This window comes from Macrotis lagotis, chromosome 1 (assembly GCF_037893015.1).
Source record: "Macrotis lagotis isolate mMagLag1 chromosome 1, bilby.v1.9.chrom.fasta, whole genome shotgun sequence".
NCBI classification, from domain to species: domain Eukaryota; kingdom Metazoa; phylum Chordata; class Mammalia; order Peramelemorphia; family Peramelidae; genus Macrotis; species Macrotis lagotis.
The window spans coordinates 327,748,406-327,892,584 of record NC_133658.1 but is presented as its reverse complement, the minus strand read 5'-3'; positions in this window follow the sequence as shown (position 1 = coordinate 327,892,584).

The following is a 144,179-nucleotide window of genomic DNA, read 5'->3' as shown; positions in this document are numbered from 1 at the left end:
CCCTTTTTTAAAAATTTGCCTTTTCTACCATCCTTCCACTCCCCACTTCCAGTTTCTGGTCCCCCATGCCTGCCCTCCTCCTTAGAGGACCCAGAGGGGAGTTGATGATTCTCCTGGTATTGTTCTGCTGTCGAAGGAAGGTGAAGTGGGGAAGCAGTTCGTTACAGGGTCATCTATATTCTGGGGGCTCTTGATCGACCTTTTGGCCTCTTCCCGGTGGCTCAGATTGCTGGGTCAGCTGTCTTCATTGGCAGTTTACTTTATGAGATTTTAGAAGTTTATGAAGTTCTGATTTCCAGTCTCATTCTTTAGAGGATACCTATATATTATGAAGATTATTTGAAAACTCCATGAAGCAGGAACTGAAGAGGAGAGACTAAGGGGGATAGAGACTAGTTCTTAGGTAGTTAACATAATGATGATAACTCACATTCCAGTTCTAACTCTGAAACTTAATCCATTTGTGACCACATTTATTATTTAAACTTTCTGAATTGTTTTCTCATTTCTAAAGTGGAAATAATAATGCTCATAAAATTAAATATTAGTTAAATATTTCATTATGATAATAATAATGCTCAACAGTTTATGAGGAAAGTATTTTGCAATAACTCTGTTAAATCAGGCTTTACAGTGGAGGAAACACAAAGAAGTGACTTACCCAAAGTCATTCAACTACTAAGTATCAGATCTGGAATTTGAATCCAAGTTTTAATGCTTCTAGAATCAATATGTTCTTCCCTAAAATAGGACCAGTGGGAAGTCTAAGATAGGGGGAGTGGAGATAGGGAGAAAATGCTCTATGGAAGACATTTTGCAGGCAGAAAATAGAGTAAAACCATGCACAGAAACAGGCATACACACAACCATCCCCCCCCCCCCTTTACTGATCTTACCCTGAACTAATAATCATTTGACCCTTTCATGCAGCTACTGAAACTGTGGTTCTTAGTGTCCTGGTCCTATGTCATCTCACCTTGACAAATTGTTATTTAATACTTACCAAGATCTTGGGTTTGATCAAGCACAAAGTAAACTCTCATGAACATTGTTTAATGAATATATAGACACATCTACACTCAGATACACATGCATATAAATTACTCCTATAGACACAGACTAATATGTATAAACAAAGAGAAATAAACATTCAAAGGCATACAGAGACATTTAGAGACATCACTTTCACTTCTCAATTTATCTCTCCCCTTTCCTTGCCCAGAGTCATCCCTTATAAAAAGGAATAAAATAAAAAAGAAATAAAGAAATACAGAAAAACTTCAGAAAAACTAAACAACACGTCAACCAAATTGGACATTATATTATAGGATTCATTATTTTATGTTCCACCTTCAGAATCCTTTGCAGAAGGGGAGAAGGAAAATTCCCATATCTTCTTTGGTGACAAATTTGGCCATCATGATCATACAATTTTTATTTTTTTTGTTCTTTCAACTTACATTGTAAGTCAGTATGTATTGTTGTTTCTGATTCTGCTTCACTTTGCATCAGTGCATTTAAATTTTCTCTTGCTTTTCTGTATTAAGTTAATTTCTTGTGAAGTTAAATATTTCATTAGTTTTCTCACCACAATTTTTATTTTTAATTTCAAATTATCTTCTCTCAATCCCTTCCTCCAATTATTGAGAAATGGAGAACTATAATACCCATTATACATACAAAAAAATTTCCAAATTACCCATGTTCTGAGGAGGAACCGAGCTAGAAAAATAAAGGGAAAAATATTCTATTTTCATGCTCCCATAATTTGTTTAAATATTCTCCAGTTTATGGCAATCTATTTTATTTCCAGTTCCTTGATGCCATTAAAAGTGTTAATACAGGGGCAGCTAGGTGGCACAGTGGATAGAGCACCAGCCCTGGGGTCAGGAGTACCTGAGTTCAAATCTGGTCTCAGACACTTAATGATTACCTAGCTGTGTGGCCTTGGGCAAACCACTTAACCCTATTGCCTAGCAAAAAAAAAGTTTTTAATACAAATTGTTTGGCAAATATGGGACTTTTCTTTTTATCTTTGAATACCTAGCAACTGGATCTTTGGATCAAAGAGTATGGATATTGTAGTCATTGTCTTTGCATGGTTACAAATTACTTTCCAGAATGGATGGACTGTTTTACAGCTTCTTCAGCTTCCTGTTTCTTACATCTCCAATGCTGACTGTCCCCATATTTTTTCATCTTTGGTACAGATGTTGTTATTTTTATTTCACAGATAAAGAAACTGAGACTCTCTTTGGAGTCATTCCAGAATCAACTGTTTATGTTAAGTCAGACCATTGACCAGTTAGGGCAAAAGTCAAACTTTGCATGAAATTGTAAGAAAGGATAAATATAAAACACACTTCATGAAAATCAATCTAAGTAAGCTACTGACTTTGAAAAATATTAAATTGACAAAAGTAAAGTCATCATTTGTAATTATTATTTATTATAGAAGTGAAATGGATGCAAAGTCATCATCATACTAAGGAGAACAAGACTTTCCAAACTGTCTAACCCAGGAAATGCTTGATATCTTTATCCAAAGAATAGACCTGGCATCTAGGGGAAACATCCATTTAGAGTACAAGGCTACTTGTAAACCTTATAGATGATGATAGCAAAAGATTATGAGCAATAGCACCTCACAAAACTATAAAAGGTATTGAAGAAGAAAAATAATCTTCAGGAATCTAATGGAAGCTTCAGCTAGATCAAATCATTTTAGGTGCATTTATAGATGAAACTAGAAGGAAGACAACAAATAGATGTAAAATGGCACAGATTTTTTCAGTGTTTCTCTAGTAACCTGTATTCATTGTCAGTGATAGAAGAACCATTACATATGGACTCTATTCAATTCAATTCAAAAGTTATACAAAGCACTCTCTTGGGGACACAAATATATAAACATCAGAGAGTTTTTGGAGCTTCTATTCTTTGGAGTATACAATTTATAAACTGATAAGTAAATATGAGATAATTTGAGCATAGAAAGACCATTAACATCTACCAAAATCAGGAAAGTTTTCCTATAGGAGATAATACTTGAGTTGAACCTGGTAGGATGCAAAAGATTCTAAGAGGGAAAGGTAAAGAGGAAATAACCTTAATGCTATTTGTGGTACATATAGAGATGGATAGAGCTCTCTAAAAGATAAAGTGGGTAATAGTGACTGGACTGTTCCAAAAATACCCAAAAGAAATCTAAGTCAGAGATGATAACACTTTGTAGAAGAAAATATGCAGGCTTTGGAGCCAGAGAACTTGGGTTCAGTTACCTTTTTTGATATTTACTACCTTTGTGACCATGGGCAAGTCATTTATCCTCCATGGGTTTCATTCTGAGCTTCCTTCTAGTTCTTAATTTTTTAATAAGGTACTCAATAATTGATTTTCAAGTTATATGAAATAGAAAGATACAAAAGAATAGACAAAATTGTGGCTGTTAATATTACTCCCAAAAGGCAGACACTACCAATTTACACACTGACTTTCTCATATCTACAATATTCCCATATGAATAATATTTGTCCATGTAGAGAGTGTTCCTGTTTAATAGAAGAGAAGACATGCAGGCTTTGGCAGATTTGTTTGTCCTCCAAACCATATCCTCACAATTACACAATTCAGGCTAAGCCAACAAACTTGATTAAATACCTACTGTGAGTTAGACATTGTGCTAAATGCTTGGTAATCAAAAAAAGGGAAAAGACAGTCCCTGTTCTCAAGGGGCTCACAGTCGAATGAGGGTGCCAACATGCAAACAACTATGTTCAAACAAACAAAATACAGGATAAAATGGAGATAATCTCAGAGGGAAGGCACTAAGCCAGGGAGTAGAGACGAGGAAGGAGAGAGCTCCAACCACGGAGTCAGGTGATGGAGTGTTATGTTCAAGGAATGGCAAGGAAGCTACTGTTGCTGCATGTAGAGGGGATTAACAAATAGAGTGAATACAAGATCCTACTCTTTATTGTTTGTTGATTTTTTTTTTTAAAATTGCCTTTGCGGAGCAAAATGTAACCTTAAAGGCCTTTTCCAACATGACTTCTCCCACGCATGTGGTGAAATCATACACGATTCCTTGATAGATGTAACCACAAAGATAACTTTGTTCACCATTCTCTGATTATTAATACCAAACATGGCATATGCTTGCCAAAGACTTTTGCCAGTGTCATGAAGGATGGCTTTCTCAGAGTCCAAATAGAAGAGGGTTTCCCTCTATATGATGATTCTAGAGGTGCTCCTATTTTTAGATGATCTCAATAAGATTCCCAGTTATTCAATGGGATTAGTTTAGAGATCAATACAGGTGAAATTTTTTGAAGAAGTATTTTGAGAGTGCATATAGCCCAAATTATATGTAATTGAAGGGACAATCTGATGAGTTTTATCTTCAGTTTATCTTGGACAGGTCCTGGAAGAGAAATGAGCCAGTAATGAACAGGACAAGAATTAAATAGAAAGCATAGAGTGATCTGGAGTGCTTTTGAGAAATTGGATTATGCTTTCCATCACTTAGATTTCCATCAATCAAATATGTAATAAGAACCTACTATTATCTAACCCGAGCTAAACACTGGGAGTACAAAAAGCAATATAAGACATTTTCTGCTCTCAAAGAGTTTACAATCTAATTGCATGTTTCTAATCTGTTCTCTAATCATGATGCCCCCAAACCTATCTTTTGGAAAACATCAATATTTTTTGAGCAATGCTAATAGTTAGGAATAATGTAACACCATAACAGTCAAAGAACCAAAATTGTGATCATTTCAAAGAACAATGAAAAGATAGATGAGAGGTATAAGGAAGCTGCAACATATTACCAATGATGACTTGCTCACAAGAACTGCCAGAAATGAAACTATCAAGAAAAATGTAGAATTACCAAAAGAGGTGAAATAGTCATGTATTAGTTAGATTGAGTTTGGTCATGGCAACTCCCATCATATTGGGTAAACTCTATATAGAGAATTTAGGGGAGCCTGTGGACAAAATTTGTGCTGGAAGTAGTGCTTTTTACTACTGGGGAGGGAAATTTCATCAGTACAATCATTAACTCTCATGTTATGAAAAAGACATGAAGACATGGACATCCATCACGACTCTCCAAGGGATGGGTATACATATATATGTATATATATATATACATATATATATGTATATATATACATATATATTTGTATATATATATGTATATATAGTGAGGATCCATGCAGAAAGAGACAAGTGTATGTCCTGACACACTCCAGAGATATATTCACAGTCACATAAATATATTCAGAGAAATATATTCAGTTACAAACACACAGAGATGCAGGAATATGTGCACAAAGACATACTTAGAGACACCTGCCCTGACACAAATACACACACACACACACACACAGAAGTATTCATATGGGCACAGGATAGAGGACAGATGCATAGACAGTCGAATTATGCCCCTTGCTCAGGCCTGGGCAGAGCCTGATCTCTATCTCTGTCTGTCAGCACTGCCACACAGATGAGCCTGGTTCTTGAAACAGAGCCTGGAGGCGCCCCCTTCCCCATACTCCCAACAAAGGAACATGTCTAGAAGTTTGCAATAGTGTGATAGAAGTGGGGGGGGGATAAAGATGGAAAGATTTTTTCCTTCCAAAATTGGGGGGGGAGAGAGAGAGAGACAGAGACACGGAGAGAGAGACAGAGATAGAGACAGAGACAGATAAGAATGTCAGAACATAAAAGGCATATTGTATTAGAAAGGAAAAATAACTTATAAACTGGAAGAAACTCTTGAACATAATCAAATATTAGAATAAGAAGAAATATTAAAATTATCTAATTCAAAAACTTTTCCTGAAGTATAAAGCCTCCCTACAGAATCCTTGACAAATGATTATTCACTTTCCCCAGGGCCTAGGCGAGGTAAGAGAAGGCAAAGTGAGGTCAAGCATTTTGAGAGTAGTATTTCTGTTTGGGCAAGATGAGACTATGGAGGAAGACAGAGGGAGAAGGAGGACGTGACTGGCTAGAAGTAACGCATACTGTATTTTTATCCTTGCCACCTTGTGGGAGTGATCTGTTACTAGGTTGCAGAGGTCACTTTCCACCAGAAAATAATAGTACCTCTCTTTCCAATAGCCCTCTAGCAATAGATTAATGGACATGGACACCCTAAGAAGTTCTAATAGTATTGTGTTATGAGCTTTGGGAGTTAGGAACTCTAGATTCTAACACTATGTCTCAGCTACTATTATCCCATGTTCCCTTGATCAAGTGGTTTCCCCATTCTGGGACTTAGGTTTCTCATTTGTAAAACTTAGGAGAGTCTAAGTATTCAGCTCCAATATTGTCTGCTTTTTTCTCTCTCTCTCTTAATGAATGAATATGTTAAGAAAGAATCAGATACATAGAAAGAACATTGAATTTGGAATCAAGACTCCTGGGTTCCAATCCTGACTGCCATTTGCTGACTGTGTGAACTTGGACATGTTTCTTTACCCCATCCCTCATCAATTTCCTCAAGATAGTCTATAAGATTTCTTCCAACTCTAAACCCTATATCCTATATTGAACATTCTCCTGTTTTTCCTATGTTCTAAGGTCCCTCCCAGCTCTATGACTTAGGATGTTGTTTTCCAATTAGCAATCAGGGACCTGAGTTCTCTCACTTTACCAAAATACAATGGATTTTTACCTTTGCCATTTCTCTAATGTTTTAAGTTTTATAAAATGCTTTCCCTCATCATATCTCTGTGATGTGAGTAGTACAAATACACTGAAACTTAGAGAAAAATAAAATTCTTAATATTGATTAAAAGAGGAGCACCCATTTCTATAGTGCCATACAATTTTTAAAATTGGGTTTTCCTATCTGGCCAAGGCTGAAAAAGCAACAGTTACTTATGGACCTGACCATAACCTTAATCATCACAGAAGCTTTTTTTTTTTGCAAGGCAAATGGGATTAAGTGGCTTGCCCAAGGCCACACAGCTAGGTAATTATTAAGTGTCTGAGGCTGGATTTGAATTTAGGTACTCCTGACTCCAGGGCTAGTGTTCTATCCACTGCACCACCTAACCACTCCATCACAGAAGCTTTTAATTCCTTTTTCTGACTTGAGCTAGTTCACCCTGCTGTAGGCAGTTTGGTAGCCCTCCATTCCCAGAAAATTGAGGCTTTAGTATTGGCCTTAATTTGGATACTCAACTGACTTTAGCCTTCTGCAACTCAGAACTTTTTTGCTCAAGTGATCCATCAAGCCTCAGCCTCTCCAGTAGTAGAAATTACAGATATAGACCACCACATTCAGTTGTACTATATAAATGATTTCTTTACCATAGTTCTGTGAAATAGACAGGACAAGGATCAGTAATTTATAATTCATTATTTCACTAACAAATTTTAAATATTAACTGTACAGAGAGCAATATGTTAGGAACTTAGTGAGATACACACTTTTTATAAGGCATATTCTCTGATCTCATGAAACTTTCAGCACCATCATAAATAATGATAATTCTCAATATTATAATAAGAAGTTCATAGGAGGGTTTTATAAAAGATGCTATATGAATTTGATGGTAGGGGTTTATTATCAATCAGGGGGTTGAGTTCATGGGGAGTCTTTCCATGACTGTCAAGGTGACAGGATGGTAGGTTCAATAGGCAAAAATGGTAAGGAATGAAGAAAAGTAATGAAATGGAGAGTAATGTATGCCCTGGTGTGATCAGAGGAAAGATATGAAACTAATGTGATTGGAGCACAGGGTGCAGAAAATGAAATACTATAAAATGAAAATGATAGGACAATATGGTACCAGTTTGTAGAGAAAACTGAATTTCAGACTAAGGAATTTGATCTTCACTCCATAGGTAACAAAGTCAACAGGGGAATAACAAGTTTAGAACTATGTATGAGAAAGATTATTCTAGAAGAAATGTGAAGGTGAATTGGAAGGAGAGAGAGAGTGAAACTAGCTATAGAGTCAACTTCCTACATCTGTGGGAGTATGTGGTGAGGAAAAAGTAAAGGAACAGAAAAAGAATTTAAGCTTGCTTGGGAGGACATGGAAAAGGTGATTTGCAGGACTTTAGACTTGTGAAGAAGGTCAGAGATTGAATTTGAGGAGGAAAAATTTGGGAAATTGAAGAAAATTTGAAGAAGTCTCATTTTTTTTTGGAGACTCACCCATATCTCTTCTACTTTTGAAAAATAAGTGGCCTCATAAACCTAATCCCAATATGATTGTTATTGAAGATTTAATGTGTTCCATTTTTTCTTTCCTGGACTAGTTCAGCTCTCCTTAAGTGATCTAGTAGCCCTTCACTACTGGGGGCTCATATTGACATTGAACTTATCAAAGATAGTTGAACTTTTAAACCCCACTGCATCTTAGGACTCCATCACTTTCAGTCTTCCCCAGTAGTGGGGATTATGGGAATGAGGTAAGATAATCAATTTAAGTCCAGATTCTACCTCCAGCATCTGCAACAGAATATTTAAATGATAAGGACATAAAGAAAAGGACTAAGAAGAAGGAGAAAATAGAAAGGCAAAGTAAATAAGAAAATACAAGTTGAAAAATAGTGGGGCAAATAGGTTAGTGATAAAAGGAAAATAAATAAGGTATGATTATAAAGTTATTCAGACAATGGAAAAATTTCCTTTTTTGGACAGGCTTACTAAATTAGTAGATGAAGAAATTGTTATGGATTATATAGTTTACCTGGGTTTATATAGTTTAACAAGCCTTTTGGTAAATTTTCTTTTACTGTCTTTGTGGAGAAATGGAGAGCTATAGATTGATATAATCAGATGGATTTAAAATCAGCTGAACTCAAAAAGAGAAGACTCAGTGGGGAACATACTAGTTGTCTTCATGTATTTGAAGGACTGTCCTGTGGAGAAACTCTTTGGTCCCTATGGCTTAGCTATCAGGAAACACTTCCTAAAAATTGGAACTGTCCAAAAGTGAAATATACCACCAGAGGGTTGGTGGGTTCTGCTTCCTTGGAGGTCAGTGATCCAAGGTACACCTACAGTGTGTAAGGGGCACTGAAAATGTTCCTTAAAACAAAATGGAATTGATCCTTTTTTTTTGGAAAAATGGATTCAAAATAATAGGGGGAAAGTTTCATTCCTTATCAGGAAATTGGACTGTACAATAATGTCACACAGAAAAGAAAAGGAAGAAAAAGAACTAAAGTATCTGAGTGGGTAGAAGGAAAAACTAAAACAAATTTGAAACTCTTCCTGAAATGGGGGGGAGATGGATGCTCTGAAGAAGCCCTTATTTGTCCTGAGAAGACTAATAGAGTCACAGAAACTGTCATGTGAGAAATTATCTAGTAAGAATCAGAAGAGTAGTGATGGTTTGTGATTCCATATGGGATAACTAAGCAGTTATCTGTCAACCTGCTGACAACAATAGAGGTCTATTGTTTTCCTAGGGCATACATTCAAGAAATAATAGAGACCTCCCAAGACTTGTTGAAACAGATGACTACCCACTCCTGGTGATTCGTGTAGGCACAAATGATATTCTAAAGTATTGCCAAAGATTATGTAGTCTTAGGCAAGAAACTATAGACCACAGGGACACAGGTTTTATTTTCCTCAGTGCTATCCATTGATAGTAAGAGATGCAGAAAAAATATTGATTTAAAAAGTAAATAGACAATTAAGAAGATGGTTTTTGAGATCTGGTATAGGATTTCTAGACCTTAATATAAAATATAGGGTTGACAGACTCCTGGCCAGGAATGAAGTACACCTTTCAAAGGTTGATAAGGATGTATACTTGCTTTCTTGTAACTCTAATCAAAAGGACATTTAAAAATATTTTTCAAAAAGGATAGGTAAAGGAGAAAATCACTTATGTATATCCACTAAGCTAGATAATATAATGAGTAGCTTCAGAGAAAAAAAGGATAAATGCAGAGATATTCACAAAATTACAGGAGACTATAATAAAACCCATGTTTTCAAATATTTACACACCACAGCTTAAGCAATAAACATGAGCTATTAAGCTTCCTAATGTAAAAAAAGCAAATTTTATCTCACTGGTTTCAATAACACTTGGCAAGAGGGAATCCATGACAGGAATTGTATTCTGGATGAGTATATGGTATACTCAGAAAACAGGAAAAGTGAGAGAAGGATTAAATGCATATACATAAATACAAAATACATACACACACACACACACACACACACACATATATATGTTTGCTCATATAAAGGAATTCAGGAATAACATGATGGAGAGCATCTGAATGAAATTTATGGATGGAGAAATAGAAGTTATAGTACAACTCACCTAAATAGAAGAAAGAAAAAAACTGAGAATTTTAGAAATAGATCATAAGCTAGGTACAGAGACAATGGAACATTTTAGTGATCTAGAGAACTGCTGGAATGCTTTCTTGGCAAAAAGCAGAGCAGCTAACAGTATTGACTTGCCTTAATACTTTATTCTGCAAAAGGTGGAGGAACTAATAGAGAGAAATTTCATTCCAGATCTGATTTTTACTAATGGAGAAATTTTGGAGTAGAAATGGTATAAACCTTGGAGGAAAGTAACCATTCCTTGAATTTATGATAGAGAAGAAAGCTAGATATATCTGAAAGCAGCTTGGATTTTTTTTTGGGGGGGGGGGGCAGGGAAAGCCAAGTCTCCAAGGGTCTAGGGAAAGAATAGGTAGACTTCCATTTACTAAAAAAATCTTCAAGTAAAGTTAGCCCAGAAAGGATAAGAAACTCAAGAATGAAATTGTTTTTTTTTTTAGGTTTTTGTAAGGCAAATGGGATTAAGTTGCTTGCCCAAGGTGCCACACAGCTAGGTAATTATTAAGTATCAGGCTGGATTTCAACTCAGGTACTCCTGACTCCAGGGCTGGTGCTCTATCCACTGTGCCACCTAGTTGTCCCTCAAGAATGAAATTCTGAAGGGAAACAACTCTAAAGGGAAAAAAATAGGAGTTGAAGAGACTTATGTGGGATCCACCAGGAACTCACCAACTAACTTAGATTTTTAAAAATTACAGATTGAAAATGAGATCCAGGCACATTCTGGTGAGAATAGTAAAACCCAGAATAAGTTGATGTTGGAGAATAAAAATGCTAAAATTAAAAAAAAAATCTCAAAGATGCTAAGATGGTAAAAACAAGAAGTTTTTTTTTTTCCTTTAAGTTATATTGAGGAAACAAAGATCAAAGAGATGTTACTATCACTACTTGGGGTCAAAGAGAGAGTGATAATTGATCACAGTGAGTAGACCAAGGTACTCATTTTAAAATTTTACTTCTGTCTGAATTTAAAAAACCAGGAGAGAACAGAGTCTGCAAGCCATGGGCCAGTGAGCTAGACTTTGTTTTTTTGGAAAATTCTAGCATTTTAAAAAAATAATGGTTAGTGAACCTCAAAGGGAGAAAAACGAAATTATGATTACAAAGAACCTGTATGGCTACTAGTTGTGCCAGACTAACTTTATTTCCTTTCTTGAGAGGGGTCCTAAACTGTAAATCAGGGGACTGTTATTGACATAGTTTACCTTATCAAAACATTTGATTATGTTTCTCATACTATTCCTATAGAAAAGATGGAGAGGCATGGGCCAGATGATGATGATAATAATAATAATAATAATAATAATAATAATAATAATAATACAGTTCAATTTGTGGGGGTGGGGGACTATGCATCAGGTACATAAATTAAAAGTGTAAAGAAAAATAATGAAAAAGCACGTTAACAACTGAGAAATCAGGTGCAGGGATTCCTGCTTGGTATCAATAAAACATGTGTTGCCTGCTTCCAATCCAACTATAAATATAAGCCTGATGGACCTCTTCTAGCCAGGAGAGACTGACTGGTACTCCATGTTGTCAGATAGTCTTCTGGTTGGTTGAGGAGCCATAACTCATAGCCATATGGCTCATGAGTTGCTGAGCTGAAACTGAGGGATTACTCAGAAGCAGATCACTCCTATGCAGTTTACACATAGAGTATATACTTGCAAATACGTGGAAATTGATTGGCTCCTCTTTTGGTTCTTTTTCTCTTTTCCTTCTTGGCATCAAATGTTGTGAGCTTCAATCCTCCACCTGGTCACCATGTGCCCATAGTGCCTTTGTCTCTTTTGAATTTGTTTTTTCTTGATCTTCGGCAACTAAGTGATGTTCATTTTTGAAAAAGACCACAACATCAGGGAGGTGATGCCATGACAAGCACAGGAATTGAAGTGAGGGGGTGCTGTGCCAAATCACAGCCTCATTATCTACTCCAGAGTCATCTGGGTCAAGTGACCAGATGAAAGACTGGAAGTGGCCCTGGATAAGGTTAAGTGACTTGCCCAAGGTCACTTACCTAGTAAGTATCAAGTGTCTGAGACCAGATTTGAACTCAAGTTCTCCTGACTCCAAGTTCAGTGCTCTATCCACTGTGCCACCTAGTTACCCTTGGGTAACTAAGTATCCAGAGATTTAGAATCTGCAAGTCATGGGCCAGTGAGCTTGACTTTGAATTTCTTGGAAAATTCTAGAATTTTTAAAAAAATAATGGTTAGTGAACCTCAAAGGGAGAAAAACAAAATTATGATCACAAAAATGGCTACTGGATGTGCCAGTTGTGGACTAGGTTACAGTCTTGTTAACTGTGAAATTTTTGAAGATGTATTGGAGATCCCACTGGCACTCAGAGTGCCATTCATTGGTGGTAGCAGTGGTAGATGACAGAAGAAGAGCCTGAACCCAAGGATGATTTCAGCATCTAGAAGGGGGGAAAAGAAAGAAGGACCAGCCTTAGGCTCTGAAAAGGAATGGATCCTGAAAGACCAGCAGAGAGACTTCTAAGGAGAATTTTATGGGGACCACATGATGAAAGAAAAGAACTATGGCTAGGAACTGAGGTACTCCTTGGCTCCATGTGTTATTTATTTATTTTTTATGTATGTGTATACTTGACAACCTTTGTACTTTTGTTTCAAATTTGACCTCACTCTCCTCAGACTTGTGTGTACAAGAGGAAATTGTATCCAATATAGGAGTGGAAGCTGTTATTGTTACTATGTTTTCCCAATAAATTCATTTTCAAAAAGCTAATAAATTTCTATTCGATTGATGATGGGAAGCACACAGATTAGGGCCCAAGAGTGTCAGTGTTAGAAGCCACAACTTCTCAGAGTCCTCCTGAAATCCCAGATGGTAATAGTCAGCTGAATTCTGGGCTCACTTCCCCAATTTGTATATTCAAGTGTGAATTATGGAATCAAGCCCAGAGGGGATGCTACAGTAGGAAAAGGTAGAAAAGTGGAGAGGAAAGAAGCAAAGAGAGTGAAGGATGGGAGAGAGAGAGGAGAAATATGGGGGGGGGGGATGAAGGAATCTGCATCCCTTTGGTGGTAGTGACTTCTTGTAGAGAGAATCCAGATTGATCTTGGCTGCTAAGCAGATCTCAAAACCCATCTCTCCCCTGGCACCACAGCCCTCTCTGTGCCAGGCCAATCTGGGAGCAGAAGCAGGGGTGGGACAGAGCACTGGAAGAAAGAAATTGGAGGGGGAAATTTAGTTGGGGCTTGGCTGGTAAATAGGATTTCATTCAGAGCTCTGGAGGAGCCTGTGGGCAGGTCCCAACTGAGTCCAGGGCCCAAGGGACAATAGGGGTGGTGATAGATTCTGCTCAGCTGGGGGAACCGGAGCTCAGGAAGCCAGAGGGTGGTGGTAATTGGAGGCAGATTCCGGATCAGAGAGGTGGGAGGCTGGTTTGGACAGACCATGAGGACCGAGGAAGAAAGAAAAATAGGAGCGAGGTGGGGGGTGGGGGTCTAAGAGAATCTGTGAACCTAAAAGATCTCAAGGATTTTGGAAAATGAGCAGAGCCTTGCCTGATCCACTGGGGGGAAGTGGAGAGAGGAGATGATATCCCTAATCCTCTCCCCACTTTGGGGAGGTCATGGGTTATAGTCCACACCCATATGCTCAGTCACTTTGAAAATAACATAGACAGAATCGGGGAACCCATTGCAAAGCGGGGGGTTTGGATTAAAAGAGCCTTCCAATGGACAAACAATCTGTTCTGTCCTAACTTCCAAGTTCTCCACCCCCATATGCTCTTATTGACATAGTTTACCTTATCAAAGCATTTGACTATGTTTCTCATATTATTCCTGTAGAAAAGATGGAGAGGCATGGGCCAGATAATAATACAGTTCAGTCTGTGGGGGTGGGGGGGCTATGCAACAGGTAAATAAATGAAAAATGTAATATTTCTGTTTTCTAAGAGCTCTTCCAGTGCAGAAAGTCTATGAACCTAAGGGTGCCTTAGCAATCCAATTCCCTCCCTAGTTGGCGGGCATTTCCAGGCCCCCTCCATCCCCACATCTCAGGTCGGGATTCCGGCCGGGTCTCTCCCTCCCTGGGAGTCGGCGGGCAGGAGCCAGTCTCATCGGACTATGCGATCTGGAAGAAGGGCGGAGGGATCTGCATGCTCTCCACACCCCAGGTCAAAGAAGGAGGAAAACGTCCTGGCCAAGGGATCTGGGGGCCCCGCAGGGGACCGCTCCCTGTTTCCAGAGGGTGTGAAGGGAGAGGCTGCTTTCCACCCCCGCAGCGAGAAAGAAAGACTCGACCCGTCTGGGCTTCTGCCCCATCGCTCCTCCTTTCTAAGAGGCGGGCGGGCAGGCGGGAGGGGGCTGGGGCAGGAGAGAAGCACCTGGCGTAGACTCGCCCGAAAGAGCCCCCGGCTGTAGACAGACCCCCCAGACAGCAGACGGCCCCCCCACAGAGCTCTCCCGCCCCCAAAATCAGCTTCCTCGCAGCAGACCCTGGCCCCCCTCGACCAGTCTGCTTAGACAACAGCTTAGAGCCAAGGTGGGAAATGGAAAGAACACTGGCTGGGAGTTAGATAAGAGTCCTAAATTCAAGTTTGGGGTTTAAAATTATGGGATTGTCACCAAATGACAGTTAGACTTGGGCCAGATATTTTTTTTTATTCTCTGCTGCAGTTTCCTCCAGTGCTGTGATTCTGGGCAAGTCATTTAACCCTGTTTGTCTCAGTTGCCTCATCTTTAAAATGAGCTGAGAAGGAAATGGCAAGCCAATCTGCCAAGAAAACACCAAAAGGAGATCCGAAAAATCTGACACCACTGAAAAATGACAAAAACCATTTTCCTTATCTGTCAGGGGAGTTATTCAGTGATCTTTAAGGTTCCTTCCAGCTCCAGCCTTTTTTCTGTTCTAAAGATCCTTTAGCATTCTATGAAAAAGCCCTCTGATCATCAATTTTACTCTTCTGTGAAAGGGAGATAATAGTTGTACTTTTCCATATTTCTCTAGAAGTGGGAATTAACTTTTTAAAAGTCTAAATTAATAATCATAATCAAAACCAACCAAACATAAATATTCACAACAAAGGCCAAAATCTTATCCAGATTCTCTACCAAAGCAGAACCGAAAGGATTCATAAACAACAAGCAAGTCAATAAGATGCTTTTATTTTGCCTGAATGGGCATTGTTGTAATTTTTTTCATATGTCAGCTGCTTTGGATTACCTTTGCCCTTCCCCCACTCTACTGTTTTATTGTAGAGGTGACTAATTATTATATCAGTACCTTCACTGAAAAGCAGTTACCCAGATAGGGAAACCGTTTCACCTTTATAGGATTAGGGCTATGATGACAAATTGTGATCCATCTCTTTTGGCTTCTGTAACTGGTCATCAAACCTGTCTATCCTCTGGCTGAGTGGGGTCTTCAGTTTTTATGGTACAGATGCTTCTGCCTGGAATCATCCAGAGAAACTAGACTTTCCTGCCCTAGGGAAGATAATGTTGAAGGTGTGTCCAGTACTGGTCTTGAGGGTGTCCACACTGCCCTCCTGTGGTCACTATAGGAGGTGGCAGCCTCCCAAGGGAACTACTAGCAGGCAGGGAGGAGTCTGTGTCTGTATGGGTGAATCTGAATATATATATATATATATATATATATGTACATATATATGGGGATAGAGTAGAGAAGGCATGATATATGTATGACTTGTCTATGCATATGTATGTTAGTGCATGTGTGCTGTGGTATTTCGATGTGCTAGTATATTTAAAAGTGTATGTGTTTATACTAGATGATATCTGGTTGTGCATGGGGGCATAGTCTACCTCTCTTGATTGTAATAGTTGGTGTTGATGGTGAGATGGTTTGTATTCTTTGGGGGGTGGGTCTCTGTATATATGTTAGTTATGTGGAAATGGTGAGAACATCTTGTGATCTGAGTGATTCTGGGTCTGTTGATGATATCTGTGTAATGGAGTATATTTTGTATCCTGGGATGTATGAGAAAAGGGAGAAAAGATGTGTATTGATATTATTCCATATATACAGTGGGGTGGTGGGAATGTCTTGTGTGCATTGGGAGGTATCTGAATGTGGGTATTGGAGAATTATGTCTTCATATCATGACATGTATGTTGGTGTGACATCAGTATCTTTGGGTTGGGCTATCATTGTATGTGAATGTGTCAGCAATGAGTGTGAAAAGGATGCTTATGTGTCTTTTTTGAAAGATGGTTACAAGTATGTATCTTTTTGTCCTATCCAGATGGGGGCATGTCTATATGTATTGAGAAATTTAGATTATGGTATCTGTTGTATTGTTCCACAAAGTATCTTTATCAATGTTTGTGTATATTGGGGTAGTGAAAATATCTCTGTATCTTGAAAGTGCTTCTCTGTGTAGAGCCTCTCAGAAAGTAAAGGGAGATGTTAAATGGAATCAGAGACACCATCTGGAGATATGGTCAGGAAAAACCTGTGGGGTCAGTCTCTCAGCAAACATTGTTTTCGACCTCTTCCCATCTCTCGCCCTTTCTCCAGGCTCAATATTATTTTTTCTTCTCCTTCCCATTTTCTCTCTTTTGCCAGCTCTCCCACTCCAGTGTGCCACCTGTGAATCTCTTCTCAGTTGCTTTCGTTGTTTTCATCCTTTGCCTCTTGCCCCTTCCCTTGCCCCCTCCCCTTATTTCTCTCTAGAGACTATCATGCCAGCCAACTTCCCCCAAAGTTGGCAGAGCCAGCCGGGTGCTGCAACAGCTGCACCCGCCTCACCTCATCCCACCACCACTGGGCTCAGGGACTCAGAGAAACTTTGGTGGGGGGCAGGGAAAGAAATTTGAGAACTGCAGGAAGGGGTCAAAAGGGCACTGAATTGATGATCTGGAGACCTGGGTTCTAATCCCAGGTTGTTCTGAACTGTGTGTGACCTGAGGCAAATTCTTTCTCCTTTTTGCTTCTTACTCTATAGATAATCTCTAAAATACCTTCAATTCTGATGTTCCATATTTTATAGTCTAACATTCTGTGATTCTATGGTCCTATGATCGACCTGGCAAAAGTGTTTATAAAAGTGACTAATGATAAATAATGACAGATTACAATGATACAAGGTACTCCAAGAGTTTTCATGCAGTTTTAATAGCTTAAAGCTGCACTAAGACTTTTAGGATGTCGTGTATAGTATTTTCCAGATGATAATGCTGATGACAATAGGGAATCATCTTCTTTTCAGTGATGTCCAGTGGAGTCACATGGTAAAGGGGAAGGAGGATAAAAGTTCAGTTCCCCAAGCTAGCCCAACTTTGAAGTTTTCTTATGAAAGAGGATTATGAAAATCTTTTGAGGTAAATAGCACAAGGATTAGTCCCACTTTACAGATGAGAAAAATGTGCAGAGAAGTAATTTGTCCCACAGTTAGTAAGAACTGAAATCTATGTCTTCTGATTTTGTGTTTAGTAGCCTTTGTTCTACATGGCATTTTATCTCATTGGAAAGGCATTAGGACCTGGGGAGGAATTTGGCAGGGCTCTGCTATAGGAACCTGATATCCAAAGATTTGTCGGATATTTGTTGTACCCTACCCTCTCTTGTTTTTTCTTTCAATATCATTATCGGCATCTTCCCTGACCAGTGTCAGTTCCCTTTTGCTATGTCATCATTTTACAATTTAGTCTTAGGTATGGGGGCCATTTCTGTTCTCTCAACTCACCTGAAGACTTAAACTGGATTCTTCTAAAATATTTGTTTCAGGGGAAGCTAGGTGGTGCAGTGGATAGAGCACTGGCCCTGGAGTCAGGAGTACCTGAGTTCAAATCCAACCTCAGACACTTAATTACCTAGCTGTATGGCCTTGGGCAAGCCATTTAACCCCATTTGCCTTGCAAAAACCTAAAAAAAAAATTTGTGTCAGTTTATTGGCATTTAAAGAGAAATGAGTAAGATAAGACAAAACTATCTAGTCTTCAGACTGGTGTTTGAATCTCCATTCGGAGTAAATCACCTCATTTCTCTGAACCTCAGCTTCCTCATGTATCTTAAGAGATTCTAATGTATTACTAATGTAATACTATTGATATTACTAGCTTATTTAATAGCCATCAACTAAGTATAAACTGTCTGTCAACCTTATGCTTGGCACTGGGGAGATATATTAAGATAAATTATATAGTTCCTGCCCTCATGGAGTTATTGTCCCAGGACCAGATACATAGATACACAATGACTATAATTCAGAATAGAATATAATAAGGGCATGACATGAGTTTAAAGTTCTATGTGATGTGAAATAGGCACTGACACAGATAGCCCATAACATACAATATTACATAATAATAAGTGTATTTAAAAGATATAAAAAAGAGTTATATGAGGTCTGTGGAGAAGAATTGGAGAAGGCTTCTTGGAGAGGAGACCTTTGAGTTAAGAAAAAAGAACAGAAGCATAGGATTTGAAGCTGGAAAACATCCTAGAAGCCAGTTATTTAGCCCAACCCTCTCATTTTACAGATGAGAAATCTGAAGCCCAGAGAGATCGAAGAAGTTTCTTCAAAATTATCAGTTAACAATTTACATCAACAATACCAAACCCTGATCTTCTAACTCCAGAGACTAGTAGTAAACTTTCCACTGTACCATTGTACTCACTGGAGTCTGGTTAATCTCCTTCCTCATTAAGGTCTTACTGACTCACCCTTGGCCCTGTAATATGGCAGCTCTATTGGGGGTGATGAGAAAGGGGTGGAGGGCTTAGCAGGTGGCTAAAACAGCCCTAGATCCCAGGCCTGGGAACAGAATCAGATCACTGGACAGAAGTTTCAGGGCTGGGTTTGGCTTAGGAGCACAAAGAGCCCTATGTTTCCTTCTTTTTCTTTCTCTTCCTCTTCCCTCAGCCCCAGGGTGCCCCAGGCGTGGGCCAGCCAGTCTGTGAGGAGATACCTTAGAACAATAACAGTCACCCACATAGCACAACTGAACAACTAGACTTAAGTGACTTGGGGGTCCAATACCTTCCTAGAGGGAAAAACATATGTCACTGGTCCTTCCCAAGTTCCATATAATCTTTTCCTTGCCAGGCATCATCTCAAGCACAAGTACCTTCAGTTTGGGAAGGGGCAACTAACAAAGGTAGTAAGATCACATGATTTCAGATTTAGATTGGCAAAGGACCTTAGAGGTCATCTAATCTAAGCCTCTTATTTTCCAGATGAGGGAGCTGAGGCCCAGAAAGGATAAACATTGGGGGCCAGGGTCATACAGATAGTAAGAGGCAGAGACAGGATAGGAAGTCAGTTCCTTTAACTCCAAATCCTGTGCTTTTTGCACTGTATGGGGGTAGGGGGGTAAGAAAAGTCAAAATGAATACTAAGGTTTCTATCCTGGGACACTGCAAAGAATAGTGATAGTGCTGTTGGCAACAGGGAATTATCCTATTTTTGATGATATACAGTGGAGTTACATGGTAGTGGGGGAGGAGAGTTCCAGCTCCAAGTTAGCTCAACCTTGAAAATCCCTTAAATCTTCCATAAAATACTGTACAGTGTTTTAAACAACTGTGGCCTGGAAGGGCTAGCGTTTCTTTAAAATAATGTAGTCTGTATCAGAGAGCAGATAGAGCTGAGATTCATGTTGCTATGGAAACAATTACATGTAAATTTGTTGTTGTTGCTAAAACCAGCTAAGTAGAACTCAGGAGAGAAGTGGGAACTAGGGGTTCTCATCAATTAGAAGACAATAAAAACAAATAAAGATTTAACTAGCTGAAAAACCAATGATAAGGAGGAAATACTTCTGAAAGGACTTCATACCTAGATTGATTATATTTGAGGATAATCCTTGTCACCACATATTGAGCTGAATTTTTGAAGGAAGCAAGAGATTTTAAGAGAGAGACTTATGATGGTGGTTCATTCAAGGCTTGAGGGAAAGCCTGTGCAAAGGCACAGAGGGAGTAAATTAAAATACTCATATGGAAAACAGCAATAAGTTTTGAAGGAATGGAGAATGTGAACAAGAGTGAGGCACAAGATATCTGGAAAGGAGATTGGAGCCATGCTGTGAAAAGGTTTAAAAAGTCAACCAGAGGTATTTATTGATTAGTCTAGAGGCAATGGAGAGCCACTGGAGTCCCATGAATAGGAAAGTGACATGGGCTGGACTATACTTTAGAAATTTCAATTTGGCAACTTTGTGTAGCAGAGTGGATTGGAAAAGGAAGAGACTTGGAAAGGGAACTAGAACTGGAATTGGATAGGGAAACTAATTAGGAAGCTATTTCCACAGTCCGAGTGGGAAGTGTTGAAGACTTAAAACAGAATAGTAGCAGAGTGAGTGAAGAAAAGGGAATGAATGTGGGTTATATTGTGGAGGTGAGAATTGATAAGACTTGGCAACTGACTGGATATGAGATGAGAAAGAGAAAGAGCCAAACAGACAAACAGAGACAGAGACAGAGACAAAGAGACAGACAGAGACAGAGAAACAGAGACAGAGACTGAGACAGACAGAGATAGAGATACAGAGACAGAGAGACAGAGACAGAGGGACAGATAGAGACAAAGACAGGCACAAAGACAAAGACACAGGGACAGACAGGAAGAGAAAGACAGACAGAGATAGAAACACAGAGAGAAATGGAGGGAGTTGTAGATCAAACACTAAACATTGTTTTAACCCACAACTATGTGTGACTGGGAATACAAAAAGAGACAAAAGAAAGTCTCTGCCCTCAAGAAGCATATAATTTTATGGGGAGACAATAAGTGAACAAATATAAGTAAAGCAAGTTATATACAGGATAAATAGAAAATAATTAACAGAGGAAAGGTACCAGAATTAAAAGTAGTTGCTCAAATGGAAAAGGAGATACAAAAGCTCACTGAAGAAAATTATTCCATAAAATATAGAATGGAGCAAAGGGAAGCTGATGACTTTGTGAGAAATAAAGAAACAATAAAAACAACCCATAAGAATGAAAAACTAGAAGAAAAATTGCAATATCTCATTGGAAAAACAATTGACCTAGAAAAGAGATCCAGAAGGAATAATTTAAAAATTATTGGACTATCTGATAGCCATGACCAAAAAATAACCTAGACATCATTTTTTAAAAAGAAATTCTCAAGGAAAACATATTCTATAAGAAGAGAGTAAAATAGAAATGGAAAGAATCCACTGATCACCCCCTAAAAGAGATCCCCAGATGAAAACTACCAGGAATATTACAGCTAAATTTCAGAGCTCTCAAGTCAAGGAGAAAATATTGCAAATAACCAGAAAGAAGCAATTCAGTTATCATGGTGCCACAGCAAGGATAAGAGAAGATTTAGCAGCTTTTACATTAAGGGATTTCAATCAAGAATCAATACCCAGCAAAACTGGGCATATTCTTTCAGGGCAAAAGATGGATGTTCAATGAAATAGGGGACTTTCTGATGGAACAACCAGAGCTGAACAGAAAATTTCATCTTCAAATACAAGACTCAAGTGAAACATAAAAAGGTAAACAAGAAAGACAAATCATAAGAGATATAGTGCTGTTACTTACATTCTTTCAGGGGAAGATGGTACTGACAACTCAAATGAACTTTCTTATTTATTAGGGCAGCTAGAAGGAGCACATAGATAGATAGATAGATAGACAGACAAGGCATAGGTGGAAGTTGAATTTGAAGGAATAGTATACTTAAAAGATTGAATTAATGGGTGAAAGAAGAATATACTGGGAGAAAGGGAAAGGGGAAAGTAGGATGGGGTAAGTTATTTCACATAAAAAAGAAGACCAGAAAAAGCTTTTTTGTAGTGTAATGGAAGAGGGGAGAGGTAAGGGGCAGTGAGTGAGCCTTATTCTTATCAGAAGTGGTTCAGAAAGGGAATAATATACACACACATATCTTGCCCTAGAGGAAAGTAAGAGAAGAAAGGGATGGGAGAAAGGGTAGAGAGAGAGGAATAGGTGATAGAAGGGAGGAAAGATTAAGGGAAGAGATAGTCAGATGCAAAACACTTTTAAGGGGGAAATGGATGAAAGGAGAGAGAGAGAGAGAGAGAGAGAGAGAGAGAGAGAGAGAGAGAGAGAGAGAATAGAATAAATGGGAGTAGGGGAAAATAGGATGGAGGGAAATACAGTTAGCAATGGCAACTGTGGAAAAAATATTGAAACAAGCTTCTCCAATAAAGATCTTATTTCTCAGAGGTAGAGAACTGAGTCAAATTTATAAAAGCAAGAACCATTCTCCAATTGATAAATGATCATAAGATAAGAAAAGTTTTCAGATGAGGTTATCAATTCCATCTATTTAAATCAGTTTTTAAAAAATGTCTTGACTCACTATTGATAGTAGAAATTGATAGGAGAATTGATAGGTAAAATTCTTAGGTACTACCTATAGCTATTGAATTGGCTAATAGAACAGGAAGAGAAAATGATATATGTTGGAGGGGATATAGGAAAAATGAGACATTAATGCATTTTTGGTGGAGTTGTGAAAGACTTCAACAATGCTGGTAGAGAAATTTGGAATTAGGCCCAAAGGGCTTTAAAACCATGCCTACCCTTTGACCTGGAAATGCCACTACTAGGTCTATTTTCCAGAAGAGATTAAAAAAAGAGGAAGGAAAAGGACCTACATGTTTTGGGTTTGTGGTTTTTTTTTTTTTTTTGGCCACAGTCACACTGCTAGGTAATTAAGTATCTGATGTTGGATTTGAACTCAGGGCCTCTTGACTCCAGGTCTGGTATCTATCCATTGTGTCCCTGAAAAGGACCTGTTTTAACAAAGATATTTATAGCAGGTCTTTTCTGGTGGCAAGGAACTGGAAATTGAGGGGAAACCCATCAATTGGGGAATGACTGAACAAATTGTGGTATGTGGTTAAGATGAAATGCTATTCTGTTATAAAAATGATGAACAGTATACTCTCAGTAAAAACTTGCATGAACAGATGCAATGGAAAATGTACTGTTTGCAAAAGGATGAACAATTGTAAATGATTTACTTTTTCTCAGCAATGCTGGGACCCAAGAGAACTCAGGATTTACAATAAAGAACACTGTCTATCCCAAAGACAGAGCTACTGATGTCTGAATACAGATTGAAGTATACATTTTTGTTTTTGTTTTTGTTTTAGGTTTTTGCAAGGCAATGGGGTTAAGCGGCTGAAGCATACTTTTTTTTAGCAAAATTTTTTTTCTTGAAGATTTTTTTGGGGGAGGGGTTATGTTTACTTTCACAATATGACTATTGTGGTAATGTTTTCCTTGACTACACATTTTTAACCTATATCAATGACTTGCTTTCTCAATGAGGGGGATTGGGCTAAAAGGAAGGGAGAAAATTCATAATTCAAGGTTTTAAAAGTGAATGTTGATACTTGTTTTTGTATGTAACTGAGGAAAAATAAAAGACAAAAAAGGGTGTTGGAAAAATTTTCCTATAGAAGGTGGGATTTTTGTTGGGACTTGGAGGAAAGAGAACATTCCAGGCATAGGGGACAGCTAGAGCAAATGCCAGGAACCAAGTCTTGATTATCGAACAATCAAGAGACCAGTGTCACTCTATTGAATAAAAGCAGATTTCAGAGGTGTAAGAAGAGACTGAAAAGGTAGGAGAGGGCTAGATTAAAAGGGCTTTGAATGCTAGAGCACTTTGTAATTGATTCTGGAAGTGTTTGGGAGCCATTGGAATTTACTGAATAGAGGAGGGACATACTTGGACCTACAATGCAAGAAAACCAGAATGGATAACAGATAAATATAATAGTTTTATTTTATGCTTTTAAAAAAGTAAACTACAAGTATAGAGATTTGCAATTTCACACACAGCTGTCTTTCAGTTCTGCTAAGTATATGGAAATGCTTCTTTTAATTGGTGTTGAGTTAAAAAAAAATTCAATATCCCTTCTTGTGGAATGGAAGGGACCTTGAGCTATTGAAGTTTATATGGGAGGAACATAAACTCTGGTAAATTCCACTAATGTGAGAAGCTTTGGGTTTGAATTCTGGGTGAAACCTTATGGATGTCACCTAAAAAGAAGCTGGAATTCACAGAGGTTCAGTCAACAATTGAGATATATATATATATATATATATATATATATATATATATATATATATATATATATATTTAAATCCATAGCCACTCATAGAATTGTTACTTCAGTCATGGAGGACTTGCAATCTGAATTTGGAGAGGCATCCACAAAAATGGAAGTAGATGTGATGAAAACTGTATTGTCCAGGAATGGGCATGTGCAGAGATGCTTATCTCAGGGTTTGTCTGAAAGGATGGACATTTTGACCACAGTAGATTTTAAAGACCATAGACTAAATTATAGAAGAGCTTGGACATTCATTCATGGAGGGAGTCCAGATCCTTAGAGTATATGAACTATAGAGGGTTTTACTATTCAATTCAATCTAACAAGTTTTATTAAGTGCGAACTACATGTAAGGCATGTGGATCCAAAGATAAAAATGAAGCAGTCCCTATCCTTAAAGAGCTCAAATTCTACTGAGGCTTGTGGGAGATAAAATACATACATGATAAGGACACATAAATTATAAAGTAAAGCAAGTTCATTTTAATAAGTACAGAGCATTCACAACTGAGTGGGGAAGACAGAAACAGGAAAAGCCTCATGATAAGTAGGAACTCAAAGTGAGCTCTGAAGGAAACAGCATTTTGAGAGGCAGAAGTTGGAAGAGGAAATATTCCAGAAATGGGGCATGAGGTGGAAAATCATGGATGTGGGTCGGTAAAGCAACCAGTTTGACTGAAACAGAGAATCTCTGAAGAGGATTAATATGAAAGGAGTCTGGAAAGATAGATGGCAACCAGAATGAAGAGAGCTTTAAAATGCAGGTTATTAATATGCTATGTTCTAAGAACCCTACCATCTTTAAAAGTCTGTTTTTATGCAACATGCTGGATAGAGCTAAAATAATTTTTGTTCCCCAATTTTCCCCTATAATTGACTCATTCTTTTATTTAATTGAACCCTTCAAGGAGAATTTATTTGGTCTGGAGTAAGTGTTTATCAGGGAATAGAGAAGGAAAAAAATGACTAGGTAACAGTCTAAAGATAATCATTCTTGTACGAACTACTTTGCATGGCTGTAGTGAGGAAAGTACTTTGTAGTTTCTACAATATGACAGAAATGTGAGTTATTATTGAGACATAATGGACAGCAAATCAGAGCCAGATAAGCATGGGTTCAAGTCTGGTCACTGACACACATTAGCTGTTTGACCATGGACCAACCACTTAACATTTCAGTGCCTCACAGAGGTCTGTACATTATTTGCTTGATTTGTCTTAGGGGAGGGAATTCCTGATATCAGTGAAAACTCAGTTCCAGAAAAAGAAAAAAAATCATCATATTGTAGGAACAGGATACTGGATTCAGGTGACTGGAAGAGATCTTAAAGTTCATTTAGTTCACTGAGAACCCCTTTCACCTTACCCACTGTTCATCAATGAGGAATCTGAAGCCCTTGGAGTTTCAGTGACTTGCTTAAGACCCTGTGTCTAGTGAAGGCCAAGAGGGCTTGAAGCCAGATCTCCTGCCTCCTGAGGCCCTGGGCCAATGCTTCTTACTTCTTTTATGGGGTTTTATTCAAAGCTTAGAGTCCAAAGGATCATGCAATTTAGAATTAGTTGGGATGGGACAGCTAAGTGGTGTAGTGGATTAAGCACTAGGCCTGGAGTCAGGAGGACCTGAGTTCAAATCCAGCCTCAGACACTTAATAATTAACTAGCTATGTGACCCTGGGCAAATCACTTAACCCTATTGCCTTGCAAAAACCAAAACACCAAACTAACCAAAAAAACCCCTGCCCAACAGATGGGTTCATTTTACAGTTGAAGAAACTGATGTTATAGAATATTAGAACTAGATTAGAATTAGAAGATAACAGATTTCTTATTCAAGGTTTTACTTAAACAGGAATCCTCCTTTACATCTCTAACAATCCATCCACATTTTATCTTAATGCTTTCAGTAAATGATGGACTCACTATCATATAAGGTAGTCATTTCACTTTGGGAAAGAGATCTGTTTTGAGGAGCCATCATCTGATTCCCTGCATCTATCCATTGCTCCTCTCTGGGACAAAGAAGAAGTCCACTTTTCCTCTTCTGAATCATTCTTATTTGACTATTTGGAGGGCTATGGAATCCTTTCTCTGTCTTCTCTTCTCTGGGATGGACATCTCACTTTCTCCCACTTTCATTCCTCATATGGCAAAATTTTTAGTCCCTTTTACAATCCTAGTTATCATTCTCTGGATGTATTTCTTGACAGATTTCTAATTGTGAAGGGATCTATTTATGGCCTGATTCTGAGGAACTGGGGAGTTAGGCCAGGGAAGGAAGGCTCTCAGGGGGAGAGTAGGAGAAAGGCAGCAGAAAGGTGAAATGAACTTGGAATTGAGAGGTTTGACTCTGCCATTTATTTAAAAGCTATACAGAATTGTGCACATCACTTTCCATATCTTGAACTCAAGTTTCCTCATCTATAAAGTGAAGGGGTTAGGTTCAATAACCTCTAAGGGCCTTTCCAACTCTAATATTCTATGTTCTAATATTCTTTGTTCCAAAGTCTCTTCTCCTCAAACTTTCTGATTCTTTAGATCTCCCATGACAGGACTAGGAAGGACTAGTGTGTGCATCTGTTTTTCCATAAACATACTTACGTAAACTCCCCGCCAGGTTAGGTGGGGCCCCAGGCTCCAAGAAGATGCCAGCAGGGGAGAGGCTGCAGCCTTAGTTATCTGATGGAGCCAGAGCTGTCTGGCTGGGGGCCTGTGCTGGCCCAGTGTTCTTTACATGCCCTGACACAGGGGCCCAGGGGCCTGCTGCTAGGCAGGTAGAAATCCATGGAAAACAGGGCTGGGTCAGGCATCTGGCCTTGATCCAAGCCTGGCTGAGCTGGGAGGTGAGTTTTCTGGCACATTGGTGGAAGGTGTGTTCCCCAGGGCTTTTACTAGGCCCTCATGGATGATGGAGGTGGGTTAGAGTACAAGACTGAGAAGGGTTCAACTCCCCACAAAGGCTCTCCAGTTCCTAGCCTATCATTACCTCTTCTTCTTTCCCCCTACCACCACAAAGCAGAAGAGAGATTTATTTCTTCAAAGAGGCAAACCAGATTTTCACTCCCTGTCCCCATCAAAACCCTCCTTTAACTTCAAAAGAGAGTCCCCTTAAGGACTTGATGGGGCAGAGATAACATATAAACCTTTTTTTCAAAATATAATAATAATAATAAATATGATTATGTACATCATAATTCATATTTAAATTGGGTTCTACTATTTTTACATGGCTTTTTTATACCTTATCTCATTTCATAGAGTAATAGAACCAGAATTTTCGATTTTGGAAAGCCCTGAGAGAGCATTCTCAAGAGAAACAGTGTGGTGTAATGGAAAGAGTGTTGGACTTGGTGACAGGAGGGAGATCTGATCACCTGGGAATGAATTTTCTTAGCCACAGAAACTCAGAAACATAGTCTACATATTAAGGTATTCCTATTTTCAATGGAAGAGATAAGATACATATAGTAGAATACATGGATCTTCAAGATATTAAACTATAAATATCACTATTATTCCTTATTTGTTGTTTTTGTTGTTATTCCAATGGGATTAGGGCTTGGGCCAGATGCCAGTTGTGGATAAGACAAATACTAGATGATCCCAAGAAATCCTTCTTCCATCACTTCTGCTTTTGCTATGAGCTTTTGTAACTATTTTCCATGATTAGCTTTTTAAAAGGTATAAGTTTTAAGTTACACATAATAGATTCACATTTTATTAGGCAGTTTTTTATAGTATAGTATTCTACATTCTACAAATTAAAAATAAAATAAATATTTTTGAAAAGGTTGAATTACTATAGAGCTGCCCCCCTTGATGAATCTTTATTGTCTGATATTGACTCTTTTATTAAAAACAATTTAAACTTTAATGTTTTATAGGCTATTTTCACTTTTTCCCAGTCTATGAATTTGATTGCATCGTGTGATTGACTTTGTGTGAGAAAAACCACTTAAAATCCTTGTAATACAGAATAATAATTCATGTTTTCTCTAGTATTCTCAATTTCACACAGTACTTCTGATCCAAAATTTAGGGATTAAAGGGACCTTAGGGATCTTTTACCAATGATGAAACTGAAGCCTAGGGAGACTTAAGTGACAGCCAGTAAGTGGCAGAACTGGAATTTTGATTCCATATCCACACACTTTTCACCAAACCATAGGAGGGAGCTTGGCTATTTTTATTACCATTGTATAGATGAGGGAAATGAGGTACAGAAAGGGAAATGAATTGGCCAAAGTCAGGCAACTAATAAGTGTTAGAATCAGGGTTTGAATCCAGATCTTCTGACTCCATATTTAGTATTTTTTCCATTGTATTATGTATTGCCTCTGTGAAATGACACCTTCCTCCCTGTCACTCTGCTTCTGTTCTCTTTCTGTTTCTCTCTCTCTCTCTCTCTCTCTCTCTCTCTCTCTCTCTCTCTCTCTCTGTTTCTAACTATCTTTGTCCCTGTCTTTGTCTTTCTGTCTCTATCTGTCTCTGTTTCTCTCTCTGTCTCTGTTTCTCTCTCTGTCTCTCTGTCTCTCTGTCTCTCTCTCTCTCTCTCTCTCTCTCTCTCTCTCTCTCTCTCTCTCTCTCTCTCTCTCTCATGTGCAGACACCCAATCCTGGACTTTAGCTAAATCTTCCATTAGCAAACTTTGCATGAAATTGACCGTGAAATACAGGTCCAGGAAAGTTCAGAACTAGACGGGACCTGAGAGGCCAATTTACCAAAGCTCTACCTCAGCAGGAGTCTTCTCTACAACATCCCTGATAAATGGTCAGCCAGCTTTTGTTTGGAAACTTCCCAAGACTACCTTTCGAAGTAGTCCATTCCATGCTTGGACCTTCTGAACTGCTAGGAATTTTTCTTGTGAAGTTGAAATTTACCTCTCTGTCACCCACTCATGGACACACTAATATTTCCATTTCCTGTTGTCCCTTCCACCAAAGAAAAAGGATTCTCCAAATGTTTGAATTTCTTCCAGCCCCCTGCCTGAATCTCTTATTTGCATTGTGTCCCTCTCTTTTGTATAATAATGATTTGTCTTTAGGATTTACTCTTCTCTCCATAGAGTATAAATTCTTAAGATTGGGGAACCTGTGTCATCTTTGTAACTCCACTACCAAGCATAAAGTCTTGATTATAATGCATATTTCTTAAATGTCTACTAAATTAAATTGCCCCTGGTTCCGTTCTTTGAGACCAAGCAGAACAGTCTAATCTTTAATCAGCAAGGTAGTCATTCAAATACTGAAAAAACAGTACTGAAACAGGGTTCCTTCAGTGGAACCCAGTGGATGTGACACTGTGAAAGTCATTTAACCTCTGACTGTCTCAGTTTCCTCAACTGTAAAATGAGAAAAATAGCACTTACCTCACAGAATTATGAGAATCAAATAAGATAATATTTATAAAAGAGTTCAACAGGATGCCTGAGACATAGTCAGCTTAATGATGCTCATAATTTCCTTCCCTTCTTTTCTCTCCCCATTCCAGTTACCTTTATCCTTGACGTGATATAGCTTGTCAATGTCCCTTTGTCTAATCTGCCTCCCTTCTCATTAGACTGGACTGATTAATCTGATAGAGTAAACTGTACAAAAATTGATAAAACCTCTCCATGCACAGGTTTCTTCTGGTGCTGCTCAGACCCAATTGTCCTATCTCTGCAGGTGGTCACAAATAAACCCTTTTGCCCCCAGCCCCCTTATTGCTGTACTGGGTGATAGACTGTATTATTGGTGGTTTGAAGACATTTGAGACTGATTGGAGAGAATTCTTTTGTTGAGTGAGGAAGTATTTTTTCAATCTATTTTTATTTTGTTAAATATTTATCAATTGCTTGTAAAAAGATTAGCATTCATTTACAAAAAAGATTTCTGTTTCATAATCTCCCTCCTGCCCCTCCCCCTCCCTTGAGAAGGCAAGCCATTTGATATTGATTATACATATGAAGCCATACAAAATATTTCCATATTATTCATGTAACAAAAGAAAACAGACAAAAAAACACAAGAATTTTTTAAAAATGAAAAAGGATGTGTTTCAATCTGCACTCAGAGTTCATCAGTTCTCTTTCTGGAAGTGGATAGTATTTTTCATCATGGGTCCTTTGGAATTGACTTGGATCATTGTATTGCTATGAAAAGTTAGATCATCATATAATATTATTGCTACTATATACAATGTTCTCCTGGTTCTACTTACTTCATTTTGCATCAGTTCATGTATTTATTTCCAAATTCTTCTGAAATCATCCTATTCCTCATTTCTTATAGCTAATATTATTCCATCACAATCATATACCACAACTTATTTAGCACTTCCCCAAATGATGTTCATCCCCTCAGTTGTTTTTACCACTAACAGAGCTACTATTAATATTTTTTGTAGTATAGGCCCCTTTCCCTTTTCTTTGATCTCTTTGAAATACAGATATAGTAGTATTATTACTGGGTCAAAGGGTAAGTACAGTTTTATAGCCATTTGGGCATAGTTCCAAATTGTTCTCCAGAACAACTTCAGCAACAGTATATTAGTATTTCAAGTCTTCCTCATCCCCTCTAACATTTGTCAGTTTCCTTTTCTGTCAGATTAGCCAATATGATAGGTATTATTGTTTTAATCTAAATTTCTATTTAGAGCATAGATTTCTCTTCTGAAAACTACCTTGGACCATTTATTTACCAGTTGGCAAATGGTTCTTTTTTTTAAAAAATACATTTATTTATACTTTTTTTTTACATTTATACATTTGACTCAGTTCCCTGTATATTTGCAAAATGAGACCTTTATTAGACTTACTGTAAAAGTTTTTTCCTAGTTGAAGAAGTACTTTTGATGAATAAGTCATTTTATTGGATTGATAAGTAGTTTTATATCAGAAAGTTTGTATTTATCTTGGTTGATAGAGTTGCAAGCCTGGAATCAGGAAGACTAGAATTCAAATGTGATCTCAGACCCTTACCAGCTGTGTGCCTGTGGGCAAGTCATTTAATTCTATTTGCCTCAATTTCCTCATCTGTAAAATGAGTAGAAGAAGGAAATGACAAATCACTCCAATATCTTTGCCAAGAAAACTCTATGTAGGGTCACAAAGAGTAAGAAAAACTACTGAACCACAAACTTTGCTCTAGGTTAGTGAACATTCTCCTCAATTAATGAGTAATTTTTGGGGGTGCTGAGTATTTTTCCTGGGCTGGTATTTTTCTAGTCTGCTAAGTATTTTTCTGGATCAGTGACATGTCATCCCTTAGCTGGAGTGGATTAGTGAGTGTTTTCTTCCTGAACTGGTGGGTGCAATGGGTAGAAAGATTTACCTACCCGGCTCTGATCATGTCACCTCCCGCAGGAAATTCCCTCCAGGGATTTTCTGCTGTGATGCCCCTGTGGGTCAGCAAAAGTAACTTCCTAGCCTCTTGGAAACAGCTGCTATGGCTTTATGGAAATAGCCCCAGCAGCTCTAGGCTCTGAGCTGCCTGGCTTCCACCTGCGTCTCCCCACAGAGGAGCAGCATCAGCAGCAGGAGGAGTCCAGCCCTCTTTGGGAATAATCTATCGGGCTCACTCTTGGCAGAGACATCAGGACTCAGGGGGAGCGTCTTCTCTTCTCCCTCCCTCCCTTCCCCCCTTTCCTCCCCTCCCCCAGCCCTGTCAGAACAGCAAGTCTGAACAATAACAAACATTAATCTATTGGGGGGGGGCAGGAGGAGAGGAGAGGGCTTTTCCCAAAGGACTCTGGCTCTTCTGGTGTAACTTGGGAATTCTTGCCAACTTTCTGTGATATGGAGATGAACCACATAATATTAGACTGTCAGAGCTAGAAGGGTCCTTTGAACATAGAATGTTCCAACATGGTGCATGGAATGTTAAAGTTGGAAGGCAATGGTGAACATAGAACGTTACAAAATAGAGACTGTTAGAATTGGCAGACCTCAGAATGGGATTTTCTGTTAGAACTGGAAGAGACTGGTAAACATAGAATGTTGGAACTATAAGATGATAGAGTTTGAAGAGACCTTAGAACATAAAATGCCAGAATACAAATGTTAGCATCTGAAGGGACATTAGAATCTAGATTGTAAAATATATTGATAAGGATCTTAAAACAAAGACAAATATAGAATGTTGGACCTTGAATGGAGTTTAGAACACAGAATATCAGAACTTACAGATCTTAGGACATAGATGTTAGAGCTAAGAGGTAAAAAGGACCTTAGAGACCATTCAGTTCAGTTTCCTCATTTTACATTAGAGAAAGCCTAGGCATAGATAGAGAAATAATTAATAATGATAATAATGAAGATAGCATTTACCACCACTACTCTTACTAATTCAGTCTTTCCATTCTTCCCTGTGAGCCGGTGTTCTGGGAACACTGGTCTGACAGGAGAGGAGCCAGATTCTGTGTAGGCAGATCTGCCCAACCCAGTTTCCAAAAAATCTCAAGTAGGGCCAGGACCAGGCTGGGGTATGTTGAAGCCAGTTTATACTGGCTCATGAGGGCTGATTGTTAAATTTTCATTGTGAGCATTTACATCTTGGAATTCAGCAAAAGCTACAAATCAGAGCTTGAGTTGTTATTTTGTTGTTTGTCTAGATTTAAGAAAGCAATGGGGAAAATGTTAATAATGCAGATCAATCCTAAATGTGTGATATGTGTACATTTTTCTTAGATCAGATTGTTAAATATTTACTATAATCTCTCTGATGCCAGGGCCATGGCCATGGGATTGGTCCAGTTGAAGGGAGACTCACTGTTTTATGGCTGAGCAAATCTCACCAATTGGCCGGTCTGAATCCCATGAAAGCCTTTTGCCACAATCAAGAGCTGAACCTTTTAAGAAATTTCCTCAAGTGTTTGGTACATTGTTTGGGAAGTCTCTCCCTTGGAATTTTCTGGGAATGAGTCATCAGAGGGACTTGGAGAAGTGGGTGGAACTGATACGCTAGGTTGGGAAAACTGAAATCTTTCACAGGGTACAAGTTCTGGTCATAGATTGATTTGGAGACCATTGAAACTGGAATGGAGTATAGAGTATAGAGTATACTCTATACTTTATAGAGTATAAAATGTTAGAGTTGCAAATGACTTTGGGAATCACTAGTCCAATCCTCAGTCACGTTTATTAAGCTCTTACTAATGAACAGTCTCTGTGTTAATTGTTGGGAAAAATTCTTACCCTCAAAGAACTTGCAGTCTAGTGAGAGTGATGAGAATATTGAGGCCTAACAAGGTTAAGCAATTTGTTTAGTCCTAAAGTTAGCTACCTTACTCCTAGAATCTTTTCACTACATCTTTCCCCTAAAACAGGGCTGTCCAACCTTAAGTTATCTTAGGGTCTTGTTAAAATAAAAGAATTATTGAAGACTCAGAATAAAAAATGCAGTCTGAGTTTGGTGGACATGGTGCTAAATGAGGGCTCTGGGGCCAAGATACTTAGATATAAAAGGTTCCCTCATAACTTCTTAGAAAGTAGGAGAATGTGTGTCCTCAGTATGACAGGCAAAGGCTGCTAAAAACACCAAAGAAAATTGACATCAATGAGATTATTTATTAGTGATGGAATTAAAAAATCTAATAACCATTCCATGTAAACTATTATTTTATTTTTTTGTTCTTGAAAATTAAAACCCAATTTTATTCAGTGGGCTGAATAAAATTGCATTGTGGGCCATATTTTGGATGGCCCTGTCTTAGAATTTTTTTGTGTGATTACAAATATTTCATTTAATTCCTTAAACAATGGGAAAAACTAGAGATCCTGCTCTAGAATTTGATCATCATCTCAACTTTTCCAAACTGAAGCCTGAGGAAGTAGAGTCATACTGCAAGGTAGGGACTAGAAGCCAGGTTTCTTGGTTAGGCTTCACCTTTTGGTTTAATTTTTCCCCCCATGTCTCCTGGCTTTTCTGGTCCCCAGCTCTATCCTCTCCCATACTAAAACCTTGTTTTAAACTCAAACCATCCTGAGCATCTCTTCCGGAAAGTCTGAATGGATTGTTCTATCCAACTCTCATATCTTCATTTTTTTTTGGAGGAGTCAGAGAAGCACTTCTAATAGTATTAACCCTCATATTTATATAAAAGCATAAACTTTTCAAAGAACTTTCTGGGTCTAGCTCCCCTCAGCATGAAACTATTCTGTGACTCCTATTGCCTTTCAAATAAAACTGAAATTCTTTAGATAAATTGAATCAAATCAACAAGCAGTTCTCTTACTTTGTACCAGTACTTATACTGGGTTAGGATTACAAATACAAGCAGAAAGGAAAATCTGTTCCTGCCCGAAAGGAGTTTACATTCCAATGGAAGAAGAAAAGGTATAAAGGTAACTGTACAGAGGTGGGGAGGGGGTGTGCCATGCTATACAGAGACCTGGTAGGAAAAAATCTGAAGAGACAGGAGAGTAGCCTGGAGAGGAATGAAGACATGACTGGCCTGAGTGTCTTACTTAACACAGGGGTAGAGTAGGAAACCAGTTAATCAGAGGAAGAAACCTTAGGACCAGAGGGGACTTCTAGTTTGAACAGTACAAGACTGAAACACATTTCCAAGGTTAAGAAGTTTCTGTAGTAAGCAGAGTGAGGACAGCAACCTGGACAACAATGAAACATTTAAATTTCTGTCCAACCCTGCCCAGGCTTATAACCCCCAAATCCCCAAAATAATTCAATGTACTCTATAATTCAGCTTTTAAACAAGAGGCTTCCATGGTGCCTCATATGGGTGCTATGCTATTTCTCACATTGGGTGCACATATGGGTGCAATATCTTTCTCACATTGTCTTAGGCCTAGAATATTCTCCTTCCTCTTGCTCACTTGATAAATTTCTATTTGCCCTTTTAAACTCCTACTTAAATCTTTCTCTAGAAGTTTTTCCTGATTCTCCCTCTTCCACCTTGACAATGACTCTTCTTCCACCCCTATTCATATTATAGCACTTTGTACCTCTCGAATATGCATTTTAGGAGGTATATTTAATAATTTGTTGTGTTTGTGCTACAGATATTCCTCCTAGATAAATTTCTTGAGGACAGGAATTATTTTATGTAAAGTTGGTATGAACTGTGACACCATAGCATAGGATCCTATGTACAACATATAGTTAATGAATCCAGAGAAGGCAATTGTATGATTCATAAGATTATTAGATTTTCAGGAATAGACCTGGGAGGAAGAAACTTTAGAGATCATGAAGTCTAATCATTTCTAGGCAGGCTGGCCTATTCTGAATCTTCTATCATGCCATTCTGCTGCTTGAGAATTTTCAGTGGTTCCCTGTTGCCTATAGGCTCAATAGGCATTTGAATATTTGATATTAAAAGTCCTTACCAATCTGGTTTAAACGTTTTCAGACTAATAATATATTATTCTCCTTCATGAAATGTCAGCTGAAGTAAAATTGGCCTACTTACAGCTCCCTGGGCATGATTTCCATCTTTTGATTCAGCATTCATTCTACCTGGAATACTTTCTACCTGTCCTACACCTCACATAGCTTTCCTCAAGAGCACACCTATGTGTCACCTTTGACAGGAAGTTTCTGGGTATTTCTCCATTTGCTAGAGCTTTTCTACTTTTACTCTTGAAATTACTTTGCTTTTATTTATATGTACTTATCTTTATACCTATTATCTTCCTTTATTGTTGTTCATTCTTTTCAATCACTCTTGGTGATCCCATTTGGCATTTTCTTGTCAGAGATACTGGAGTTGTTTGCTGTTTTCCCCTTCAGTTCACTTACAGATGAGGATACTGAGGCAAACATGGTTTAATGACTTACCCAGGGTCACATAGATGAGAAGTATCTGAGGTCAGATTTGAACCCAGGAAGACACCTAGGAAGGGGTGTCTTTCTGACTCCAGGTCTGGCTCAATCCATTGTGCCTATAATAAAATTTCTCCTTAGTTGAATATAAACTTGAAAGAAAGGTCTATTTTTATCTTTATATTACCAGAGCCTCAAACAGTACCTAGATCCTATTCGTTGAATTGAATCTAACCACCTCATTTTGCAGAAGAGGAAACTACCTAAGATTACACAGTAAGGAGCAGAACAAAGATGAACCCATACTTGATAGAGATAAATACTGCAGGAGTCCGAGTATTTCCTTCTACAGTTCATTTTACAGAGGAGCTAACTGAAGCAGAGTTAAATGACTTGCCTAGGATTACACAGCTACTAAGTGTCTGAGGCTACATTTGAACTCAGGTCTATCCACTGAACCACCTAGTTGCCCAGTTTTTTCTAATGCTCAGTTTTAAATAGATTGCTTTCCTTTGGGTGAGGGTGGGGGTGTGAGACTCTAAAGGGTCTGGGGTATTCAGAGAAGAAAAGAGACTTGCTCAAATTACCTATCTAGGAAATGTTCAAACTTGGCTTGGTTTTGAGCCCAGAAATGCAGGTAAAGACACAGAGCTTGGAACCAACCTTATCAAACAATTGAAGCCAGAAACTGAAATGCACAAGTCAAGAGGTCTGGGATTGTCTCTACTAATTAAACAGTAGTTTAATCCTGACAGTCTATGCTTCAACCTTCTATAGTCTAAGATTCTCTTTAGCTTTATCTTCCAAGGTCCTTTCCAATGCTAATATTCTATAAACTGTCCTTTCCAGCTCTCAGACTGTGTATTCTAAGGTCCTTTCCTGCTTTAATATTCTATATATTAAGGTCCTTTCTGGCTCTAACATTCCCTACTCCGAGCTTGTCTCCTGCAACTCTAACTTTCAGTGATTCTACAATACTAACTTTTTCTTTCCTATTAACTTGCTACAGCTTCTCCTCTCTAGATCTCAGTATCCTCCACTATAAAACAAAGGAAGCTCTGGTAGATGAGCTCTGAGGTCTCTTCCAACTCTAACATTCTATGTTCTATGTCTAATAATAACACTGATAATAGATCACTGCCAAAATCTTTTCAGCTGAGGTTTGATCGGGCACTATTTATTTATAGGGTGGCAATTATGGGGACACAGGAAAAGGTACAGAGTCCAACTGTGTCCAGGTAAGGAGAAAAGTGTGACTCAGAGGTCCCTCAGGTCCTCAGGCTCTATCTTGGCCCAGAACCCAGACTAATCTTCAGCCAAGGTCTCTGTTGTTCAACTACCAGAGCAACTTTACAACTTCTAGTTTCCATCATCTTCTGATCATTCCCTCCTTTGGGATCCCAGAGCACTGACTGCCTGGAGCGCTTACTTGGCCATTAATCATAAGTGGCCTTGTAATATTGATTCTGTAGTAGTCTTAGACTGTGGTTTAACTAACTTTTCAAGGGTTTGTGTCTTATTTCCCCAGAGAAGTTATAGGATCTTTGAAAAGCAGAGACGACTGTTTAGTCTTTAGCCAGAGGAAGGGGCTCCATTTATCTCACAGAACTGTAGGAGGCAGTGTGGTACAACAGATTAGGCAATACTTGGTGTCAGGAAGACCTGGGTTCACGTCTTTCTGGTCTAACTGCATGATTCTAGTTAGGTCACTTCACTTTTTTGATCCTCAGTTTCCCTATATCTAAAACAAAAGGGTTGGATTTGATACCTTCACAGGTCCAAATTTTACAGTCTAAATTCTATAAAGTACAAAATCCCATAAAATGTTCAAGTTGGAAGGATTTTGGAATATAGTATGGGGCAGGAGGGGGCAGTGGATAGAGCATTGGTCCTGGAGTCAGGAAGACCTAAATAAAACATGGCCTTGACACTTACTAGCTATGTGACACTGGACAAGTCACTTAACCCTGATTATTTAAAAAAAAAAGAATATAGTATGGGAATACCAGAAAAGAATTGAGAACATGGTCTGAGTTGGGAAAAACTTTGAACATAAGCTAATAATAAAAAGAAAAAAATAATAGCTAGCATTTCTAAAGAGCTTTTATAGTTGTGCTTTGCAACAATTATCTTATTTTGTCCTCACAACAAGCCTCAGAAAATAAATGCAATTATTATACCTATTTTACAGATGAGGTAACTGAGGCAGACAGAAATTAAAATGACTTGCTAATGGTTACATTGATGCTAAGGGTCTAAATTCAGGTTTCCCTGACTCCATGTCCTGCACTGTATTTAATATATTACCTATCTGTTTCTATTGACCATTATTAACTATTGAGTTCAAACTTCCACGTTTTACAAATTAGTAAAGTGAAGAAATGAAGTTCCTTCTCTCAATATAATACAGACAATTATCTAGTATTTTTTAGGGAAAGGGTGTGAACCTGAAATTTTACTGGCATCAGGAATGCTCAGAGGAAACTTCTACCAGCAATTTATCTAATCTTAGGGAATGCCTAGGGTCACTGAAGTTTAGTGACTTTCCCAGAGTCATAAAACCATTTTGTATTAGAGTCAGGATATGAACCCACATTTACCTATATAAACTATCTTTAAGGTTTGCTACGTGCTTTACATACATTATCTCCTTTGCTCCCATAAGATTTATTGTCACCATTTTATAGATGAGAAAACTAAGACTTAGAGAGATAAAGTAACTTGTCCTTTGTTGCTTAGCCAAGAAGTGTCAGAAGCAGGACTTGAACCCAGGTATCTTTGCTTAGCATATTTTCTTTTTCATTGACTTTTAATTGATATGAGGAACCAATAAAACTAAGATATTCTTGGGCCAGCTGAGTGGTGCAGTAAGAGCACTGACTTTGGAGTCAGGAAGACCGGAGTCCAAATACAGCCTTAGACACTTATGAGATGTGTGATACTGGGCAACAATTCCATTTAACAATATTTGTCTCATTTTCCTCATTTGTAAAATGAGCTATAGAAGGAATGTCAAGACACTCCTGTGTCTTTACCAAGAAAATCTCACATTGGGTCACAAAGAGTCACACATGACTGAACAACAAACAATGTTCTATGGTGTAAGGCCCCTCCCAATTTGAATGTCATATGTACTAGATTCAACATTCTCTATTCTATGGTCTGTTCCAGCATTGACATTCTGTGTTTAATGTTTGAACATTCTCTAATCTAAGGTCCCTTCCAGCATCAGCAAACTATCTTTTAGCATTCCATAGTCTAAGGTCCCTCCCAACTGGAATGGTCTATGTACTAGCCCTTAGTGTCCTCTGTTCTATGGTTTGTTTCAGCACTAATATTATGTGTTCTGTGTTCAAGCATTTAAGATCTCAGGTCCCTTCTATCCCTCACATTCTATATTCTTTCTCTGATTTTTCCCCAGTGGCTTCAGTTGTGCATTTGAGTGGCTCTGCCAGCACCACCTCAGCATGCGCCATGGCAGGTAGCTGTCTGCAATTCCATATGATTCTGCACAGCCTGCCATTGGTTCTTGGCAGTCAGTGCCATAGCAGATGACATCTCAATCACAATGTGTTGCAAGCACAGTCTGAGCCTCTCTCTGGAAGTGCTTGCTCCTTTCCAATTTTCCTTTTCTGGTGGTTTTTGATGCTCTTGTGGTAATATAAATAAGGCATGGGTGCAGCTGTCATGGAGACACACAAACAAAGGTTCTAAGAAAGTCACAACTTTGTCAGGTCTTGTGATCACCCCCTGGCAGAGTCCACCATGTTGGCCACATGGGCAAGCCAGGGAGCTGGCAGCAGGAAGATCAGTGGAGAAAAGAAAAAATGATGACTCTTCAGAGAGGGAGATCTCAACCTACCAATAGGAAGAAATGATGAAATTGATGCTTTGAGAATTTAAGTGAAGAAAAAATATCTCTAGAAGACCTGCAATCTATTTCTGATTCTGTGACTAATTTACTATGTGACCTTAGACAAGGTCCTTCACCTCCCTATGCCTCAGTTTCTTCATTTGTACATAAAGGACTAGAGAAGTTCTCTCAACATTAATATTCTTTGTTGGATGCATGAATGTTCTGTGCTTTAAGCCCTCTTCCAGTGCCAACATTCTGTGTTCTAAGATTTTTTTATTGGAACATACTATTTTTTTAAGGTTCCATGCTAGCACTGTCATCCCATGGGTCTGCTCTAAGGCCCCCATAGTTTGAATAATCTATGTTTGAATATTTTATGTTCCAAGTTCCTCTTGGGTTCTATCAGGTTGTGATGGAAGGGATTCCTGTTCAGGTAGGGATTAAGCTAGATGATCTCTGGATTCCTTTCCAACACTGAGATTGTTATTCTCTCTGGGAGTTTTAGTGAACAGAAGGCTCAATATGAGTCAGCAGTGTGACATGAAAGCCAAAAAAAGCTAATGAGATCTTTACTTCATTGCTTCCAGGATCTGTGATTTCATTGGTTACGTGTATTTTCTCAACTGACAGATAACTAGCTAGGTAGCTAGCTAGCTAGGAGAAGCATATTAAACATTATGTTTTTAGCCCACTGGTGTTACAAATCCAAGCAAACAAGATAGTCTTCCCCTCAGGGAGCTTACATTCTAAAGGGGGAAAATATATTTAGGAGTTCTAGAAAGCATGGTCATTCTACAGCTTCGCCAATTGATTGTGGGAATTGCTATAGTAAAAAAAAAATACACTATCTTTTGGTCCCCTGGTTCTGAGTCCCTTTGAATGTAACTAGACTGACCCTTGGGTGACAGAGACTTTCCAATTTGCCATAGTTAGCACTGCTGAAAGAGCCTTTGATAACCCCAAGTGCTCTCCACATCCCAGTGAACTATCCATATGGGACTTTGTTGGAGACTTTAATGTTTTTTGTTTTTTAAGTTGGACCTGTGATTTCACTGGTATAGAGAACTCATGGTGAGCGAACTTCCTCTACCCATGCAGATTGGGATCTATTCTGCAGGGTCTTAGGGAGTTTCTGGTGTGTAGTGGCAGACCAGAGCCCAGGCAGTATGTATAAGAGAAAGATCTGGAAGTCATATCTTTCTGACAACAAAGCCAGCTCTTTGTTCATTACACTAGACTTATTGTTGTTTTCAGTTATGTCTGACTCTTCATGACTCCATTTGGGTTTGTTTTTTTTTTTTTTGGCAAAGATACTGGACTGGAATAGTTTGCCATTTTCTTTTTCAGCTCATTTTACAGATGAGGAAACTGAGGCAAATTGAAGATTAAGTGACTTGTCCAGGATCACACAGCTAGTAAGTGTGCCTGAGGCCAGATTTGAACCCAGGAAACTGAGTCTTCCTGACTCTGGCCCTGCATTCTATATATTGTGCTACCTGGTTGTCCTCTACATTAGGCTACCCCACAACAATTAGGCTTTATTAATAAGAACATAACATATAGATTAAATCTCCACATTTAAAAAAATGTATATTGACAAGCTGCAGCAGGTTCACTGGATGATGAAAAATTTGGAGGCTGTTCTAACAATTGAAGGAAATAGGAGTGTTTAGCCAGAAGTAAAGGCTTGGGGTGGAAGGGATAGAATCACTCTTTATAATTTCTTGAAAAGGTATGATGGAAAAGAGTTAGATTATGATCCTTCAGAGGACACATGATCCAATATACAAGTAAGCTGAAATTCCCTTTACAACATTCACAAGTGTTCATCTGACCTTTACTTGAATAACTACAGTGATGGGGAACTCACTACCTACTAAGGGAACTCAATCTAATTTTGGATAGCTCTCATTCTTAGAAAGTTTATATTAAATCAAGCTGGAATCCGTTTTTCTGTGCCTTTCCATTATTTTTACACCTGTCCTCTGAGTTCCTCTGAAACTCTGTTTAAAATGTCTTAGAAATGTACTTTTTTGAAATAGAAATCACTTTATTTCATTTTTTCTTTCTTTTTTTTAAATTTAAGGCAATGGAGTTAAGTGATTTGCCCACAGTCATACAGCTAGGCAATTATTAAGTGTCTGAGGCTGGTTTTGAACTCAGGTACTCCTGACTTCAGGGCCAGTGCTCTATCCACTGCGTCACCTAGCTGCCCCTATTTCACTTTTTAAACAGGCAACTAGGGTTAAATGACTTGCCCATGTTCCCACAGTTGTGTCTAAGGACAGATTTGAATGCAGGCATTCCTGACTCTAGGGTCAGCTTTCTATTTATTGCATCCACCTAATGCCTCCAAAAATCACTTTTTTATCACACCTTTTACTCCATCTTCCCTAAAATTGTAGTTGTAACACTCTCCTCACCATGGATACTCACCCCTAACTCATGCTAGTAGGTTGAGAGTTAGATCCCCCAGAGGATACTTGCTACCTCAGATTCAAAGGTCCTCTATAGGTCTGTAGTTCTAAAAGTATTTATAGTTCATTAGCGGCCCCACCAATAAGCTTACATTTAACAGTCAGCTAGTGGACTTAATTAGCTACAAAACATTTCCCCTATGAATCTGGGGCACAGTCTCTCACATGGTATCCATGGGAAGAATAGTCACTCACTATACTGGTAAACTCATGTGACCAAGGCCACTCAGGTCTCTAGTACTTCAGGATAAGCCAGTGTTGTTTCTCTTACAATGGAATCTTCATCTTGCTTCCCTCTGGGCATGTCACCTTTGAAGGGCTCCCTGGGTCTGCTCTTCTCTGTGGTTCCACTGCTAGTTCTAATAATTCTCTCTTGAATTCACAGTGAACTCTTCTTTTTCCAGAGGTTACAATCTTTGGAGTTGCTTCCTGTTCCCCTTGCTGTTTCTGTATCTCTCTCTCTGCTGTCTGTTAGAAACAGTGTTTCCAAGAAAATGAGTAGCAGCTCTATTGCTAAGTGCCTCAGGAGGGATTGACACGTCTTCTTCTTCATGTAAAGGGATGGGGGACACTTTCTACAAAGCTGCTTCAACTATGTCTCAACTACCCTGTAAACTGGCTGGCTTAACTTTTTAAAAGTCTAGACTCCTTCCCTCCCTCCCTCCCTCCCTCCCTCCTTCCTTCCTTCCTTCATTCCTTCCTTCCTTTCTTCCTTCCTTCTTCCTTCTTCTAAAGTCAAATCCTTTTTTTCAATTAAATCAGAGAAGCTCCCACTTCATAAAAGGATAAGAGAGGAGTAGATACATTTTTGCACTTAAAATAGGAATATCTCATTACTTTTATTATCTGTCCCTTACTTTCAGTGATTATATATCAGCTATACTGGGGTAGGAGGGGGAAAGGGGCTTCTCCTATTATGTAGTCATTTATATAGTTTGGTCTCCTGGTTCTGTTTTCTTTGCTCTACATCAATTCATTTGAATTTTCCCACTTTTTTAAAATTTATTTTTATTAAAGGTATTATTTGAGTTTTACAAGAATTTTCCCACTTTTTAAAGAATTCCTTCTATTTATAATTCCTTATCATTCCTATAACCACAATGTATTCAGTTATTTCCTAACTAATGGACACCTATTTGTTTCCAGGGGTTTGGGGGGGGGGACTGCAAAAAGTGAATGTCTGAGCTTATAAGATCCTTTATTTCTTTAAATATAATCCCCAAAGTTGAATTATTGGAGCAAGTTACAGTTTAGTAACTTTCCCCACAAAAATTTAGAATTGTTTGGGGCAGCTAGGTGGTGCAATGGATAGAGCACCAGCCCTGGAGTCAGTAGTACCTGAGTTCAAATCTGACCTCAGACACTTAATAATTACAGCTGTGTGGCCTTGGGCAAGCCACTTAACCCTATTTGCCTTGCAAAATCCTAAAACACAAACAAAAAAAATTTAGAATTGTTTATTAATATGGTTGTACCAATTTACAGTCTAGTGTATAAATGTGACTGTCTTCCCACCACCTCTCAAAAGTGAGTATTTTCATCTTTGACAAACTTGTCAATTTGATATTAATACCTCAGTTATTTTAATTTATATTTCTATTATTATTATAATTAGTGATTTGGGGAATCTTTTCATTTGATTGTTAATATTTTGCATTTCTTCTGTTGAAAACTGTACATATTCTTTGACCATTTATCTACTGGGAAATATATGTCAGCTTAAAATATTATTGTCAGTTCTCTATAGATTTTAGAAGTCCTACTTTTATCAAAAAGTACATAGCTTTTCATCTAATTCTTGTTGCATTAATTTTGTTTGTGCAAAAACCTTTTAATTTGACATAATCAGAACAGTCAATTTTGTATTCTGTAATCTTGACCTTCTCTTATTTGGTTATGAATTCCCTTCACACCTTTCATAATTATAAAAACTATGACCTTCCCCATTCTCTTATAATTTTTTTCAGCTCTAAAATTCTCTGCCATGTTCTGAAATTTAGTACTTTCCTTTGCCTCTAAGATCCTGTAACTCCCCTCAAAAGTCAGCTCCAGAGCTATCCCCTTCTGTGATTCCCCAAGTAGCAAGTGTTCTCCTCTTAACTCTTGAGTATTGATTTTTATTTTCTCCCAGGGTAACAGTTTTATCTTTATAGATAATATATATATATATATTAGCACTTTATATAAATGCTATATATGCTAACACAATAGCTGGATAAAGGAAATAAGCATTTATTAAGCTTCTAATAGGTTCTAGGAGATGCAGCTGATGACTCAATGGATAGAGCAATGATTCTGGAGTAAGGAAGATCTGAGTTTAAATATGACCTCAGACACTTACTAGCTGTGTGAACCTGGGCTATTCACTTAACCTCTATTTTTGCCATAATCCATTGGAGAAGAAAGTGACAAACCACTTCACCATCTTTGCCTAGAAAATCCCACAGACAGAATTGATGTGCTGTGGTCCACAGTGTCTTGAAGAGTTGGACACAACTGAATGACTGAACAATAATCTTCCAGATACCATGCTTCTTTATAAATATTACTTATTTGATTCTCACAAAAAAATCTTGGGAGGTATATATAATCATTATCCTCTTTTACAGATAAGGAAACTGAGGCAAACAAAATTTAAGTGATTTGCCTATGGTCACACAGTTAGTTAATGTCTGAGGCTGAATTTGAATTCTGGTCTTCCTGACTCCAGATTCAGCATTTTATTCATGAACCTTTGCTAATAGTAATCTTTTAAATTGCCATCTTCTTTCCTCCCCTCTCTCCTGTTCACCACTTCAGAGCAGACATAGAAATACTCTATTATTTCTTGTTGGCCATGAGAACTTTTAATTGGCTACTGAGTCAGAACTTTGTCAGCCTTAAGGTCTACAGATGATTCTTTGAGGTCTATGGTCTCCTAGGCCAGCCCAATTTAGGATGGGACTTCCTCCGATTTGTGTCTTCTTTCCTTTGGGAGATCTTGAAAGGTAGCTCTCATCTTCCCATTTTCTTGGCTTCAGGTGATAGCAATGATGGCAGCAGCAGCCATAGACTGGTCTCTCAGGATAGTTACTACCAGAGAGAGAAAACACTGTAGAAGAAAGAGTCCATTTGAATTTGATTCATTGGGGCGGCTAGGTGGCGCAGTGGATAGAGCACTGGCCTTGGAGTCAGGAGTACCTGAGTTCAAATCTGACCTCAGACACTTAATAATTACCTAGCTGTGTGGCCTTGGACAAGCCACTTAACCCCCTTGCCTTGCAAAAACTAAAAAAAAAAATTGATTCATTGGGGGGTAACATATAAAATACTAAATTAAAAATTCTCTTTCAAATTTCCCAGCAAGATAATACTCACTTCAAAACTGGTCTTTCCATAATAATTCTATCTTTATACTTCCCTTTCTTTGTGTGGGAATAAAATTGTCTGTCCCATACTTGATTCACATTTTTACTTGGGCTATCTTTTTATTACTTTCTACCCTACTGGAGTAGACACTTTATTTTTTATTTTTTATAAAGATTTTATTTATTTTGAGTTTTACAATTTTTCCCCTGATCTTACTTCCCCCCCCCCAACAGAAGGCAATTTGTCAGTCTTTACATTGTTTCCATGGTATGCATTGATCCAAATTGAATGTGGTGAGAGAGAAATCACATCCTTAAGGAAGTAAAAGTATAAAGTATAAGAGATAGCAAGATCAGACAATAAGATATCAGGTTTTTTTTTTCTAAATTAAAGGGAATAATCCTTGGTCTTTGTTCAGACTCCACAGTTCTTTCTCTGGATACAGATGGTATTCTCCATTGCAGATAGCTACAAATTGTCCCTGATTGTTGCACTGATGGAATGAGCAAGTCCATCAAGTTTGATCATCACCCCCATGTTGCTGTTAGTGTGTATAGTGTTTTTCTGGTTCTGCTCATCTCACTCAGCATCAGTTCATGCAAATCTCTCCAGGTTTCCCTGAATTCCCATCCCTCCTGGTTTCTGTTTGCTAAGCCATTCCCCAATTGAAGGACATTTACTTGATTTCCAATTTTTTGCCACCACAAACAGGGGTGCTATGAATATTTTTGTACAAGTGATGTTTTTACCCTTTTTCATCATCTCTTCAGGGAATAGATACAGTAGTGGCATTGCTGGATCAAAGGGTATGCACATTTTTGTTGCCCTTTGGACATAGTTCCAAATTTCTCTCCAGAAAGGTTGGATGAGTTCACAGCTCCACCAACAATGATTGCAATAGTGTCCCAGGTTTCCCACAACCCTTTCAACAATGATCATTATCCTTTCTAGTCATTTTAGCCAGTCATATGACTTTGGATTGCTTTGATCTGAGAGGACACTTTAGTCAAGAGATGAAAATAAAACTTCATCAGCAGTCTGAGGTGGGGGTGGAACTGGAGGATTCTTGTTTCCTGATAAGAAGAAAAGCAACCCTTGCGCAAAGAACAAAGGTTGGGCAAGGGTCAGGAACTGGTGACTATTGTCAACTCTTGGGGCCTCTACCTTGCTTGATACTATGATAGGACAGGTCCACAGGTTTGAGAACTGGAAGAGATCTTTGACATATCATCCCTTTATGATGAGAAAACTGAGGGCTAAGGAGATAAAATGACTTGCCCAAGATCATACAAGTGTTTGGGCTCCTCCTCTTCTTGTTCTCTATTCATTTAGGTGACACAGTAGATAGAGCTCTGGGCCTGGAAATAGAAAGACACACACTTGTTGTGGGACTCTGGGCAAATCACTTAACCCTGTTAGTTTCAGTTTCCTCATCTGTAATATGAGAATAATAATAAAAGTTACCTCCTAAGGTTGTTGTGAGGATCAAATGAGATAACAATTATTAAAAAAGTAACCACTTAGTATAGTGTCTCACACATATGCTTTATAAATTACTATCCTCTCCGTCCTACTCTCTTTACTTGAAATTCTTTTTAAACGCCAGCTCTGCTATTTAATTATCTATATGACCTTGGGTATATCACTTAACCTCTCCAGCTATAATTTTCCTCATCTATTAAAGAGTATTGGATTAAATTATTTTTATACAGTCCTTTTAAGCTCTAAAGCTATGCCCTATGATCCCTTGCTGTTGACAAAGGGAGCAGATGAGGCAGTATCTCTCCTTAGAATAAAATAACTCAGAAGGAAGCAGAAAGGGGGCAAATAGGGAGAGAGATGGGGGGAAGGAGAAAGGAGATGAGGAGGGGAGAAAGGAAATCATGAGGAAGAAGAAAGATGAAGGGAGTGGGAAAAGAAACAGAGAGTAAAAGGGGAGGGAAGAAAGTTATGAGAAGAATGGAGGGAAGCAAGGAGAAAGATGGGAAAGGAGGGAAGCAGGTGGTAAAGTAGGGAAAGATGTAAGGAAATAGCATAGAGAAGGAGGGAGAAAGAAAAGAAGTTGGGAGAGTGAAGGGGGAGGGAAGAGAAAAGGTGGTTACTGGGCCCAGGTTCCTAATGAACTGGCTTTGTCTATTTACACTTGTTAATCCTGCAGAGACTTTGCCTTCTACTATGGTTATATTTAGATCTGCTTTTCTGATAGAGTGACACCTTGGAGCAGAGATCTGCTTTTGCCTCAGTCTTTCATTGAAAAATAAGACTAGCATGGGGAGGAACTTGGGGACATCCATCATTAGGGTATTAAGGTCCAACTTCAAAATACAAACACACACACACACACACACACACACACAAAACATGTTGAGTCACGGATACTATCATGTAAACAAGTGCATAATCTCTGTCTCTCACCCATATTCATACAGGCACATGCAGATTTATACTCTCATAGACACTCCAAAACACTCAAAATTTGATTCATATTCAGAAACAGTTATAATAATAATGGCTATGATTATTATAACTCAGAATTACATAGGGAACTAGGACTCAACAAGCACCTTATTCACATGTTATGAAGTAGAACGTGCATGTATTTGTGTGAATGAAAGTATGTAGTACAAGGATTATGGTTTCCATTTTACAGATAGAGAAATGGGAGCTTGAGAGGTGAAATATCTTTTTCACAGTAAGAGAGCTGGTGCCTATCTAGGTCAGAATTTGAATATCTGCGATAAACCTAAGTCTATGTCTTCTGGAACATGTATGTCCAGATACTTTCCTTCACACAAACACATACACACACATGTACTCTAGAAGGAAGTGACAACCATATGCTCACAATTGCATATTCAAACACATACACACTCAATTACACTTTCATTCATACAAACACATTTATGCATTGTAGAAGGAAGTCACAACAATATACTTCCAGTTGCATATTCAGACACATATACACCTAATTACATTTTCATTTACACAAACACACACCCACACATGCACTCTAGAAGGCAATGATAACATATACTTACAATGAACACAAACACATGCTCAATTACTTTCATTCACATAAACTCACAAACACACATACACACACATGCACTGTAGAAGGCAAACACAATCATATACTCACAATTGCATATTTAATAACATACACACAATTATACTTTCATTCTCACAAATATATACATGTGCATTCTAGAAGGCAAATACAATCATAGTCACAGTTTCATATTCAAACATATACATAAACTTGATTACATACTCACAAGATAGGGAGGATACTATCTGGTGTTTGTATGCATACTCACAGACAAACTAGCAAACTCAAAGAAGCACATACTATATTGGAACAAACATCCAGACCTACCTGAATAGGCAAGCAGAGACACATGCACACACACTGATGGATGCACACTCAGTCAGACACACACAGACAGGAGCTCACTAGCCAGGTCCCAGCCTCTTGGTTGCACTCCTACAGACTTAGCAACTCCAGTTCAATGGAAGCATCTTTTAGGAGAAAAAGTAGAGACTGTTCTCTTCCATTCTTCTCCCTCCAGTTTATCTCTGTGAAATAATTCACTGTCCTGCCTCCTGGAGGCCCCTCCATCTGCCTGGTGCCATGTGCCTGCCTGCCTGTGAGCCAGGCACATCTTCCTGAAGGAGAAAAGAATGGGATTTTAAATGCTGCCCTGCTGTGACAAGTGCTGAAAATTTAGTCCTTCTCTTTAGTTCTTACTGGGCAGAAGAAGACAAGAGAAGGAACCCCTTTAGCCAAGGTGGGGTAGAAGAGAGGGCTGACTACCAATTCTGCTCCCATTTGAACATCCGATGACTGTCCTATGAATAGGTCTTTAAGAATCATTTTCCTCATACCTGGTGTTATGGAGGTAAGGGCTGATTATTTATTTGTCTTGAGTGCATGCTCATGTTAAATGATAATAATTCCCATTTCTATATCACTTTCAGGTATGAAACTCTCTGTCCTCCATAAAATCCTATGATGTAAGTAACACAAGAGTTATTAACCTCATTTTTACATAGGAGAAACAGAGTCTTAGATAAATTCATGTGATCATAAATGTAGACCTGGAAGGGACTTTAAATGACTTAGTACAACACTTTTATTCTACATTTGAAGAAGGATTAAGTGATTTATCCAGTGTACCAGAGCTGGTAAATGACAAAACAGGAATTTGATCTTTTGACTCTAAGACTTGGAGTCAGGAGAAAGGGAGTTTGAATCCAGCCTCAGACATTTGCCACTTACTAGCTGAGTAACCTTGGGCAAGTCACTTAACCCTGATTGCCTCACATCCAGGGCCATCTCCAGTAATCTTGATGCATATCTGGCTACTGGACCTAGATGACTCTGGAAGAGTAAATGAGGCTGGTGACTTAGCACAGCAGCCCCTCACTCAAATTCAGTTCATGGGCTTGTCATAGCATCACCTCCTGATGTCATGGTCTTCTTCAAAAATGAAGGACAAAAACAAAAAAATGGTGCCTCAAAATATTCCAAATTTTTACAGCACTTTGAAGTTTATAAAACACCTTCCTTAAGATAATCATTTGAAGAAAATAATGCAAATATTGATGGAAGAGGAAACAGGGACTCAGGCAAAAAGACTTTCTCCAAATCCTAGAGGTTACTACCTTTCAGAGCCAGATTAAAATTCTGACTCCAAGACTATCATGCTGCCTCTCATACATTCATTCTTGGCATTTGTAGCATAGAGCCTTCATTAGAATGATTTGCTCCTCTGAATTTTCAGGTGCTGCCTAAATAGAAGCTTGCTATTATTTCATAGTTATGTCCAAGCTCACTGTTTTGTGTTGATAACCATTCAGTCCACACTCTGAGACCCCCTCCACACAATATGTTGCTCTATAGTTTGGCATATTAGAGAAACAAAAATCTAATAGCAAAGCATTTAATTAAAACTTTCAACAACATAAATAAAATTAAATATAGAAAGTGTTCAAATTTCCTATACTTCTAAGAGGAGTTATAATCTAGTCCCTTTCAAACTTTCTAACTTCCAAGCAGAGCAGAAGGGAACTTCTGCTATGAAGTCACTTTGAAGCTCACAGACCAAATGGTGGGAGCTTAAAGTGTGGGGCCATCTGTTTCTTGGAGCCTTTCCTGACAATGCCTTGATGCAAGCTAGTGAATGGCTGAAATCTCTCTCCTCCGCTCAGTAGGCATTGTCATGATGTAAACAGGATGCTGGGGTTCAGGGCCCCCATGATCACCCCTTGTCTTCCTCTCTCTCTTTACCTTTATCATAATTTTGCATTTTACTATTTGTATTCATGTTCTGTACCCTCCACTCAGCTTTTGATGAATCACTTTTTAAACCTTACATTTTGGAGGACTTCTTCACCAATCAGAATCCTCACCTGGTAATGTCACTCTATTCTGAGATTTCATGAACAGCAATATGGGAGATGCTTTATTGGCCTATTGCATCATAGGAAATGAAACTCTATGGATATAGTCCTTTAGAATTGGATCCATCTCTTTCTCTTTGAAAGGAATTAAGAGTGTTATATGGCATTTCCTTCAGGGATATGTTTCAGTTCACTTATTTTCTGGCTATGTGGATGTACCATGCTTCCCTTTCCCCTTATTTCTGGAAGGGGAGACAGATAAGCCCTGGTCCTTTATAGGACATAGAAGATTAGATTTCATAGGTTTATAAGATTTGGAGCTGGAAGATATTTAGAGATATATTTAGAAATATTCTAGTCCAACACTCTCTTTTTACATCTGAGAGTCTAAGAGAAGTCAGAGTTGGTATCTGTAGGAACAGAACATAGTTATGGAGCAGGACCTCTTAACTTGATTTCCCAAGAAGTCTGACTTTTCTTGCAAATTCTCTTCTAAACTGTACAGTGATTGGGCTGAAACTTTTCTCCTCTCCTCTGGACTTTCAGGTAGCAATATCTTGTCTATCAGTTAGCTTCATAAGATCAAAAGCTGGATGGGAGCATGGCATTTAATCCAAGGGTATTTAATCTTTTTTTTTCATGGATCCCTTTGGTAGTTTGGTGAAGTCTATGTACTCCTTCTCTGAATAATGCTTTTGAATGCATAAAATATAAAGCATTAAAAAGGAAACCAACTGTATTGAAATACAATCAAAATTAAAAATCAGTTCACAGAGTGATTCACTAAACCACTGATCCAAACAAACCATGTCATTTCACAGATGAGGAAAATAAATCTTAGGAAGAAGGGAAATCTGGCCCCACAGCAGTAGCAGAACTGGGATTACACATTCAGGTTCTTAGAATCCAGATCTGGCACTCTTTCTCCCTGTATCTGAGATTTTTTCCCCTTCTCTTCAAGTTAAGGATGAAACTGTATAAATCATTTGATGTTTTAAAAATTATTTTATTTTTAATATATGGAATAAAATTTTTAAGAAGTGGGTTTTCAGTCAAAGAAGTATCCAGAAACCATCTTTTTTTGGGTTATTTTCTTTCTTGAGGGGCCCAATTGGCATTCTTCTTCTACTGCTTTAAATTCTAGACCTCAGGTAAAATAAAATAACTTTTATTGTTCTTTCTCCTAGGCAATCCAGATATAAATTAGTCCTGTTTACAATCCCAAGGCAGAACTCTAACTATAGGATGATATAATTAGAATTAGAATTAGAATTAGAATTAGAATTAGAATTAGAATTAGAATTAGAATTAGAATTAGAATTAGAACATAGAATGTATGACTTTGAAATGTTAGAGAAGGAAACACCTTAGCACATCAGACCTGGAAACTTTCTTCTAGATGCTGATGAAAAGGCATCTATTTTCAGCAAGGTCAACCTCTCTTCTTCCATTCTTGATCACATCCCCTCCTATCTTCAATAGATTGCCTTCACAATCATCCTCTCTTTCTCTCTCTGGCTGTCTGTCTCTCTCTGTTTCTATGTCGTTATCTGTCTCTTTTTCTCTGTCTCTCTGTCTTCTTCTCTCTCTTGTCTTCAGTCTCTCTCTCTATCTACTGGATACTTTTTCTGTTGCCTACAGGTATTTTTAAGCCCTCACCCTCCTTTAAAAAACTTTTTTTGGGAGGGCGGCTAGGTGGCGCAGTGGATAGAGCACCAACCCTGGAGTCAGGAGTACCCGAGTTCAAATCTGGCCTCAGACACTTAGTAATGACCTAGCTGTGTGGCCTTGGGCAAGCCACTTAACCCCACTGCCTTGCAAAAATCTAAAAAAACCCCCCAAAACCCTTTTTTTTTACTCTACCATCTCCTCAAACTATCATCATATATCTTTCCTCCCTTTTACAAAACTATTTACACTTTTCAACCCCTTGAAGTCTAGACTCCAATCTCATCATTCAACTAAAGCTGCTGTCTCCAAAGTTTTCCATTATTGTTTAATAACTAAATTCAATGGCTTTTTTCAGCCCTAAATTTTTCTTGACCTCTATATAATATCTCATACTGTTCATTCACCCTCCTCCCAGTGATTTTTCATATTATTCTCTCTAGGTTCTTTTTGTATCAGGTCACTCCTCAGTCTCCTTTGCTGGATCTTCATCCTTGTCCCACCTTGTAATTACAGGGCTACCCTAGGATCCTGTTTTGAGCCTTTTTCTCTTCTACATATACATTCAATCTGGAAGATTTTATGAGTTTCAAAATGAGTTGTTATTATCTCTTTGCAGATGACTCCCAGATCTAAATATCCAGTCCCACATCACCAACTGCCTATAGGACATTTCTAGCAAGAGAGCCTACGAGCATCTCAAACTCAACATGTCTAAAACAGATCTCATTATCATATACACCACTCTGGATTTTCATGTTTGGGTTGAAGATATTACCAATACTACCATTTTCTTAATAACTTGTATTTGAAACCTCAGAGTCACCCTCAACTCTTCACCATCTGTTTCTTCTCCTTCTATTCATGTATTGCTGAACAAAGCTGGAGAAAAATCACTAAACCATGTTGACTAGGTCCACCACACATTTATGTAATCTCAACTGGGCCCTCACTGCAGCAAAACAATCCTTTTATACCTCCCTAATTGACTCACTATCCTACTCAGCACAGAAGCTTTTCCAGACTTTTTCATCCCTCTTCAAACCCCTCCTTTTTCCTCTTAACTAGAATCTTACCTCATAGTTCACTGAAAAAAAGTAAGTCAGTAAGTCTACTGGCTGAGAGTTCCTTCTCTTCCTCTTCTGCATCTCACAACTTTCAAATGCCTTCTCCACCTTTATTCCTATCTCCCATGAGCAGTGGCCCTCCTTGACACTACAAACCCATTTACAAACACAAATGATCCCATTTCATTCTGTCTTCTCCAGTATATTCCTTATCAATATGTCCAAAAATGATTGAATTTTTCCCCCTTTCAACCTTTACTATTATTATCAAGGATACTACCATTCTCTTAGTCACACAGGCTCACAACCAGAGGATCATCTTCCCTTTCTCACTTTCTGCCTTGCCCCATTCAATCTGTTACCAAGTTCTGTTAAATTTGCCTTCTTAGTATCTTATATATAGGTGTGCTTCTCTCCTCTGACACTGCTGCCACCCTGGTACAAGAATACTTCAATAGTCTACTAGTTGGTCTACCTGACACATGGTTCTCTATACTCTTGTGTATTTCCATTTAATTGTCGAAGTGATTTTTCTAAACCATAGCTTTAGAATCCAATACATACATACATACATACATACATACACACATACATACACATGCACATTCAATAAATTCTCTAGGATCTCCAGGATCAGAAAATATGACTTCAAAGTCCTTCATAATCTGATCAACTTCTCCTTTTTCAGTCTTCTTATACCTTACACCCCACACCTCCCCAAATACTCTGTGATCCAGTGACACTGGCCTCCATTCTGATCCTTAAATAAGACACTTCATCCCTGTCTCTGGGCATTTTCTCTGGCAACTTCCATACTTAGGAAAGGTCCCCTCCTTCCTCCATTCCTCATTTTAGCTCCTGGCTTCTTTGACTTTCTTCAAATCTCAGCTAAAATTCTACCTTCAACAAGATCTTTCTTGCTCCAATTTAATGCAACTACCTTCATTTTGTTCATTATCTCCAATTCATCCTGACTATGTCATGTTTGTATAAAGCTGTTTTCATGTGGTTTCCATTACTGGATTGTGAACTCCTTTCAAATAGAGACTATCTTTGGTCTTTCCTGGTTTTCCAGTACTTTGCATTGAATAGCCCTTAGTAGGTGATTAATGAATGGGGACTTGTGGGAAGTATTAGGGTCAATCTTGGTGACCTCCCTGGTGGCCCAGGAAGAGGTATGAATTTTAAAATGTCAGCAGTCTTCTAATACAATGAAAGAGAAAAAGTCATGATCGAAAGCAGCATCTAATATATCTGATATAATGATAAAATATTAATATCAGATTTAATTATTCTCCTCATCACCATTAAGAATCACAGTGAATAATTGCTCATGCTAATCTGGTTTGAGAATGTGATTACAATGGGAGTCCCATTATCCTAGGTGACACTATCTAATCTTACATCTAGTTATCCATGTGGTGATTCTTCCCCCAAATCTCTCACTTACCAACTTGAAGCTAATACTGGAAATTCTATTATTAGGAGTCATGCCCAAGGATTAAGAATTGACTTCTTTCCCCATGGTGCTTTGTTAAAATCCAGATACTTCTGTTTTCCTTAACACTTCCAGTCTTTTTTTTTTTTATCAGGAGGATGCTTTTATTCTTGACAAGAGGTTTGAAACAGAGTAGTATGAAACAGACTATGGAATGTTAGAACCTAAAAATTCAAAGGTTAGTGCTAGAAGGGACCTTACAAGACAGAACATTAGAACACAGGCTTACAAGGGACCTTCAAACTCAGAAGGTTAGAACATAGATTGTTAGGGCTGGAGTGGAATTTGAATGTATCCTATGAATTTAACTGTTACCATAAGAAGGGGAAAGTCATCAGCCTCCTTCTTCCAGATTTCCCTTAACTGGGTAAGAAGAATAGCATACACATTTCTTCTCAGGAGCCCAGCCCCTGGGGTCAGTGTAGTTGGCAGCATGTTGGAGGTGGGCAAGCTCACTGCTGCTCACGGGCAGAAAAACAGTGTTTCATCAACAGCTTGTCTCCACCACCAATTCTGCTGAAGCAAATCACATAACTGTGCGTGCACCAACCCCAGCTATTGGCTTGAGTGCAATAGTTACTCACAATGAGTTAATTAGTATTTATGGTGAGGAGAAGGAGCTCCCTGAATAGCTTGATGCAATGTTTATCCTCCGAGCAGAAGAGAATGAGATCCCCATTCTGTAAATGGCAGTGACCTGTTACCGCATGGGGAATGGGGAAAGAAAACAGTCACGCAGCAACTGAGAAGTGTTTGGGTAAATTAGACATACTGGAGGCCAGAGATCTGGCCTTGTTTCAGTTTGGTAACAAGGAAAATGAGGATCTGAGCATCCTTCATGCATAGCATCAGGAATGGTTTCAGAGATTCTATCTGAGAGGCAGGGTGGAGGGAAAAGGTAGAGAGAGGTCCCTTTAGAGCTCTAGGAATGGGATATCTTATGCTGAGTACTCAGGGACTTATGGGGGAGGTCACAGGAGTTAGCTCTACATGAGCACATAAAAAGCAACAAGTCTATTTGCTTTTTCAGGTGAGAAAAACAGACTATAGGAGGTTGTTCAAAGTTAGGCAGGCAGAGAGAGACAGGATTTGAACCCAGGTTCTCTGACTTAAAACTCTATACTTTTTCCTGATACATAATTGGTTTGCCCTGCTCTCATCCCCTTTTTTCCACCAAGTCTTTTAATTTAATACCCTATAAGGAATGATAGTTTGCCCTTCCTGAACTTTCACTAGGGCCACATATCCCTCCCCCATATTACTCCATCTAGTGACTTATACTTCATTGTTCCCAATTTCTCCAGTGTTTGAAACATGTCCCCAGTTTTTCTCTTTTGCTAATGTGACAGTTCTTACCAACATTGCCCCCAATTCCAATGTAAAAATTAACCTTAATTTATCCTTAACCTTAATTATTCACCATATAGGTGGATAAATCTTGAATCAATTTAGAAGAACTATGTATAGGTTTTTAGAGACTGGATGAAGGTAGATGATACTGAAAAGATCTTGTCATTGATTGAGAAGATAAAGTCATATCCGTTAAGCAATCACTAAAAATAGTAAGAAAGTCCAGCCAGATGAGATCAGTGGTCAACGTTTTCAAGCTGAGAGTTGGAGACAAACTCCTGTAAGTTTTTGTCCTTTCCTTAACATTGATCATCTGAGATTAAAGAGACTGGACCACTGGACAACAAATCTGGCCTGAAACAGAGTGATACATCAAGGACAAATAAATTTGAAAAGACCCAAGAAAGAATGGAGCTTCAAGGGACATGACTTGAGTCCTCTCTGATTCCATTAACTTAGACCAAAGTTGACCCCTACTTTTATACCAACAAGCCTCCAAATGTCAGTTGACCTATAACTCTCTTAAATAGACTGAAACAAAATCACAGTAATACAGAATGTTAGGGCTACCATAGACCTTGGGGCATAGAATGTTGGATGAAAGAATCATTTAAATATAGCATTTTGCTGTTGTTGTCCAACTCTTCATAATCCAATTTGGAGTTTTCTAGGCAAAGATTCTGGAGTGGTTTTTCATTTCCTTCTCCAGCTCATTTTACAGATGAGGAAACTGAGGCACGGTGTTTAAGTGATTTGCCCAGGATCTGAACTCATGAAGATTAGTCTTCCTACCTTTACCTGGTACTCTGTCCACTTTAGCATAAATAAAAGAGAGTTGACTTAGGAGTAAAGAGGAATGAGATCTCATTTAGCCTCTACATTTCATTACCACGTCACTTCTTGTTCCTTAGTCTCAAAGATCTCATTTGAGAGCTGATTGCAAGATGCCCTTCTGCCTAAAGGGCTTTGATTCTGTGACTCAATAGTGACAAGAATAATGAGGAGACCGTCATATGAGAATTGGTTGAAGGAACTGGAATTTAATTTCTTTTTTTTTAAATAGAAATTTTATTTTATTTTTCCAATTACATGCAATGGTAATTTTTCAACATTTATCCATTTGCAAATTTATGAGTTCCACATTTTTCTTCCACCCTCCCTTCCCTCCCTCCCTCCATGGTGGAAAGCAGTCTGGAAAAAGTTGAATATGCACATTTACGTATTAGTTGTATTGTAACAGAGAAATTAGAACTAAGGGGAAAGACAAAACCATGAGAAAAGAAGGAAAAATATAAAATGAGTTTTAAAAAAGTAAACAGTATGCATTCAGACTCTGATTTTTTTTCCTATGGATGTGAATGGCATTGTTCATAGCAGGTCTTTCAGGGTTGTCCTTGATCTCTGAACTGCTGAGAGGAACTGCATCCATAACAGTTGATCATCTCTAAATGTTAATGTGAACAATGTTCTCTTGGTTCTGCTCACTTTATGCAGCATCAGTTCATGTATTTCTTTCCATGCTTCTCTAAAGTTTGACCACTCATGATTTCTTATAGAACAATAGTATTTCATAACATTCATAAACCATAACTTGTTCAATTATTCTATAGTTGATGGGCTTCCCCTTAATTTCCAATCTTTGACATTACAAAGAGTTACTATAAATATTTTTGAACCTTTTTTATGATTTCTTTGGCATATAAGCCTAGTCTTGGCATTTCTAGATCAAAGAATATAATCATTGTTATTGCTCTTTAGACATAGTTCCAGATTGCTCTCCATAATGGCTAGATCAGTTCACAACTCCACTAAAAGTACATTAATGTCCCAGTTTTCTTATATCCTCTTCAACATTGATCATTTTCCTTTTTAGTCATTTTAGCCAATCTGATAGGTGAGACAATATGTCAGAATCATTTTAATTTGTATTTCTCTAATCAAAATAATTTGGAGTATATTTATATGACTATATATAGGTTTAATCTCTTCATCTGAAAACTGCCTGTTCATATCCTTTTGATTAATCAATTGAGGAATGACTTGTAATCTTTTAAATTTGACTTAGTTCTCCATATACATTTTAGAAATGAGCCCTTTATCAGAAACATTAGCTCTGAAAATTATTTCCAGGTTTTCAGTTTTCCTTCTAAGCTTAGCTGCATTAGTTTTATTAGTGCAAAACTCTTTTAATTTAGTGTAGTCAAAATCATCCATTTTGCAATGTATAAAGTTCTTTATTTCTGGTTTGGTAGATGTTAAATTTCCAGAAAAATTAGGGGAAAATAAGATAATTAGCTTCAAATATTTGAAAAGTTGTCACTTGGAAAGATGACCAGACTTGTTCCAATTTATTGCTTGACCCTAGAGGACAGAAGACAGAGTAAGAAATGGATGGAAGTTTCATTTTGCCTTCATATAAGGAACAAATTCCTAATTATTTGAACTATTCCAAAGTGGAAATGGTTGCCTTAGGAGGCAATTGTCTCCTCATTCCTGGAGAGTTTCAAGCAGAAGCTAGATGGTTAAGGATACATACCATAGGAAAGAATTCCTTTCTACTGTAGAAGGTTGAAGTAGGTGACCTCTAAAGTTCCTTCAGAACCTGAGACTCTGGGATAGAACATTGGAATGTAAAATGTTGGAGCTGTAAGAAAGCTCTCAACATAGACTTTTGGAACACAATAACAACTTGTTTCTGAGGCAATTTCAGTTTTACAAAGCATTTTCCTCACCACAAATGAGGTCAATAATCAAGCAACTGATTATTATTATTCTCATTTTACAGAAGAAGAAACTGAGACTCATGAAGGTTAAGTGATGTTGTATATTCAATCCACTCCAATCCAATCCAACAAACATTTTTGAGGGTTTATTATGTGTAAAACTCTTAACTCTGCTAAGTGCTGGGAATTCAAAGATGAAACTAAAAATGGTCTTTCTAAAGAACTAGAGGTATAAAATATGAAAACAAATGGGTGTGTATATACACATATGTGTGCATACAAATACATGTGCATACATATGTGTGTGCAATTATTTAAGGAGGCAGTGAATCCTAATTAGGGGGGGGGTCTGGAAACCAAAATTATAGGCAGTTGGTACATGAGCTGATAGGGCAGTTAAGTGGGACTGTGGATAGAGTGCCAGGCTTAGAGTCAGAAAGACTCATCTTCATGAGTTCAAATCTGACCTCAGATGCTTCCTAGCTGGATGACCCTGGGCAAGTCACTTAACTCTATTTGTCTCAGTTTCTTCATCTATAAAATGAACTAGAGAAAGAATGGCAAATCACTCCAGTATTTTAGCCAAGAAAATGTCAAATGGGTCATGAAAAGTGAGACACAACTGAACAACATTTTTCCTCATCTGTTCCAGCATTTGTCATTTTTGATAGGTGTGAGGTGGCACCTTAGAATTGTTTAAATTCGTCTTTCTCTAATCAATAGTGATTTAAAGCATTTTTTTTTTAGGTTTTTGCAAGGCAAATGGGGTTAAGTGGCTTGCCCAAGGCCACACAGCTAGGTAATTATTAAGTGTCTGAGACCAGATCTGAACCCAGGTACTCCTGACTCCAAGGCGGGTGCTTTATCCACTAGGCAACCTAGCTGCCCTGATTTGAAGCATTTTTATAGGATTTGGTCATTTATTTTTCTGTTTGATAGTCCATATTTTCTTCTATTTTTTAATTATTTTGACTTTGAATATTTCTTGATGACTCAGGGAGTCATTAGCTTCCATTTGCTCAATTCTAATTTTTTTTACCTAATTCTAATTAAGGAATTATCTTCATTAGTGAGCTTTGGTATTTCTTTTTCCATTTGTCTACTCTGCTTTTTAAGAAGTTCTTTTCTGCAGTGAATTTTTGTACTTTTTATCACTAGACCAATTCTATTTTTAAAAGTTATTTTCTTCAATTTTTTGTGCCTCTTTTATCAAGCAATTAATTCTCTTTTCATAACTTTCATTCATCACTCATTTATTTTTCCAAATTTTCCTCTACCAATCTTTATTTCTTTCTTTAACTCTTTTTAAATTTAAAGCAACAAGCTTAAGCACAGCTAGGCAATTATTAAGTGTCTGAGACTGAATTTGAACTTAGGTCCTTCTGACTCCAGGGCTGGTGCTCTATCCACTGCACCACCTAGCTGCCCCCTCTTTCTTAAACTCTTCTAGGAATTATTGTTGGACTTCAGTCTAATTTCATATATATTTTTGATATTCTACTTGTGGCTGTTTTTACACTGTCGGCTTCTTTGGAGTTTATGTCTTGGTCTTCGCTGTCACTTGTAGTAACTTTATAGTACTTAAGTTCTTTTTCAATCTATTTCTTGACTTTGAACTTTACATTAAAGTTGGGCTGTGCTCAACTGGAGGTGGGGACACACTGTCCCCTTCTCATGCTGTTGTTTCAGAGCTAGTTTTGAGAGTCTGCAAAGTTTTTATCCTTCTACGGAGAAATGATCCAGGTGTTCCCTTGGTCTTCACTCTGCTCTTTACACAGGAAGGGCCCTGACTCCCCTGCAGCCACAAGTGCTAGTTCTACTCCTCTCCATCCTGGAAGTGTGACCCAGAACTGCTTTGGGCACAGGTTGAACCAAATGCCATCAAAGGGTTTCCATAATTTCTTTATGACCAGTGGTTTGACTCCCTAACTATTTCTATTCTGAGAGATCTCAAAGCTGCTGCCACTATTGCTGTTATGACCTCTTCTGAGACCTTTCACTGGTGCTGCTACCATGCTCCAGCCTGGGTCTCTCTCTCTGGTATCATAGACCTCGCCCCTCAAACTCTTAAGTTTTCTTAAGCTAGAAAAAGTCTCATTCTGATCTTTTGTTGGCTCTGGTGCTCCAAATTTAATATGAGGAATTATTTTAAAGTTGTGTGGAAGGGAATTTGGGGAGAGTTCAGTTGGGTTGCTGTCCATACTCTGCCATTTTGGCTTTGCCCCTAATGCTCTTTCCAAGATATCATTCAACCCTACTAGTCTGCCTTAGGCAAGATAGGTGTGACTGCTTTCCTTTCTCTCTACTGAATTCTGGACCTCCCTTACCTAGTGATTTGTCTTTGCCTAAGGGGAAAGCATATCAAACCTTCTAGTAGATATATTATAATTGACCTGCTTGACTAAGGATCTTCTTATCTAGATGACCTGCCAGAATTCTGACCCATCTGATTGTTGGAGCTGCTTGGGTACTTTAAAAAGAGAGAACATTAAAACACTATTTGTCATAGGTTCTGCACCTTTTCAAATAAAGCCTCTGGACTAGAATTATAGAATCTTTGAGTTGGAATAGATCTCAGATGACATCTGAGTCTCACTCCATCATTTTAAAATATGGAGTTTTTTGAGAACTTTTGCTTTTTGGTTATATATGCAATATTACACACGGATAGTTCCCCATCTCTGCAGAAAAGAAAAAAGCTTCTTGGTCATTATAAACACTTAATGTCCAGTTTTGTTGGGATGGCTAGGTGGCACAATGGATAGAGCACCGGCCCTGGAGCCAGGAGTACCTGAGTTCAAATCCGATCTCAGACACAATAATTACCTAGCTGTGTGGCCTTGGGCAAGCCACTTAACCCCACTGCCTTGCAAAAAAAACCTAAAAAAATAAGTATTTGATATTTCTCTGAATCTTCATATTCATTATTTCTTTTTTCCCTTCTTTCTCCCCTCATTATTTCTTGTATTCAGTATTACATGTCATAATTTTTATCTGTTTTTCAATGGATGTTACTTTTTAATTTTATAAGTGGTAAAAACAGATTAGATATCACATTTTAGGAGAGAGAGAGAGAGAGAGAGAGAGAGAGAGAGAGAGAGAGAGAGAAAATATAGAATAAAAGCTGAAAGATACTTTAGAACTCATCAAACTCAACCTTTCATCCTAGAGATGGGAAACTGAGAGCCAGAACAGTTCTTACAGCTTGATAGGAATTTCAGAGGTCATATGGTTCAGGCTTTACCTGAACAGGAATGCAACCTTGGCCTGAAGGCCTTAAGAAACGGAACTCATAAATTCTTGAAATAGGTGAAAGAAAGTAGTGGAACAACCAATGATCACCTTAAATAGAAATACTGGAGACTTTTAGTTTGGTTCCCCACCTGTCCTCAAAAAGTGTCCCATCTTCCCACAAAGGGCAAGCAAATTTAATTCAATTCAAGTCAACAAATATTTTCAGAAGGAGAAGTTAGAAAAGGAGTAAGGAAGAAGAATTATATTAAATTAAATGGTATGTATTTAAATATTTTTAGATTAAATTTAATTTCAAACAAAGATCTCCTATCTCTACCTCTTCACCTCTGTACCTTTTTATTCCTCCCACCCCCACTGAGAAAGTAAGAAAATAAAACTCCTATTACAAACATATACAGTCAAGTAAAATGAATTTATGCATTAACCATGTCCAAAAAAACCTTGTCTTAAATGAACTCTGAATTTATCACCTTTCAGTCAGAAGAAGAGTAGAATGAATCCTCTGGAATTATGTTTAGTTGTGTTTATCAGAGTTCTTAAGTTGTTCAAAATTGTCTTTACCATATTATCATTATTGTGTGAATTGTTCTGATTCTACTCACTTCATGTAGCATCAGTTCATATAAGTCTTTTGAGGTTTTTCAGAAACTATTCCTTTCATCATATTTTTTATATTTGATTTAATTTAATTTAATTTTCCCCTGGTTACACATAAAAACAAGTTTTAACATTCATTTTCAGTTCCTAATTCTCTGCCTTCTTCTCATTCCTCCCACCTTCACCCCCATTGAAAAAGCAAGTAATTTGATCTAGGTTAAAAAAGCATAGTCATCATTCATCATTTTTTTTTATTGCACAATAGTATTCAATTACATTCATATGCTATAACTTGTCCAATCATTTCCTGAGTTTCCAGTTCTTTGCTACCAGAAAATGATCTCCTATAAAAAAATTTTGTACATATAATGCTTTTTCCTCTTTTTGGGATCTCTGGGTCAAAGGATATGTACATTTAATAACTTTTTGGGGTAATAGTTCCAAATTGCTCTCCAATATGACCAAATTGATCCACAGCTTCATTAATAGTGTATAAAAGTATCTGTTTTAAATATATATTTTTAGGCATTAACTATGTACAAGATGTTCTGTGGTTTATATTAGGGATATAAAGATTAGATAGAGGGGTGGCTAGGTGGTGCAGTGGATAGAGCACTGGCCCTGGAGTCAGGAGTACCTGAGTTCAAATATGACCTCACACACTTAATAATTACTTAGCTGTGTGGCCTTGGGCAAGCCACTTAACCCCATTTGCCTTGCAAAAACCTAAAAATAAAAAAAAGATTTGATAGGATATTAACATTGATATTCAGAGAAACTTACCATCCTGCTGAGACATAAAACACATACAGCAATAACTGTGGTATAAGGGAGACTTTCATAAATGCCAAGAAGAGATAACTATAATAATGTAAATAAAAGTGAATTTGAAGACTTCAGAACATTTATCAATGTAGCACCCAAATATGACTTCATAGTACTCAAATGGAGAAAGCACATTTTTTGCCCCTCAGCAAAGAGGTAGTAAACCAAAGGTGTAGACCGAGAAATAAATTTTCAGACAAGACCAGTTTTGTTTTGCTTGATTGTACTAATTGTCAATGGGGCAACTAAGTGGATCTAAGGATAGAGGAGTACTGAAGCCTGGAGTCAGGAAGACTTGAGTTCAAATCGGACCATAGACACTTACTAGCTAGGTGACCTTGGGTAAGTCATTTAACTCTTTTTTGCCTCAGTTTCCTCACCTGTAAAATGAACTAGAGTAGAAAATGGCAAACTACTCTGGTATCTTTGTGAAGAAAACCCCATATGGGGTCATGAAGAGTTGGACATGACTGAAACAAGAGATCAAGAACTATTCCCCAAGGAATAGTTCTAACATGGGGCAAGACAGGGAAATAATTGGGAAATTACTATAATCTTCTCAAAAGCATCAATAAAATACTTAAAGAGAAGAGAAATATAAAGGGAAGATCCAGGCTGAATGGTCTGGCACATTTGAGAAGGACTGTAATATTCAGAGCTAAAAGGAAATTGGGAGATCATTTAGCCTAATCCCTCCTTTTCACAGACCAGTAAACTGAGGGCCAGAGTGGAGAAGCGACTTGCTGGGCAAGTAGGTTTATAAGAAATGCTTGTTGAATGCTCAATCACTGTGATCATGCTTGTAGTAAATCACTAAGGTAGGTTATAAATCTAGATCGCTTGCCACCCAATCAAGTATCTTTCTGGTCCACTGATATCTCTCATTTTAATCTGGGAGGAGTCCAGGGGATGGCATCTTTGAGAAGGTAGTAACTGAGATGGGTTGTGAAGGAAGGGAAGGATTTCTATGTTCTCTTAGCTCTAAAAATATTCTGTTTTTCTGTCTTCTGGCATTTGTGTCCTAAGATCCCTGCCAGATGTTTTCTTGTTCTAATAATTCTTTGTTCCATTGTCTAAGGAGCCTTTCAATGTTCTGTATTCTAACAGTCCATCCAAATCTAACATTGTAGAAAATAACCTTCTACAGTTAATGTCCCTTCTACAGATAATGTGTATGCTCTTGAGTCCTTTCTAGCCCTGATATTCTGTGATGTGGGTCTTCCTTCATGAGTTCCCCTCAAACAAGATCTATGAGGATATTACTCCTTCCTGCCCTGGGTCCAGGAGCCTTAGCATCACATATTAGCTCCCTCTGCATTTCTCATCAAGATGCAACACACTTTAAATAGCATCTGCATGACTGGTTGATTGTGTGTGTGTGTGTGTGTGTGTGTGTGTGTGTGTGTGTGTGTGTGACTATGTTTCTAGAGAAGCTGATATACAAAGTACATCAAGTGGCACCTGTCATGGGTGAGGTGGCATTTTTCTTCACTGATGCTGACAGCAGCTGTCCGGGAAGAGTATGTTTGGAATGGAAATGACATCATGTTTATTCAGGAATGACATTCCCAGGCCCGGATCAGTGTCAGCAAGATGCCAAGATGTTTGAGAAGGGAAAACACTTCCCGGAGCGGCCCCTGATTTTTCCTTTGGTGGAGCACGCACCACACACAACACGCCCCATCACTTCAGGCTCTGTCTCCTGGCTCTGCTGGTCTCCGCAGGCTGGGTCTCTACGACTACCTGGGGCCTGAGAGAGGGCTGCCTCTGTCCCCGTGGCTTCCCTGCACTGGCCTTTATGTGCTAGCAAAGTGTCTGAGAACTTATATGTAAATGGAGACTGGGATTTTGTTTTTAATTGATTCTTGTAGCTGTTGCAGAAAAGTCTGCTCATTGAATAGAGCCTGAGGTGTCAGATTGGAAGGGAAATGAAGTAGACTGAAAAAAGAAGAGAGGAGGTCCGGAAGCTGAAGCTGTAGCCCTAGTTCTGCCACTAGCTAGGGTGACAAGTCACTTACTATCATTAAATTATTGAATGGGAGATCAAGAAAGGATTTTATAAAGCAGGTGCTCTCTAGATCCCTTTTTTGGAGCATGCTCAGTTGGCATTTCTGGTGACCATATGGAACCTTGGTGGGGTAGGGTGGGCCTCCTTCCATGGATGAATCATGGTAGGGTTCAGTCTCCTAATTGGCTGCTGAGCCAGAACTCTGTGGATATACCAGAGGGTGATCTGCTCCTTAGGATGACTCTCTGAGCTGTTTGTAGTGAGGTGGGTTCCCACCTCTTCCCACTTGGCTATCAATGACACATTCTATCTAGGCAAACTAGTACCTAGGATGAAATTCCTCCTTTTGTGTCGTACTGTTTTTTGAATAAACTCTTGTGAGAACTCAAAAGACCTAGTGGCTGGCTATTGCAGAGGTAACATCTCCCACTAGTAAAGCAGCAATGGTGTTCCTGGAGAAATTGGGCTGGTGAGCAAAGAGTCAGATCAGAGACAGAGACAAAGATAAAGATAAAGAGAGAGAGAGAGAGAGAGAGAGAGAGAGAGAGAGAGAGAGAGAGCCAGAAAGAGATAGAGAGATATCAACTGACACAGAATAAAAGATGAAGACATAGACAGAGACACAGACAGAGGTACAGACAGAAACAGATTAAGACAGAGAGACAGAGAGAGATAGAGTGCAATGGAAAGAAAATCCTGCTTGGTCTTTGATTGATTTGTACCCAGTGGAGGTGAAATGTAGAATGGCTAATTATCAGCCTTGCAAAAACTGTTTCATGTCCCAACAATGAGGTTTGGATACCAACCTCCCAATTGGTTATGCAAATAGTAATGTTACTAAATTCTGCTTTAATTATTCTTAAATATACTTTAAGATCTGTGTGTGTGTGTGTGTGTGTGTGTGTGTGTGTGTGTGTGTGTGTGTAGTGTGTACATGCTTCTCATTATCTTTTGTCAGGGATAAAAGATACTAAATCCGATTCACATTTGCACATCAAGTACTTTTTTTTTGAAGACCCACGACTAAAATCATAAGTTGCATTGTCCCAGGGATTTCTGGGAGTGGAGATGAAGATCCAATGAATGTGAAAGGAGGGAACCTAGTTTCCTTATTAAGAATTTGGGCTTTCCCAGAGATGAACCTAGAACAGAATCACATGATGGGGACAGATTAGGAAGGGGTGAGTAACCTGAGTCTCTCTGAATCCCAGCAATAGTTCCCTTTGGTTTCCCTGCTAGACTAAGAACATAGGAGGGTGGTACTAGAAGAGACCTTGAAAGATAAGAGCTTTGGGAATCTTTGAAGTATTTTGGTTCAACACTTTCATTTTTGCAGATGAGAAAAAAGAAATCAAAAGAGGGGAGATAAATTGTCTAAGATCATACAGTGAGAGGCAGTAGCAAAAACTAGATGGTGTGGTTTGAACCTGTGTGATCCTGAGCAAATTGCTCAAATTCTATCTGTTCCAATTTCCTTATCTGTAAAATGGGAATGACATCCTGGGATGGATACAAGGAAATGAGAATCATCTGCATACATATAATGTATACATGGTAGCCAATGATGTCACCAAGTGAGTAAGTATAAAAGAAAAGAGAAGAAGACCTAGTAGAGAGCCTTGGGCTATACTCATAATTTGGAAAGGTGATATGGATGATAACCTGGCAAAGGAGATTGAGAAGGATAAGTCAGACAGTTAAGAGGAAGCCCAAGAAAGAGCAGAGTTGCAAAAACTCAGAAAGGAAAATGTATCCAGGGAGAGGGTAGAGAACACTGGTCACAAGGATGAAGACTGAGTAAAGCTATTATATTTGGCAACTAAGAGATCATTGGTAACTTTGTAGAAAACAGTTGAGTGATGAGGTTGGAGGTCAAATTGCATAGGGTCTAACAAAGGTTGAGAGGAACAGAATAAAAGTTGTCGTTCACTTTTTCAAAGAGTTTGTGTGAGAAGGGGGAGGGGAGAGAGACGATAATAGTTTGTATAGAAGGTAGATCTCTTGTGGGTTTTTTAAATGTGAGAGACATAAATTTGTTTGTAGACAACAGAGAAAGAATAAAGATTAGAGGGGAGAGATGATAGTAGGGACAATCTGCCAAAGGAGAGGAGAAGGGATAGGATCAAAGGTGCATGGAATGGGGTTGACCTTGGTAAGGAGAAGGATCATTTCTTTTCTTTTTTTCTTTTATTTAGATTTTTTTGCAAGGCAAATGGGGTTAAGTGGCTTGCCCAAGACTACACAGCTAGGTAATTATTTAGTGTCTGAGACTGGATTTGAACCCAGGTACTCCTGCTTTATCCACTACGCCACCTAGTCACCCCAGGATCATTTCTTAATCAGATAATAGAATAAAGGAAAGATGCTGGGAGATTATATCAAGATATGCAAGATGGAGAAAACAGAAGAAGTGGGAACTCATTTAGAATGTCCTCATTTTTTTTTTTGGAGGGGGTTAAAATATGTTCTCAGTTGAGAAGGTAATGGGAGAGGGCACTGTGGGAGGCTTGAAAAAAGAAGAATATTTGGAACAACAATTGTGTCTATTAAGAAAGAGAAAAGAATTGCTTTGTTGCAAAAAAAAGGGGTAAATGGAGAATAGATAATATAAATTTATATTGGAGCTAGTCAATTGGTTATGCAACTTCTTTTAGCTCCAATCAGCAAAGCTGGGGATCACTGAATCAAAAGTTAGAAATACTTTGGGAATTAAAATTTGTCTAAGACTAAGTCACAATTCCATCAAAAATATATTCTTGTATCTGACCTCTTATAACTCTTCCAACATTCGGTATTTCCACCTTTTATCATTTTTTCCCCAATCTGATGCATGTGAGATGATACTCTAGCAATTGTTTTAATTTGCATTTATTGCTGATTTTGGTACATTTTTCTACGTGGTTGTTTATAATTAATACTTCCCCTTCTGAATATTATACATATATATATATATATATATATACATATATATCTTTTGGCCATTTATCTAATAGGGAATGTCACTGTTATATATTAATCAATTCTCTATATATTTTGGATGTTAGATTTTTAGCAAAGGTATTTTGTGCAAAGATTTTTTCCTAGTCTATATAGCTCCTCCTATTATAGCTGCATGGATTTTGTCTATTTAAATTTTATATAATTGAATAATCTATTTTGTCTTGTGCATTTTCCTCCATCACACACACACACACACACACACACACACACACACACACACACACACACAGAGCCATATCTATACCTATACCATACTTCTGAAAACTAAAACCAAGGTCTCTATTTTGCACCTTTTCCTTTCTCAACCTTTCTCCCGGTGATCTCAAGTTCTTTGAATTCAACATCATCTCTGTAAATGTGACTCCCAAGTTTAAATTCAGACTTCATCTGTCTCTTGAGGTCTAATTCGTCACTTCCAACTGCCTACTGGACATCATCATGTTTTTCCTGCATTTCCTCAATTGTTATTACTCCTATACCCTTATATTACTTTATTTATTTCTGCACATATTATGTATTTATTTATTTGTCCTTTGATTTCTGACAATAAAATATAAGCTCAAAACATACTTCCATAAATCTGTCACATTCTCCCACAAATATACATCTTTTGCAAAAATGTATATTTGTGGGAGAATGCTAATGAGGCAATATTTAGGAAACATATGGACAAGGCTACTCACAGGTCTGGAACAGCAGGACCTCAGTGTCCTTTCTCTCTTCATATAAGTAAAGTTCACCACTGAACATGTTGCTCAGCTGGATTCTCTCCTTGGAGGGCACAGTATTTCTGCTGAATCAGGACTCTATCAGATTTGAGTGGATCTATACCTTTAAGGATTCCAGGACTTCTCTTGCATATGAAAAGAACTACATAAACAATGAACTTGTCCCACTAGGGCATAGGCTGTCTCTATACATTTTCCCCAGACACTCATTTGCAAAAATGAGGAAATTCTTGAATTTAAAAAAAAAAACTTGGAGATCCCTGAAACCCAGAGCTATTTGGTGATTATTGTAAACTCTTTGCAAATAATGACTGTTTCATTCTTTTCACTTGCATCCTCAGTTGTGGAGCACAATACTTATTACCTATTATCCTATTGTAGCTGCTACTCCTGTCATGTCATTTGAATAAATGCATTTGTTAAAATAAATTTGATCCTACTACTGACTAAGTGTTCATGGGAAATATATTGGTGGGGGTTAATGAGCTGTAGCTTTAGAAAGGTGGTGCCACAGGATATTTATGAACCCTGAAGGTAGTTCGCTCCTTTGGATACTCAGCTCATAAGTATGAGTTAGATGGGGAAGGGCACCAGAGGGCATGCTACATTTTATTGAACACCACTCTATGTTATTTCAATCAAACCACACAATGTTTCCCTCTTTGAAATTCAGTTTCCTCATCTGTGAAGTGAGCAATTGGAGTTGATTATATCTGTGATTCATAGGTTACATGAACTTTGGTTACCTTGTCAGTCTAGGTTTTTGTGGTCAGGTTTTCTTAAAATGAGTCTGTGTTGATGCATCTCTTCTGGGCATCTGGGGTCTAAATTAATAGTAAAAAGATAGGGGTAGGAGTGAGGTAACTCTTGCTTACAACAGGTTGTTGCAAGGTTCTGGAGTCTAGTGTCTGGGACAATTCTATCTTGCTCACTAGTAATCTCCCTATAGATATCTGCTTTCTTCCTTTACTATGATATACCATTTATCTTTAAGGATGTTATGATGATTATGATGATGATAGTCATCATTTATATAGTACTTTAAAGTTTGCAAAACTCTTTACAAATATTGTCAGTTTATCCTTACAACCAGCATCTCTAAAAGTATGTACCAGTGTGATATAATTTCAATTTATTTATTTATTTATTTTCACATTACTTACAAGTCTTGCTAAATCAAGAAAAATAAAGTGAGAGAAAAAAGTGTCTGTGTTAAGATACCATTAGTTCTGTCTCTGAGATAGATCTTATTCTTTATTATAAGTCCATCAGAGAAGTTGCTTCAATATTTTCCCCCACAGTTGCTACTGCTACCTGTATTTCACTCCATCCTATTTCTCCCCACCCCTGTTTATTTTACTCTCTCTCTCCTTTCACTCTGTCTCTCCCCAAAAATGAGTAGTATCTGACTACCCTGTCCCACAATCCTCCTTCTCTTTTAACATCTATACCCTCCCTCCTCTCCCCCTGTCCCCTTTCTCCCATCCCTTTCCTCTCCTTTTTTCCTCTAAGGTAAGATAGATCTCTATTGAATGTGTATGTTATTTCCTCTCTGAGCCACTTCCAATGATAATGAAGGTTCACTCATTCCCCCCTCACCTCCCTCCTCCACACCATTGCAAAAGCTTTTTCTTCCCTCTTTTAAAAAAAAAATTTGCAGGGTAACAGAGTTAAGTGACTTTCCCAAGTTCACACAGCTAAGTAAATATTAAGTGTCTGAGGTCACATTTGAACTCAGGTCCTCCTGGCTCCAGAGTCAGCACTCTATTCACTGTACCTAGCTGCTCCCTTTTCTTGCTTTTCTTACCCCCTATTCTACTTCTTCTTCCCTTTTCTCCCATTACATTCCTTTCTTTCCCATTAACTCCATCTTTGTAATATATTATACCTTCATATTCAGCTCCCTTGCCTTGTCTAGATATTCTCCTTTTAACTACACTAATAAATGAAAAGGTTCATAAGAGTTGCATGATGTGCTTTTAAAGATGAAGAAAGGGAGGCAGACAGAAGTTAAGTGACTTGTCTAGGGTCACACAGATAGACATTAGTATCTGACACTAGATTCGAATCTATGTCTTCCTGACTCTGACCCTTTAGAGTTTGGAACTCTGAGAAGGAGCCTACTGAAGCAGTATGGGATTGGGTGGGGAGGGAGCAGGGACATGGAATGATGGTTGTTAGAGGCCTTTCCTGGTCATTCATTCTGTATTTTTTAATTCTCTTATCTTATGAAATGAATTGGTTTTGGTAAAATGAATGGTGGTGGGAACTCTCCAGATATCAGGTAGAGGAAGAACTGGCCCCTTACTTGTAGTTCAACTCTTGGAAGCACTGTCTAGAATGTCAGAGCTGGAAAAGACTTTAGAGATTTTCTCATCCAATTCTTTCACAATGTAAAGAAGAAACCTGAATCTTAGAGAGGTGATATACTTTGCACACGATCACATAACCAGTTAGTGGTAGAACCAGGGCCATTGGCTCTCTTCCTCAGGGGTATGAGGCAATGGAAACCCAGATAAAAAAGGATATTTTCTCTTGCAGGGTTACATAAGGTCCAGTGCCAGTTCTAATTCATGATGGGTTTTTTTTTTTAACTTTCTTCCATCTTTCCTTGGAAAGACCCTTCTGTATCCCTCTGCAGTTTCAATCAATATTTATCTTGCCTACATATGTGCTAGTGACTGTAAAGAATGTTGGTAGCTAATTTGGAGGCATTGTGGTAGAATAGAAAGCTTCTGATGTTTATTACCTGAGTGACATAGGTAACCTTTTTAATCTTTGTGTCTCAGTTTCCAAATGAGAAAGTTGAATTAAATTTAAGTCCCTTCTAGCTTTAAATCTTAGATCTGGTATACTCCAATTTCCCTAGATTCTTGTGAACTGTCTGAATACCCCATTTACTTTCCTTTAATTTGCCCCCAGAGAGAGGTTGGATTTTTCAAATGGAGTAAATTCACAATGTCAAATAGATTTGTACACATTCTATGTTCTAAGGTCCCTTTTCATTATTAATACTCTATGTTGCAATATTCTCTTTCTGACCAGGGTTGTGTTGGAGCTGGGTCATACCAGCTTGCTGGAATCAGTTATTAAATTTTCAGAGTGAACATTTATATCTTGGAAACTGGTAAATGCTACAAATGATAATAATGATAATGATAATATAATACTAGCTAACATTTTTATAGTACTCACTTTAATTTTCTATGCACTGGGCTTTACAATCTCAATCTCATTTGAATCTCCCAATACTCTTGGGAGGTATTATTCTCATTTTACAGATGAGGAAACTGAGGGAAACAGAGGTTAGTGACTTGTCCAGGGCCAAACAGCTAGTAAGTTTCTAAGGTCAAATCAAGTCTTGATTTATTGTTTTGTTGATTATCTGGACTTAGGGGAATAAAGACAATATTAATAATGAAGATTAAACACCAAGGATTGTTACATATTCCCTTTTCCCCTAGACAACCTTGTCATTAAACATTTATCAGCACCACCCCCACGCTGTTTTTAATGCCAACATTCAATTTTCTAATGTTCCTTGTCCAAAGGTCCTTTCCAACTCTTTCATCCTATAAATACCTAGAGAAACTCTAAGAAGAAATGAGAAATGAGAAAAGCAGGTTGTTTTGCATGGTAGGTGCAAATACCACTAAGGTTTCTGTTTCTATTGTACCTTGAATTGTTTATAACAGGAGGAGTAAGATCAGATTAGAAAATTCAATTGAAAAAAGGCCATAGTAGCTGAGAAATATTATTTATGGCACAGTGGTTAACGGATGTTTTCCCTTGATGCCTCACATGAAATGGTCAAGAGCAGTCAGGGAGCGCCTGCGCATGGGGGAGTGTATCCACCCACCTTCCAGTAATATTTATATTTCTTACACTCAGAGGGGGGAGAGAGCCTGCATAGAGTTGATTTGAATGCATGTCGCCTTCTCCCTGAAAGTCAAGGGGACCAGGGCGATTGCTAAACAACGAGATGTTAAATATTCTAAACAATTTATACATTTAAAATGGTAAGTTTTCAAAACTCGACACATTGCGAGGTTCTACAGATCTTGTTTATAACACATTCAGCTAAAATTATCTCACCGCATACTGCACACTCCTATAGACCAGATGCTCAGTAACCTGCGATTCTGTTTTGATCTCAGATCTACGTTTTTAAGCTATTTGTGCTAACTAGAAATAAAAAGCTGAACCAAGAAGTGGAGAATGGGATATGGCCATAATCTTGGTGTGTGGGGCTGGGGGCCAGCAGCTAAGAGGCAGTGCTGGGGAGCAGAGGGTGCACCTGATCTGGATTCAGAGACCTGGCCTGGAGTACCAGCTCAGTTACTTAAAAGCTTAGTGACCTAGGACAAATCTCTCATTTTTAGAATATTTAGAGCCCCCAAAAAGGACCATTACATTTGATTCAGTCCAATCCTCTCATTTTATAGTTGAGGAAATTGAGACACAGAAAAATCAAATTTTTTGCCTAGGGTCACACAGGTATAACAAGCACAATTCAAACATGAATCCTTTGACTTCGTATTCATTTTCATATGCCACACACTCCCTCTCTCCTCTGGGAGCTTGTATGTGTATGAGTACATGCAAATGCATACACATGTGTGCATGCATGTGCATATTGATGGAGAGGCATGCACAAACACACATGTGTGCACATGCCTACGTTAATGAATATCAGGTATCTATTAACACATGTATATTCATGCACTAGATGGTTACACGTATGTATGTAAGAGGGTAAGTTTAATTGATTGTATGCCTGTATAAATATGGACATGAGCTGAAGAGGAGTGCATACATACATGGAAACATGCAGAGATGGTCATGTTTGAAAAAATGTCATACTTAACCACACATGTGTTGAAACAAGCAAATATGTGCAAATTTACATATATAAGTATGTAATATTTGTGCTTGTATGATACAAAAGCAAATACATGTGAATGGAACTGGTCAAATATATTAGTATACATAAGCAAAAGCACTTGAAGCTATACATGGACCTATAATGATAATGTTCTCGGGTATGACTATGCAGGTGAGAATACACATGTGTAACACACTTGAGTAGCACAAAGGTGAATATTCTCCCTCATGCATCCATGTGCCTATGAACATGTTCATTCTTCTGTTTCCCTTGCCCTAATATCTTCTCACTTCCTTTATTATTTCCTCCTTGGGTTTGATGTTGGTGGTGAATAAAATTTAAAGAGCTCGACATTTTTTTTTAAAGAGCCCTAAAGGGAATGGTGCTTTCTGTGTTACAGTCATTACCAGGAACACCTGTGAACTGTTGTTTTTAATTGGGCTACAGCTGTTGGGGAATATTTGGGGATGCATCATTCTCATTGGCATCCTCACCTCTGGAGCATGTTTCATTGCTATGTTTCCTTATAACCCATTCTCCTTTTCCTGATACAAGTGGCTAGGATCCATGGCCAGTGAAGGCCAATGCCCTTCATTGGTATCAGAGTCAAGGAAGGCATTTTCCCAGACTCACAGGATAGAGAATTGAAAGGAACCATAGATAAGTTCTTGCCCAGTACCCCCTTTTTTGTAGATAGGAAAACTGAGTCTCAGAGTGGTGAAGCAATCTGTCCAAGGTCATATAGGCAGGTAGTAGCAGAGCTGGGATTTGAACCCTATCACTCAAGGGAGTACATCTTCAGTTATTATGACATGGTTTCAAGTCTTTTGGTTACTTCTTTTGAACACATTCCAGTTTATCAATTGCCTTTCTAAACTGGCACCAAGAATTGAAGCCTACCATCTAGATATGATCTGACCTGATAAATGGGGCTCCATTCCAATTCCTTTCTATGTCTCTTGCCCCTTGGGGTTGCCCACTAGTCCTCAGCAAGGCCACTAGGGGGGCCTCAATTTCTGAAATAAATAATTATGGTTCCCGTTTAGGTCTTGGGAAATAATTCTAGCTCCTGTTTACCAAGAGTTTTTTAGAACAACCCTGTGAAGTAGATAGTGCACATATGATCACCCCCATTTTTCTGTTAGAGAAACTAAGGCTCATAGAGAAGTGTTAATTGTGGGAGCCAGACCTTGAGCCTAAGTTTTGAGGCACAGGGCAATTTCTTGGTCCTGATTGAAGTCTCAGTACTATCCATAAGAGAACAGAGGAGTAGACGTGTATTAGGCAAAAGAAAATACAGCTAAGTTTGAAACTAGACCATGATTCTGAATGTAAATAGCCCAGGAAAGGTCTTACACCATAAAATTTAAGGCTAGAAAAGACCTTAGAGACTATCTAGCCTAATCACCTCATTTAATAGAGGAGGTAGCATGAAACCCAGGAAAGAAAGTCACTTTCCCAGGGCCATCAAGTGGATCAGTGGCAGAGCTGGGATCTAAACCAGGGTCTTTTGACTTCCAAATCCCTTTTTCTTTCCATAATACCGTGTGGTTTGGTCTCAGCCTATCTGGGAGGGACCCTCTCTGCTGGCTCCAGAGGGGCTACAAAATGGCAGTGTGAAAGGGAGCTTCATCTTGTTTAGTGCCTTGGGCTGGGAAGATGTTAAGGTCAATTTAGGTCAATTAATGCTAAGGTCAATTTTATCTTCAGTTTGATGAACATGGTGAGAAGTATCAAAATGGCAGGACTTTTTCCTAGGATTCATTTTCAACATTTGTAAAATGGGAATGGTTAGAGAAGGTAGGTAAGATGTTGTACAAGATCTCTTCTTCTGTTAATCTAATCTATATTCTCACATTTCATTTTCTAAGATCCCATTCAACTCTAACAATATTCTACTTCATAACTTTCTGTCTTCTTTTTTGTAGGTTTAAATGACTTGTCCTAGGGTCACACAGCTAGTAAATCTCAAGTATCTGAGATCAGATTTAAACTCTGGTTCTCCTGACTCCAGGGGCTGCTGCTCTATCCTCTGAGCCACCTGGCTGTCCCCTAACTTTCTTTGTTCTAATATCCCTTCTAGTTGTAATGTTCTGTGATTTAGACTTCTTCTCAGCTCTGATTGTCTATGGTCTAAGGTCCCTTCCAGCTCTGATGTCTATGGTCTGATGTTATAGAATTCTTCAATTCTATAATTAATCCCTGCATTTCAGTATCTTTCTCCAGATTCCTTGGGTACAGTGGTCATGGGGACAGAACATTTTCTTTCCTTATGTCCCCTTGTTTTCTCTCTTTCTTTATAGAGGAGGAGGCTATTTTTGTTTTGTTTCATGGAATTTGTCTTTTGAAATAATTAACCACCTTCTCACAGCAATTTTTCTTCACTCTGTAAGGCAAAATCCTGTAACACATTGGAATATTTTTTTAACACCAATGTTCAATTATGCAGTTGCTATATTGTGATAAATATGCAGATTAGAAGGACCAGTATATTTTCTCCTGGGGAAAAGGCAGGGCTCCTTCTAGCCAGATTTTGAGAAGGGGATGGGGGTGGAATGTCTGACCTTGCTTTCTCCTTTTGGTGTCTATGCTGCAGCTAGAAAGGCAATTAATAGTGCAGTGGATAGAGCATTGGGTCTAGAATCAGGAAGACTTGAGTTCAAATTCAGCCTCAAACACTTATTAGCTTTGTAACTGTGACTGAGTCATCCAGTGTCTCTTTGTCCCAGTTTCCTCAACAAAAAAAATCAGAATTATGATAGTTCTATCTTATGGGGTTGTTAAAAGGATCAAATGAGATAAGTTTTTAAAAAGCACATAGTACAATAACTGTAAATAGTAGGCACTGTATTCATGTTTATTCCATTCCCCTCCACCACACTCTCTCCATACCCAGGTCCAGGCTTTGGGGGATTTAGTCTTTTGGGAGCAGCTTGCTGCTTCATTGCTCAAGTTTTAAGCCCAAATCATACAATCCTAGAATATTACATCTGGAAGGATCATAGAATCACAGATTGTTAGCACAAGAAGGGTCCTTAGAGAGTATCTAGTCCAACCACCCCATTTTACACATGAGGAAACTGAGGCCTGGAGCATAAAAGTGATTTGTCAGAGGTCAGAAAGCAGCAGAACTGGACCTGGGCTCCTTCCTCTCTCCTAGCACCCAGGGCAATGCTCTTCAACCTATATTATTTTGCCTTTTAAAAAAGTACTTACAAGTAACCACCACCCTCCCCACCACCAACCCTGCCATCTTGTTTTCACCATTCATCTGTGTTAATGTGTATGTTTTCTTTTCCCCATTTTTTATAATCTTCAGTCAAGCCCAGATTGAGTTGTTGTAGAGTCTAACTAGTGAGGTTTGAGATGAATGAGGGTTTGCTTTATTTCTAAATAATTGGAGTTATGGAAGTTTCCCATTAAGGAGAGTGTCCCCTCCAGGTATATTTGAGGGGAGGGAGGGAGGTTCATCCTGTGGATATGTCTTCTCTGCAGGCTATTTTTCATGGATTTCATTTGAAGAGGTCTGTATAATTTGGGAGTTTTTGGGAGAGGGGCTGAAGAAATGAGTCTGATGGAAAGTCAGAGAATGGATACCTGCTGAACACACCTGCCTACTTTCATGTCTGCACTTAAACATATTTCTCAGCTTCCCTTTTCAGAATCTCTCTATTATTGTTCCAATAGGGTTGCTGAATTATTTACAACAGAGATGTTTAAAGTCTAGTAGTCAAAGGTGCATAAGAATGAGGAAGAAAAAAGGGAGGTAAGAAAAGAGGAAAGGAAGGAAGAATGGGAGAAGATAAGGAAAGTATTGTATATGTATGTGTATATATGTGTGAGTATGCGTGTGTGTGTGTGTGTGTGTGAGAGAGAGAGAGAGAGAGAGAGAGAGAGAGAGAGAGAGAGAGAGATTAATTAAAGGGTGCTAGAGGGATAAAGGAGAAAGGGCAATGAAGGAAAGAGAAGATAGGAGAAAGGAATAGAAGAGAGAGATAATAGAGAAAGAAGAGAAAAGCAGAAATAAGTCAGAGAAATACATCTATATGCAAACGGAGAGGAGAAGAAGAGAATTAGAGGATGGAGAGAGAGATACACACACATATATGAGAATGAGAGGAGGAGGGAAGACAGGAGAGGGAAAGAAGAAGGAGAAAGGAGAATAAGAGAAAGATGGAAGGGGAACTGGTGAAAGAGACAGGAAAATCTGAGGGGAAAGGAGAAGAGAGAAGAAAGTAAAGGGGAGATTGGCTTGGAATGAACAGAAATGTGGTATAGGGGAAAATAACCCTAGATTTGGAGTTGAAGGAATTCTAGATTATAGGAAATAGACAGAATCTCATAGATTATCCAATCAACTCCTCATTTTTCTAACTGAGAATACTAAGACCCAGAGGAGCAAATATCTTTTTGTTTGTTTGTTTCTTTGTTTTTTGAATCCAGTACTCTGAATATCAGATCTACCACTTATTAACCATATGACATTGCATGGATCTCTTGACTTCTCTGGGCTTTATTTGAAAAAATGAAGGGTTGGATTAGAGGGTCTCTAAAGTTGCTTCCAATCTAAAAATGTAAGTTTTTCCCATTCATAGGAAGCTGATTCTGAATCTCTGGGACTCAGTTCCCTTTCCCAAAGCTGTTTGGGTTGTGCCCTCCACTTCTGGCTAGGGAACTAACCTCCCTTGGCCCCCTCCCCCACTAAGGGCATGGCTGCTTATGCAATCTGGGTATGTGAGAGGGCCTGTCCCACCTGCAGATCCAGACAGAGCCTGGGGGACCCACTCCAGCTTCAAGAATTCATCCTGTGCCAGCCACATACAGGGAAGGAAATCATACCCTGAGGGTCTGTCTGACGATGTGGTAGAGTTAGGGGGCTAGAAGACAATAAAACAGTGGCGGGGGGGGGGGGTTGGGGAGATATGACTAGAGGCCTTAGGTAGGGTGGGAGGTCTGGTAGAAATCCAAGAATGAAGACAGAGTTCTCCTATGAGCATGACCAAGTACGGACAACAACTTAATGTACTTTAGAGGCGTGAGCAATATTATCTCCATTTTACATATGAGGAAACTGAGATTCAAAGAGTAGTATCTGATATGAGACAACAAGTTGATGGAGGATCCAGGATTTGACTTCATTCAGCCGTCCTGCTTATAGGTATCTTTCTACCAAATCACATTGGTTCCACTCTCTCCAAAAGAATGATTCAATCCAATCCAAGTTAATAAAAATGTATTTAATGCCTACTATGGGCCAGGCATATGAAACCTCACACTTTCTTCTAAGGAAAGTAGCAGAATGGGTTGGTTTGGGTAATCCAAGAAATGGATCACCAGCCTCTGGCAATCCACAGCTTGATGTAGACCTGGGTTTGAATCGCAGTTCTGTCATTTACTACAGACTTGACCTGAGACAAGCAGTTTCCCAAACTGTTAAATGAGAGAGTTAGACTAGATGAGCTATAAAGTCCCTTTAAATATATGATCCTACCTTATTGCTGTAATAGTTACAGAGAGCTAGGGAAAAAAGAATTGGGAAAAGTAGGAAAAATGAATTGGTCAGCATTATTCCTTGACTCTGCCATCATTAGATAACATTGGGGAACTCTCATCTAACCCTTGTTGAATGAATCCTTTATATATAGGAGGCAGATTTTCAATTTACTAGATTAGTGACCTTAGGCAAGTCTTAGTTTCCTTATCTCTTACATGAGGAGGTTGGACAAGAAAATCTTCAAGGTTCCTTCCTAACTAAATGGTTTATAAATATAGATCCCAGAAATCCCAGATGTACTACTGATGACTCTTTCCAAACCTCATCCTCAGCATCATCATTGAAGGACTAATTCCTTTCCCCTTTTGGATAAGAAGTTTAGTTCTTTGGAAGCATCTGTTTGATGTAACTAAGGATGACCATATGTGTCCATGGAATAATGCCCAAAATGTAAAGTGAGGCAAGAGGGTGAAATATAGGTGTGTGTGTGTGTGTGTGTGTGTGTGTATGTATGTGTGCATGAATGTGAGTATGTTTTATATATGTGTGTGTGTGTGAATGGCAGAAAAAAGATGAAGCAAAGCCTTATGAAAAGACAGTCTTCCCCTATATGATTTCCTTTCTTCTATTCTCCCCCTAGAAACTTGTTCTAGTTTGTTTCTGCCAATAGTCAAGAGTCAGATGTTGAGCTATGAGTCCTTGTTTGGCCTTTTTGTCTGTGGTTAATTGGGACTTGGGGATGAGCTTTTTGTGGGGTGCTCCCATTGCCTTCTTTGGGACCAATGGGTATTTACAGATGAGCTCTATGAAGAGTTCTTTCCCAGAGTCCTGCTTCACCCCAACTGCAGCCTTTTGGGTTTCAGTCCCCACATGATTGAGTCTAGACAGTGATAGATCTGCAGAGCTAGAAGGAGGGGATTCAGCCTGCCTCTCTTCCTCTGAGCCAGAAAGTTTCCCCCACCCCTTCCAAGTGATGCTGGCTGGCCAAAATAAATCTCTGTTAAGAGTCCTAGGAGCTGCCATTAATTTTTATGATCCTCAAGTAATTTCCCCATTAGACAGTTTTATGGCAGTGAGTGTGGTGACATCCAACCTAATGAGCTGGGAGATAATAACACAGCATCTAGCCTCTCTTCCCTCTTCTGATAAGCTTGGTTTCTCCACTGGCAATAGCTGCTTGGCCAATCTGCTAACAGGTCCCCAAGAGAGGGGAAAAAAATTGTCCTGGGAAACATAAGGTCAGTCTTGGGAGTTTGGGGTCTGGGAGTAGAATGTTTTCTCTCTAGGATGAACTTTTCAAGATGGATTATTCTTCAAAAATGACTCATAAAAAGACCCACTCACTGTTCACCAAGGCTGCCCATTCTCCAAGCCTCACAATTTTTGAGGACTAGCTGTTCACTGAGAATCTATTATTTTTGTCTATTAGATTGTAAACTCCTTGAGGGCAGAGACCATCTTGTTTGTTTTTGTTTGGATTCCTAGTACTTAACACAGTACCTGGTTTAATAAATCCTTTGTTCTATACACTTACTATGCTTCAAGACTGACTATTCTCCAATATTAATTTTCCTACAATAGATACATAAAACCTCAGAGGCCATCTAGTTCAATACCCTCCTTTTACAGATGAGGAATCTGAAGCCTACCAAGGTTAAATGACTCAACTAAGGGCACATGGGCAGTTAGATGGCATAGTAGGTAGAGCACTAGCCTTGAAGTCAGGAAGACCCGAGTTCAAGTTCAGCCTCAGACATATACTAGCTGTGGGACCTTGAGCAAGTCACTTAACCATTATTGCCTTGTACCTAGGGCTATCTCCAGTCCTGATTCATATCTGGCCATTGGACCCAGATGCCTCTGAAGGAAAAAATGAGGCTGATGTTTTAGCACACTGAAATACAATTTACATGCATGTCCTAGCATCATCTCCCTAATGTTATGATGTTCTTTGAGAACAAAAGACAAACATCAGACAAACATCATCATCACATGGATAGTAAACATCAGAAGTGGGATTTGAACCCAGGTCCTCTGACTTCAGAGCAAGTATTTGTTCCACCATACCATCTATAATAAACCTGATCAGAGGTCTGAAAAATGAAGCCCTATTTCTGACCTATTCCTCAGTTACCAGAGTCTCTATATAACCTTGGGCACCATCACCATTTCCTATTCTCCCCCTAGAAACTTGATCCAATTTATTTAGATCTTCCAAAAGAGTAGGAGGTCAGATGTTGAGTTGTAAGCCCTTGCCAGGAAGGGGGTCATTGCACTTCCAGGTTCTCCATAAGATCCATGAGTTTGACCAGGCTCAGAGGAAACGGAAAATCTGTTAGAGCCTGGGACCCCTGGAGAAAAGCATCAAAATAGCACACTGAGGGGAAAGAGCTTTGTTCTTACAGACAGGAAATTTGCTATCTGGACTTTCTCATTAGAACTTGGGTTCAGGATCATAGATTTTTAAATTGGGATGGGACATCAGAGTTCATCAATTTCAATTCTTCCATTTTATAAATGGAGAAACTGAGTCTGAGAGAGGTTGAGTGACTTGTCTAGGGACATACAGCTATTAAGTGTCTGAGACAGGATTTGAACTCAGGTCTTCTTGACTCCAAGACTAGCACTGTGCTTCCTGGATGCCTGAAAAAGCTAACAGTAGCTAATTAAATTGATTAAGCATCAAACCATTCTCCAACCGAGACCTGGAGAATTATCCTAACTAAGCTGACTTTACCTATACAATAATGGGACTGGAGAAGCCTCCTCTGCTCCCAATTTTAGCCAAATGTGTACTACAATGTCTGAAATCCTGTCATTAGGAGTTTCACTTCTTTGATTTAAATATTATCTTAAAAATATAGACTCCCTTATCAATTCAGTCCCTAACACCTCAGTGTGAATGAGATTATCAGCGTTAGAACTTTGGGGGCCTGGGAAGCAAGTACTTGGAATGGGAAGTAGAAGGAGAAAAAGGGAAGAGAAGAAGCAGCAGGAGAAATATATATGTCATTCATTCATTCATTTACCAGATATTAATTAAGTGCCTACAAGTAGGCTTAGCACTGGGGATACAAAGACAAAAAAAAAAAAATCCCTATCTTTAAAGAGCTTATATTCTACTGAGAGAAAATCACAGAAGCATTGATAATTAAATCAAAGTATGTACATGAATGTCACCACAGTTCTATAATGGCAGTTGTAGCCCTTCCCTTTTTCATACTAGTCAGACCCACTCTGTGACCTGAGGTAACTCTATGGGACTTATTTTCCTCATCCGTGAAGTGGAGATGCTCTCCAAAGTTGTTTCCAGTCCCTATGTGATGGGCAAGTCATCTGTAAAATGGGGATAGTAATAGCACCCCCCCTCCCAAGATTGCTGTGAAGCTAAAATGAGATGATATTTGTAAGTGACTTTACAAAGCTTAAAGTTCTATATAAATGCCAATGATCATTAGCAGGAGTAGTAAGACCAACGTGCTAACACTCCATGTTCTAACATTTTAGGTTTTTGGGTGCTTTATGTAGAACATAAATTCCAACAGCTGTTCTAATGTTCCCCCTAGTTCTAACATTTTTCTGCTCCTAAGATCTTCCAGCGCTATCATTCTGCCATTGGATCCTATGGTTGTTATTCATTGCTGCTGCTACTTAACCTTGTTTTCTAACTTGTCTCTGGACGTTCCTCAGGAGGGGCCAGTGGGAGCTTTGGTTCTGACTCTGACATCCCCATCTAGTGGTTGCTCTGGTTATCGGATGGCCTGGCCCAGCTGGCCACCTGGCCTACAACCACATTTCAGAGGTACCATTATCTCTCTTCTGCTGTCCCCCCAAAGACTCAGCTGCTGTCAGAAAAGGCCAGGAAAGATTGTCCCCAGAAAATCTTTAATGCTGCCGCCCTTTCCACCAACAAAAGCAATCTGTTGAACTTGAAGGTGCTAAGTTCAACTGGTGCTAAAGAGATAACCTAAGAAATAACCTTAAATCAGCTGATGCAGTTCCCTGACTAGGAAAATGTAGTATTATCCCCATTCTACAGACAAAGGAATTGAGTCCATGATAGATGGGTAATAAAATTAACCTCACAATTAGTGATGACAAAGTCTTGTCACCTAACTCCATATCCAGGGTGATTTCATAGGATTTAGAGATAGAGGACAGATAATTTAATCTAACCTCCTCATTTGACAAACAAGGAAACTGAGGCCAGTTTAAAAGTTAAGTGGCTTATAGATAATAGAGTTTGTATACAAACCAAGTTTCTTTGACTCCAAATCTTATGTTGCCATAATATCTACCTGCCCAGCAGAATTACCTTAGGCTGCTGAAGTGATATTAGCTGTGATCAACTCACAATCAGCTATGGTGCTGAAGACAGAAGATTGGTGCTTGCTACAGGTTAGAGAGCAAGGGAGGGGGCAGAAGACATACTTGGAACACGAGTTAGGTCAGACATACTTACTGCCTTGTCAACAGTGGGCTCTGGTCTGCCACCTGCTCCCCGTCTCTCCTGGGGCTAATCTCCAGGCTGATGCAGCCAAATCCAGGCATTGTTGGTGAAGGGGAGAAATCCCGAGACATGAACTAGACAGGTGGTGTCTCTCCTGAGGCTGGCTGCTGGTCCTAAGCAATGGGAATATCTCCCTGGGTGGAGGTGGTGGGGGTGGTGTATGGAACCTTGATGGCTCCAGGGAAAGAGAATGGAGGGATGAGGACCACATCTGTGTAGTGTGGACAACATCTGACTAAGGGACATGACCTCCAAATAGAGATTCTGCTGCTGTTGTATGTTCATGTGTAACTGTGCATGCCTGGGTGCCTACCTTCATGTATGGATTTTAAATGCAACATTACGTTTCAGGAAATCATCCAAAGACCTGGTTGTAGTCATAAGAATGAGATTCAGGCTCTCTCCTGCCCTCTCCTGAAAACAAATAATAGTTTTATTTTCTTGTTTAAAACAAAGCAAAACAAAATTAAAAAAGAAAAACCCAAATAATCCAACCACTCTCAGATCTAATTCTCTTTAACATGCACATTGATATCATCAGCATCATCACATACATACACACACATAAACCCCACAGTACACACAGCCACAACAAAGAACCCATAACACTTTTACATGAAAAGAACACCGACCCTCAGTCATACAGTAGGCTTGCTGGCCAGATATTATCCCTCATGATCTGGGACACATCCACATACTCCACAACAAATACAAACACCAAAACTTTAGCAGATCTGACATATATCCTTCCTCTGACATTTGTTCACTATATGATTCAAGGTAAGACTATGAATTAGGTCATCTAAGTCACTTTGCCTTCTAAGTCTTAGTTTCTTCCTCTGTAAAAAAAGGAGTAATCTCATTTCTATGACTACCTCATGAAGAAATCACTTTGTGAATCTTAAAAATGCTACAGAAACATGCTATTATTATTATAGACAAGATATAGGCACACACTATATTTAGGACATATATATATATATATATATATATATATATATATATGCATACACATATACACACACACACACACACACATAAATATCTGAACCATACACACATTTGTGAATAAAATGGCAGGAACATTATCGCTAGACTTCCAGTCCTGGAGCCCTATTTGAGGGATCAAGGTGGGAAAGAAATGTGTCCATAGGCTGATGGAAGAAGGACCAAGACTATGCTGAAAAGTGAGGAATAGACAAGAGAAGTTCCAGATCCCCATTTCCCCCAAGGGAGCCTTTTAGAAAGCAGTAACAGAGGGTCACCATGTCTGAGTGGACTGATCGAGGGTCCCACAGCCAGAAATAGCCAGGCTTCAGGACATGGGTGAAGGAAGGACAACAGCCGGTCAGACAATGGAGCTCAGGGCTTAGCTGAGGCTAGTTTCCAAGATCTTCCTTTTTCAGGCTCCTCCCATTGCTCCAAGTTCACAAATACCCTGGAGCTATGCTTAGAATTATGCAATTTATGCAATTATGTAATAGAGTTCAACCTGCTAAATCCCCTCATTGCACAGATGGGGAAACTGAGGGCAAGGGGGGGGAATTTCACAGAGATACAGAAAGTCAGCACTAAAAGGGAGCTTAGAATATAATAATTAGAAGAGAAATGATATGTTCAAATCTATCTCTCCTTCCCTTAACTCCCCCCCTGCCCCTTTTTGCCTCTCTCTTTGACTCCATCTATCTCTCTGCCTTTCTGTCTGTCTGTCTTTTTCAAATAAGAGTTGTGATTTTATTTTTCATTGGTATGGGGAACTTTCAATAAGGAAATACCTATTGATTCCTTCTCATCAGATAATAGTTTTTAGAGGATTTCCTGGGACTCTGACAATGACTAGCCCATGGTCATATAGCCAGTATATGTCAGAGGCAGCTTAGAACTTTCTGACCCCAAAGCCAACCATCTCTACTATGCCATTTCCCATTTTATAGATCAGGAAACTGAGACCCAAAAGAGAAAAATAGCTCATTCAAGGTCACAGAGTAAGTTAGTGTGAGAGCTGGGACAAACATTCCAGGTTTTCTTGTCACTTCGCCCTGTGTCTGTCCCTTTTGCCATGTTATCTGTGCTTAGAAGGATATATTCTGGGGAGGTTGGAGGAGGAAAGAGTGGAATGGAAGGACAGAGGCAGCTTCTTGATGGGGGTGGGAGAGAGACTTAAACTGATTCCGTGTGGCCCCATCTCAGGTCCCCTCCTGCCTATTTCCCATCTGCTCTCCAATCAGTGTTGACAGGACCCTTCAGGAGGGTCCAGCCAGTGGGCAGGGGGGCTGGACAGAAGGGCTGTGGGAGGCACTTCTTTCTGGGGGGTGGGAGCAAAGAACCAGGGACCTCCCAGTGTCTGCAGCTGCGCAGGGGCTACAGACAACGGGTATCTCTCAGCAGCCTGGTGGGGCACTGGCTCTCACAGAGTGTTCCCCTCCACCCAATTCAGCTGTCACTCAGCTGCTGGCTAAGGGGGGCTTTGCAAAGGCACTGGGGCAATTTCTGTAGGCCTAGGCGGTCCCATTGTCCTAGTCCCACTCACAGAGGCCCTGGCCTTCAGCCTGTAAGTAGGGCCTTTTGCCAAAGGCAACAATGGCTTTAGCAAAGTGCTGGGCTCTGTGTGTGTCTGAGGCTCCACTCTCCCGAACTGGGCCCCAGGGAGAGAAAAGCCAACCGGAAAGGGAGGGGGGAGGAGGTTTATCAGACCCGATGGAGAGGAGTGTGAGTGAGGGGAGGAGGTGGGGGAAGTGAGGGAGAGTTCTGTTTGCTTCACCTTGAGCATCACCGTGTGGCTTCTATGGAATTATAGATTATCAGAGAGTTAGAAGAGACCTCAGAATATAGAATATTAGAGCTGGAAAGACCTTTCAGGATTTTATAGAAGACCAGATTAGGGCACAGAAAGAGGTATGGTCAAAAAGAGGGCTGGACTGGAAAAAAATGAACAAGTCAGCAGACTTGGGTTCAAATCCTGATTGCAACAGTGACTAATTATGTGGCCATGGACAAGCTGTTTTACTTTTATGAGTCTCAGTTTCCTCAAATGTTAAGTGGGGAAGAGGAGATCCCTTCCAGCTCTAGACATATGACCCTATGATTTATCTGAGCCTCAGTGTCCTAATTTGTAAATTGGGGATTGTGATATTTCCACCACCTCTTATCAGTCTCTCTGGAACTCAGATCCAGTCTGTTGAACACTCTCCAGGCTTTTGTTTTGTGTAAAGTGCTTCATGAAACTCAAATCACTATATAAATGACTTGTTTTTATTTTATTTGTGTATCTGTTTACTTTTGTCTGTCTGTACTATGCACACATGTACATTTGTGCGTGCAAAGAAATCTGTTTACATTTGGGTGTTGTATATATATATATATATATATACATATATATACATATAATTGTGAATCTTTGCATGATCATGGAATCTTGTGCAAATGTGTTTGTATTTCTGCTTGTACAGATATGTGCCCATTTGTAAATTCACTGGGACATTGGATCATTGGATTGCATATTTGCATGTCTACATATATTTGAGTGTATATTAAGAGTGAAAGAAAGTAAGACAGAGTGGGGGTAACAGAGAGAAAGGAAAAGAGACAGAGACAGAGAGAGGGAGGGAGGGAGAGAAGGAGAGAGTGGGAGAGACAGAGATAGAGACTAAGATTGAGGGGAGAGAGAGAGAGAGAGAGAGAGAGAGAGAGAGAGAGAGAGAGAGAGAGAGAGGCAATTCAGCTTGTTATTGTGCCTTTCCCTTGCTCCTTGGATTAGATGTGTCTATGAATAGGCCCCCACCCCCTTTCCCCCTGCCTCTATGGCTTCTTACAATAGAAAAACTCTCCAAACAGTTACAAGCTGTGCTAGTCTGATCCCCACACCTAGAAATCTGGTCCTTTGCATTGACTAAGAAAGCATTCAATTTTTTTAACACACTTTGTTGGTTCAATACTACTATTCCTCAGAGTCTCTGTAGAGCTATGCTTTATAGGCACCTCTTCTTCTTCCCCCCTCCACCCCCTCCAATTGTCATGACCCCTGAGGAGGCCCTTCAGGAGCTGGGGTTAAAGGGCGGGGGAGAATATACTTTTTCATGGGAACCTGAGTCAGAACTCCAAAAAGTTTAATGAAAACAAGGATCCTTGCTTTTACCACTGTTTTTACCTATTGCTACTGATCAATGCATAAGGGCAGGGGACTCTTTTGGGTATTCCAACTCAAGGGCATAAAACCTATAAAGAAATAAATGAATATTATGGTATAGTAGGAACCTGGAGTCAGAAGAAGGGGGGTTATGTCCCAGATCCATCAAATGCTTTCAATAAAATGGGGGAGGAAATGGAAAGTTGGAGAAGATCATCAAGGTATCTCGAAGCTCTAATCATTTGGTGGTGGTAAGAATTGTCTGAGGCTAGGATTGTGTCCATGATGGACAAAAGCTGTAAACTTGCAACTTTACAGAATTCACGGGTTTGTGTCTGGAAAGGGACTTGGGGCGCAGAATATTAGGCTGGAAGGGAATTTAGAGCAGAAAATGGGACTGGAAGGGAATCTTGAGCATTGAATATTAGGACTAACAAACAATTTTAGAGCATAGAAAGATCGCTAGTGTTGGTTGAGAGGGCATTTGAAACATAGAATGTTAGAACAGAAAGTTTTGGTGGGAAGCGATCTTAAAACAGCCTGAACAATGTTAGAGATGAAGGGACATCAGAGATGATACAATCCAAACCCTTCATTCTAACAGATGAGGAAACAGATGTCTAGAGCGATTTTGAAGATTTACCCAAGGTGACACAACTGGCATTGGTACCCAAAATTCTAGTCTGTTGAACCCACTCCGAGGTCCTTTCCTTCTACCCCATGTCCATTATGTCTTTTGTATTCTATTCCTGTCAGTGAGGGATGCGATGGTGATAAAAATGATGAGATGATGGTGTGAAGGATGATGGGGTGGATTATAATGGTGATGGGGAGGCCGGGGATGATTATGGTGATTAAATGGTAGTGGTGGTGATTGCTGTATAGTTTATCTGTCCCTTGCTGAGCACTTGTATTCTATCTCTTAATTTACATTGTTGTCCCAGATCTTGGGGATCTGGCCCCTCCCCTCAGACTTCTTATTCCCCCTCAGAGGAGCACTTTGATAGGAATAATGCTTGTTTTCATCTAAGTCACATTAAAATGGGTTAAAGACCCATTCTCAACCATACATATACCCTAAGGGCCAGGAAGGGAGTCATTGCGCTGGGGTAAAACCAAACTGCAATGATGACAATTGGCCACCAGGGGGGTATATTCTCTCACTCATACCCAATCAACCCCCTTTAATTCTTAGCTGTCTGGGTCCAAAAAGGATCTGGAAAGGTCATTTCTTCTAGTCCCCTACCTCCATATTAACTATCTTAAAAAAAGAGAGCCACCCACCTTTTTTTTCTTACTCCTGTAGATAGCAGGGAATTCATATTCCCCCTCAAAAATCACAATCTATCAACTGTTACAAGCAAGTTATTCTTGAAGTCTGACCTTTGCCCCCACCTGAGATTTAAGAAAAATAACTTCCATTTACATAGCCTTTTAAGATTTACAAAGTGTTTTCCTCACAATCATTTTTAAGGCAAATAAAGCAAGGATTATTATTCCCATTTTATAGATGAGAAAACTGAGACTCAGAGAGGTTGAAAACAAAAAATGCTAATAATCAAAGTCAACATTTAAACTCATTTTCTCCCTGACTTCAAATACAGCTCTGTAGGCACTGACTCCCATCAAATGAGAATCATCTTTGGGATTTCAGGCCTTTTCCTCTTGTACTCTCTGCTCTACCACCTATATACTGAATGAAATTTTTGTGCTTTGAATTGTCCCTCCTCCTGATCTCCACATTCATTACCCCAGCCTAAGCTCTAGAGAAGGTTCCCGTTTCTTTCACCTCATGTTTTCATCCTAGCTAGATGATTTGCATAAGCCTAAATATATGGAAGAGTCTTGGTTTAGACCCAGCATCAACCCAGGCCCCCATTTCCCTCTCTGTGCAATTGGATAAGTATGACTGGTCAATGGAGTTTTTTGAGAACTGTGGACTTACTATCTGGGGAAAATGAAAAGTCACCAGTGAAAATTAAAAGTGGTCCCAAGCTCTGGAGAATGCTTGCTTCTAGAAGGGACCTTTGTGAACCCCTAGTGTGAGAGAGAAGAAATCTGAGAGCTGAGGAAGAATAGAACTTATACAGAGACATTCTATAAGAGTGACTAGTTAGCTGATCACTCACTTCTTCATAGACACAAGGTTATGCTCACACATCTAAATACACAGAAGCAAATACATACATGCATTCACAGATACAAAGAAGCAGACAAATAGAATAACAACTTCACAGGTAGGTTCTTGCATCTGCAACATGAGGGACCTTAGAGGCCATCTAAGAGTATAAATCCTGTCTCTGAAGCTTATCATGTGCATGACCTTGGACAAATCACTTACCCTCACCTCAGTTTCCTTATCTGTTACTTTAATGGAGACTCAGAGTGGTGAAGGGATTTGCCTAAAGTCTCTTAGTGATAAGTGGAAGATCAGGGATTTGAACTCTGTTCTTCTCATGCCAAGTTTATAGTTCTTTCCACAGCACTCTATTCCTCACCATCACATACATACACACAGGGATTAACACAGTCATATACAATTGCACACATACCTAAACGTGATCAATGTTACATTCCCCAATGTTCATTTACAAGAGAAAAGTATAAACATTCAGAAATAATACATCAGGGGAAGATCATTGGAAATACAAACATAGACAGCTGTACCCCCAGTCATATTCTGACAAACACAATCATACACATAGGCAGGGATTTACAGGCACATATCAAATCATCTACATAGTCATCATATAGGAGACACATATGTACAAATACATAGATATGGGAAACAGTCTTAGATAAGCACATACATAATTATAAACACAGATAAATATATTAGACATAAGCAGTCATAGTCATATACAAACACATATTTGAGAAAATTGTTCTTTGTCTTGGTCATGAGACATAGACTGCTCTGGAAGACAGACTCCCCTGGGGCTGGTGCCTGTGTAGGTCCTAGACCACTCCTAGGATGGCCACTATTGCAGAGGGTCCAGTGACCCTTGGGGGTAGAACCTGGAGTCCCTTCCCCATCCGCCATCTTCATCTTGTGCTTCTCTCCCTCCCTGGGGCTCCAGCCTCCTTGTGCCATGTGAATACTCCCCATCCCCCATTTCCATCCTACTGCCCCTATTCCTGCTCTCCCCCCCCCCCAAATCTGAGATGTGCCTTCTTGCCACAGAAGTCTATTGGGACCTTGTTATTTTTACTGCTGGAGGAAGTTGGCTCTCTGGGAGGCCAGGAAGCATTTGCAGAGACCGTGGGTGCCATCCCCCCCAACCTGCCTTATGTCATTGATGCTGCCTGGGGCTTTAATCAGCTCTGCTTTCCCAGGCTGGGCCATATGAGCAAGACCCAAGGGCCTACAGGCCTACCAGCAGATGGGCAGGGGCAAGAAGGGTCACAAAGAGGGAGGGGGGGATCATAGCAACAGAGGATCTTATATTTAGAGCTGCAAGGTACTAGAGAACTTAGAAGCAGCATAGGGCAAAAGAAAGAGCATGAAGCTCTGTAATCAGAGGACCTGGGTTCAGATTCTGATTTTGTAGCTTACTATGTTTTATGATGTTGGGCAAATCACTTAACCTTATTGGATTTCAGTTTCTGCATCTATAAAATGAAGGAGTCAAATTAAATAGCTTCTGAAGTTCATTTTATCACTAAAGCCATGATCTTATGAACAAAGAAAGTTAGAGCTGGAAGGATTGTAAGATTATAGACTGAGACCTGGGAGGGATTATAGAGATCTTCCAGGTTGACTTCCTCGGTTTACAGATGAAGAAAATGATCTCATGATCACAAAGGTGGCCGAGCAAGAATTAAACCAAAGTCTCTGTTTGAATTTCTCATGCTCTTTTGAACATATGATATTTCTAGGGCCCCTAAGTGATATTAGAAAATAGATCATCAAATCTAGAAGGGTCTTTCATAGTGTGGAATGATAGAGCTGGAAGGGACCCTTTAAAATTGAGTTAAAAGGGATCATCTTAGAATGTTAAAATAAGATGAGAATTTACCTATCATCCAATCCCAATCTGTCCATGGGCAGAGGGGTGCTCAAGCCAGCTAGAACCAATCAGCTAGAACTGGTTGTTAAATGTTCAGAGAGAGAATTTACACCTTGGAAATTGGAAAACTTTTTTTTGTCATTCAAGAAAGATTATATTTATTTTGAGTTTTATAATTTTTCCCCTAATCTTGCTTCCCTCCCCCCACCTCTACAGAAGGCAGTCTTTACATTGTTTTGAAAAATATTGTTAATCAGACTTGATTGATTGTTGTTGATTGCCTAAAGTGATGGAGAAAATATTAATAATGCAGTTTGAACTCAAAAGTATGTCGAATAAACATTTTTTCCAGAGAGCCTATTCAACATTTACCCAACTCACCTTTGCCTATGGTTCCCATGGGGAATAAGCAGCAGAACTGAGATTTTAATTTGGATCTAGTTTCAAATTGAGCATGCTTTCAACTATACCACATTGTTCTCTCACCGATTTCTGTTGGGAGGAGAGAATGAAGATATCCTCCCCACCTACCTCAGGGTTGAGGATCCCTCAAAGAGAAGAGGTGATGCAGTAGATAGAGTACTGAGTTTAGAATCAGGAAAGTTCCTCTTTATGAGTTCAAATCTGACCTCAGACTCTAACTAGTGGTGTGACCCTGAGCAAGTCATTTAACCCTGCTTGCCTCAGTTTCCTCACCTGTACAGTGAATTAGAGAAGAAAATGGTAAATCTTTCTAGTATCTTTGCCAAGAAAACTGCAAATGGGGTCACAAAGCATTGAATTCAACTGAAATGACTGAACAACAACCAGGAAGAAGCCTGGAGCAAAAGATTGTGTTCTTAAATGAAGACTTTGTTTAAACTTACTGTAAATTTAATTAATGTCATAGCATTACAGAATCTCAGCCTGGAAAGGACCATAGAGGTTGTCTAGTCCTGGTATGACTTCTGCTTCCTACCACATCTCCAACAGGTGGTCATCAAGGTAGACTTAAAATGTTAGGTAGGTCAACAAATATTTCTTAAATGCTTGCTATGACTAGGCCAGGACCTACTTAACAGTAGAGATGATGCTTGTTGTTCTCAAAGAAGACTTCACATTCTCCTCCAGAGCCATCTGAGTCCAGTGGCCAGCTATGAATAAGGATGACTAGAAATGGCCCTGGATGTGAGGCAATCAGGGTTAAGTTACTTGTCTAAAATCACACAGCTAAGTGTCAAGTTTCTGAAGTTGAGTTCAAACTCAGGTCTTCCTAACTCCAAGATCAGTGCTCTGACTATTGCACCACCTCCAACTGGCTGCATCTTCCACTCTGAGCCATTCTGGTGGTCAGGAAGATTTTTCTAGTACTGAGCAAAAATCTGTCTCCTTGTAATTAGGGTTCTAGTTCTAAATTCCAGACCCAGAAGAAGAAACCTTGTTTCTCTTCTCCATAGCAATCTTTATTACAGGATTTAGAACTAAAAGGGACCTCAAGGTTATCTAATGTAATCCTCTCATTTTTGTGAATGGGTTATCTAATGTACTCCTCTCATTTTGTGAATGAGGAACTATGACTCAAATAAATTTATTGCCTGCCCACGGTCATATAACCCTGAACTCTGAGACTCAGTTCCCCTCCCTGTAAGCAGTTTTATCATTCTGTTTTTTAAAAAAAAAAGCACTATATATATATATATATATATATATATATATAAACTTATTTGATCCCCACCTCAATCTTTGAGGTAAGTGCTATTGAAACTTTCATGCTATAAATGAGGAAACTAAGGCACAGAGATGTTAAGTGATTTTACCAGGGCCATATCACCAATAAATGTCTGAGACTGGTTTAGAATTCAGGCTTTTCTGACTCTTACCTACTACTCTAGTTGCCTGTTAATGATGATGATGATGATGTTTGTCCTTTGTTCTCAAAGAGGACCATGACCTCTTTGTCATGTCACCTCTTTGGAGGAGAGGTGATGCCTTGACAAGCACATGAATTGGGTGTGAGTGAGGGGGTGCTGTGCTACAGCCTCACTTTCTCCTCCAGAGCCATCTAGCCAGTAGCCAGATATGAATCTGGATGATTGGAGATGACCCTGAATGTGAGGCAATCAGGGTTAAGTGACTTGCCCAAGGTCCCAAATCTAGTAAAGTGCCAAGTGTCAGAGGCCAGATTCATTAGGCTAATTAACTTGCCCAATATTACTACCTAGCTAGGATGTTAGACTTATAGTCAAGAAGAAATGGGTCTAATCCTTCTCATATACTGCCTAGCTGTGTGGTCTTGTGCTCTGAGTCTCACTTTCCTTAACTGTAAAATAACAGAGCTGAACTCCGCAGCCTCTAAGACCTATCTTTTCCCAGCTCTAAGATTTGTGATCCTACAAGCATTAAGAGTCAGAATTTGAACCCAACTCTTATGATTCTAAACCCAGGGCTTATTTTCCTAATGCCAATCTGCCTTGTGATAGACATTTCATGTGTTCCTGACCCCAGCCAGGACAGCTAGGGAGATTTTGTGACTCTTGAGGCTCACCAGTAAGGTTGTACCTTATGGTCTAAATCCTGCTTACTATAGAAATGCAAAAAACACAATATCTCTTCCACTTGGTTAGCCAAACATTGTGCCTGGAGAGTCATAGCTTTGATCACTGGCTAACTCAGAAATCATCCATCAAAGGTCCCAAAGTCCCTCATTGACTCTAGACCTCATCCCTATCTCACAATCTCCCATACTCAATTGGACCCTCTTCCCCCACCTTGTATTCTGCTCAGTGAGCACCAACAATTTAGTGTTTACTACAGGTTTGCTTCCTCCTCATCTGGGTAAATATCATAGGAGAAAAGATGCAGAACTGGGGAGGGGTGCCTCAGAGGTCTTTTCTAGTCCCACCCCCTTATTTTATACTTGAGAAATGGAGGCCCAGGGTATTGAAGTGATTTGCTCAAGGTCATTCCAATTAATAAGCCTCAGGATCAGAATTTAAACCCATGCCCTGTGATCCTTGGGCAGCTAGTTGTAGTGTCTAGAATGCCAAACTGGAGCCAGGAAGACTCATCTTCATGAGTTCAAATCTGGCCTCAAGATACTTACTAGCTATGAGACCCCGGGCAAGTCACTTAACCCTGATTGCCTCAGTTTCCTCATCTGTAAAATGAGTTGGAAAAAGAAATTACAAATCATTCCAGTGTCTCTAACAAGGAAACCCCAAATGGACACAACTGAAATAAATGCACAACCACAACCTCTGACTCTAGAACTAGTGTTCTTTCCATTGTATCATACTAAAGTGAAGTGAAATGAAGTAAAGTGGTTTACTCAAGATTATACATTCTCATAAATAAGAGAGCTAGTCTTTTTCTGGTAGCTAAGAATTGGGCAAAGTAGTGTGGCATAGCAATTGGTGGGCAGTCATCAGAGGAAGAAGAAAAAACAGAGGATCTAGCTTCCAGTCACTGTGGAGGGCAAAGGGAACTTCATGAGAACCTACAAAGTACGTGTTAGGTTTGTGTTGCTGCCAATGTTTAATAGTGGCCATATTTGGATAAAGTGTGGTTTGGGTTCCCTCACAAAGGATATGGTGAGAGACTTAGAGGAATGCCTCTCTATTCTTCAGCTTGTCAGGGAAAAAATCAAACATTACTAGAGAAGGAGAGAAAAACAGAAAGTTTTCAAAGCAAAGAAGAAAAAGAATCCATAGTGACAGGGAAGAATCCTAATCTCTGATGGAAGGAAAAAAAAGAACCATTGAGTTATTGGTAATAGGTTCAAATCTCTTCCTTTAAAGGGAAAAATGGAATCCATTCAGAAGAGAAATCTCTTGTGCTAGAAGAAAAAATTTTATGTAATCTTAGGTACAACCAGGCGAGACAATATTCACTAAAAGCCAGATTAGGAAGAGATGAGTACCCAGACAACTATTTGTCAAGTAGACATGAACAGAAAAGCTATTTCTTTTCTTCCTGGGGCATTTAAGAGCCTCTCAGGACTTGTTACAACTGATGACCACTACTCATTCATGGTAATTTATGTGGATACAAATAGTAACCCCAGAAGGAGATAAGTATACCCCAGGAAAAAACCCCCAAATTTCAAAAAATTAATTTAGGACTTTGCATTTTTCCTGGTTTAGACAAGGTATTTTTATTCCTTGTATATTGTTGTTGTTGTTAGTCCTTCATTTCTTAAAGAGGATCAATGCCATCAGAATGGTGATGCCTTGCAAGTGAATTCGATTTAAGTGAGGCAGAGCAAAGTTGTCAGCCTCAGTATCTCCTCCATTGTCATCAGAGTCCAGCGGCAAGGCACAGGTTAGGACAACTGGTGATGGCCCCAGATGCAGTGATAGACCTTCATTTGTATATATAAAGGGATGGGGCAAATGAGGTGATACAGCAGATAGAGTGCCAAGCCTGGAGTCAGGAAGACTTGGATTCAAATCCAGTTTCAGACATTTAATACTATGTAACCTTGTGCAAGTCACTTAACCTCTGCCTCACATTCTTCATTTGCAAAATGAGGATAAAAACAATAGCACTTACCTCTCTGGGGTAGTTGTAAGGATCAAATTAGATAAATAATTATAAAGTGCTATTGCAATACATGTTAAATACTAATAATTATTTGTTATAATTACAATAATCATCATTAGTTTTTTCAGGTTAGCTATACCAAGACTAGACCTTTGTGATGGGTGTCAAAATCTCAAGAAGTTTAACAAATAGGATAGGCCTAGGGTCCTGATTCCATAAGAGCAGTGCAAGTCTTTATGATTTATGGGCTAGAAACTGAAGACCTAAGGGACACAGGGGTATTTCTTCTCTACATTTGATTAAGAGTAGAAGATTCAGAAGAAATAGACAGATATGGAAGGTAAGCAGCTGCTTAAAATGTCTGAAAATGGAATTTGGATTTAAGAACCACAGCTTAAACTAACAGAATGATGAACTCTTGATTAGGAACAGAGAGCACCTGAAAGCAAGGCAGACTATATTTGCCTGAAGTTTTGTAAATTTGATCAAAAAGATGTTAAATTAAAGGTGGGGGATGGGAGGAAAGGGGAAAACTGCCTACACACACACACACACACACACACACACACACACACGGAGAGAGATATACAGAATATATATGTAAGCATAATTTTGTAAGAGGAAAGATCAGGAGAGAGGACTAGTAATTCATAGGAAATAATAGCCAAGAAGAGAACAAGAAATAAAATCTATGGTCTCATATGCACAAAGTATGAGTAACAAATAAGGTAATAAAAAAATAGCACAAGGAAGAAAATGCAACATCAATGGATTCTCTGGGATTTGGTGGGTGGTCATAACTGGCATATGACTATGGAATGAGAAACTGATGCAAAGCAATGTAATGAATAAAAGGAAAGTTAAGTGGCACAATATGTTATTATCATTATTGTTACCATTATTATAATTTTGAACTGATCACATGATTTCATTGGTATGGTTAATTCCCCAAAGATTGAAAACTCCTTTTACCATTGCAGATGAAGTTATTTGGCAATTTATAGTGGTAGAGAGTCTCCTGGATTGGATTAACTAAAGGGTTAAATGACTTGCCAAACTGAAATATCCAGTATGTATCAGATGTGGGATTTATTTATTATACCGTACTGCTTCTCTAGCATTGTATTTTAAAAAGAAATTCATGGAAGGAAATCCCAGAATTGGAGGAGGGCAGCCGGGTACAGAATTGATGAGTGAAGAGCAATTAAAAAAATAAACAGAATTGATGTTAATAGTGGGATAACACTGCAGTTCAGCTGAACAAAAGAAATAACCAAGGAGCATGGGGAAACAGATTACAAACATGCTTGCAGAGGGGTATAAGAAACTTCAAATACTCAGATTTGGGCTGGAGTTCCCTCCTACTGCCAAAAGCAGAGCATCAAATATATTTGTGACCTGCATTTCAAAAGGTGGAGAAAGAAAGAAGGGAAGCTGGAATTCTGGACTCTATTGACCAAGGAGGTTAGTGGTTTCTGACCTAGAATTGGTAGGAGTCTTGAGTAGAAAAAACCAAGAATTTCTGATTGATAAGGAAAGGAAGATAGGACCCATTCTGATATGCTGCCTAGATTTTGAGAGAAGGGATTTCAAATAGGTCAGAGAGAGAATCATAGATCATCTGGATTTAGAGCTAGATTGGACCTTAGAGATCACTGAATCCAAGTCTCTCATTTTACAGATGAGGAAACTGAGTCTAACCAGAGAGGTTAGATGATTCTGATAACAAACCAGTAAGCAGCAGGGCTAGAATTCAAATACTGATTCCAGATTCAGGACATTTTCCTACTATACTGAAGTACCTCCATAGGATAGACAAAATCTTGTGGTCTAAAATTTTAAATGGGAAGTCATCCCAAGAAAGATAAGATTCATTGAGGAATGAAGCACACACAAAAGAAACAAAAACAGTTTCAGTGGATAAAAACAGGGGGACCATCTAAAGCAAGGATGGGGAACTGCCTGTAGGAAATATTGCTCTGGTGCTGCCAAGGCAACCACAATCAGAACTCAAAATTCGATAAATCCAGTACCTTTTGGGGAATAAATAAATTAAATATTTGATCAAATATAGCCTGCGAATGATGTTATAACTATCCAAATGACTCTTGGCAGAAAAAAGGTTCCCCAACCCTGATCTAAAAAGACTCATGTTGGGGCAGCTAGAGCCCTGGAGTCAAGAGGACCTGAGTTCAAATGTGACCTCAGTTTAGGTGTGTGACCCTGGGTAAGTCATTTAATTATGAGAGAAAGAGAGAGAGAGAGAGAGAGAGAGAGAGCACCATGTGGATGCATAGGGAAAGCACTGCCTTTTATTTAAAAAAAAAACCCATAAAGAATGGTGGCTAGGTGGCGCAGTGGATAGATCACTGGCCCTGGAGTCAGGAGTACCCGAGTTCAAATCCAACCTTAGACACTTAATAATTACTTAGCTGTGTGGCCTTGGGCAAGCCACTTAATCCCATTGCCTTGCAAAAACTAAAAAAACAAAAAAACAAAACACAAAACACATAAAGAAACCAAAAGTAAAGAACAAATAATAGATATATACAAAAGAATCTTGTGGTCCTATAAAAATAATGTCAAGAGAATAAAGACTCAGAACAAATTAAAGCTGGGTATGAATGCCAACAGTAACAATGTTTTGTATATGTTGTAGACAGGAAGATTAAAGAAGGGCTAGAATCGTTTCTGGAGTGGGTGGGATAAAGGAAAGAAGGAAGAACTACTCAATTTGTGTTTTGCTTCTGCTTTCTTTTCCAAAAAGAATATCTTCCAACTGGCACAAATAGAACAAAAATGATGAACAGGGAATTGAAACCTCGATGCCTTCCATAAATTCAAGGCTCCAGGATCAGACAAACAACCTCATAGAGTAATGAAAGAACTGACAAAGGGGAGTACTGAACTCATATCTATGATGCTTGAAACACCATGGAGAATTGGAGGATTGCCACAGAATTTCAGAGAGGCAAATGGTGACCTAACCTTCAAAAATAATGGAAGAGGGGAGAATCTGCAACTAATAAGTGACCAATAGGTCATTGAGTTTAACTTCAATTCTTGGGAAAATTTTAGGAAGTTATACTAAACCCCACCACAACAGTCCAATTATAATACATTATTGTTTGAGGTTCTTGAAGGCTACATTAGTGGAACATCCTGTCTGGCAGATTCTACTGTTCTGGGAAGGCTTAGAGTATGATCCTGGCCAAAGAGCAGGTCTGGTTAAGTACAAAGAGCCTCTTCACCAAGAGGTGGATCAGTAGGTCATGAATTCTTTGACCATGACAATCATGATACAAAGAACAATACAAAATGACCCTTGGACCTCTATAATCCCTTCCATGTCTGCTGTTATGGTAGCAGAACTGCAGAAGATGGGGGAAAAAAACTGTCAAGAAGCACAGTACTTAAGCCATCTATAAATAAATAATTATTGGTGCTCTAAAAGTGAGATTCTTATCCAATGGCCGATGAGTCAACATAGAACCAGAGGAAATGAATCATATCCATATTGACATTCTCATTATAAATAAAATCAGAAGAAATAAGGAAGTTGCAGTTAAATATAAGTTCTCCTTGGAGAAGCAAATAAAGGAGCTGGCCAAACTGGTTTTTAAATGCCTGCAAACGCAATAAGAAACCTCCTTTCAAAGGTACATTTGGTCATCTTGCACACCTGCAGAACTCATGTTTGACAAGATTAGTAAGGTATTATAGCCTTTGTGCTGCCATTCCTTGCAGACAGTAAAGAGGTGGGTAGAGAAATTCTATGAAGAACTGCATGAGAGAATCAGTCAGGGCAAGTCAAAAAGCAATTATTAAGTGTCTACTATTTGTTAGGCACTGTGATAAGCTCTGGGTTTACAAAAAAAAGTCAAAAATAGTCTTTGTCTCCTATCACATTCTAATGAGAGGGAAAACATGCAAATGACTGTACATGTAATATCTAAACCACTAATCTAATCAGAGGCAATGTCAGAGTAAAGACACTAGAGTCAGAGGTAGGGAAGAAAGTGAGATTAGTGTTCAGTTGTGAAAAAAGCCAGGGAAATTGGGAGGTAGAGAAAAGGAAGGAGAGTATTCCTGGAGGCAGGCAGTGCAAAGGATCAGTTAAGAGAAGGGATTCCTTGCTCATGGAGCAGCAAAGTCAATGCTGTTGAATTGTGAGTATGTGGACAGATGTAAAACATGAGAAGACTTGACAGAGGCAGGAGGAGCCAAGTTGTGAAGGGCTGTAAAAGCTAGGCATAAGATTTTATATTTGATCTTAGATATAATAAACAGTTTCTAGAGACCTCTCCATTTGCCCTACTTATAGTCTACATCATAGGATCATAGCTCTAAAACTAGAAGGAACTCAGAGGCCCTGACTTAATAAATAAGTAAACAAGTCAAGGGAGATTAAGTGACTTGCCCATGATCACACAGTGGTATCATCAGAAGTAGGACTTGAACTCAGGTCCTTGGACTCCAGAATCAATGAGCCTTCCATTGCATAGTTAACTTGTGTCCATGCCATGAACATCCTAACCAGATGCTTCCCTTGGAGTCTTTTATACCTAAGCAGGCTTCTCTGAATGCAGGGAGTAAAAATGTGTCTCCTGCAAGAAAAGCTGCTGCTCCTGTTCTTAATGCTGAGTGCCCTCAGAAAGTCACAGCACAAGCTTGCAAAGCCTGGGGAATGCAGCTGTTGCCCATGGTGGCATCACTCTCTCTTGTCATAAATAGAACTGTTTGTACCATAATTGTCTTTCCTGGAGTCGAGAGCTATGTGTGTATATTTTCTTCCAAGAAATGTGGTCATACATTTTCAGATGAAAATAAACTCAGTGAACAAAGTAAAAAGAAGGGGAAAAAAACTCGATAAGAACCTCCAAATTCTTTTTTTGTTTGTTTCACACCATTTTTATTTCCAAATATAATCTCTCCATCTCTCTTCCTCAGAGAACCATCCCTTATAACAAAAAATAATCAGGAAAGAAGAAGAGGGGGGAGGGAGCAGTTCATCAAACTAACCAATATATTAGCTGAACTGAAAAGTAGAAGAAATCTTCCATACCCATAGCATGCCCCCCAGTTCTGGAAAAAAAGGGAGGGAGTTAACAGATCATATCTCTCCTTTAGGTTAAGCTTGATCATCATTCTTTTACCAAATTCAATTTTTGGTTGTTCTTTTCATTTATCTTCTCATAATTATATATTATTTTCCTAGTTCTGCCTTCTTCCCTTTTTTATTCCTTTTTTTAAATTTTATTTTCTCTCTTTCTCATCTCTCCCAGCCTACAGGAAAAAAAAGAAAAACCAAAGCCTGGAGTCAGTTCTTCCTAATAAGTCCATCACTTCTTAACTTTCCTCCTCATGACTATTCTGGAATTATTAGAACCCAAGGTTCACTTCAATGCTCAGAGATTTCAGGGCAAAGCCGGGCAAGTGGATGGAAAAGATAATATGTTGAGAAATGTGACTCAGGATGAAGAAACCACAAAAGCCCAAGTCTTGTGGACTACACAGAAGTCTCATGACTATTTATCAATTTCCTTATCTGTAACATGAGGGCATTAGACTAGATAAAGTCCTTACAGTGACTTCCAGCTTTTAGTCTGTGCTAACAGATCCTGTGATCATGAATGCTTTCTTCAAAAAGAGTCAGAAAGCTCTGATCGTAGAGAGCATTGAATAGCAAAGCCGAACTTGACATGGACTTTAGTGAACTACGTGGGAGACATTTCTGAATCACCTGTCTGTGTACAGCATAGATTTGTTAGAGCAAAAATGCAAATCAACATTGAATAAAAAGAAAAAAAAGAATTAAAGGCTAGAGATGGAAAAAAAAGATGCAATAAGTGATGATGGCAAGATGATCTAGAAGTGGAAATGAAGAACAAGAAATATGTTTGTTCCTTCTCTTCAATTAATCAATAACCATTTATTAATCATGTACCACATCAAGCATTGTGCAAAGCACTGGGGCTACATAAAGAGGAAAAAAAACAGTCTCAGCCCTCAAGAAGTTTACAGTCTAGTGGAGAGATAATATGGAAAGAAACAGAGACAAAGCAAGCTTGGATAAATGGGAAATAATTAACAAAAGAAAGAAACTAGAATTTAAAAATGTTGGGGGAGGCTTTCTATAAAGTTGAAACTTAGTTTGGATTTAAAGGAAGCAAGGAAAACTAGAAGTCAAAGTGGAGGAGGAAGTGCCCAAAGAGGCTTTGGTTAAGAGGTTTTGGTTAAGAGAAGGCAAGGAGGCTAGTGTGACTGGATTGAAGATGTATTGGATATCCTGTAAGAAATAAGAAGATTGGAAAACTAGGTGGGAAAGGTAAGAAAAAGTTGAGTGGAGGGTGCTATTTTCAATAGATCAATCTGGCCCCAAGTGCAATATGAGATGGCAAGCACATGATCAGATGGGTGGTCCCACTTCACAACTCTTCTCTTCAAAGTTTAGAGATTAGACAGGAATAGACACACCAGGAGATAGAAGGCCTGAGGTCAAAGGTGGGTTTGCTTCTCTTTGCATCAGAGGTAATATTTCCTTCTATTAGATAGCCAGTTTGTTGATTTGGAACAGAAGGAAAACACCAAATTCAGTCCTTTGTCCCTTTCCCTTAGAGGACACATACTAGCCCCTGCAGGAGCTGAAAGGCACAAGGTATGTCTGGGGCTTCAAACAACAAGCCAGCCATCAATTTTCATTTATTTAGAACCCTGGCTATATAAAAAAGGGCAAAAACTATTCTGCTCTCAAGAAGTTCACAATAAAAATGGGGAGACAACATGCAAGTCACTTTGTATAAACAAGCTATATAGAGAATAAATTAATAGTCATGGAGGAAAGACCCTAAGATTCAGAAGGACTGGAAAAGACTTCTTACAGATATTTGGACTTTAGCTAAGATTTGAAGGAAGTCAGGGAAGATAGGAGGAGGATTTAAGGAGAAGGAGCATACCAGGCAGGGAGGCCAGCAAGCAAAACATGTCCAGAGTCAGGAGATGGAGTGTCTTGTTCAGGGAACAAGGGGAACAGTTTCACTGAATCCCAAAATGAAGGGGAGTAAGGTGTAAGAAGACTAGAGATGTGGGAAAGGGCCAGATTAGAAAGGGTTTGGGGAAGCCAAATAGAATTTGTATATATGATCTTGAAGGTAAAAGAAGTTCATGCTTCAAGGCACATAAGAAAAGGAACATCTCATTCTGAAAAGGAAGGCCAGGAATGCAGTGTTTTTCTGGATAATGCCAGGTTTCCATTAGTGCAAGAAGATGGAAAGAGTATGAAGGGAAGAGATCCAAAGAGAGTTTATAAATATCACAGGAGAGTTTTGAGGTGGGAGGCAGAGTCTGTAAACCAGGGATTCATAACCTTAGGTCCACTGACCCAAGGAATGGAGAGTGACTTCAGGGAGTTCATTTATTTGACAGAATTGCATCTTTATTTCAATAGAAGTGGTTTCCTTTGTAATTCTGTCTTTTATAAATTAAAAACTTTGTTCTGGGAATGGCTTCACCACATTGCCAAAGGAGTCCTTGGACACAAAAGATTAAGAACATAGATTATGTAGCAGTAGGAATGAGTTTAGAAAGAGGAAAAGTATGGGAGAGAAGTTCTGTACTAGCAGCCATTGATTCTGAATATCCAAGGAGTTGGAGTTGAGCATTTGCCCACCATGGAGACTAGCCAGGTGATCAGGACACTTATTCTGTGGGATTTTGCTATGACTGGATACCAGTTCAATGCAGGACCTCACCATGTCCGGGATCCCAGAACCCCAACGTATCTTCTATTTCTGAAATGGAATCCCAGAATTACAGATTGGAAAACTGGATTGAATTTCAGTGAGCATTCTAATATATCCTATTCTCCCAAAGGAATCTCCACTACAAGCTATGCAGTATATCATCCTCAAACCTCTGCTAAAGGACCCTCAACAACCATTTTAGGGAGATAGAGGGAGGAGAGGGAGAAAAATTTGAGACCCAAATTAAAAAAAACTGCTAAAATTATTTTCACATGTAATTGGAAAAACTAAAATACTAGTTAAAGAAAAAAAGGAAAGAATTCCAATGAGGGCAGTCCATTCCACTTTTGGACAGCTCTGATTGGTAGGAGGTTCATCCCATCAAGTGTATTATTTGCCTCTGCAGTAGGCACCCAATGCTAATTATTCTTCCCTCTGGAATCAAATGGCACAAATTTAGTCCCTCTCCCATATGGCAGTTTTTCAAATACCTGAACATAGCTATCAAGTCCTTCTTGAGTCTTTTCTTTTCTAGATTAAACACCTTGAATTCTTTCATAAGGCCTTTATATAACTGACACTCAGGACTTTTCATTATCCTGGTTGCTCTCCTCTGGACACTTTCCAACTTATCAATATCCTTTAAACCATGATCCTCACCAAAACAGAAGATTATACTCTAGTTAATTTCTGACAAGGGCAGATTACAGTGAAATCATTCTCTTCTTATTCTGGAAGCTATGATTTTCTTTTACTTTTTTTCCAAAGAATGATTTTAGTTTATTTATTTTATATTATTATAATAATTTTGTTATAAGAGTAAACATAAACCACCCTCTCCCCCAAGAAGATGAGAAACCTCAAGAATAGTGAGAGAGAGAGAAAAAAATGTACTTCAGTCTATGTTCAGATTCCAATGGCTCTGTCTCTGGGGTGAGTTGCTTTCTTTATCATAAGTCCACCAGAGAAGTTTCTTCAATATTTTTCCCACAGTTGCTATCTCTAGCTGTATTTCCCTTCACTCTATTCCTCCCCACTCTCATCTATTCCATTCTCTCTCTCCTTTCATCCTGGCCCTGTCCAAAAGTGTGTTGAATCTGAGTACCCTCTCCCTCAATCTTCCCTCTCTTCTATCACCTATTTCCCCCTTCCCTCCCCCTTATCTCATCCCATTCTTCTCATTTTTCTCTAGGGTAAGATAGATTTCCTCACCCTGTTAAGTGTGTATGTTATTTCTTCTCTGAGCCATTTTCAATGAGAATGAAGGCTCACTCATTCCCCCCCTTACCGTCCCCCATTCCACTCTATTGACAAAGCTTTTTCTTGACTCTTATGTGAAATTTCTTAACTCCTTCTTCCTCTTCTTTCTCTTCCAGCACTTCCCTTTATCACCCATTGACTCCATCTTTTTACTATATTATACCATTATATTCTGCTCCTTCCTGTGCCTTATCTATATATGCTCCTTATAACAGCTCTTATAAATGAGAAGGTTCATATGAATTATCAATATCTTCTTCCCATGCAGGAATGCAAACAGTTCAATATCATTAAGTTCCCCATAGTTAGTCCTTCTAGTCCACCCCCTCTATGGTTCACCAGAGTCCTGTACTTGAATGTCAAACTTTCTGTTCAGTTTTGGTTGTTTCAATAGGAAAGTTTCAAAGTCCCCCATTTTATTGAAAGTCCATCTTTTCCCCTGAAAGAGGATGTTCAGTTATTCTGGGTAGTTGATTCTCAGTTGTAAACCAAGATCTTTTTCCTTCTGAAATATCATATTCCAATCACTACGAGCCCTTAATGTAGATGCTGCCAGATCCTGTGTAATCCTGACTATGGAGCCTCAGTAGTTGAATTGTTTGTTTCTGGCAGCTTTTAGAATTTTCTCTTTGACTTGGGAGTTTTGGAATTTGGCTATAATATTCCTGAAGTTTTTCTTTTGGGAACTCTTTCAGGAGGTGGCTGGTGAATTCCCTCAATTTCTATTTTACCCTCACCTTCTAGGATCTCAGGGCAATTTTGCTGTATTATTTCTTGAAAAATGAAGTCTACGCTCTTTTCCTGGTCATGACTTTCAGGTAGTCCAATAATTTTAAAATTATTTCTTCTGGATCTGTTTTCAAAGTTGGTTATTTTTCCAATGAGATATTTCACATTTTCTTCTAATTTCTGACATTTTTGTAAGAGTTTTATTTATTCCTGAGTTCTTGCGAAGTCATCAGCTTCCCTTAGTTCCATTATGCATTTGAAGGAATTATTTTCTTCAGAGAGCTTTTTTATCTCCTTTTCCAGCTGACCAACTCTGCTTTTTAAGGCATTCTTCTCATTGCCTTTTGTTTTGTTTTTTCCATTTGGCCTAAACTAGTTTTTAACATATTATTTTCTTCAGTATATTTTTGTATTTCTTTCACCAAGCTGCTGATTTAGTTTTCATGATTTTTCTGCATTACTCTCATTTCTCCTCCCAAATTTTCCTCCACCTCCCTTAATTGCTTTTCAAAGTCTTTTTTGAGCTCATCCATAATCTGAGCCCATTTTTTATTTCTCTTGGAGGTTTTGGATATGGAAACTTTGATTTTGTCATCATCTGAGTATGTGCTTTGATCTTCCATGGGACTAAAGTAATTTTCTATGGTCATATTCTTCTTTTTCTGTTGTTTACTCATTTCCTCAGCCCAATGCTAATTTACAGCACTTCCAATACTTTGGGGTTTTTTTGGGGGGGACAACCCAATGGGACCTTTATTCCTCCAAGGTTGTATGCTCTCTTGCCTGTGCTTTGATATATAGATGACCACAGGCACTCCCCTCTGCCCTGGAGCTATGAGGAGGGTCCCTGCTATCTTAGTATGGAAGGCCAAACTGCAAGCTGAATCTGAGTGTGGGTAAACAGCAGAGTCCTTCCCCAGGGAGAGCATAATTTCTGCAGTCTCCCCTGATCCCTTTACCATCTGTGGGCTGTGCTCTGGAGGTGCAGGCTGGTTTCTCCTGATTCTTACTGCAGGTTCTGTGGCCAGTGCTCCTCACTCCACACTCATTCTGCTGTAGCAGAGTTCTCTCACTGCCCCTTCAAGCTGTTCCTGCTTGATCCTGGTGATCCTTGATCCTTGTTCCCTGGAGATCCCTGGGCTGAGCTGGGCTGCATTGTGGCAGGGGCTTTTTTCCAGTTCCCCATCCTGATGAAACACACCTTTCCTGTGGAGCTTCTAAGTTATCTAGGACTGGGAAAATGTATCACTCAGTCTTTCTGTGGGTTCTGCCCCTCTAAATCATAATTTGATAACTTTTGGAGTTTTTTGGGGAAGGAGTTCCTGGGAAATGCTGCCTTCACGCCACCATCTTGGTTCTGCCCCCCTGGAAGCTATGATTTTAATGAAATCCAAGAACTTATGAACTACACTGCCTGCCACCTCAACCTATTGAATCCTAGTGAAATTGAATTCCACTAAATTTCCAAATTTCTTTTAGATATACCATTGTCTAACCATGTCTCCCCCGTATCTTGTACTTGAAAAGTTGATTTTTTTTAATGCCTTAAGTGTAAAAGTTTACCCTTATTTAATTCCATCTTCTTGTTTCCTTTTTCAACCAAGATGATGGCACCTAAGTCATCTTGGATTGCAAAGGCACTAGGTAAAGCTGAATCTAATAAAATACAATCCAAAAGGGATAAATGTAAAGTTTTTTGCATGGATCCAAAAAATTAACTTCATAAATTCAGGATGGGGGAGACATGATTAGTTAATATTCCCTATGTGAAAAAATCTGGGATTTTAGTGCATTGCAAGCTAAACACAAATTAGGGGTGTGGTAATGTAGAAAAATTATAAATGCAATTTTTGGCATTTTAGCGAGAGGCCATGTGAGCTGTGAATTGATCCATCTTTCCAGAAACCAATTCTGAAATACATCAGAAAAGTCACTAAACTGTTCATACCTTTTGACCTAGCAATCACACTACTCAAACATCCGAGGACAGGAGGGGGTTGTCATGCATGCCAAAATATTTAGAGCAGTGCTTCTTTGTGGCATTAAAAAAAGTAGAAATAGAGTGAATTATTCACTGAGAACAGAATTGTTAGATGAATTTCTATAAAGGTAATAAAATATTATTGTGCCTATTGACAAAAAATTATGAATGTAAATTTTAAAGAAATATGAAAGATGTTTGGACTAAATTGGAATTAAGTAAAAACCAGGAGAATTATACATATTTGACATATATAATACTTATTATACAATCAATATAGCAATGAAAGTCAGCTGAACTCTGATTAATTATAATGACCAATCTTGATCCAATATAACAGATGATAAAACACATTTCTGTCCTCTTTGAAGAGTAGTGGAGGACTCCTGGTACAGAATGTTGCACATATGGTCAGATGCACTTGCCATGTCAATTGGTTTTACTTAAATGTTTTTCTTGATTATAGGAGAGTGCTGGGGAGACAAGGAGAGGCATGGCTCAGGTCTTTTCTTGAGAAATTATTGTGACCTAGAAACAAAAGGTAACATAAAAACTGAACAAAAAAGAGAAAAAGGCCACATCAGGGAAAGTCATAATGCTATTGTCCTGGTCAGACCACAGCTTGAGTATTGTTTCAATTATGGTAATCCTATTTTAGAAAGGACACAGTCAAACTGAAATGTTTCCAAAGGAGGAAGACTAGTTCAGTGAATAAAGTATCTAATGCCCTAAGTATTCAGCTGAGAATCAGAGGAAGCACCAGGCCAGTTCTTCTTGATCATCATATACTTTTAAAAAAATAATATTCTATTTTTCCCCAATTATAAATTTTTTAAACAATTTTAAAAATTTTGAGTTATAAATTCCTTCCTTCTCTTCCTCTCTTCCCCTTTACTAAGAAGGCAATTTTACATATTTTATACAAGTTTGGCCATGCAATCCCCATTTCATATTAGTCATGTTGTGAAAAAACAGACCAAAAAAATCCCAAGAAAAATAATGTATGCTTTGATCTGCATTCAGATTCCATTAATTCTTTTTCTGGTGATGGATAGCATTTTTCATTATAAGTCCTTCAGAATTATCTTGGATCATTGTATTGCTGAGAATGGTAAAGTCATTCATAGTTGATCACCATACAATGTTGTTGTTACTGTAAACAATGGTGTCTTGGTTCTGTTCACTTCACTTTGCATCAGTTCTTATAAGTACTTCCAGTTTTTTCTGAGAGCATCCTGCTTGACTTTCTAATAGAACAATCATATTCTATCACAAGCATATACAACCAAGTATTCAGCCATTCCCCAATTGTTGGACATCCCCTCAGTTTTCAATTCTTTGCTACCACTAAAAGAGTTGTTATATTATTTTTATATTTCTATATTATATATTTCTTATAAATCCTTTTCCTTTTTTGTTTTTTATTGCCTTGGGATATAGACCTAGTAGTAGAATTTCTTGGTTGAAGTGTATACATGGTATAACTTTGGACATAGTTCCAAATTACTCTACTGAGTGGTTGAATTATTATGTCATTTTACCAACAGTGTATTAGTGTTTCAATTTCCCACATTCTTCCACCATTTGTCATTTTCATTTTCAGTCATAGAAGCCAATCTGATAGGTGTGGGATGGTAGCTCAGAGTTGTTTTAATCCACACTTCTCTAATAAATAGTGATTTAGAGAATTTTTTTATATGACTATAGATAGCTTTGATTACTTCATCTGAAAACTGCTTGTTCATATCCTTTTATCATATATCAATTGAAGGATGGCTCATTTTTCTGTAAATTTGACTCAGTGTTCTCTCTCTCTCCATATATATATATGTATATATATATATATATATGTATGTGTGTGTGTGTGTGTGTGTGTATTAGAAATGAGGTATTTATCAGAGAAACTTATAAAAAAATTCATAATTATTATTATTACTAATTTTGTATTTCCCTCAATCCCATTTCCCCTGTTAATTCTACTACTCTCTCTCTCCTTTCCCACTTTCTGTTCTCAAAAATGTTTTATTTTTTATTTTTACCTACCCCAATCTACCCTCCCTTCTATCAACCCCATACCACCCCTTCCCTTATACCTTTCCCCTCCTTTTTCTGTAGAATAAGATAGATTTCTATACACAATTAAGTGTTTGTTATTCCCTCTTTGAATCAGTTCCAATGAGTGTAAGGTTCATATGCTTTCCTCACCTTTCCCATCTTTCCCTTCACTATAAAAGTTCTTTTGGACCTCTTTTATGTTGAATAATTTAGCTCATTCTTATTTTTGGTAGGAAAAAAATGGTTTTGTACATGGGATGTTAGCATTAGAAACTCAAGACAACTCAGACAAAATGGAGAATAAACTATCTTTCCTATTTACCTTTTTTAGGCTTCTTTTAGCCATGTATTTGAAAGTCAAATTTTCTGTTCAGCTCTGGCCATTTCATCAGAAATTCTCAAAAGTATTCTATTTCATTGACTGTCTGTTTTTTCCTCTGGCTTATATTCAGGTTTTTTTTTTTTTTGTTTTATTTTTTATTTTTTATTTTTTTGGTTTTTGCAAGGCCATGGGGTTAAGTGGCTTGCCCAGGGCCACACAGCTAGGCAATTATTAAGTATCTGAGGTCAGATTTGAACTCAGGTACTCCTGACTCCAGGGCCAGTGCTGTATCCACTGTGCCACCTAGCCACCCCCTTATATTTAGTTTTACTAGTAATTCAGTCTTGGTTTTAAGTCCTAGCTTTTCTTTTGCCCTTCAGAATATCATATTCCAAATCCTCTGATTCTATAATGTGTAGATGGATAAATCTTAGGTTATCCCATCTGTAACTTCATAATATTTAAAATGTTTCTTATTGACTGCTTGAAGTATTTTTTCCTTGTGAGCTCTGGAATTTGACTATAATATTCCTGGGAGTTTTCATTTTGGGATCTCTTTCAGGACATGATCAGTGAATTCTTTCAATGTCTATTTTACCCACTGGTTCTATTATCATTATATACCTTTATAAACATAAATTTATGTCTTTAGCTTCTAGAATATATAACTTAGGGGATCATAATAGATATCTTAATCATTTGACACATGGCTAAAAGATTAGACTTATTTATCTTGACTACAAAGGTAGAAGGAGGAGAGAAGGGAAAGGAAGGAATTTATTAGGCACCTACTATCTGCCAGATACTGTTTAAAATACTTTACAAATATCTCATTTGATCCTCACAACAACCCTGGGAGGGAGGTGCTATTTTTAGTGCCCCCATTTTTACAGTTGTAAAAACTGAGGCAGATAAAGATTAAGTGACTTGCTCAGGGTCACTCAGTCAGTAAGCATCTGAGGCTGGATTTGAATTCAAGTTATTCTGACTTTAGGTACAATGCTCTATTTACTATACCTAGCCTAGCCAGTCATGGGTCCGTGTTGCAGAGTTAGTTTTAGACATCCTAAGAATTAGGGCTAACCAAAAGTAATGTGTGTTGTCTCAGGAGGTAGAAGGTTTCCCTTCATTGGGAGGGAGGAGGAGTCTTTAGGAGGAGTCTTGATTACCATTTGTCAGGAATCACAGTTTCATTAATAGAAATTACAAGTTGGAAGAAATCTCAGCATCTCTCTAAGCCATTCAGATCAATTTTTCCAGAATCAGTCAAGCTCACTGACAACTATGTTCTTTCCTGTTTTTAAAAACAAGAAAAAATTTGTTCTCTTTCAGTCCTATAGTACTTCTTTTGCTCTCCATGATTTTTTAAAAAAGTGGTTCTTGTTTTTCTTTTCTTTTCTTATTTTAGTCCTTTTTGGGTTTTAGATGACCTTTAATTCTGAATAGATCCCCTCCCTTGCCCAATGAGCCATCCCTTGTAACAAAGAAAGAAGACAAAAGGTATCTTAGCAGAATTTATAACCTCATTAACTATCTCACAGTATATTAAATAGTCCACATCTGAACCACCCCATCCCTAGATCTCAAAAAGAGGGGAAAACTGAAAAAGAGTTTTCTCAACTCATCTGTAGGATCACCATAATGACTTAGAGTTCATTTTCTATATTATTCTTTCCATTTCCATCATTATCATTGTGTCTTCATGATCTTTCAAATATCCCTGATGGTAGCTCCACAATTTTATCTGTTTGTTCTTTTAGCTCTTGGCGCTAAAGTTCACTGGGGCTAGATAACTTGAATTCATCAAAACCAGCTAGGTGTTCTTTTATTATTTCCTTATATTAGGCACCAATACCCTATTAGCTGATTTTGTTCTATCTTGTCTTATCTCAGATTCATTCCCTTGGTGGGAAAAGCAGATATGAAGTTTAAAAAAGAGAGAGAGAGAGAGAATTGTTCTGTCTTCTCTGTGTTGTTAGTTAACATTGTCTCATCCACCTCAAGGGGTTGTCCTGTCCCTTCTTTGATCTTCTTTTTGCCCTGGTATAATCTTAAAACACCTTTTGTTGTTGTCCTTAACATTTCCTGTCACCTTCAGTTCTTTCCAAAATTTAGTTCTTCTGACATTATTCTTACAAAATTATATATGCTTTTGTATTCACCTTCTATTAGTTATCTTTGTTTCTATCAACTAGGTAGAAGGAAGAAGAGGGGAAGGAATAAAAAGGGAAGGATATTTTCCACAGACTTCAGCTCAAAATTCACAAAAATTGGAGTCAATACTGGTTGTGTCCTGACCCCTAAAAGAAGGGATAAAAACTTTTCTTAAATTCTATGGCTCATTGCCTGGCCCCCAACTATATAGTTCTGGGAAAATCTCTTAAACAAATCCTAGGTATGACTCATGTCTAGGGCATCTTAAAAAAGTCCCTTTAAAAAATAATAATATGTTTAATAAATACAACATATAAATATGTTTGTTATTAATAAATGTGTAATATTAGTCAAATATAACAAATTAGTAATAGTTAATATATTATTTATATGTAATAAATATATCAAAATATATTTAAAAATAAAAATTTTATATATAGGGACCCTTCTAGAAAAATTTCTCAATGGACTAAGTAAATATTAGTTTTATAACAGCTATTTATTCCCTTCACCACAAAAGAAATTAAACACATTAAAACACAGAAGACTCATAATCTCATGAGTCCTAGTGAGACTTTAGAGGCTGCTAGTTGGTGTAGTGAATAGAGCTCCAGGCCAGTAGTCAGGAAGACTTGAGTTCAAATTTTGCCTAAGACACTTTTTTAACAGTGTGATCCAGGGCCTCAGTTCATCCTCTGTAAAGTGAGCTAGAAAAGGAAATGGCAGACCGCTCCAGATGTTAACCAATAAAACCCCAAATGGGCTTACAAAAAGTGGAACACAGCAGCAGAAGTAATTCAGTGGATAGAATCCTGGACCAAGATTCAGGAAGATTTAATTCAAATATAACTTAATAGCTGTGTGATTCCAGTCAAACCACTTAACCTCTGTTTGCCTCAGTTTTCATATCTGTAAACTAGGGATAATAATAGTACCTACCTCATAGGGCTGTTGTGAGAACCAAATGAGATAGTAAATGTATAGCACCTATACATAGTAAGTACTAGATAATTTTTACTGCCTGGGTGACCTACCCCAAAGCACAGCAAGGGGCAGGGCCTTCCTGGCAGAGGAGGCCAATTTTAGAACTAAAGTTGTAGAGATGAATAAAACAAAGAAAGCATCAACAATACCAAAAAATAACCTCAAATGTTCCTTCTAGCCCAAACTCTATGAACTTTTGGTTCTAGTCTCTCCCTTCTTTAATCTGTCCTCCATGTAAACACCAGAATAATCTTAAAGTACTGGTCTATGGCTACTAAGTGGTATAGTGAATAGAGCACCAGCCCTGGAATCAGGAAGAGCTGAGTTCAGTTCTGGCTTCAGACAATAACTATGTGATCTTGGGCAAGTCATTTAATCCTTATTGCCTCCCTAAAAATAAAATAAAGTACTGGTCTAGCTATGTTACTCCTCTGTTCAGTAAACTTCAAGAACTCTCTATCGCACCTAGGATAAAATACAATCTGTTCATCCTATTATTTAAAGTCCTTCTCAATCTAACTCTTTTCAGATTTATTTACTACCTGTCAAGTACTCTGTGTTTCAACCTACCTGACCTACTTGGTCTTCCCTGTCCTTGGCATTTTATCTCCTACCTTCATTTCTTTGAACAGGCTGTTCCCCACATCTGGAATGCACATCCTCACCTTTTAGCATCTTTAGCTTCCTTCAAGGCTCAGATGTACTAATGTGAAGCCTTTCTTGATCTCTTTTTATTCTTCACCTCCTTAAATTATTTTACTAATCTGTTTACATGTTATTTCCTTCAGTATAATGTAAACATCTTGAAGACCAATTTCATTTTTGTCTCATATAAGTGCTTAATATGTTTATTTAATTGATTACTGGGTCTCATTTTTAATTCTAATTTTGGTTTTAAAAAATAAGCAATTTGCAATTATATTTAATCATGAGTAAGCCAAGAGAACTACCAAAAAAAGAAGACAAAGGATCCATCAAGTAAGTATGAAGAGTTTTTCAATGACCTGAAGAGAATGTTCTAAACTTGCCAGTACAAAGTTCTGGAAAAACATCTACATGTGAACAAAGTGCAAGATAATCTCCATTCTAGATGGAAATAGGAAACATCTCTTTTACTCTTCAGGTTACCAGGATTTTTAAAAAGGGGTCCTCTAAGGGATGGAAGAAGAGTTTGAAGGAATAAAGAGAAGAAAAATCACAAAGAGAGGGATCCCTCACTTATGATAAAAGAGTGAAGGTTAGAAAAATGTGATTCATGGAAGGAGGGAAGAACCATTGAATGTAGGGTAGTACATAGGAGATATGAGACTTTTCTTATAGAATATGGGAGCTAAGGGGGTGGCTAGGTGGCATAGTGGATAAAGCACTGGCCCTGGAGTCAGGAGTACCTGGGTTCAAATTTGGTCTCAGACACTTAATAATTACCTAGCTGTGTGGCCTTGGGCAAGCCACTTAACCCCCGTTTGCCTTGCAAAAAAAAACCCTAAAAAAAAAAAAAAGAATATGGGAGCTGAACTAACTCTGGAGGAAGCAATTTCTTGTGCCCCTAGGAATGATTGTGTAGGTCCATAGCACCATTAGTTGCCTAGCATGGGCAAAGAAAGAAGAGAAAAGTAGTGGTTTGCTGATTACTTGCTGAAGAGTACCTAGACTTATTTAATGATCTGAAAAAGTTCAGACATCTGCTGTCTTACTGGGATGTATTCAGTAGATGATGGAAAGTATTCCAACTATCAAATCTAAATGTTGGGGCAAATGATAAAACCAAAAAGAATAGAGAAAACAAGGGGCGGCTAGGTGGCGTAGTGGATAGAGCACCGGCCCTGGAGTCAGGAGTACCGGAGTTCAAATCCGGCCTCAGACACTTGATAATTACTTAGCTGTGTGGCCTTGGGCAAGTCACTTAACCCCATTTGCCTTGCAAAAAAAAAGAATAGAGAAAACATTATTTAGGATTGTATAGGGCTAGACAAAAAACCGAAGACCTTGTGTTAACATTACTGCTAAACAAAGTGAAGGGAAATAAAAAGAGAAGTTGAAATTTGAGATACAACCAGCTGGTTAAGAAGAAGGTGTCTGCTAATAGGATTTGTATTTCTGGACCATGAATTAAAATTAAGAAATTATGAGTTCTTGAGGCTATGAGTTGGGTAAAGGATGAAGTACACAAACTTATCCAGTAAAAACACATTTGCCTAGAGTCTTGTGGATCTAATCAAGAGGTCACTAAATGGAAAAGAGAGAGGAAATGAGAAAATTGATGACAAGTCAGAGAGTAGTAGGTAAAGGAAGCCATACAAGGAGAATAGCAGGAGAGGGGAACAATAATTCATAGAAGACAATATCCAAGACGTGATTCAAAAATAAACCCAATAGCCTCTTCAGATGTTTATATACAAATACATAAAGTGGAGTAATAAACAAGATGATGTAGAAATTATAATACAAAGCAGAAAATTTGCCCTCATATCACTGAGACTTTATAGGATATTATTCTCAGAATTGGAACATTTCTCTGAGACATATTCAAAATGCACAGAATAGATGATAGAGGGGATAGAATAGCATTGAATAGATATTTAATTTTTAATATCACCTTCATTTCCAAATATATTCCCTCTCCCTTTTCCAGAGAGTCATGGGGAAAAAATACAAAAGAAAGCTAAAATGGCTGTATTGATGGAGGCAGTTCTACTTTTCACATATTTACTCCATCAAAAACTTTGAACTTATTCTAGACTGAGAAGAAATTCAATGAGAAACTAAAGTGACTTCTTCCCTCCTCCCTAATCACTTAGAACTGCATCAAAAGCTCAGGGGCAATAGGAAAGGGGGCCACTAGCAAAGCCAACTCTAACTGGTATAGGCAAACAAATTAGCAACCTCCTGATGTGACTAGAAATGGCTGAGACATGGAGAGTATGTAAAGTTACATGTATAGAGGTAGCAAGAGTGGACGTCTCCTCTGAATAAACCTTGGGGTGTCCAGAAATTACCAAGTTGAAAACTTTGAAAGCATAGGGAAACAAAAGCAATCAGAGTTAGCATGGCAATGCTCAGAAGAGGACAACTCATATACCCAGGAACTCCAAGGTCCCTGTTACTCTGAACCTCAAAAATTCATAGGGTGCTAACATTTGGAAGTGTTAGCTTTGAACTCAGGAGATCTAGGGTAATATTGAGATTCACTGCCCTATCCCAAAGCACAACAGGGAACAGATCTTGACTGGCACAGAAACTAAAATTGTAGAGATGTGTAAAACTATAAAAATTATGTAGGGAATTCTTTCTAAAGAAGGAGAGAATAACTCTGGAATAACTGCAAAGAGAGACTCAAAGGATTATTCACACTACATGAGTTCCTAGAAGAAATGAAAAGCTTATAATTAAGAATAACATTTTGCAGAGCTATATAATCCTGTGTAGGAAAAATGGATTTTAATGGAATAGAGGACTTTTCAATTTTTTCTGATGAAAAAACTAGAACCGAGTACAAACTTTGAACTACAAACTTAAAGAATCAAGAGAAATCTAGAAAGGTATCTAGAAATTTGAGCAATCAGAAGGGACTATATGATCATATCATGCTAACATTCTAATAAGGGGAGATAAATATTCCTTCAGAGTCTTAATATTTTCAAAGGGTATTAAGAAAGTTAAATAAGAAAAAGAGGACCTGAGGGGTGGATTGGCTTTGTTCTGAGGTTTTGAATCAAGGAAAGAGAAGTAGGGGGCAAAAGGAGGAATACACTACTGTAAAAAGGAGGAAGAAGTACGTGGAACTTGAAATTTCACATAATTGTGGAAGGTAAGAAGAGCACACTAACATAGAAGAAAGGGTGGGGATAATAGGCATTAAAATAATTTTATTCTTTAGTTGAAAAGGACAAAAAAGGGATAAACATGCACAGTTTGATGTAGTAATACATCAAATTCAAAAGATAAAAAAGTGGGGTTTGGAAGGGCTTGTTGGGGATAAGAAAGAGAATAATAGCTTATAAGCAAAACAAATTTATTGATCTTCAAGGGGGAACTTAGAAGATAAGAAAGAGCAAAGAACAGAGATGCTTCAGACTGTCTCAGATAATTCTCTAACAAATTGTGAAATATCAGTGTAATGGAGTATTACTACTGAAAGAAATGATGAAAAATCTTTTTTTTTCTGGAAAATTCTGGTTATTATGAACTAATGCAGAGTAAAGTGAGCAGAAACAGAATAGTTTACACACTAACAATAACATAGAAGAGAAAAACAATTTTTAAAGGTTCAAGAACTCTGATCAAAATAACAACCAACCAACTATGTCTCCAGAGGACCTAAGATGAAGCATGTTATACATCTGTTAACAGAAAGGTAATATATACAAGGGTTATAAAGACATGCATTTTTAAACATGGGCACTGTGTGGATTCATTTTGCTTGATTATACTTATTTGATTTTGTTGTCATTTTTTTCTTTCTATTGATTTTTAATTAATTGGTTTTTTTCCTTAGGTTTTTGCAAGGCAAAAGGGTTAAGTGGCTTGCCCAAGGCCACACAGCTAGGTAATTATTAAGTGTCTGAGGTACTGAACTCAGGTACTCCTGACTCCAGGGTTGGTGCTCTATCCGCTCTGCCACCTAGCTGCCCTTTCTATTGATTTTTAAGTGGGAGAGTATGTGGGGAGAAAAAAGGTGTTTTGTAATAGCAATACAAAACAGTCATCAAAACATCTTTAAGTGAATAGAAAAGAACAGAAGGAAATTCAGAAGGAAGCAACGAAAAGTGGGACAGTTTTGAAAGTAAAGTGGAATTTATTATATAACTTTTGTTTTCTTAAAACAAGGAGCATGAATTAAAAACTCATAATTTCACATACAACCCTATTTATATTTTCCTGTGCATACAGATATGCCCAATTTTTGTGCATGTGCTTAAATAAGAATTTTTAAAAGCTTTTTAAAAAACATAAATAAAAATTCAATTCTGCAAAATCAAATGAGTTTGACAGTAGATGCCATGGTCTCCACACATATTCCACAGACTCCATCAAAAACAGGAGGGAGCTGGTGCTTTTGCTATTCTTTTTTTTTTGTAGTCAAACTTGATTGTTATAGTTATGCAATATCCAGTTTCATTTTGAAGTGTCATTTTTGTAGTCTTTTTGTGACTTTCCTAGTTTGACTTACTATATACTCTGTGTATGTTTATAGGCCCTTCCATGCCTCCTGATATTCTTCATGTTCTTCATATTCATTGTTTCATATGTTACAGTAATATTCCCAATATTTCATTCATGTGTCACAACTTGTTTATTCACTTCCCAGTTGATGAACATATTCTTTATTTCAAATTTCTTGAACAGCACTGCCTATTAAGTATATATTTTTAGGCTGAATGTGTTGAAGCATGCCCATAATCCTGGTTGAAGGAGAAGCTACGGTTGGTGGATCACTGGAGCTCAGGGGTTCTGATTTTCAGGAAAGTTAAAGTTGATCAGGTTACTGCACACAGTTTGGTCCCAAGACGGTGAACTCCCTAAAGTGTGAGGCCACCAGGCTGCCAAATGAAGAATGAATCAACCTAGACTGGAAATGGAGCAAATCAAAGCTTCTGGGCTAAACAGGCACTGAGATTGGGACCTGTGAGAGTCTATTGTGTGAGCTGGGGAGACTTAATCACAAAAAACAAAAAAGGAATATATTCTCATGTGAGGAAATCCATAAATATGAGTAGAGAAATATAGTGGAGACCATTTGGAAGGAGATCTAGAAACAGAAGCAATATTGTTGTGAGAATATACTACAGAAAACCTGGACAGAAGGAGGAATTAGATGAGAAGCTTGGGAAATAGATTACAAAAAAAAAGCTGGCAAAGAAATATGTTATTGTAATGATGGGAGACTTCAACTCTCTGGACATCTGCTGGAGCTCTGTCTCTGCCAAAAGCAGAAAAATTGACAAATTTTTAACTTGACTTAAGGTTAGTTTCATCCTTCAAAAGGTAACAAAAAGAATTGCATTCTGGACTGGTTTCTGACCAACAAGAAAGACCTTTTTACAGAAGTGGAAATGACAGGACACTTGGGAGTAAGTAACAACTCCATCCTAGGGTTCATGACAGAGATGGAGGGGAATGCAGGACACAATCTGAAAATATCCCCCAGATTTAGGGGGGAACAGATTTTGAATAATTCTGAGAAAGGATAGTGAGAATCCAATGAATAGTTTGAAAGGAAAGTCAGAATGGCAGATTCTAAAGAATATAATACACAAGAAAAAATGATTCCAATGAGCTGCACAAAACTCATTTAATAAATCTATTAAAAAGGGGTGTGTGTGTGTGTTTGTGTGTGTGTGACTGATTAGCTGCAAAGACATAGATACAACATTTTTAAAAGCAGCAATACTAAAATAGTCAAGTTCTTTCTGATCAAGCTTTTATCTGTTGGCTCTCTTACTGTTGTGTCCTGTTCACAGTTGGTTCACAATATGGGCACCATGAACTGAATCAGGGAGAGGGAAAGGATTTCCTTCCCTTGTTCCTTCTTTTACTTCAGATCTAAAAATTGGGCTGGAGTGCTGCCTTACTCAGTTTTGTTTGTCCTTTTCAATTTAAGGTTCAAGCAGTAATTTCCACTGTAGCTTGGGATGAGCTTATGGAAAACTCAAAGGGAAGAAGTCCTTGATAAAGAGGGTGAAAAATGAGTCAGAGAAGATGTCAAGATGTTCGTGTCAAGTAGTCCCTGGTTTCCTAATAGATGTTTAGATAGAATGGGACACATGATATAGTGGGATAGGTGAGTTGTTCCTCATTCATTAATCAAGTTAACTTAGCCTTAGAGATGATTGTCAAGTGGATTAATTTTTCCAGGTTGGGGGTGGGGGTGGGGGATTGGTTTCTAAAAGGTCTGATTAAGAGTAGTTCCTGTTAGGAAGACATGAACCAGCAGTTGGGCAGATAGAAAGATTTTTGTACTGGAAAGGTCATTATTGATTGATGGATGAAAAGAAGACAAGAGAAAAGAGCAAACACGGAACAAGATCAATATGTTCAAGAATTTGAAGAAAGTTGAAGAATTTACACATTCATAGCCTTCCCCCAAATCATTGGTTGAGGTGGGAAAGTTAGAATTCTCTTTGTTCCTCATGGTCACTTTTTGACCATCATTAGATAGTCTCTCCTACCCTGAGGTTCATCCCCATCTATCATCCAATCTACCATCAAATCAAAATTCTGGTCGCTATTACTTGACAACCTCCAAACTCTCCCTTTCCTTCCCTGAGTCTGATCTTCATACTAGAGGACTCTAACATACATATAGTTATTCTCTCAAACAACTTTACTTCCCAATTTCTCCACTTGCTTATTTCCCATGACTTACTCTTCCACTTTGCCTCAGCTTCACAGAGCGACTGTCATCCAGAAAGCCTCTATTTCCATGTTTATGAGCTCTGAAATTGTCTTACCTGATCACTATCTGGTGTCATTCCACCTCCCCTGCTTTGCAACTCCAAACTGTGTTCTTCATCCCCATTCTGATCACCAATCTATCTATCCTTTAGTTCTTTCCCAGGCCTTTACCCCTGTGCTGACTATATCTTGAAAAACCTCCCCCATCTTGATAACCAGTGCAACTCTATACTGTCCCCTTCTCTTAAATCCCTTCCCTCCTTATTCTATTGCAGCTTTTGCCCTGCCAAGCCTCTGCTCTGGATTACTCCCACCATCTGCTGCCTTCACTCCTTTTCATGTGCTACTGAACAAAGCTGGAAAAAAATCACAAAACTGTGCTGACTGGATCCATTACAAATTATATTAGCTATCCTCAACTGGGCCCTCACTGTAGCAAAGCAATTCTTTTATAACTTCTTAATTGATTTACTCTCCCACTCACCACAGCAGCTTTTCCAAACCCTTTCATTCCTCCTCAGATTTCCTATAGCTTCCCCTTCCTCTACTCTTTCAACTGAGAACTTTACTTCAGATTTTCCTGGAAAATTCAAGTCATTAGCTAAGAGCTTCCTCCTCTTCATTCATCCTCAACTAACATGTCTCACATGCCTTCTGCCTCTATCTCTGCCTTCATCCACATGAGCTGGCCCATCTTCTTGCCAAGACTAACCCTTCTAACACTCATAAATCATCCCATTCCATTCCATTTTCTTCAGTAGATTGTCCTCCCAATCCCACATTCTCACTTGCCTTCCGTCTCTCCCAGTGTACTGACCTATTCCATACAACCAACAGATATGGTCATGTCTCACATATCTCCCCAAATTCCTGACTTGATCCTTTTATCCCTGCTGGCAATCATATCTTTTTTTTTCCTTCCATGGCTAAAGCTCCTTGAGAAGATGAACTACAATAGATGCCACCACTTCCTTTTCCCTCACTTTCTTCTTAACTCTCTATAGTCTGATTTTTGACTTAACATTCATCCAAAACTATTCTCTCCAGTTACTTATGATCAGTTGATTGCCAAATCTAAAGATCTTTTCTCAATCCTCATTTGTTATGACCTAAAGCCTTTGACACTATTGATCACCCTTTTCTCCTTAATACTCTCTTCTCTCTAAGTTTTTGTGACACGATTCTCTCCTAATTTTTCTCTTACTTAACTGATTGTTCTCATTTATTTTGATGAATCTTCATCTCAGTCATACCCAATAAGTGTGGCTATTCCACAGGACTCTATCCTGAATCCACTTCTATTTTCCCCTTATACTATTTCATGTGGGATTTCATTAATTACCATGGATTCAATTATTATTTCTATGAAGATAATTCTCAGATCTACTTATCTAATCATAGTCTCTTTGCTCATCTCCAGTCTTCTTATAAATTTTCCCTGCCCTCTGGTACCTTGCAATTCAGTGATCTCCTCACTGCTTTGACAAAGAAGCTCTATTCCCTGACTCTGAGGATTTTCCTCTGGTTATCCTCCTATAATGCCTGTAATGCTATCTTTTTTCATCTTTACCATCTTACCATTTCCCTGATATTCTTTAAGGTCCAGTTAAAATCTTTTCTTATATAGAAAGTTTTCCCACTCTCCCTTTATTCTGGTGCCTTCACTTTTGATTATTTCAATTTATAGCATAAATGTAAAAGGTATACATATATGTGTGTGTATATTTTTATGTGTTTATGTATATGCTTACATACATACAGAGACAGAGAGACAGATAGAAGGCGGGAGGAGAGAGAGAGAGAGAGAGAGAGAGAGAGAGAGAGAGAGAGAGAGAGAGAGAGAGAGAGGAGATTGGTTATAGTTGTTTGCATGTTGTCTTCCTCATTCAACTGTGAGATTCTTGAGAGCTAGGATTGTTTTTTGCCTTTTTTTAATTCCCAACACTTAGTGTGGCACCTAGCACAGAGCACACCTTTAATAAATATTTATTGATTGACTTACTGACTGAGAGGATTGATCTTAATTCTCTCAGCTCCTTTTCAATTCTACTAACTTGTATTTTATATTCTATCTTTGTGTTTTAAGGTCTATTCTAACATCTATAATTCTGCAAGTCTATGATTATCAGGGTAAGTCTGTTCAATCACTACACTATGGTTTTTCTGTTTTCCTCTTTCTTCTGTCCTGGCTCATTCATTCACTCTTATCTCTCCCCTCTCTTAGGCTTTCTTACTTCTTTTCTCTTTCTTGCTTGTCATTCTTCTCTTTCACTCCTCTCTCTCACTTTTCTTCTCTCTCTTTTACAGTCTCGCTCCTTTCAGTTCTCCTATCTTGTACTCTTTCATTTATTTTTATTTCTATATTTCTATTCATTATCTCTTCTCTGTCATGCTCTCACCCCCTTCTATTCTCTTCCTCACTCTCTCATTGATCAGTTCAACTGAATCCTTTTTCTCTGTCTCTCTTTGTCTTCCTCCCTGTTTCTCCCCCAATCTCTTATGTTCTCATTCCTCCTTTTTCTTCATTCTCTCTTCTCTGTTTCTCTCCTATTATTCTCTTCTCTTTTATATCTCTCTCGAATGGTCTCTCTATCCTTTTCTTCTTTTCCCTCTTTCTCTTCCACAGGGGAAGGCTCCTGGGCCCTTAGGCTGGCTGGCTCCTGAGTTGTATAAGGCGCACACCCCAGATTGCTATAATATTGAGCAAGGATTTCCAACACATGCTTCCCCCTGGCAAATTGCCACCCACAGTGTGCCATGTGCCAACATAACACTTCAACTTAAAGAGGGAAAACTGCCAGATCAATGTTTTAGCTACAGACCCCTGTCAGGGCTGGATGGGGAAATCTTGGCGGAGGCCCCTGGCAGGAGGCAGGAGTCTGGGAGGCTGGGTGGCTGGTGGGGCTGTTGCTAGATAAAAGGGGCCTTTTGCTATGTCTCAGGCTTCCTCCCTACTCTGGCCTGAGCCCTACTGATCCCAAATATTAGGAATCCTATTTGGTACTTTGTCATGTAGGGGAGCATATATTTAAACTGTGCTTGATAGTTCTGAGGGCCTGGCTATAGAATGAAATTGCGAAACCTTAGAATGTAAGTTATTAGATCAGAGGATAGGACATAGATTATTAGCACCAGGAGCAACCTTTCAACTTAGAATGTAGGAGAAATGTTTATAGTGATTGAAGTTGAGACAGGAGAAGGATGGGGGAGGGGGGAAGAGTGCCTTCTCCATTTTCACTAGAATTTGACATGGCCTTATAACCTGAATACTATGTTTACAGGTCATTCTAAGAGGTCTCAGAAACACAAATCTTATTTTTCTGGGAGTTATAATCATAGAGAGAAAAGGAAGATGATCTTTGTACTTGGCCATGAAGGCCTCACCTCCAAGAAATACTTTACATTCAGAAGCCTTATTGCCTCTACTCCCAGGGTTCATTCCAAAAGCTACAGGAACAATGTGGGAGCATTCATCTTTACTAGTATAGAAGCATTCATAGGAAGGCCCTTCCCCCACTGAGGCAGAAATGAGCTCTCCAAGAGGGGTACTGAGGAAATAGGGGGAAAAACCCCTCAGAGACACCACTGGGGTAGAGAGGAGAGAGAGCGAGCTGGTTGCTAACATAAACAGATATATTCTAATCATTACTATTTCATAAAAAGCCCTGTTTGTTTGTCCCTGGACTAGCCACCTGCACAGCTGTACCTCATCAAGGGCCATTTAATATGTTCTCAGATCATTGTCTACACTAATTGTCTTAAACAAGCCTAACTTCATTTCACCTTATTCCCTAATGGACCCAGGAGGTTTTAATTACCTGTAGGTGGCTCTTCCTACAATCACACATCAGCTTCATTAAAATACACAATATGTTCATATAATCGGTTTCCCATTAAAATCCAATGGGTTCCCATCAAAATGAGTTATGCTCCTAAAAAAAAGCACAAACCCACTAAAATATATTTTAATTAAAGTAAATTAAATATTGCACGTGTCTATAACAAAGAGCAGGCCGCACAGGACCCAAGTGCAGTCAGAGAGGAAAATGAGGAGGCTGAGAACACTACAGAGTATATCAGGAGAAGCTTTGTTCTGAGAGTCTGGTCAATGTTCTGTCACTAACTAGCTGTTTAACCTTGGGCAAGTTGCTGACCCTCTCTGGGCATTGGGTTTTTATCTTCTATCAAATGAAGGAGCTAGAATCAAAGACATCTGACCCTAAGATCCATCAAATGTCAGGCAATGGAAAGAGGACTAGACTTGGAGAGGAAGGAGCAGGTTTCAGGTACCACTTGTGCCACATACTCTTGGTGTGGCTATGGACAATTTAATTTACTTCTTAGTGGCTGTTTTCTTCTAGACCTAACATTCTGTGATTCACTTACTATATGCCTTTTTAGTATAAAGAATAGCTCTCAGAGAACCAGAATGTTTGATTAAGCAAGATACCCTATTTCTTCAAGAATACAAATGATGGTTCTGGGTCTAAAGGAGCTTGGAGCATCCCAGGCCAGAGATGGTGAGGTCCAGATCCTTTAACCAGTAACCCCAACAGTTCTGCTTTAGATTTGAATTGTTGGAGGGCCTGAGTCAGAGTTAATCATTAAAGTCATAGAGTGTGAAGCTCAGAAAGCAATTTAGAACAAACAGAAATTTAGACCATGGAATGTTAAAAGGGGGTTTTAGAATACAGAATGGTAGAACTGAAAGTGAGCTTAGAGATCGTAGAATTAAGACAGTTTTGAATATATCACTCCCCTCCCCTCTTGCTAGTGTTTTACCCTTTAAAATCATCTGCCATCTATTCTGTGTATATCTGTGTGTATAATTGTTTGCATATTGTCTCCCCCATCAGGATGCGAGTTCCTTAAGAACAGGGATTGCTTTTGCCTTTCTTGATGATTTCAGCCCTTAGCACAGTGTCTGCCACATAACAAGCACTATACTATGTTCATTGATAGATCTGACACTTTGATTTTACAGATATGGAAACTAAGACTGAGAAGCTTAATCTTGACCCAGAGTCATGCAATGAGCTAACCACAGAGGTAGGAGTGAAGTCATTTTAAAAGGATCATTAAGGACAAAGGGAATAAGTTCAATGGATCCTTTCCCTCTGTTCAGTGGGGTCCCTTATAGAGCAGGCTGACCCATACATAGCCCTCACCCTGGAAGGCTGAGCCATCAACTCTCGGCTCCAAGAGTTCTCAACAGAAAGTCCTCCAACTGGTTCTCTGGGGAGTGATGTAGTGATGTGCTTTCCTCAATGAGCAGCCAAGTGGTGCCTACAGCTCTCGGGCATGCCAAAATGTGAACTGCTTTAGAAAGCTGACTGGGCCCTGGAGATTTGGAGACAATGGAAAGGAAGAAGTAGAAGAGAAAAACACCCCCCCCCCCATCCCCAACACAAATACAGTATGCCCTTTTCCCCCAGCAGATAAATAGAGTTGTCTTGTCATTCAGGATGCCTTTGGGAAGGGCCACCCCAGAGGGAGCCAGATTTGTTAACAAAGCTGCCTGATGTGGAAGGAACACTTTACTGGGAGTGAGGAGGCTTGGTTTTGAAACCTGGCTCTGCCATTTTTAAGTTGTGTGACCTCAGGCAAATCATTTTACTGCTCTGAATTTGCTTCATCCTCTGTAAAATGGAGGAGAGGGGAGGCTTAGGTTGGATGATCATTCAGGTCCTTTCTAGCTTTGACATGCCCAATGGAGGCTTGCTGCTGGAGATACCCAGTAAGCTTTTAGGGAGCCCCCCCCCCCGCCGTGAGGGCAGGAAAATGGAAGCCTTTACCTCAATTTCTCAGTTCCAGTTAAACTAGATCCAAATAAGGCTCTCTAGATGACTCAACCCTATCTCTATCTGATTGTCAAAGTTACTTCTTAGAATTCAGGAGCTACTTCCCCCTCCTCCCCCTTCTCCATGCACTAGAGAACCCACAGCCACCACCATGACTCACTGGCTAATTCTGGCCTTTCACAACTGTCTCAGTTGTGCTCAAATGAGGATTCAGACTCTTTCATGTGAGAAGTTGTGCAGTGGCATAGTGCAGAGTGCAAGGCTTTGGGTCACAATGTCTGGGTCCAAGTCCTGACGTAGCCATTTCTCAGATGTATAAGTATTAGCAAATTACTTTGTCTCTTTGGGCCTCAATATTCTCATTTATAAAATGTAGATAATAAAAATATGTGCTATCCACTTCATGGGGTTGATTTGAAGAAAGCGCTTTGGAAATCAAAAAGTACTATGGAAATATGAGTAATAATATGATTGTAAATTCCTTGACGACAGGATCATGGTAAATACAAATATTCCCTGAATAATAAACCTTCAGTTAGATTTCTAAGATCCCTTATATCTCTAACTTTCCAAATTCCCTGCTCTAACATTCCTAATAATTAGAACATAGCTCTCTATGTTCTAGGATTCTATGTTCTAAGGGCCCTTATATATCTAACACTATCTATTTCATGTTTTTTTTTTTAATTTTGTGTTCCTTATAGCTTTGAATCTCATTCTCTAAAGTCCTTCCAGATCTCTTTAGAACTCTAAGAGCCTATAGTTTTTCTTTGCAAGGTCCTTAAAGTACCTTTAGGCCCAGGTGAGTATGCATGTGGCCTTGTCAACAGTGTCCTAAAGGAGACTGGGAAGTAGATCACTCAAAGTACAAAATTAAAACTCAAGCAGTAAAGTAACCTGGCAAACCTATGCCATCAGCTTTTCTTCACCCAGAGCTCATGGGCACAGGCGCCATTTTGAACTACCTACCCACTCCCCCAGTCTCCCTCCATCCTCAAGTCCCATTAAGTACCAATAATGGAACTGCTTACTGGGCCCCACCACAATTCAACCCTTATATTTTATTTATAGCTGACAAAGCTCTGAGCAGGAAAAATATAATCATACTTTAAATAATGGAACGAGTCGGTATTAAAGCTACCGGGGCAGTTACCGGAGTTGCAAAAATGTCTCCCCGCAGACCTGACTGGGCGCACACTGACTGCATTTTTAATTTTTAAAACATATTTCTTTCCAAATTATTCCGCGTTACAGAGAAACCACGTTTATGGAGGTGATAAATTACTGTAATAAAGTGCCTTTTCTCCAAATATATAGGAAGAAGCCACTCTGCACACAGCCTAGAGAGGCTGGCCCCGAGAGAGCTCTGAGAACCAGGAAAGAGGCCTGCTGTCTTCTCTCCACTTTAATTATTTTGCCGACGCATCCTACATTTTTAATAGAGGGTTTTCTTTAAGCACAGAATACTGTCTGGTCCCGGATTTCTCTGTGTATGTGCAGATACGTATGTGGGGATATGCCTGCTCATGCCACACTTACTAGGAAATGATGCCATCATGTCATGGTATCTTCCATTTCTATAGTACTAGACAGAACACAAAAATAATTTCTTGGCAACAGTCTGTGAAATAGCATAATCCTCATTTTTTAAACAAGGAAACTAAGACTAAGGAAGCAGAAGTAACTTACCTATGGAGCATCTGTCCCATAAAGGGGCAGAGCTAGAACTCAAACCCAGGACTTGACACTCAATCAACAAGTATTTTCTTATACATTTTTATTTATACTAAATTTCTCCTAGTATCTCACTCCCTCTCACTCCTAAGAGTCACTCCATATAACAAAGAACTAAAACCTACATTTCATTCTCACCTTTTCTGTCCTACTAAGATGCCTTTGAATGAGGAGTCAAGAGACTTCAGTTCAAGTTACAAATTTGTACCTTTATTTCCTTCTCTGAACCTCTGTTTCCTTCTCTATAAATGGCCAGATCTAATGATAACTGAAGACCTTAATAGTCAGGGATAAGTGACTTGACCAGGATCACTTGCCCAGCTAATAAGTGGCTGAGGCTGATTTGAATTCAAATCTCCTGACTCCAGGATTGGTGCTCTATTTACTGTGCTACTTTGCTGCCCCCAAAAGAATAAATTTCTAAAGAAAAAGAGGAAGAGGAAAAAAATCAGCAAAATTGATGAATATTAATGAGAGAAGTCTGAAAATGTAAGCAGTTTCTCACATTCATCTACCTCCTACCTCTGCAAGGGGGTAAGGGAAGATATTATCTCATCTCTCTTCTTTGGGACCTTGCTTTCAACAAGCATTTAATAATATGCCATGATCTGTACAAGGCAAGAGGATTCCAATATAAAAATGAAAAATTCTCTATTCTCAAGAAACTTATATGGGTTGGGGTTAGGTTTGGGGTAGGGGAGCAGGCAGATATTATGTGCACTTGCAGAATAATATGTTAGGTGGCACAGTGAATAAAGCATAGAGCCTGGAATAAGGAAGGATTATTTTTGAGTGTTTAAACCCAAACACAAACATTTACTAGCTGTATGACCCTGGACAGATCATTTAACCTTAATTGCCTCAGTTTCCTTATCTGTGAAATGAGCTGGAGGAGGAAATGGCAAATCATGCAGTATGTCTCCCAAGAAAATCCCAAATGACATCATGGAGAGTCAGACACAACTGAACATCTGAATGAATAAAAACTAAATATAAATATTTAAGAAGGAAGATTTCTAATGGTTGGATCAGGAAAATCATTGTCACCTTTTCTATCCTACTAAGATGTCTTTGAATGGGGAGTCAAGAGACTTCAGTTCAAGTTAAAATTTTGTACCTTTATTTCCTTCTCTATAAAATGGTCAAACCTAATGATAATTGAAGACCTTAATAGCTCTAATAAATGGATTGTAGGTAGAGAGCACCTGTCCTGAAACCAGGAGGATCTGAGTTCAAATCCAGCTTCAGACACTGTGTGACCTTGGGTAAATCACTTAACCCTGATTGCTTAGTATCCAGGGTCATCTTCAGCTGTCCTGATTCATATCTGGTCACTGGACCTAGACGGCCCTGGAGGAGAAAGTGAGACTGGTGACTTAGTATAGCATCCCCACACTCAGATACAATTCACAGGCATGTCCTGGCATCACTTCCTTGATGTCATAATCTTCTCCGAGAACAAAGGACAAACATCATCATCATCTTACTATGTTTTAACATTCTGTGTTCTATGGTCTTTTCTAGCTTCTAAGTTCCTTTCAAGTCTTACATTCTAGGCCCTTCCAACTTTAACATTGCATTCATGTGGTGTAGTAGAAAGCCAGTCTTGAACTCAGGAAACCTTGTGAGCCTCTCTGGCACCCCAGTCAAGTCACTTCTCAGGGCTCTAGCAAAATAAATTGTAGAAAAGTTATCACCCTCTATTATTAGGATGTAGTTTCCCTATATCTAGAACAATGCCTAAGTTCTGCCTTCTGAAGTATCTTTCAGTTCCAATATCTATGCTATAAAATTTGGGGGTATAACATTTTGTGTTTGAAACTTCATCAAGCTCTGCTATTCTATTGTGTTCTGAAATGCTATATCCTAAAGTCCCATCTAGCTCTAACATCTTATATTTAAAGTTCTCTCAAGCCTAATATTTTATGATTCTACGTGAAAATGATTTGGGGAGGAAATGAGGAGGAAAACATGGAAGGCTTTATCTTAGACTGTTTTTCTTGGTCAACAAATATTTATTAAATATTTAATAAGTCAGGAATTTGGCTAATTGCTGGGAATACACTGAAAGGCAGCAAATATAAGACTCCCTATTAACTACCACCAATATTGTTCTCTACCTGAGTTGCTTGATCTTCTTAATCCCATGAAGGGTCACCTTGCTTGTCACATCATCAATTCTACCAGATGTTACTGGATTCTTTCTGACTTCTTCCATGTTGGTCCTTAAACCCTATAATGACTGAAGAGATCTATCCCACCCCACCCCCATCTCCAGCCTTCTCATATGGCAGTGGGTTAAAAGAGGAAGGGAATGGAGGGGAAGGAAGGAAGAGATGAGTAAGGGGACCAGGGGCCGGGAGATATGGACAATGAGAATGTAGAGGGGAAAGAAGGGGGAACTTGGAGGAACAGAGGGCGGTGCTGCTGTTTGTCTGAGTTCTCTGCTCTGAAGGCAACAGATCAGATGCTTCCTAAAAGGGTACTGAGGTGCAAATGATGTGGTGATGGAGGTGGAGGGAGGAGAGGCGGCTTCTAAAATAAGTAACATCTTCTTCCGAAATGCTGTGGTTTGCACTGGGGAATGAAGATTCCGGAAATTAGTTCCTTTCAATGCAGGGTCCAGCACAGCTTTTTTCATTCTCCATGGGGTATAGATGCTTTGGATCAATCCTACCTACTCCAGGCAATGTGCAGTAACTTGAAACCTTTTCCTCTCTCCTTTCCCTTCCAACTGTGAGCCATGAACTATAAATAAACTATATATGTATGATATGTTGATAAATAATATATAACTTTATATTAGTATTTTTCTCCAAGAGCTCCACAGTCCAGCATCTCATGATTCTTAATGAGAACAATAGCTAACCTTTATATAGTACATACTATGTGCCAGATATTTGATGGTCATAACAACCCTGGGAGGCAGGTGCTATTATTATTCTCATTTTACAGATGAGAAAACTGAGGTAAATAGAGATTAAGTGACTTGCCCTGGGTCACACAGTTAATAAATATTAAGTCTGAATCTAAACCTAGCTCATCCTGACTTCTACCCACTGTATCACCTAGCTGCCCTGCAAAGTCTCATGATGCTGCTGACAGGGCAGTCCCAGGCACAGGAGCTTAGGTCAATGAAAAACTAATTTACTGTCCACAAATTCTTTCCTCAAAAGTTCATTATTGATCATGATTGATGATGATGGTAACATATTTCCTATAGTCCTGTAAGATTTACAAAGCACTTTCCTTGTAGCAATCCTATGAGGTAAGTTGTGCAAATAGTATTAACCATATTTTATAGAAAAGGAAATGTGAATTATTAGTGTTATTATTGCTAATATTAACAAGCTAAAAATATTAACAAGCTAAACTCTATAGAAGAGATGGTTTGTTAATAGTGATATAATCATAGATCCTACCTGAGACCCTAAGGTTCAGAAGGGTTAAGCAATTTACTTATAGCCATACAGTTATATACCTAGCCATATGGCTATGTGATATAATTGACAGGAAAACCTGAGTTCAAATGTGCCTCAACACTTGTTAGCTTTGTGAACCTGGACAAGTCATTGAACCCTATTCAATTTAGTTCCTCATTTGTAAAATGAGCACACACTGGAAAAGGAAATGGCAGATCTCTAGTATCTTTGCCAAGAAAACTCAATGGATTTCATCCATAGGATCTCACAGAGTTGAACGTGGTTAAATGACTGAACAACAACATGCAGTTACTAAGTGTGGAGCTATGATTTTAACAGAGGACTTTTGACTCCAAAGATGGAACTCTTTCTACTATACCACAAAACCTCTTTATTATTTAGGCCAGAATAGCAATCAGATTGGATATTAATAATGCCAGTTTTCAAATTTAAATGACTATAAATCAATGAATGTTGGAAGAGACCTTAGAACTTGGAATTTTAGAATAACAATAACTAAAAATAATAGCTAGCTCTCATATAGTATTAAAATTTGCAAGCACTTTAGATATGCTAATTCATTTCACAGATGAGAAAACTGAGGTAAACAGAGGTTAAAGTGACTTGCCCAGTGTTGAAAAGCTAATAAGTATTCAAATCTGAATCTGAACACAGGTCATCCTGACTTCTACCCTTGGTACAATAATCATTTGATCCTCATAATAACCCTATAATGTATACACTGTTATTATTCTCATTTTATAGATGAGGAAACTGAAGCAATGAGAGAACAAACGATTTGCCTAGGGTCACAGTTAAAGGTATCCTGACTCCAAATCCTACTACCCATTGTATCACATAGCTATGAGGGAACTTAGGTCATAAATTGTTAGAATTAGAAAGAACCTTTAAATAGATTGTTCAGAAAATGGACCATCAAATATTAGAGCTGGGAGACATTTTAGAATATAGGCTGATAGAATGTAACCTTCTGTGGAGTTGTGAACTGATCCAACCTTTCTGAAGATCAATTTGAAACTATGCCCACAAGGCAATAAAACATACCCTTTGATCCAGCAATAGGGATCATATAAGAGGAAATAAGACCAGTATGTACAAAAAATATTTATAGCAGCTCTTTTAGTAGTGGTAAAGAATTGGATTTTTAGGGGATACCTATCAACTGGGAAGTGACTGAACAAGTTGTATATGAATATGATACTATTATTCTATAAGAAATCAAGAGCAATTGGACTTCAAAAAAGCCTGGAAAGACTTACATGAACTGATACTGAGTGAGGTGAGTAGAACCAGCAGCAGAACCATTGTACACATTAACAGGGTGAAGATCAACTGATAGATTTAGCTCTCCTCAGTAGTATGATAATCAAAAACAATTCTAAAAACTTGTGATGGAAAATAACATCTACATCCAGAGAGAGAACTACAGTTTGAGAGAATCTGATCAAAGCATACTGTTTTTCATTTTAAAAATTTGTTTTTTTTCTTTTGCCCTCTCATGGCTTTTTGCTTCTTTTTGTTTTGATTTTTCCTTCACAACATGAATAATATGAAAATATGTTTAACATTGTTATACATATATAATCTATATCAGATTACTCACTGACAAGGGGAGCAGGAAGAGAAGGGAAGGAAGGAAAAAAAATGAGGAACTAAAAATTTTACCAAAAAAAGAATGTTTAAAACTATCTTTGCTTGTAGTTGGAATAATTAATTAATTATTTTTTTAAAAAGTATGTAACCTGTTTTCATTTTTTCCCTTTGTGTCACAAGTACCTAGGATAGCACATAGTAAGAGTTTTTAAAATATGTTGAATAGAATTGAAGTGATAGATATTCTACCAATAGAGAGGATATTTGTTAAACCCCACTAGGAGCAGAAGATTGTGACAAGAATTCAAGAGAGATACAAAGTTTAGTAAAGACACATTCTCTGAATTCAGCAATGCTCACAGTCCAGAAAGCAGACAGAATACAAAGTACAGTTGAGTTGTGATAGAACAATGTCATAGAACAGATCGTCTGAAAGGTATAAAGTGCTATGTGAGATCCTTAAAAACTGAACTGTTAGGACACAGGATGCTAGGATTGAAAGGAGATTTAGAACATAGATGATTAGGACAGAAAATATCAGAACTGAAAGGGAAATGAGAGAGCATATGGTTCAAACCCTTGGTTTTAAATGGAAAGGAAACTGTAGGCCAGCAAGGGGAAATGACATGCCCGAGGAAGCTGCCGCTCCACATCATGCTGGCCTAGTTGCTGGTTTGTCTATTCTAGTTCTCCTGTGGACCCAGGAGAGATTCTGAAGTTAGACTAAAATGTGAGTCTTTTCCCCTTAGATATCATTAAATCTCCCATCTCTCCTTTAATAAAGGTAACTGTCCTAAACTGCAGGAGTCAAGGTCCGTAAAAGGAAACTTCCCTTTTTAACCTTCTGAGGCTGGCTGTTTGACCCCAAGACGGCCCTTTAACCACTAAGTGCCTCCCACAACTATGAAATAATTATGAACAGCTTGGTGGCTAGAGGGCCGAATGTACTGTCTAAAGTCAATCCAGTCTCAGTCAATTCCTAGCTGTGTGATCCTGGGCAAGTCACTTAACTACTGTCTACCTCAGTTTCCTCATCTGTAGAAAGGAGATAATAATAATAATACCTATTTCCAGGGTTGTTGTAAATGGAATAATAATTGCACTTTGCAAACATTAAAGGGTTCTAAAAATGGTAGCTATTATTATTATTATTATTATAATACCAATGAAAATTTTAGTAGCCACTACTTCTAACAGCTACAGGTAACAAAGTACTTTCCTTGCATCAACTCTGTAAGGTGAGTAGTGTTAAGAAATTTTATATCCATGTGATGCTCGGTAGTTTGTCCAAAGTTCCAATAAATGACAGAACTAGGATTAGAACCTACATATTCCTTTTTTTGAAAAAAATTTATATCTTTTATTTCCATATTTCCTTCATTTCCAAAAATATACTCCCCTCCCTCTTCTATCTAGGGAGCTATTTCTGGTTGGTTTTGGTTTTCAGTCATATCAGTGGTATTTTCCTCCTCTTTGTGGTTCCATTTGGAGTTTTCTTGGCAAAGATACTGGAGTGATTTGCCAATTCTTTGTCCAGTTCATTTTATAGATAAGGAAACTGAGACAAATAGGTGACTTGCCCAGGGTCAAACAGCTTTTAAGAATCTGAGGCTAGATTTGAACTCAGGTCTTCCTGACTCCAATTCTGGGGCTTTATTTTCTACATCACCTAGCTAAATACATTTCTTGTACCAAATAATGAAAAAAAAAAAAAGAAAGAAAGCAGTTTATCAAAATTAATCAACACTTCAACCATCTGACAGTATATGCGATTTTTTACACTCATAGTTGCCCAGCTCTGCAAAGAAGGGACAGACATGCATTTTCTCATCTATTCTTCATGACAGGTTTGTTCATTATCATTATAAAGCATCAAACTTAAAATCTTCTGATTTGAAGCTGTGTCTTTTCTCCTACACCATGCTGAAATCCAGGCCCTACACAACAGAGGGGCCTCTCATCTGCTGATGAGAAACCCCCTTCCATTCTAAGAAAGGAAATGAAACCCTTGTGGTGAGTTTCATAAAACTATGCTTGATAGAGAAGAGCATGTAGCCCAAACTTCACTAACAGCAATTAATGGAGAAGCCAGTTTATAATCTAATCTGAGTTGCTATAACAGGTTGATGCATATCCAGATGAGAGTGACCAGCCACTTTAAAAGGACTGAAAACCATGTTATGTGAAGAAAAGTTGAAGGAACTAATGGAGTTTACTTGGGAGAAGACCAGGTTTGGGACTGAGGTGGTTGCTGTTTTTAAATACATAAAGAATTTCTATATGAAAAAGGCATTAGAGTTGTTCTCATACACAAAGAGCAGAATTCAGATCAATATAAGGAACAGTTGCTTAACAGTTCATACTATCTGATGATGAAATGAACTGTCTTGAAAGCTCCCTGTCTCTACAGATGTTCAAGAAGAGGTTGGGTGGTCATCTGCTAGGGATTCCATAAAAGAGATTCCTGAAGTATATAGGATGTTAGACAAAATGATACTCTATCTTTAATGTTCAAAGATTCTATAGACTATGACAAAGACATCCCCAGAAAACACAAGGGACCCCTCCCCCTATTCCCATTTGACAATAATCCTAGAACAGGGAGACCTGCTCCAACCAGGTTGACTCTAAGTGTATTACTATAAAAGGACAGAGCTATAGTTAGGGAAGGTGAAAATCAAGTCTCTCCTCTTACCTGAGGAAGGGAGTTTCATCAAGAATCAGATGGTTAATCCATTCTGCTATTCAGGGATCTCATCTATAGCATCTTTGACAAGTAGCCAATGAGTTTACACGGGAAGAACTGCTAAGATGGGGTTGAACTAACCCTCAAGGCCATTCTTTTTTTTTTTAAGGTTTTTGCAAGGCAATGGGGTTAAGTGACAAGCCCAAGGTCACATAGCTAGGTAATTATTAAGTGTCTGAGGTCAGAATTGAACTCAGGTCCTCCTGACTTCAGGGCTGCTGCTCTAACTACTACACCACCTAGCTGCCCCACAGTCCCTTTCTTTTTAAGGCATTCCAGATTGTTAGGAAGTTTTAAATCTTTAAATCTTAGTTCTAGTATCTTGATGTACTATGGATATCAAAATCTTTTGGGTATCAGAAGACAGACTTTTAAAAATGATATCCTGTGTTAGATCACATCTTTACACTTAGACAATTGTCTGAAAGACCCAGAGAATATGGAATTCTACTTTGTGTATTTTTTTAACTTTTTAAAAAAATCTTTTGATTCTATAAAATAAAAGTACACCTTAAAAGCTCTCCAGCAAGGCATCTCCCACGCCTAGATCTGAATCATACAAGATACATTTAAGGATATAATAGCATAAAACTTTGTTCTATGCTCTGATTATTAATATCAAATAAAGCATTAAGCAGGAAGGCATATACAGAATTCAAGTTCATAGAACTTTAACTGGAAGGAATATCAGAGGTCATTTGGTCCAACCCCTTTATTTTTCTTTTTAGGTTTTTTGTTTTTTTTTTTTTTGCAAGGCAATGGGGTTAAGTGGCTTGCCCAAGGCCACACAGCTAGGTAATTATTAAGTGTCTGAGACCACATTTGAACTCAGATACTCCTGACTCTAGGGTCAGTGCCCTCTCCACTGCACCACCTAGCCACAACCCTTCCCTTTATTTTTCAAATGAGGAAACTGAGACCCAGGGAGGGTAAATGACTTGCCTGAGGACACATGGGTAGTCATCAGCAGAGTTGGAATTTAATAATGATACAATTATTTATACTTTAAGGTACTATATAAAAAAGTAGTTTAAGTACTTTCAATTATTATCTTGTTTGATCCTCACAACAACCCTAGGAAGTGGTGCTTCTATTATCCCCATTTTTCAGATGAGGAAACTTAGGTATACAGATGTTAAGTGACTTGCCCAGGGTCATACAGTAAATATTTGAGGCTAAATTTGAATATAGATCTTCCTAACTTAAGGTCCAACATTCTATGCCACCTTCTGAGTTTGAAATGTCCGGGGAGCCTCAGCACTGTGCCACCTAGCAACCTGATTGTTCACCTATAATGTTCATGACTGTCACAGAGGATGTTCAGTGTAGAATTCAAATGGAAGAGGGAGGCTAAAGGTCAGAGGAATAGACTATTCCTTCAGAAGCTCCTGATGGCAGATTACATTGTACAGAATGCATAAATTCCTGGAACATGACAGATCTTCCTAAAAAAAAAAAGTTCATAATCACTCAAAGGAGTTTGAACTAAATATATTGACTATCTCCACAGGAAGAACCAAATGAATGAAGAATGCCTTTTGTCAAGAATCTATATAGTCATATGCATAGTTATTTGTATTGAGATGGACAGCCTTTAAAACATATCCATCAGTATATATTTAAGACATATTACAAATGGATAATGAACTGGACCCAGATTTGAACAGAGGATAGAGAGTAGATAGAATTGCATTTGAGAAATTGTGAAGTATTTTTATTAATCCCAACTTTCTCCCTAAAACAAAGTATTCTGTTAGGTGTGGTGGCACAAACCTGTAATCTCTGCTATTTGGGGAAGCTGGGGCTAATTGATTGAGTTTGAGAGTTCTGTGTTTGAGTAGGTCTAAAGTCAACTAGATGTCTATGTAGGTCTGGTACCAATATGATGAGTCCTTAGGAACAAAGTTGTCCAAGGAACAATAAACTGACAATCTATAATGGAGCAGGTCAAAAGCTTCTATCCCAATCAGCAGTGGGATTGGGTCTATAAGTGGCCATTGCACTTCCAACCTGAGCAAGATAGGGAGACATGTCTCAAGGCCCCATCCAAAATCCAACATTCTTCTAGTATATGACTGCCAAGGATGAAATAATCTTGTCCCTGAAGAAGTGAAGCTGAGGATGAGTGTGGTGAATATAAATTGATGGCAACACATCATAAATAAGGAAGTCTCAGAAGTGATATTAGAAATGCTGTCAGAAAAAAGAGACAGTCAATAAAGTAGTGAGAACAAGAGGCTATCAATGGACAGTAATCATGTTTCAATAATAAAATTTCAACATCAGTGCAACTAGTGCATCAGGAGAAAAATCTTAAGCCCATTTTGTAGAGCCCCTCTGTAAATTTATGGGAATGCCTCAAAGATTGCCCAGGATAGGCAGGTCCAGATGGGTTACCATCTGACTCCCTAAAGGATTTACCCATATTAATGAGATCATGGATTCATGGGAATATAGGAGTCTCTGATTCTACCCTCTGGGGTTAAGTAAAAAAATCTAAATCCTTTTCCCTTCATAGCTGTTCATCTAACTAAAGGAAATGATGTCCCTCATGCTCCAGGCTTCTCTTTGACAGATTAAATAGCCTAATTTCTCCAATATATCTTTGGAAAGCATGGTCTCTCCTCTCCTCACTAGATGATACAAAGCTTGTCTATGTCATGGTTCCCAGAGCTAGACCCAATATTTCAGATCACAGAATCACAGAACCTGAGAGTGAAAGGAAACTCAGGGAGTCTTCTGATCCAATTTCTACCAAAAGAATACTCTTTACAGCACACTTAATATATAGTCACTCAACCTTAGCTTGAAGACCTCCATGAAAGAAAGCTTGTTCTATCTGGGGGCCAAGGTCTGGTCTGATCAAGGTTAAGTACAGTGGGACTTGTGTCCTTCCTTAATATGCCTTTGTCAGGGCGGCTAGGTGGCGCAGCCCTGGAGTCAGGAGTACCTGGATTCAAATCTGGCCTCAGACACTTAATAATTACCTAGCTGTGTGGGCTTGGGCAAGCCACTTAACCCTATTTGCCTTGCAAAAACCTAAAAAAAATATGCTTTTGTTAATGCAGCCTAAGAGGCTAGGTCTTTATAAAGATTTTAGAACCAGAAAGCCATTAGAGATCATTTAGTTCAATCCCTTTTTGTTATAGATAAGAGTACTAAGTACTAGAGGTGACATAATCCGCTGAGGAGATGGAAAGGATTTTAGAAGTCATCTCCTTTTACAAAGGAAACTTGTCCAAGATGTGTACCACCAAGTTGGTAGCAGCTAGTGTGGGCACAGAATGTTGGTCAGTCCAATGTTCTTTCAGCTGTGCCAAGCTGAGAAGAACAAAGTAAAAGGTAACTCAAGTTGTAAAGAGCAAAGCCTGGATTCTATCCTAGATTTTCTGACTATAGACCCAGTGTTCTTTTCATCATGCCACATCACATTAGCTGAGTGACTCCTCCTTATTCATCCATTGCCATCTCTGCTCCCATCAATTCTACTCCCTTCCGGGGACACTTACCCTTAGAAACTCATAAGATTGTTGAAAAAGAACCAACCCTGCACAGGCAATATACATCCTGGGTTTAGGCCCCAGAGACAGATAGGGGTGGAATTGAAGGATGAGAAAGAACTCTATGAGTAATGGTGGAGAGGGGGAAGGGAAGGAAAGAAACTCCAAGTTCCTGGAGGCAGAAGGACTTGCTTATTGGGCCTGCCTAGCCGTTATCAAGTTGCCCTGAACCAGGTCAGGAGTGACTACTGTAATGTTGTGTCTGATCTCTCCTTGGCTGCCTGCCTGTTCTTCCACCAGGCTGATAGACCTGCTTTCCCATGGCCATCACTCCTCACCCCAATCCTTCCTTTGTCCTGAAGCTACAGTCACCTAGGCATCCAAGTTGGGCAGAGAGTTCCAAGCCTCATCTTCCTCCTTGATACCAGCAACTGGGGCAACCCTAGGGCAGAGGTAGCAAATCATGAGGAAACTCCTAGATACACATGCATACATGTGTACATTCATGTCTACAGAAATATAGCCACATGGAATAACTAATATTTCTGAAGCTTTTGAAGATTTATAAGTTACCATTTTCCCAAGTCTAGGAGGTAAGTCAGTTGAGGGTCATCATCCTCATTTTTACAAATGAAGAAACAAATTCTTTCAGGTAAGAGGTATGGCAAGAGACCAGCCTCTCCTGGTCCCCTCTATTCTATTATGATCCTCTCTAATATTATCTTCCATCTATTCTTTATTTTTCTTTGTAGCCTAGATAGACATTGGGATCCCTTTGTCTAACTAACTTGTAATGAAGAGTTAGGTTTTCCAAGTGCAACTAGTGCATCATCCCCTCAATTTTCTAAGGATATCCCTAAGGGGTTGGAAGTGTCTTTCTAAGTCTATCATCTGGGGCCCTCATTCTAGATTGTTCTGTGCAATATCAGTTGCCAGTTAGAATTAGTAGTATTTCTCCTAAAATGATAAATGTTGGAGGGGATGTGGTAAAATTTGGACCCTAACTGTTGGTGGAGCTGTGAACTGATCCAACCATTCAGGAGAACATTTTAGAACTATGCCCAAAGGGCTATTAAACTGTGTACATCCTTTGATCTAGCAATACCACTACTAGGTCTGTTTCCCAAAGGGAACATAAAAAAAGGAAAAGGATACACATATAAAAATATTTATTGCAGCTCTTTTTGTAGTGGCAAAGAATTGGAAATTGAGAGGATGCCCATCAATTGAGTAATGACTGAACAAGTAGTGGTATATGAATATAATGGAATACTATTTTTCAATAAGAAATGATGAGAAGTTGTATTTCAGATTCATTCTATGTCCAGTACTCCTTCATCTGAGAGCAGAAAAGACAAGACACCTCAGAGATGGTAAAATCTGGAAAGACTTTCATGACCTGATGCTAATTGAAGTGAGCAAAACCAAGAGAACATTGTTCACAGTAACAGCAACATTATATGATGGTCAGCTCTGTTAGACTTAGTTATTATGAGCAATATAGTGATGAAATACAATTCTGAAAGACTTGGGTTGGAAAATTCCATCTACATCCAAAGAAAGATGGAGTCTGAATGAAGATCAAAGCATACTATTGCCATTTTTTAAATTTTGATTTTTTTCTCATGTTTTTCCTTTTTGATCTGATTCTTCTTTTTCAACATGACTAATATGGAAATATTTTTAACATAACTGGGCAGGTATAACCTATATCTGATTGCTTGCTGTCTTGGGAAAAGGGAGAAAAAGAGGAGAGGGAGAAAATTTTACAAAAATGAATGTTGAAAACTAGCTCTACAAGTAATGGTACAAATATATACTATTAAGACAATAACAGAAAAGTTTGTCTCAGAAGTTCCCAATAAAGAATACAATTATTTATATGAAAAAGCAGTATATCTCCTAAATCATTCATTGGTCCATCAATTAGCACCCTGATATCATATAATCAATTATCATCAATTAACTTTTATAAAGGAATATTTGCCAAGAAGATTTAATTATAAAACATTTCCTCCCAGTAGCAGGAACACAGTCTTTCCACTATATCTTGGTCCCTGGGGAAAGTGAGTTCAATAGAAAGCATCTGACCTTCCAAGTTTACTTCCAAATATGGCATAGACAACAGACAAAGCTCCCTTGATAGCCGAAAAACCATTTGGGTATATTAGGTCCATTCATTGCTGTTCTGGGTCAAGCAGGTCCTTCCCTCCTAGGGGCTGCTCTTGTGCCTCACCAGACTTAGCTGCTAGAAAACTCTGGTAAGGACTCCAGATCCTGGACTCTGGGTGGCTCTCCCAACCTTTCAAAGCTCATAAGGTCAAAGCTTGGTTTATTCTGCAGCTAGTACTCCTTCAGCTGAGAGCAGGAAAGACTTGACACCTTATCAATGGAAGTAAGAGCAGGGCAATGTGCTCATGGGCCCTCAGCTCCTCCCCAGCTCAGAGGCTCACAATTATCTTTTTCATTCAATGCAATCTGGAAGAAAAATGGTTGCCACTAAATAAATAGATAGGAAATAGAGAGTACTGTTGTATGTTCTAAAGTTGACTGTGTGATTGGTGCAGTGGATAGAATGATAAACCTTGAGTCAGGAAGACCTGAGTTCAGATCATGCCTTAGACATTCATTAGCTTTGTGACCCCTAGGCAATTTACATGACACCCTCAAATCTCAGTTCCCCCATCCATAAAATGGAAATAATAACACCCATTTTACAGGTGGTCTCTTTTATGAGATCAAATGAGATAAGATATATCAAGTGCTTTGCAAACCTTAAAGCTCTATATAAATGCTAGAATTTTTTTGAGACACTTGTCAGTCTCCCAATGTCTTTTTTTTAATTTTAAAAAATTTTAATTTGTGGAATAAAATAAGCATTTCCATAACACAGTACAACAGAAAAGATGATTGTACATGAAACAATAAATCTACAATGCACAACTTGCTATTCCTTTCAAATATACAATTCTTCATATAAACAACAAATTATCTTATAAATTTCTTTTTTCTTCCCTCCTCCCAGAGACAGACAGACACACACATATGTAAAATTATTCTATACATACTACCCCATTATATCTTGTATGTTCTAATTTATGTGCATTGTCTCCTCCCCACTCCCTACTTATAATCTAAGCTCATTGAGACAGGAACTGTTTTTGCTTTTCTTTGTAACTCTAGAACTTAGCACTATGCCTCATACATAG